This window comes from Lineus longissimus, chromosome 7 (assembly GCF_910592395.1).
Source record: "Lineus longissimus chromosome 7, tnLinLong1.2, whole genome shotgun sequence".
NCBI classification, from domain to species: Eukaryota; Metazoa; Nemertea; class Pilidiophora; order Heteronemertea; family Lineidae; genus Lineus; species Lineus longissimus.
Window position 1 is genome coordinate 11878279 of NC_088314.1, and position 144179 is coordinate 12022457.

At 41.7% G+C, this 144179-nt stretch overlaps 3 protein-coding genes across 5 annotated transcripts; all 3 read right to left on the reverse strand.

The window, feature by feature from the left end:
• Positions 1-1027: 1027 nt before the first annotated feature.
• LOC135491739 (uncharacterized) lies at positions 1028-71901 on the reverse strand. Of its 3 annotated transcripts, XM_064777844.1 has the most exons (4): positions 71764-71901; positions 33614-36788; positions 11236-12363; positions 1028-10941 (listed from the first exon to the last, which is right to left on the reverse strand). In XM_064777844.1, the coding sequence occupies exons 2-4, from the start codon at positions 36747-36749 to the stop codon at positions 8990-8992; spliced, it is 6216 nt and encodes a 2071-aa protein (XP_064633914.1). In that variant the 5' UTR covers positions 36750-36788; positions 71764-71901; the 3' UTR covers positions 1028-8989. The 3 variants fall into 3 exon arrangements, with proteins under 3 accessions (XP_064633914.1, XP_064633911.1, XP_064633913.1); XM_064777841.1 differs by having other exon boundaries at positions 1028-12363; XM_064777843.1 differs by having other exon boundaries at positions 1028-12363; positions 71814-71897.
• A 28194-nt stretch (positions 71902-100095) lies between these two features.
• On the reverse strand, positions 100096-101187 carry LOC135491073 (uncharacterized). Its single transcript, XM_064776719.1, has one exon. The coding sequence runs from the start codon at positions 101185-101187 to the stop codon at positions 100096-100098; it is 1092 nt and encodes a 363-aa protein (XP_064632789.1).
• A 26457-nt stretch (positions 101188-127644) lies between these two features.
• Positions 127645-135328, reverse strand: LOC135491084 (uncharacterized). Its single transcript, XM_064776731.1, has 3 exons — positions 135314-135328; positions 134929-135061; positions 127645-128342 (listed from the first exon to the last, which is right to left on the reverse strand). The coding sequence occupies exons 1-3, from the start codon at positions 135326-135328 to the stop codon at positions 127645-127647; spliced, it is 846 nt and encodes a 281-aa protein (XP_064632801.1).
• Between the last annotated feature and the right edge of the window lie 8851 nt (positions 135329-144179).

Below are 144179 nucleotides of genomic sequence, written 5' to 3' on the forward strand. Positions count from 1 at the left end.
TTGCAAAATCAATCTTCCATCTTTACACTGGTCACAGTGGCCATGCTGAAATATAGCCTGGTTCCCTGGCCAATTCAATGCGCAGAATACAACTGCGCAACTATACGTCATAACCCGGGCTTTTGAATCGTCAAAAAATCTGTCAAATGTGCCTGTAGCGCCAACTGGCGGTGAAAACTAAACTAATTCCATTACAAGTCAAAATGAAAAATTATTAAAAAATATTCGGCCAGATTTGAAAACAATATTTCCTCTGTGGCCCGAGGTATAAAGGAAAGAAGTTTAAACTTCCCGATGACCTCATTCGCCGAATGTAGGTCGGATCGCGCTGATTTTTGGTTTCTGAGTTCCCCTTGGGCTACTCCTAATTTAGCAGCGTCAACAAAGTGCCTAGGTCTTACGGTTACAAAATGCCCAAAATTGACATGGAAGGATGGCAGGATGGCAGGACGGACACCATTCCCTTAGTAATATTACCAGCTTCGCTGACTTTGTCAGCTGAGCTAAAAATGGAAAATTTGAGCTTTACATTTGTGATCAACAATTAAAAATGGACTTATTTCCGCAAAGTTGTAAATCACATCATAGTATCACTTAAAGATGCTCAGATGGGTTGCTTTTGGTCCAGCCAAGAGCTAGGTTGGTGACCTTCGGAGACAGAGCCTTCCCTTGCATTGCTCCCAAGCTGTGGAACCGACTCCCAATCAGCTTGCGGATGCTGTTGAGCACCCGTCATTGTCGGTCACTTAAAAACCTATCTTTTTGCTCGATATAATTAATGTAAAGTGTCGCTGATCAAGTAAGTGGAGACTTGCACTATAAATACCCTCATTTTGATTTAATTTGATTTTAGTGAGACAATCAACCAATTTCTATTCTAAAATATCTCAAATTAAACAACGAAAAATGTGGTTTTAACTTTTTCCCTGCCACAGCTATTTTTGATTAATATCCCCCAGTTTGCCGCGATTTCACTATTTTTATCAGATTTTCAATAATTTTTAGAAAAAAACAAGAAGACATAATATCCTTGAAACCTGTTTTATTTTCTATGTCACAGCTTACACTTTCACCTACATATCATTTGTACTGCTTTTTTCCATGGTGGTCATTGAAACAATCACCATTGCAGAGGTTTTGCTTCTATCAGCAGAAAACATGCAATTTTTCCTGCCATTTTCATTTGATGACGTCACGAATTGCATGCGTAGAATGAGCAGACGATCGTCTGCATGGAAGCATATCACATCAAACCATTTCCCAGTACAGTACCGAGATGACATCTGGTGTTACGACTGAGAACTAACCATTTTGTTCCAGAATGGGTTTGACAGGAAACGGATGGAAAGTTTCAAATGTTCTAGAACGAGTTTGGAAGGGAAAGAGTTAAATGCTTTTGACAGCTTCCACATTTTGCACCAACCCAAGCAGTTATGGTTGCTTAACCATAACTGCTGAATTCAAAACGAACCTTCGTTTACGCTTAGTGCATTTACACTGTAAAGTATGGTTTGTTCCAAATCCAGGTATTTTAGAATTGTGTACAATCATGATATGTAAACTTACATAAATCAAGGGAACACAATGTTTTTGCATTCAAATTGCCAATTAGCGTATCAAGAGCAAATTGAAAATTCTTTTTGTAATCAAATGGTAACTCTTGATGACCCCTTACAACTTTTCAGTGAATCATAGTCCTCTATCTATGGCAGTTTGCCTGCAAAACTCTTCATTCATTGTGCATTACAATTTTTTAGAGTACAATTCATACAGCATGACCACTTGGGAATATTCTGTCAAAAACAGGCCTGCATTACCACTCAAAAGGGATACACTGTTGATAATTACTGGTGGTCCAGGAAAATAGAAATGCAGTTACACACATTACCATACATGTAGTGCAGTTATCAATGTACAAATTTGCTGAAACTTGGTATGTATTATATCTGAATATCTGTCTACACAATGGCAATGCTGACATTTTACTTGTTCATGCAATATTTAAAGTCAATAAAAAATTTCAAATTTATAATGAACGGTGTCAGCCTTTCAGGGGTAAAACTGACTGCGAAAATAACCTCTCCTCCACAAACCTTTGCTGAGCCTATGGTTCTCAATAATAATTTGTGCCCCCATCCCAAAATAATGGGAATAATATATATACAAACACATAGATGCTGAATATTAGGTACTGGTATCATATTACCTAGAACTTTTGCAGCATGACAAGATATTACTTTTTAATTCGATTTAATGCAAATACGAGCATGGGCAGTGAACTATCTATAAAAAGGAGTTGTAGTATTATGCTTTTAAAGTTTTGAGGTAAAATGAGAGACATTTTTGCCTATGTTTTAAAACTCGGAAAGGCACAGCGGTAAGGAAGAATCTACTACATCCTTACGACACTGCCAGGCCACACTTGCTACACCAGGAATCATAAGGTAAGCACAGGTACTTGAAAATACCAGAATCAAAGCGATCGATAAAACTAGAATTGATTTATACACACAACCTTAAAAATTTGACATGGTCATGCGACTGTGATACATCTGGGTCAAGATGATGTAATGGGAATCTGTGTTGGCCCTCAGCTGAAATTTTGTTCAAACCTAATTATGGTACATGTACCAGTATAATGGACCTGATGAAAGACAAACTAAGAGTGGAACGTGACAAAATGCAATCCTATTTAAGGCATTTGGATGTGAAAGTAACATGATCATAAGACATAAGGTTTACTGTACTGAATGTACATGTAGCTGTAACATTGCTTGAGTTAGCTAAAACACCTGCAATATTTATACATTTCGAAAGCCGAGTAGTCTTAGAGAGCCACAACTCTGATTCCCTCAATGGTCATTGGATGGAATGTCATGATCAATAGTCGTCAAGTTGAGCGAATGATGCTCCTCTAAAATGAAATACAAAAATAACAAATCAGTTTCCTGGAGAGTCACTGTTTGTGAAATTTTCAGACTTCATCTATTTTACTCATCATCATGCCGAAAAGATCCAAGATGATGATGAGAAAGTGCAAAACTCCATGGCAATCACAATCACCTGCCTTTCCTTAATGCTATTATCTACTTGGAAGCGTTTATTCTTGAACAGGCTAATGATAGTCAGAACAAGGTATCCAATGCATTTTCAAAATGACAAGGTACAGCAAACCTCGCATTTATCGGATTCGATTGGACCAGCAGTTTCTGTCCGATATAGGTGTATAGGTGCATTACCACATCGCCCTGCACATGTTTTCCGCCGAGTAACGTTTTTGTGTGTATTTGTACAACAGTTAAGCTTCGCGTGATTTATACACAGCTGGAAAAACTTTGAAAACGGTACAAACCGATTTTGAGTGTAACCCCCCAATGCGTATTAAAGTTTTAATGCGCAGTCAATTCGCATTAAAACGCAAGTGTGACCACAGCATAAGAGTACCTACTATAAAAATATCATCGAAAACAAGTCACCAGTAAGCAGGATATTGCACTTTTTACCTTTACAGTTTTGGCCCCCTGGTGGCCATGTCAAGAATCAGATCAAACCGAAATTCAGTCTCAGAGGTTATCAACAAAATGAGTCACGCGTACAATTTCAACTTCATAGCTTCAGCGGTTAAGAAACGTGCCATAGTTACACTCTTACGGCCAATTTACGCCATTTGATCTCGGTGTTCTTGAAAAGTAGGGGTTGTCATGAAGGATACCTATTGAAGCATTCCGAGACAAGCCCTGTATGTCTTTACATTCGTTGCCACAGATGTGTGGCCGGTTTGTTGATGCTACAAAATGTATTTCCATGTTTTTTCTATGACTGTATGTGTGCTGTATATGCCATGTTGTAACTGGGTGTGGGTGGGATGATTTCTACGATGATGCAATTTAACCGAAACTGTTTGCCTGGACCTAATTTCTCCGTATTACCCGCCTTATATCAGTATATATCTGGGGACGTTAGTTTTGCCTGGATTGTGAGCCTGACATTGGCACTGTCAGTCTAGACTAGGTATTACCATTCGATCTCTAGCCCCAAGGTTGTGACACAAATTCAATTTTATTCTTCTGCCAGCAAGTGAGATGAGACATTTTAAACAAAGCTGTCTCGCATGCTGCATGTAGGTCAAATTGCACAGATTTTTGGTTTCTGATTTGAGAAAAATATGACTCTAAATTAGACATCAAGGTGAAATCTCTAGGTCCTATGTTGACACCCATGTTGACGATGGACAGACTGACACCATTCTGAGTAGTTATCATACCAGCACTGCTGACAACAGCAGTGTTAAAAACTTCTCGATCTGTTCGAAGAATTGAGCCACAATTTATTATTCATGCTACTCCCCCTTTCGATAAGGGGTCATCTCCAAATTATTCACAGAAATTCTCAAATCATTTTGGAATTCATTGCTGCAAACAAATGCAAGGATTTTGTTGCAATTATCAAGCTGAAACAAATATCGTCTCGAGGTGAACAACCAAAATCATTTTGATAGATTTAGCGAATTTTCAACGATCGAAAACAAAAATCGTTTGCTGGTAACGAAAAATATTACACTGTACATTGTTGTAAACGGGCCGTGTCACAAACAATGACGCGATGCCGAGTGCGCAACAATGGCAACAATGGCGGTCTCCGCAAAAATCACATGCATCAAAGCATCAAGTTTAATCTAGAATATACACTTCTCACCACGCTATCTTTTGTTTTGACCTAGAATTGGGGTCAACCACCTGCATACTATTATATTCAGAATCGGCCGGGTTTTTTAATGGAGTCAGCAGGATCCAATTTCGATACATCAAAAGACCCGCCGCTATAAATCATGTCAAAACTTTCTCCAATCCTGGCTTTGATCTTCAGACTTGCCGCTGAAATGTCTTGAAAAGAGACTTAGCTGTCTGCTGCTTTCATAGGTGGCAACAATATCAGACAGTAATGAAAAGCCAGGGACCATTGTGCTCAACGTATAGATATTTGGTGGTTAGGAATTCATCCTGGTTAAGAAACATGCTACATGTATAGTATATAGGTCAAACCAAAGTCGGTATGATATGTAATGTATACTTGCTTGGAGTATCTACCATAAAAATATCATCGAAAACAAGTCATAATAAGCGAGATATTGCCCTTTTTATCTTTTTATAGTTTTGGCCTCCTAGCGGCCAAGTTGAGAATCAGATCAGAACGAAATTCAGTGTCAAAGGTTACACGACATAGGGAGTCATGTGTATTAAATTTCGAGTTCATAGCTTTAGCGGTTTAGAAACTTGCCATAGTTACACTACATTTTACCTCTGTGACCTTGAAAATTAGGTCAAATTAGAAACCCGTAAGATATGTGATGTATCCTCGCTTGGAGCACCTATCATAAAAATATTGAAAACAAGTCACTAAGGAAAAGGCCAGGGGCCATTGTGCTCACCGGTATTTAGGTAACGACTTAACTGACAATGAATGTTTCTAGAGTTATGACCGAGGAAGACTCTGAGGTACTACTAGTATCCTAATCATAGAGCACCTCATATGTCATTGCATTTAAGAAACATGCCATAGTTAGGCCGCCAAACAGCAAATTCATGGCATTTGACCTCTTTGACCTTGAAAATTAGGTCAAATGAAAAACCTGTATAATATGTAATGTATCCTTGCTGGGAGTTCCAACCATAACAACTTAATCGAATATGAATCACTTATGAGCAACATATCACACTTTCTAGGTTTTCGCTTTTTGCCCCCTGGGGTCCAAGTCGAGAAACAGATCAGACCAAAATTCCGTGTCAGGGGTAACCCGACCTAGGGGGCCTTGTGTACAAAGGTTCAAGCCCATAGCCCTAGCAGTTACGAAACATGCCACAGTTACGCTCAAACTGCCAATTTGACCTCTATGACCTTTAAAAATAGGTCAAATCGAAAACCTCTGTGATACGTGATGTATCCTGGCTGGGAGTACCTACCATAAAAAATTTCATCAAAAACAAATCACTAATAAGAGAGATCACACTTTTTGTGTTTTCAGTTTTGCCCCTGGTGGCCAAGTCAAGAATCAGATCAGACCAAAATTGGCTTCCAGAGGTAATCTGACCTAGGGGGTCATGCATAAAAACATCCAAGCTCATAGCCTTTCCAGTTAAGAAACGTGCCACAGTTGCACTCAAACGGAAAATTTACGCCATTTGACCTCTTTGACCATGAAAAGTAGGTCAAATCAAAAACACGTACGATATGTGATATATCCTAGCTAGGAGGAGTACCTACCATAGAAATTACATCAAAAACATATCACTAATAAGTGATATATCACACTATTTATGTTTTCAGTTTTGGCCCCCTGGTGGCCAAGTCAAGAATCAGACCGGACCGAAATTCAGTGTCAAAGGTAATCTGACCTAGGGGGTCATGCATACAAAGTTTCGAGTCCATAGCCTTAGCGGTTAAGAAAAACGTGCCACTGTTTTTGAAATAGGATATGACGGACGACGGACACTGCGCTGTCATATGGACCGGTGAGGCAATAAGCGAGATATTGCTCTTTAAAAGTTACATTCAAATGGCCAATTAACGCCATTTTACCTCTGTGACTTGAAAATTGGGTTGAATCTAAAACCCGTATGATATGTGCCTTATCTTTGCTAGGAGAACCTACCATCAAAACGAGTCACTCATATGAGAGATATCACACTTACCAGGTTTCCACTTCTGCTCTGGCACCCTGGTGGCCAAGTCAAATATCAGATCAGACCGAAATTCATTGTCAGAGATCACCTGACCTGAGGGGTCCTCTGAGAATGTTTCAAGTTCATAGCTCTAGCCGTTAAGAAACGTGCCACTGTTTTTGAAACAGGATACAGACAATGACGACGACGGACGACGGACACTACAGTGTTGTATATACTCCCCCTAGGGTGAGCCAAAAAGCATCAAAAAAATGTTTTCCTTGGTATTTGTTAAGCGAATTTCTGTGAATAATTTGAAGATGACCCCTAACAATATATAATCAACTAATTTATCATAAAAGTTATCGTAATTACTATTCTGGCTATAAAACTTGAACATTACACAACACCAAACAGCACATGAATCACACAAATACACATGACCAATACTTTCTTGATAAAATAAGCTCCCCTATTTATGATTCATGAAAACCCTTCATATTTTCACCAGCTGAAAGTGTGCTTTGTACATTTCATAAGATTTAGAGTACACATAGAGCTGCCTTAAGTTTTCTCTAAGAGGGAGACTCCGATAGGTCAATTACACTCAGCAACTTTAAAGGCCATATATCTAGGTTTTTTGCCATTTTCTGCTGTAAGACGATTTCAAAAGTGTACCTTACACTTTATACAATACAGAAAACCAAATGCAATTAGCTCCATCCATTTTGAAGATATAGCCAATTATGTGTTTGACAACTTGATTACCTGATCAGGCTAGCAACTGGCTTGTTAGAGCCAGGCGGCGGGTTCAGCAAAAGTTGTGATGTAGATCAGGTTATCTGTACATGTCATGCAATCATAAAAGCAGGAGGGCCTCAATTAATTATGCACACCTGGAAGTAATGTGTTTCATTCACTGTGGTGTATTGTGTGGCTCCGAATTGTGTCAAGGCTAGCACAAAGAACAATCGAATGACGGATGGGACCCATTTTCATGAATTTCCAAAGCCAGTTGAACGAGAGAGGAGGAAGCTGTGGATTCGGAAGTGCAAACGTTTGGAGTGTTGGAAGCCTGGGCCTTCGGCCAAACTTTGCAGTGATCACTTTATCGATACGGATTATCACATGAAGCCGGATATCTGCATCCAACTGAATATTAAATGCCACTTGTTAAAAACAGCTGTTCCAACCATGTCAATTGCATTTAATGCCCGAGGCTGCTGAGGTTGGTTGTTATACATAATGTGTAGGCCCTATTGGGGCCTGTGATACCGCATAGTGTCTTCTTGTGTTCCAGCCATAGCAAGGTGACAGCAACACAGGTCAGTGTCAGTGACAGCCACTGTCAATGACAGATTATTGTCATCTGACATCTAGGCCTATCTTACGTTGCACGGCATTATATCGTCACGTCAAGATGATTGTGCATAATACCGTCACTTTTCAATAGTAGTTCAGCGTCATGACATAACTGGCGATACAACACAGACGAGGCGAAACAATATTGTGCAACATTAGTCTGTTCAAAAATCATACATGTTATGCATCTGCAACCATCTATCAATGTCATCTTTGCTATATCGGCAGGTCTGCCATGCAAATTGATTAACCACAAATTCTAATCACTTTCGTCCGAATGATCACTCTCATTATGATCTAGTGATATTATAAGCTCGAACATGTACGGCTCAACGTTTAAATATCCTTCTGTATCGACCAACACATCCTCAAATTCACTGCTCTCACTCTCTGAACTGTATGCAGAAGCCATCTTGCTTTGTTCTGACTGGCCTGATCTACGTCATCAAAAAATCCCTAGCGGCCACATGTGGAACTAATCTAAAGTTGTGTGTGGTGGGAAATTCAAATAGTTTAAAATTGAAAATTGGAATAACTAAATAATGACTTTATTATTAGAATTTTTTTAATGTCTGGGATCTTGTTTTTTTAACCCTCAACATATTTCATGAGTATCAAGCATGTTTTCAAACCTTGATATATGGCCTTTAAAACAATTTTCATGCTTACTGAGGATGTATGATCAAACTCTGTACGAGTCAAAAATCATACTTTGCAGGAGGAAGCAAAAACTTGACTTTTTACATTGTGTCAAAACCTCCCATGTGTAGCATTTCCTTGTGAGTTAATTAAACCTCCTTACCGCACCAACGTAGAAACAATCAATTGGATTTAAAATTAGTTTAAACCAAATGGCTTTATAGAGAACGGATTTGCAAAATTGGATAACAAATTAAGGAAGTTTATCTTGGGATACTAAACTTGATAGTAAGAGCGCACACCCTACTGTTCAGATCTGCTGACAACTCTTACTCAAAATATCTGTTCATCATATTATACAGCATTGGCGGTCTGTATGAATCTTGGATGTGGCAAGTAGCAGAGCCTGGTCTTGGCAGGTAGAATTCTCGACCCTGCATTGATGAGATAGGCTGCGCAAATTTGCCTGGATCCGAGTACTTGCCATTATCCATGAGTTGATATGCTCCAGGTTGAGAATAGACAGATCCACGGGGATAGTCCCTTGGGGGAAAGCTTGGCTGAGCAGCAGAACTGGGTTGTGATAGAAACAGGTTCTCTGAAGGCAAAGGCCCCCGTTGCGGTGCATACATGCTGTCTCTGGTGTAAAAATATTTATCCAAGTTTAGATTAGGTGTGTACAGTTCTGCTGTAGCCGAGTGAGATAGTCCACGGTAGTCAGGTATGCTAGAAGCGCCCCGATAAGAATCAGTAAAGGCCTTTGCAGAGCTACTTAATGGAGCCATCTGACGATCAAAATTAAAAGAAGGTGGCTGTGGTATTCCAGCATGGCGTGAATTGAGGTAGTTAGCCATATCGTATCGTTCAAAAGCCTGCTTTTCTAAGGTCTCCACAGTCTGTCCCGAGATATAGCCAGCAGATAAACGGTCTGATAATACTGGAGGTCTAGTAGTGGAACACATGTTATACCCTGCCATATCTCGGTCACTAAGATAAGAATATGTGCTAGATGGCCGGCTTGATGCTTCCCAGTCATTGGTACGGTTAGGAAACAAAGAATGCGTCAAGCGCAGAGATTGTGTCTCCTGAAGTGTCCAACCCTGCTGGTTATACACACGTGTTTTGTTAATTTCTGATTCAATGTATTTCGATGCACTAATTGCAAGACTGTTTAATGGATTATCCCGTGCCTGAAGGCTGCTGGCATGTGAAGGTAACTGTGAAGTAGTATATGGATCAACTCTAGGATCAATGTAAGAGTTACCCGGTGGGTTCATATTTGCACCATACAAACCACTGCTTTGTAAGTAAGGCGTCGGAGTCTGTGAGTATCCAAGAGTATCTTTTGGATCAAATGATGCGCTTGACCTACTTATGCTGTGAGTCGAGTCCGAGCACACAGGAGGGTAACTAGAGAGTCCAGATGCTAACATTCGTGTTGTTGTGTCATACATGCTTCCATAATCTGGTATCCGATAAGCGGCACTGTCCCGTGTAGAATCCAAATGATTTGAATACTTTTCAGATAATGACGAAGCATGAGATGCACCTTTTTCAGGAGCATACAGGTCAAAAATTTGGGGCTCTGCTTCAACCTGTTTTTGTGGTTCATTTGGCCCAGTCCAAGGGGTATCCAAGGCGCCTATGACAGTGTTTTTATTTGATTCCACACCTTTCCACTGGCCTTCACCATGCTGAGATGCATCACTAGGCAAGGACATGGTATCATGGTTCACAACAGATTGATTCGACATGACCTGAACATGCTCTGGGCTCACATATTTATCATATTGTCCCTCAGGTTTCATTGGTTGGACAGACATTGGCCGACGTTCAGGGCTCATGTAGCTTTCAAACTGTCCCTCAGCTTTCAATGGTTGTACAGACAAGGGCTGACGGTCAAGGCTTACATAGTTATCGAACTGGTCTTCTCCTTTCATTGGTTGACCTGACAGTGGCTTACGGTCAGGGCTTACATAACTATCGAAGTGTCTGTCAAGTTTTACAGGTTGTGCCTCTGGGCTGACATAATTATCAAACTGGTTCCTCGACGCCCGAACCTTCTCCTCCTCTTTCATAAGATCACGTTCAAAGCCATCCATACTTGTGTCCTCCAGATACTTCTGCAGTAGATGTCGGTCAATGATTTCCCCGTCAGATCGATCCGGGAATTCGTCATTTTGGCCAACAAAAATCTGTGCTTCATCTGGAAGATCTGATGCTGCAGCTCCACTTCCACCAGTATCTTTCTCAATGATTTCTCTAACATCTTGTTCCATATCTGAAGCATAAATCCCACCTTTCAAACTATCATCGGGATGATTCTGATCTTCAGGTATACGCACATTCTCACGCATTTCCAATAATTCGCTATGATCAAACTTGTCCAAATCCAATGGACTTAGTGCCACTACAACATTGCTGAGCAATCTTGAGGGTAGGACAGACTTATCTTTGATCATATCCACCACCATATGACCAGTAGCAGAATTCAACATAATCTCCGCCTGTCTTGGAACATCATGATAATTTGTAACAGGAATACAATGCATTTGTTGCATCTCATTATTCTTACCATGAGTATTTTCAAAGTTTGGGAATTGCTCGCCCTGATGGGACACCCTATTTTCATCATCAGAATCAAAGTCATAGACATTTTCTTTGCCCTTCTCAATATTTGTGACCTCCTTAATATTATCTGGGTTCAGCAACCTTTTCCCCTTAGGGGGGCGTTTCTCTTTGTATGGGTAGCTGAGGTCAACATAATCTTCTCTCTGTGCATCTCCCTGTACCTCAACACCATCAGATGGTGGTGATGGTGGTGATGGTGGTGCTGTTGGTTCAGGCTCTGTTGTCTTCTCATCCTTTTGCCTTCGCCTACGTTTCTTTGGTAGTGCACCAGCCTCAGCTGCTGCAGCCTTTGCAGCCGCTATTTCAGCCCTAGCAGCAGCCATTTGCTCCCTCGTCCTACGTTTCCGTTTTGGCTTCAAAACAGCGCAAACTGCGACATCATTTGTTGTAACAATCACTTTTTCACTGGAACTTATAAATTCAGAAACGTTTTGACTAGAAACTTTCCCTTCACTTTGATCAATAACACTAGCACCATTGACAACACTTGGGTAAGGCTCACTGACAACCTCTCCTCTCTTGACAAATGGTTTTCTCAACTTCCGTTCAGTTTTTGGTTCGGTTTCATTTACAGTGTCTGTATCCTTTTCCAATTTTTTCTTTCGAGGTTTTTTCAGTTCACTGTTAATATTTTTCTTAATCTCGTCAGTTGGTTCGACAATATCATCTAAATTTGCAGTTTCACAGGGTATTTTTCGCCATTCTGGTGCTTGTGCCACGACAGCTAGTGAACTTAAGTCTGTTTGTAAGTCGATCTCAATGGTAGCGCTGGAGTCAGTGCTGTGGTTGGACACTTCATCTTCTTCCCTTGCTAACTTTAAAGCAACTTCACCTTCAATACTTGTTTCATTTTTCACCTCAACAGTCTCAGACTTCATAAATGTTGCTTCTACCGGATTATGGTGTCGTTTCATATGCCAGCTAAGGGAATTGCGTTGTCGACAAGCAAACTCACAAAGTGCACACTGGATTGGTTTTTCATTTGTGTGCTGGCGATAGTGGACCTTCAGGTTGTCTGCATGACGAAAAGCTTTACCACAATCTGGCCAAGTGCATAGGTAGTTACGATCACCTGCAAGACAAAGGATATCTTTTAATCAAGTTTCAAAACAAGTAAAAGTCTAAGATGATGAAACAGCCAGGGGTCATCGTGCTCATCATATAGATATTTGGTGGTTAGGAATTCATCCTGGTTAAAAAACATTCTACATGTATAATATATAGGTCAAACCAAAGTCAGTATGACATTTGATAAATCGTTGCTTGGAATACCACCTACCATAAACAGTGTTCTCGCCAGGCCATTTAAACGCCCCGTTTAAATTTGAGCAGTGAAAATGCGCCCCGTCTAAATTTAGCCCGCCCTGTTAAATTTGCAGCCGCCCTCTTTAAATTCACCTCCGCCATGCTTAAATCCAAGCCAATAGTTTCACAAACACAGCCGTAAATATCGCATATAAACATTCCGCCGTCACTCAACGATCATTATCCAACCGCAACACGACTGCCAGCCATCTCAATTACCCGGTACAGCAGTAGGGCCTACTACCATTACTATCCACGTGTTCCGGCAGACGACAGTCGGCCAATAACAATCACCCGTAGCCTTGGCAACGAGCTCAAGGGAGTGGACAAAAGCGCACCTGTACGATCGGCTAGCGGCAGAGCGGAGCGGTTGTTTTTAATTATGTCAAAAGAGTGCTTGCAGGTGTGCCGCAGGTGGATGATAATAGTTGTCGGCGTAAAATCAGCAGTCTCTTTCAATTGATAAACAGGATACAACGGGATCAAACGAGAAGAAGGCCTCTACAAATTTTTAATAAAGTAAACATTGTACATGTATAGAAGCGTCGATCATCATCATGTCATCATGAAGAAGCACATGGCTTGCGCAGTTGGTTAATGCGCATCCGCGGGCTGCGGGCTGCGCAGTTGGCTACTGCGCATCTATATTTGGCGCCGCTATCTGGTTACAAAATACCATGTGCTTTGACGATGTCGGGGTCCGGGGAGCAAGCGGGTAGGGCAAGGCCAAGAAGGATCAAACCTTTTTTTGGAACCAGTGAATTTTTTATTCATACAACTTCACTTTTTTATCGTATAAACTGTCTTCAGGTGGTTATTTTATGTTGAGTTCCCGTACAAACACAACTTTTTATCTATCCGTATAATATAGTGTACCCGACCGTACAGCGTTTGATTGAAATCCTGGCGAGAACACTGATAAAAATATCATCGAAAACAAGTTACTGATAAGGGAGATATGACACTTTTTACCTTTTTTATTTTTGGCCTCCTGGTGGCCAAGTTGAGAATCAGATCAGATCGAAATTCGGTGTCCGAGGTAACATGATGTAGGGAGTTATGTGTACAAAATTTAAAGTTCATAGCATAATTGTGAGGTGCTCCCACAAAATCAGTCACTTAGTCACAAATTTTGAAAATGAGTTATTGGTATGGGCTGATCTTGCAGGAAATAACCTTTAAAATTAGGTATGTAACATGAATATGGGTTGAAAATGTACTGAGATATGAACTTTTGAGTACAACACTTTTCAACTTTTTAGTTACGATTATTTTGAGAAAACCTCACTTACAGAGATGCTATTTTAATAGTGTAGAAGGCATTATAAATAGCAACCTATCTGCTGTTTTACTCATCTATAATGGTGTCTAGACATGTTTGCATCCTTCCAGATGGCACACATGAACCAATATAATCATTTTCTGAAAAAAAATTTTTTTTTGAAAAAAACCTCACTTTTCCCCTTTTTCTCCCTTTTCTCCAAATGCGACAAGTGACTGATTTTGTTGGAGCACCTCACAATTGGTTAAGAAAGAAGCCATAGTTACACTCAAACGGACAATTTATGCCATTTGAGTTGACCTCTGTGACCTTAAAAATTAGGTCAAATCAAAAACCTGTATGATATGTGATGTATCCTTGCTACAAGAACCTACCATAAAAATTTTATCGAAAACGAGTCACTCATAAGAGAGATATCACCCTTTTAAGACTCTCACTTCTGGTACCCTGGTGGTCAAGTTAAGAATTAGATCAGACCGAAACTTATTGTCAGAGGTCACCTGACCTGGTGGCTTCTGTGTACAAAGTTTCAAGTTCATGGCACCAGCGTTTAAGAAACGTGCCACTGTTTTTGAAACAGAATACAGACGACGACGACGGACGACGGACACTACGCAGTGGTATAGAGTCCCCTACGGTGAGCCAAAAAGGCCAACGGCATATCTGGCCTAGAAGGTCATGTGTGCAAAGTTTCAAGTTGTCAGCATTAGGGGTTAAGAAAAATGCCATTGTTACACTCAAACGACCAATTTGAGCCATTTGACCTCTTTGACCTTGAAAAATAGGTCAAATCAAAAACTCAAAAGACTTGATGTATCCTTGCTACCAACATGAAAATATTATCAAAAACAACTAATATAAGTTTTAGCCCCCTGGTGCCCAAGTGGAGAATCAGGTCAGACGAAAATTTGGTGTCAGAGATTATATAACGTAGGGAGACATGAGTAGCCAATTTTAAGTTCATAGTTTTAGCGGTTAACAAGCGAGCCACAGTTAAACTCAAACGGCAAAGTTACGCCATTTGACCTCTGTGACCTTGAAAATCAAATCAAAAACCCATATGATATGTGATGTATCCTTGCTAGGAGAACCTACCATAAAGATTTACTCGAAAAGGAGTCACTTGTAAGAGAAATATCACACTTTTTAAGTTTCCCTTTTTGCCGCCTGGTGGCAAAGTCTAGAATTACATCAGACCGCAATTCAGTGTTAATAGAGGTCACCTGATCTGAGGGGTCATGTGTACAATGTTTCAAGTTCATAGCCCTAGCGGTACAAAAATGTGCTACTATTTTTGAAACAGGATACACACCCCGTATCATCAATGTGTAAGATATCATATCATTCATAGGCGGCAACAATATCAGACAGTAATGAAACAAGGGCCATTGTGCTCACGGTAAAGATATTTCGTGATAAGGAATTCATCCTGGTTAAGAAAGATGCTACATGAAAAGTATATAGGTCAAACCAAAGTCAGTATGACATGTGATGTACCCTTGCTTGGAGTACCTACCATAAAAAACTCATCGAAAACAAGTCATTAATTAGCGAGATATTGCACTTTTTACTTCTTTTGTTTTGGCCTCCTGGTGGCCAAGTTGAGATTCAGATCGGATCAAAATTCGGTGTCAGAGGTAACATGTGATAGGGAGTCATGTGTACCAAATTTCAAGTTCATAGCTTTAGCGGTTAGGAAACGTGCCATAGTTACACTCAAACGACCCATTTAAACAATTTGACCTCTGTGACCTTGAAAATTAGGTCAAATCAAAACCTGTAGAATATGTGATGTATCCTGGTGGCCAAGTCGACAATCAGATACAATCGAAATTCGGTGTCCGAGGTAACATGACGTAGGGAGCCGTGTGTACCAAATGTCAAGTTCATAGCTTTTGTGGGTAAGAAACGTGCCATAGCTACACTAAAACGGCCAATTTACGCCATTTGACCAATGCGACCTTGAAAATTTGGACAAATCATAAACACATATGATATGTTACGAAGTTTCAAGTTTATAGCCCTAGCAGTTAAGAAACATGCTACTGTTTTTTAAACAGGATACGACGATGGACGACGGACATTGCAGTATTGTATAGACTCACCTACAAGGTCAGTCAAAAAAAGGAAAAAGTGCAATATCTTGCTAATTAGCGACTAGTTTTCGACGATATTTGTATGGTAGTTACTCCAAGCAACGATACATCACAAGTCATACCGACTTTGGTTTGACCTATATACTATACATGTAGCATGTTTCTTTATCTTAACCAGGATGAATTCCTAACCTCCAAATATCTATACGGTGAGCACAATGGCCCTTGGCCATTTCATTTAGTTTTGGCCTCCTGGTGGCCAAGTCCAGAATCAAATCGGATCCAAATTCGGTGTACAAGGTTACATGACGTAGGGAGTCATGTGTACCAAATTTCAAGTTCATAGTTTTTGCGGTTAAGAAACGTGCCATAGTTCAATTGACTCAAATAGCCCTTTTACGCCATTTGACCTATGTGACCCTGAAATTAGGTCAAATCAAAAATCCGTCCAAATTCTATCCTTCTTACGAGAACCTACTATAAAAAATTTATCGAAACCAAGTCACTCATTAGAGAGATATCACTCTTTTTAGGTTTCCACTTCTGGCCCCCTGGTGGCCAAGTCAATAATCAAATCGAACAGAAATTCAAAGTCTGAGGTCACCTGACCTGGGGGTCTTGTGCACAAATTATCAAGTTCATAAGTCTAGCATGTTAAGAAACGTGCCACAGTTTTTGAAGCAGGATATGCTGGAGTGTTGTATAGGACTCCCGTACGGCGAGCCAAAAATGGCAGACAATCGGCAAAAATAACCGTCCCCGACACAGACCTTTGAAGATATTAAGAAAGGAGAAGGGCAAGTTGACCTACTGATACTTCCAAGATGTGGCGGACATGTGTGGCTTATCATCTCAGGTGTTTGTTAGAGGTTGGGACAGCTAGATTGTTAGTTTGAACGCACGCAGCTGCGAGCCACCATCCATGTAAATAAATCGCTGCTGAATATCATCAAAAAATTCGGACAAAACGGCTATTTATCAGCTTATTTGCGGTCATAAACCAGTTCTATTGCCATCATCAGATCGCATGGTAACAATGAAACTAACGTGAATTATGCCTAATCCATCATAAAAGGGCCTGCATGACCGTATTTTAAATTTTTTGGGTTGTATAATTTCCACAGGTCATGCGGCTTCATTGAGGATGCCAAAATTGCCTGAGCAAAGATGGTTCTGTGCATGAGTGAGAAAGGACTTCGTTTAGAAACCATTAACAACCATTTGAGGCTTTTCACAAAGTGAGGGTTGTATACATGGCATGAATGGCAAGCCGTTTGAATCAAACCAACACAGATTTTTGATGCGCAGAAAAACTTTTTTTGGAAATATAAACTAGTTTGTCCGATTATAAATGAACAAACAGCTTGCCATGGTTGTGATTGCTTGATTGATTGATTGATAACCTTGGGGATTGCAAAAATTAAGCATAACAATTTTGTAGCTTTTTCATTTTATTTTATGCGAGATTCTACATGGGAGCGGTAGGAGTATATTTCACCACAGGGAACCAAGGATTCTATTAAGCGCTCAAGTCTGAACCACAAACCATAATCCATCAGAATACAATAGGGTCGGACTCTTTTTCAAGGGTGACATTTCCTACTACTAGACTGGCTGTGTAGGTTTTCATCAACTTGATGTATGTTTCCCTTTGCAATGCACGTAGCAGCACGCTGCATCGCTGTACGGTAGACTAGTGCTCGCTGTCCCCGGAAAACAAAGCAATGAACGAAGTCACAATCAAAATTGAATGAGTAATGTGTACAGTACATAATTTGAAAATGCCTTAGTGAGAAAACTTGACCAACGTTGAAGCCACCAAATCATCAGCAAAATACCGTATGATCAACAGTGCCTCACCAGATGATACGTCTAATGTATGTGGTCAATGAAATGGCCAGGGCCATTGTGCTCACCTCATGTGGAGGAAAGATGGATAAAGAGCATGGTCTTGTGACATGTAGTGTTAGGTTTGATGTAGGTCCAAGCAATTACAATTTCCCCAAAATGGCCAATTTACAGTACATTCGACCTCTGTGACCTTGAAAAGTAGGTCAAATCAAAGAAGACCCGGGTGACACATTGAATGGTTGTTAGAATTAGATGTACCTATGATATAAAATTGGTGCCAATCGGGCAAGTCATTACTAGGAATAATGGCATTTTGAAGAATTTAGGATTTGGCCCCCTCCCTGGAGGCCAAACGGCAAATCAGATCGCACCAAACTTCGGTACCTGAGATCACCTGACCAAGGGGTACATGTGTACTTAATTTGTGATCAATAGTCATTGAAGTTAAGAAACGTGCCATAGTTACGGCCCGACGGCGAATTTACGCCATTTGACCTCTGTGACCTTGACAAGAAGGTCAAATTAAAAACCTGTGTGACATATACTGTATGGTGGTTAGATGTACCCATGATATCAAATTGGTGGCAATCGGGCAAGAAGTTAAGGAATAATCACATTTTTAAGGTTTTTGGATTTTGCCCCCTGGTGGTCAAGTGGTGAATCATATTGGACCAAACTTCGGTCCCTGAGATCACCTGACTAAGGGGTAAATGTGTACCAAATTTGGTATCAATAGTCATTGCAGTTTAGAAACGTGCCATCGTTACATCCTAACGGCCAATTTACACCATTTGACCTCTGTGACCTTGAAAAGGAGGTCAAATCAAAAACCCGGAGGATATATGATGCACCTTTGCTAGAAGTACCTACCATATTTTTTTCAAAATTTCCCGACTACTATTAAGGGAGATATTGCATATTTTCACTTTTAACGTTTGGCCCCCTGGTGGCCAAACCATGAAACGAATCGGACCGAAACTTGGTCTCCCAGGTGTCATTACATAAGGGTACATGTGTACCAAGTTTCAACTCAATAGCTCTAACAGTTACGAAACGTGCCCTGCTAACGGACGACGGACGACGACGACGACGACGACGACGACGACGACGACGACGACGACGACGACGACGACGACGACGACGACGACGACGACGACGACGACGGACGACGGACGCCACGGTATGGGATAAGCTCACCTCTGCTAAGAGGTGAGCTAATAAAATGAAACGGCCAGGGGCCATTGTGCTCATCGTATAGATATTTGGTGCTTTGGAATTCATCCAGGTTAAGAAACATTGTACATGTATAGTATATAGGTCAAACCAAAGTCGGTATGACACGTGATGTATCGTTGCTTGGAGTAAGTACCATAAGAATATCATCAAAAACAAGTCCCTAATAAACGAGATATTGCACTTTTTACCTATTTTAGTTTTCGCCTCCTGGTGGCCAAGTTGAGTACCAGATCAGATCGAAATTCGCTGTCCGAGGGAGTCATGTGTACCAAATTTCAAGTTCATAGCTTTAGTGGTTAAGAAACGTGCCATAGTTACAATCAAACGACCGATTTATGCCATTTGACCTCTGTGACCTTGAAAAGCAGGTCAAATCAAAAACTCATATGATATGTGATGTATCCTTGCTAGGAGAACCTACCATAAAAATAATATTGAAAAAGAATCACTAATCAGGGTCAGAGGTCAGCTGACCTAGGGGGTCCTTTGTACAAAGTCTCAAGTTCATACATAGCCTTAGGGGTTAACAAACGTTCCACAGTTACGCTCAAATGGCCAATTTACGCCATTTGACCTCTGTGACCTTGACAAGTACGTCAAATCAAAAACCCGTATCATATGTGATGTATCCTTGCTAGGAGTATCTGCTATAAAAATTTTACCAAAAGCGAATCAGTAATAAGCGAGATATGGCACTATTCAAATTTTTGGTTTTGGCCTCCTGGTGGCCAAGTTAAGAATGAGACCGGACCGAAAATCAGTTTCACAGGTCATCTGACCTAGGGGGGTCATGTGTACCAAGTTTAAAGTTTATAGCTATAGTGGTTAAGAAACTTGCCAAATTTACACAAAAACTGCCAATTCACACCATTTGACCTCTGTGTCCTTGAAAAGTACGCCACATCGATCTGATTTTTTGTCAACATGTAGAACTACGTAACAGGTGTCTACATACCAAATTTAAAGACTATAGGACGAATAAAGACACTATTAGTGAAGTTTTAGAGTTTGACCTCTGTGACCATGACAAGTAGGTCAAATCAAAAACCCGTATGATATGTGATGTATCCTTACTAGGGGTACCCACCATAAAATGTTTAGCAAATCAGTAATAAACGAGTTATTGCATTTTTTAAGTTTTTGGTTTTATCCCCCTGGTGGCCAGGCGAAGAATCAGACCGGACCGAAATTGGCTGTCAGAGGTCATGTGACCTAGGTTACAATGTGTACAAAGTTTCAAGTTCACAGCACAAGCAGTTAAGAAACGTGCCACACATGATACGGACGACGACGGACACAGGGCTATCGTATAGACTCCCCTTACGGTGAGCCAAAGATAGTAGATATCCATGTAATTGGCATAACGAATATTCAATGTGAATCGTGAGTCGCATCTGCGTTCATTCAAACTGGCAACCTGGATGTTCCCGCTTCTAACAACCACCTATAATGATCAGCCAGACTTGTTGGCCAAAACTTGGAAGTATCGGGAGGTAAACTTATCCACCCCCTTTCTTAATAATATCTTCAAATGGGTGATTTTGGCCGATTGTCCGCAATTTTTACTACCTGATATTGTTGCCAACTACAAATGATATGATATCTTACGTGACACTGCGGTATTGTATAGACTCCGCTGCGGTGAGCCAAAAATGAAATAACAATGAAAACCTTTAGGCATCTGTCAATAAAAACATGGAACTCGTCTACTCGCCCGGATCAGTTGCAATAAAGCAACTTAAATTTAGAAACATTTTACAGGTGGGTGCAAGCCACCGTGAAATTCACACCTTATATAATGAACCTTTTGGTGGTGCCAGCAAACTGAATTTTGGGCACTTCATTTTCCAAATGCAGCCATGGGCTAATATCTATAAAGACTTGTAAAAGCTTTTACTACAGTTTTTCTACAGAGATGGCTAGTGTAAATGTGCATGAATTTTCAAGTAAAAGCATTTACTAGTATTTTATAAATATCAGCCATTGTATACAATTCATACCAATTACTTAAAATTAAATGCTAATCTTGGACTAATGCTAATGTTCTTTGTCAATAATGAAATGGCCAGGGCCATTGTGCTCACCTCATGTGGAGGAAAGATGGATAAAGAGCATGGTATTGTGTCATGTAGTGTTAGGTTTGATGTAGGTCCAAGCAATTACAATTTCCCCAAAATGGCCAATTTACAGTACATTCGACCTCTGTGACCTTGAAAAGTAGGTCAAATCAAAGAAGACCCGGGTGACACATTGAATGGTTGTTAGAATTAGATGTACCTATGATATAAAATTGGTGCCAATCGGGCAAGTCATTACTAGGAATAATGGCATTTTGAAGAATTTAGGATTTGGCCCCCTCCCTGGAGGCCAAACGGCAAATCAGATCACACCAAACTTCGGTACCTGAGATCACCTGACCAAGGGGTACATGTGTACTTAATTTGTGATCAATAGTCATTGCAGTTAAGAAACGTGCCATAGTTACGGCCTGACGGTGAATTTACGCCATTTGACCTCTGTGACCTTGACAAGAAGGTCAAATTAAAAACCTGTGTGACATATACTGTATGGTGGTTAGATCTACCCATGATATTAAATTGGTGGCAATCGGGCAAGAAGTTAAGGAATAATCACATTTTTAAGGTTTTTGGATTTTGCCCCCTGGTGGTCAAGTGGTGAATCATATTGGACCAAACTTCGGTCCCTGAGATCATCTGACTAAGGGGTAAATGTGTACCAAATTTGGTATCAATAGTCATTGCAGTTTAGAAACGTGCTATCGTTACATCCTAATGGCCAATTTACACCATTTGACCTCTGTGACCTTGAAAAGGAAGTCAAATCAAAAACCCGGAGGATATATGATGCACCTTTGCTAGAAGTACCTACCATATTTTTTTTCAAAATTTCCCGACTACTATTAAGGGAGATATTGCATATTTTCACTTTTAACGTTTGGCCCTCTGGTGGCCAAACCATGAAACGAATCGGACCGAAACTTGGTCTCCAAGGTGTCATTACATAAGGGTACATGTGTACCAAGTTTCAACTCAATAGCTCTAACAGTTACGAAACGTGCCCTGCTAACGGACGACGGACGACGACGACGACGACGACGGCGACGTTGACGACGACGACGACGACGGACGACGGACGACGGACGCCACGGTATGGGATAAGCTCACCTCTGCTAAGAGGTGAGCTAAAAACTTGATATTATCCAATTCTCTTGGGTCCAAAACACTGACCAATTGCAGGTTGTATGCAAGAATTAGAAATGAAATGGCCAGGGCCATTGTGCTCACCTCATGTGGAGGAAAGATGGATAAAGAGCATGGTATTGTGTATCATCAAAAACAAGTCCCTAATAAACGACATATTGCACTTTTTACCTATTTTAGTTTTCGCCTCCTGGTGGCCAAGTTGAGTACCAGATCAGATCGAAATTCGCTGTCCGAGGGAGTCATGTGTACCAAATTTCAAGTTCATAGCTTTAGTGGTTAAGAAACGTGCCATAGTTACAATCAAACGACCGATTTATGCCATTTGACCTCTGTGACCTTGAAAAGCAGGTCAAATCAAAAACTCATATGATATGTGATGTATCCTTGCTAGGAGAACCTACCATAAAAATAATATTGAAAAAGAATCACTAATCAGGGTCAGAGGTCAGCTGACCTAGGGGGTCCTTTGTACAAAGTCTCAAGTTCATACATAGCCTTAGGGGTTAACAAACGTTCCACAGTTACGCTCAAATGGCCAATTTACGCCATTTGACCTCTGTGACCTTGACAAGTACGTCAAATCAAAAACCCGTATCATATGTGATGTATCCTTGCTAGGAGTATCTGCTATAAAAATTTTACCAAAAGCGAATCAGTAATAAGCGAGATATGGCACTATTCAAATTTTTGGTTTTGGCCTCCTGGTGGCCAAGTTAAGAATGAGACCGGACCGAAAATCAGTTTCACAGGTCATCTGACCTAGGGGGGTCATGTGTACCAAGTTTAAAGTTTATAGCTATAGTGGTTAAGAAACTTGCCAAATTTACACAAAAACTGCCAATTCACACCATTTGACCTCTGTGTCCTTGAAAAGTACGCCACATCGATCTGATTTTTTGTCAACATGTAGAACTACGTAACAGGCGTCTACATACCAAATTTAAAGACTATAGGACGAATAAAGACACTATTAGTGAAGTTTTAGAGTTTGACCTCTGTGACCATGACAAGTAGGTCAAATCAAAAACCCGTATGATATGTGATGTATCCTTACTAGGGGTACCCACCATAAAATGTTTAGCAAATCAGTAATAAACGAGTTATTGCATTTTTTAAGTTTTTGGTTTTATCCCCCTGGTGGCCAGGCGAAGAATCAGACCGGACCGAAATTGGCTGTCAGAGGTCATGTGACCTAGGTTACAATGTGTACAAAGTTTCAAGTTCACAGCACAAGCAGTTAAGAAACGTGCCACACATGATACGGACGATGACGGACACAGGGCTATCGTATAGACTCCCCTTACGGTGAGCCAAAGATAGTAGATATCCATGTAATTGGCATAACGAATATTCAATGTGAATCGTGAGTCGCATCTGCGTTCATTCAAACTGGCAACCTGGATGTTCCCGCTTCTAACAACCACCTATAATGATCAGCCAGACTTGTTGGCCAAAACTTGGAAGTATCGGGAGGTAAACTTATCCACCCCCTTTCTTAATAATATCTTCAAATGGGTGATTTTGGCCGATTGTCCGCAATTTTTACTACCTGATATTGTTGCCAACTACAAATGATATGATATCTTACGTGACACTGCGGTATTGTATAGACTCCGCTGCGGTGAGCCAAAAATGAAATAACAATGAAAACCTTTAGGCATCTGTCAATAAAAACATGGAACTCGTCTACTCGCCCGGATCAGTTGCAATAAAGCAACTTAAATTTAGAAACATTTTACAGGTGGGTGCAAGCCACCGTGAAATTCACACCTTATATAATGAACCTTTTGGTGGTGCCAGCAAACTGAATTTTGGGCACTTCATTTTCCAAATGCAGCCATGGGCTAATATCTATAAAGACTTGTAAAAGCTTTTACTACAGTTTTTCTACAGAGATGGCTACCCCTGCGAAATGAATTTTACCTCAGGTGGATTTTGTTGGAAATAGCTGGAATTTCCAGCTCTTGGCTGGAATAAGCTGACACTTTGAATTTAGAGAGTTTCATCGAAAAGTTATAGCTGGCAAAAGCTAACAAAAACTGGAACTTTATCCATGGGGTGGAAATTCTTGGCATTTTCTGGAACTTTACTTTTCGTAAAAGTTCCAGCGCTGGAAATCTCTGTCACTTTACTATGAGATTGTCAGAGCTGGAATTAGCTGGAAATTTCAAATTCGATGTTTCTGACAATTGTTGGAAAAAGCTGGCATTTGCTGGCATTATGCAAATTGCTATTATGTTATGCAATTCTATCATGTGGTCTTATCACCTGACCAATCCCATGATGCATTACACCTCAGACAGGAACTGAGTAGGTTTGAATTTTCAAGTCAAACAAAGAAATCATGCGGGAGCTCTTCTTATTTCTTGATTTTTACCCCGAATTCGATATCAAGATATCCAAAGTTTACACAAATTGAATTGGAACACATAAGGATTCAAATGAATGCCAAAAGGGTAATCTGGACAGGCCTTGAGGTTGTTTTTTTAGCATATGAAGAAGCCTGAATCAGTGCATTTGCTGTAAGCCTGTATTATTGTATGCATGATCGTGGACCCGGACGGTATCATAACTGTAAGATTTTGCATGGGAGATGTCCACAGCTCATGACTCATGTAAGTGATGGAGTCAATCAACAGTCGGCTTGCTCCATCGTTCTTTTCAAGGTCGTGCAGTGATGTTATTTGGACATCCATTTTGGACGTCAGTCCCCGTCTTTAACCCTGCCCTCCAAACATCAAAGTGACAGAGTGTGCTATGTGTGGTTAACATCATGTTGATGTCACGGTATCCAGTTAAAACGGCACCTCTTTTTTATTTGGCTCACCTTGTGAGCCTATGCGATGATGTGGCGTCCATCGTCGGTGGCGGCGGTATGTTAGCGTGGCACGTTTCGTAAAGTCTGGACTTAAAATTGGTACACATATGTTCCATTTGGGCCCTGGGGCAATTCACACCAATCTGGTCAATCCATGATCCTCAAACTTACGAGCCTAATATTACAATGTGAATACTTTGCACTATCTATATTATTAAACGAGAGGCAAAATTTTCCTGTCAGTGATTGTCAATGACGTCATCGTATCAACTGATCACAATTAGCTAAGATGTAAATGACGTGCTGTCTCCAGGATGGGCATTGAGCCCTGACGACGCCAGTCGGCATTGATGAGCACTCCAACCCAGGTCATGTGGCAACTTAAACCATCTGCAATGGGGAAGTGTCCGCCTGGCATAGGTGTCTGCAAGGAGCCTCTGAGTGAAGCAATAATCTTACGTTTTATATGATGGGCCTCTTATGCTCGTGTAAGTCCATTCAACACACACCAAGAATGATATTTACATTATAACAGTGTGACAAGATTGTGTCAGAAAACTAAGGGACTAGGTCAGTGGCATATGCTCAAAACTTGATAATGCCACAGCAATCATGTTTGCAAGTGACATAAATCACTTGTTTGCATAGATAATTTCAGGTGCCCGCAACAAGAACTGGTCATCCTAGCAACCTCTGTTGGAAGCAAAATCAACCTGCAACCTTTAATCATATTTCTGTGTGACCGAAATTGCTTGTTTGCAGTTATAATTGCAGATGCCATCAAAATTGAATTAGAATTGGAATCGCACGGCCAGGGATCAAGCAAAATCAACATGCAATCATGTTTGCATGTGAAAAATTGCCTGTCTGTGGTGATAATCGCAGGTGCCTGTGACAAGATTGCAATCAGCAAAGTCAAAACCAAGCGATTATCGGTTTTACTCCACGACAAGAGATCATCTTGTTGCATATCACAACGATTCTAATCATAGTCACTGTTGAGTGACAAAAAACGCCTGTTAATTAGTGTGCAGCGCTCTGATCGATTCAAACGTAGAGCAGGTCACATACTCAATACTAAATTTCCTGCTAATGTCAACTAATGCCAGCTATTTCCAATAAATGACAGCCCTGACATTCCTCGTTGCATGCTGAATTTGTAATTTCCAGCTAATGTCAACTAATGCCAGCTATTTCCAATAAATGACAGCCCTGACATTGGTAATCAGCTGGAAGGCCTGGGTCAAGATTTTTCCACCTAATTCCAGCTCTGGAAATTAGGTTCCAGCTAATGCCAGGTTATGCCAGCTTTTTCCAGAGCTGGCATTTTCTGGCACTGCCATTTACCAAAATACCGCCAAACTCCAGCCCTGACATTTTCTGGAATTTCCAGCTAATTCCAGCCTCCTGGCAAGGAAAAATAGTTTGGAATTAGGTGGAAATTGCCGGCTTTTGCCGACAATTTCCAGTCGAATTTCGCAGGGGTAGTGTAAATGTGCATGAATTTTCAAGTAAAAGCATTTACTAGTATTTTATAAATATCAGCCATTGTATACAATTCATACCAATTACTTAAAATTAAATGCTAATCTTGGACTAATGCTAATGTTCTTTGTCAATAATGAAATGGCCAGGGCCATTGTGCTCACCTCATGTGGAGGAAAGATGGATAAAGAGCATGGTATTGTGTCATGTAGTGTTAGGTTTGATGTAGGTCCAAGCAATTACAATTTCCCCAAAATGGCCAATTTACAGTACATTCGACCTCTGTGACCTTGAAAAGTAGGTCAAATCAAAGAAGACCCGGGTGACACATTGAATGGTTGTTAGAATTAGATGTACCTATGATATAAAATTGGTGCCAATCGGGCAAGTCATTACTAGGAATAATGGCATTTTGAAGAATTTAGGATTTGGCCCCCTCCCTGGAGGCCAAACGGCAAATCAGATCACACCAAACTTCGGTACCTGAGATCACCTGACCAAGGGGTACATGTGTACTTAATTTGTGATCAATAGTCATTGCAGTTAAGAAACGTGCCATAGTTACGGCCTGACGGCGAATTTACGCCATTTGACCTCTGTGACCTTGACAAGAAGGTCAAATTAAAAACCTGTGTGACATATTCTGTATGGTGGTTAGATCTACCCATGATATCAAATTGGTGGCAATCGGGCAAGAAGTTAAGGAATAATCACATTTTTAAGGTTTTTGGATTTTGCCCCCTGGTGGTCAAGTGGTGAATCATATTGGACCAAACTTCGGTCCCTGAGATCATCTGACTAAGGGGTAAATGTGTACCAAATTTGGTATCAATAGTCATTGCAGTTTAGAAACGTGCTATCGTTACATCCTAATGGCCAATTTACACCATTTGACCTCTGTGACCTTGAAAAGGAAGTCAAATCAAAAACCCGGAGGATATATGATGCACCTTTGCTAGAAGTACCTACCATATTTTTTTTCAAAATTTCCCGACTACTATTAAGGGAGATATTGCATATTTTCACTTTTAACGTTTGGCCCCCTGGTGGCCAAACCATGAAACGAATCGGACCGAAACTTGGTCTCCAAGGTGTCATTACATAAGGGTACATGTGTACCAAGTTTCAACTCAATAGCTCTAACAGTTACGAAACGTGCCCTGCTAACGGACGACGGACGACGACGACGACGACGACGGCGACGTTGACGACGACGACGACGACGGACGACGGACGACGGACGCCACGGTATGGGATAAGCTCACCTCTGCTAAGAGGTGAGCTAAAAACTTGATATTATCCAATTCTCTTGGGTCCAAAACACTGACCAATTGCAGGTTGTATGCAAGAATTAGAAATGAAATGGCGAGGGCCATTGTGCTCACCTCATGTGGAGGAAAGATGGATAAAGAGCATGGTATTGTGTCATGTAGTGTTAGGTTTGACGTAGGTCCAAGCAATTACAATTTCCCAAAAATGGCCAATTTACAATACATTCGACCTCTGTGACCTTGAAAAGTAGGTCAAATCAAAGAAGACCCGGGTGACACATTGAATGGTTGTTAGAATTAGATGTACCTATGATATAAAATTGGTGCCAATCGGGCAAGTCATTACTAGGAATAATGGCATTTTGAAGAATTTAGGATTCGGCCCCCTCCCTGGAGGCCAAACGGCAAATCAGATCGCACCAAACTTCGGTACCTGAGATCACCTGACCGGGGGGTACATGTGTACTTAATTTGTGATCAATAGTCATTGCAGTTAAGAAACGTGCCATAGTTACGGCCTGACGGCGAATTTACGCCATTTGACCTCTGTGACCTTGACAAGAAGGTCAAATTAAAAACCTGTGTGACATATACTGTATGGTGGTTAGATGTACCCATGATATCAAATTGGTGGCAATCGGGCAAGAAGTTAAGGAATAATCACATTTTTAAGGTTTTTGGATTTTGCCCCCTGGTGGTCAAGTGGTGAATCATATTGGACCAAACTTCGGTCCCTGAGATCACCCGACTAAGGGGTAAATGTGTACCAAATTTGGTATCAATAGCCATTGCAGTTTAGAAACGTGCCATCGTTACATCCTAACGGCCAATTTACACCATTTGACCTCTGTGACCTTGAAAAGGAGGTCAAATCAAAAACCCGGAGGATATATGATGCACCTTTGCTAGAAGTACCTACCATATTTTTTTCAAAATTTCCCGACTACTATTAAGGGAGATATTGCATATTTTCACTTTTAACGTTTGGCCCCCTGGTGGCCAAACCATGAAACGAATCGGACCGAAACTTGGTCTCCAAGGTGTCATTACATAAGGGTACATGTGTACCAAGTTTCAACTCAATAGCTCTAACAGTTACGAAACGTGCCCTGCTAACGGACGACGGACGACGACGACGACGACGACGACGACGACGACGACGGCGACGGACGACGGACGCCACGGTATGGGATAAGCTCACCTCTGCTAAGAGGTGAGCTAAAAAATGAAATGGCCAGGGCCATTGTGCTCACCTCCCTTATAGATAGTTTATCACATATGACAGAACGATTTACCAATGATCAAACCCTTAGTATTCGAATCTATATCCACCTGGTGGTCAAACCAGGATTTGAAATCCAACTGAAATTCAGTCGGCAAGGTTTCATAACAGGGGCTACATTTTACCAAGTTTCAAGTCAATAGCGCCAGTAAAATACGAAACATGCTACCACTGACCAGTTTATGCCATTTGAGTTCTGTGATCTTAGGTAGGTCAAATGAAAAAACCTGTGTGGTGTCATGAATCGTCATTGTAAGTATTGGTGATGATATGAATGCACCCTCAGTTAGTGACAGAAAGCACTTTTTGTGTATTCAGTTTCAGCCACCTTGTGGCAAACTCAGGAATTTAAAAAAAACTGAATTTGATCTCCCAGGTGTATTTACATAGGGAAATATATGTACCAAGTTTCAAGTTGATAGCTCCAGTAGTTCCAAAATGTGCATTGCTAACGGACAATGACAGACAACACCCCATATGAAAAGCTCACCTCTCTGGAGGGGAGCTAAAAACAGCATTTTTTCTTACTTGGTGTACAGTTTTTTGCGACCCCAAAACTGCAGATACCAGCTAATTTATAACCAGTATGATCAACTTTTCTCTTTCTTCCTGCAGTATAAAAGGGACCAATTGGCAAACTTGCAACTGGCGGTAATTAACTAATATGCCTATACAACCCACTGAAGTGTATATATATGCAGCAAATAATCATTAAACTGAGAGAAAAAACACATTGTGTCCAACACCAGGAAATATTACAGAATTGAATGTTAAAACATATTTAGGTCCTCTTCAGGGGTTATGCAGCAGTCAATCAGAACCCTGTCAGGAACAGCTGCCAGGAACACCTGGTCACTTTTCATCATGAAATGTATTTTGGCCCAGAAGGAGCCAAAGTTGTTACGTTGGTCTAAATTGTATTTGCCTCCGTCCACTGATCCCCCTGAAAGCACAAGCTGCTGCCCTTAATACTTCCACTGAGTCAGTCCCTGCCATGGGCCCCATCATAACAATGCAGTGCAATTAATTAGATGCTGCTACCTGTATTATTGTGCTGGACTAACTGGCAATGCGTCCGAATGTTTCTTTGGAATTCCATTTGAAATCAAATGACGAATTTACAGAAAGTATATTTTTGTCAGATATTACATATCGTTGCATAACCTAGGGCTTCCATCCCAGAAGCTGCATCTTTTGCCAATCATGGAGCTAACATGGGTAGCTCGAGACCAGCACTTTCCCACGATCGGAGTTGACTTTGTTGTCTGTAACATATACCTTGCTTATGCCACATTTGTGGGAGAATAAAGATATGATTCAGTTGTTAGTATGAAACCATCGTGTTTAGTTCGCCATCAGATCTGCGACCACTGCAACTCCCATTTAGTAAATGTGTAGGAAGCATCTTGCCATTCATGACAATTTTCATGAAGTGTCGAATTTATTGGGTTTTTTTAATTTAGCTTTTATACACATGGTGAATTCCTGTCAAAAAGACTCTTTCAATTCATGCAGGTGAATAAGAATCGTATTCTGACAATGTAGCTCTTGCAGTTGAAGTGAATTTCTGTCGAATTACTTGAAATCGTGTGGTCTTTCTGACCGTCAAATTGGTGTCAAATACTTGACCAGGGAGGGCACAGGGTTCTGATTGACTGCTGCATTAGGGGGTATGGGACCGAACATGCCAAGAAAACAAGGCAAGTTCAGTCAAAGCAAGGCATTTCTGTCGTCTGCTCGACGAAACAAAAGATATAGAAATTGTTATCACCCCAGGATTTCAAGTTAATCGACAGAAATTTACTTCTGCTGCAAGGGCTACATTGTCAGAATTCGACCCTTATTCACATGCATGAAAGAGTCTTTTCAACAGGAATTCACCACGTGTATAAAAGCTAACTTAAATGAAATGGTCCAGGGACCATGTGCTCACCTCGGGTAATGTAATGCATGTCATTTGCAGTGGATATGGGAGAACAGTTTCTGGCTAGTTTCACCAGTTTTGATATCATCGAATAATATCATTCTTCTCGGCCATATTTGTCATGAGATTAGACTGAAAATTAGGGATATTGATAAGAGTTTGGTTGCACTCCGATCATAGGTCATTAGTTTATGAGTAATAAGACTTTGTTTAATTTTGAAGATGGCCGCCTGGCGGCCATATTTGTCGATGGATTTGACTGAAAATCAGGGATGTTGTAGAGTACACAGATATACAATCACATGAAATTTGGTTGTAATCCAACTCTGTGATATTTTCAAGATGGCCACCTGGCGGCCATATCTGAAGTCTGAGCGGGACAAATTTTTTGGGTACAATAGAGGGTCCCTAGATACATGTCCTCACAAGTTAAGAACCTTCTAGCTCAAATAGAAATGAAACGTGCCGCGTTTCGGTGATTTAGTGAACTTTGACCTCTGTGGCCTTGAAAAGTAGGTCAGATCAAAAACCCGCACGATATGCGATGTATACTTACTACAGAGTGGTTCGATAATAATGTTACACTTACAAAATGGTGAATATATTTTATTATTTTGGCATTTACTCTCAAAAATACGTATCTACTTGAGGAGCAAGCTCTCTCGATTAACTTGACGCCAGCAGAATCATAATCCTTCCATGGTTGACTGCGCAGGACAGATTTTACTGATTCATGTGAAATCTCACTTGCGCCAAGTTCTCAGTGGTTAAAAAGGACAAAGGACGAAGAGGAAGCATTCCCAACATTTAATTTTATTCACAGTTGAACACAAATAGGAAAATTGCAAAATGAATGTTAAAAGTCAATCTTCAACTGTGAATAAAATCTATATAATATTAAGGATTGCTTCCTCTTTGTCCTTTGCCCTGTTCAACCACTGAAAGATTGGCGCAAGTCAGATTTCACACAAGTCAATAAAATCTATCCTACGCAGTCAACCATGGAACGATTTTGAATCTGCTGGTGTCAAATTAATCGAGAGAGCTAGCTCTTTCAAGCCATATGTATGTTTGTGGTAAATGCAAAAATTATAATAGATATGAACCATTTTGTAAGTGTAACACTTTTATTGCGCCACTCTGTAGTAGTACCTACCATAAAAATATCATGAAAATCCAACCAAAATCACAGGTCCTATTGCATGTTTTATAACACCCCCTGGTTTGCCAAACAAAGAATAATTTTGGACAAAAATTTGGTGTGAATCGCCCCAGGGCCCAAGGGTACATGTGCACTAAGTTGGTGATATATCCTTGCAAGGAGTACCTACCTAAAAAAAAGAGTCGCTTATAAGTAAGATATGGCTCTTTTCAGGATTTAACTTTTGGCCCCCAAGTCGAGGATCAGATCAAACTGAAATTTGGGGTAGGAGGTTATCTGATTTAGGGAGTAATGCGTACCAAATTTCAAGTTCATAGCTTCCGCGGTTAAGAAATGTGTCATAGTTACCCTCAAACGGCCAATTGACCCACTTAAACTCTGCGACCTTGAAAATCAAGTCAAGTCAAAAACCTGTATGATATGTGATGTATCCTTGCTAGGGGTACCTACCATAAAAATATTATCGAAAACAAGTCACTAATAAGGGATGTGTGTGTGTTATAAATCTTATATCTTAAGCGGTAAAGAAACGTCCATAGTTCCACTAAACTGACCAATTTATGCCATTTGACCTCTGTGACCTTGAAAATGATGTCAAATCAAAAACCAGTAAGGTGTGTGATGTGTACTTGCTCAAGAGTACATACCATAAAAATAAAATCAAAAACAAGTCACTAATAAGCAGGATAGTGCTTTTTTTAGCTTTTTTAGTTTTCGGCCCCCTGGCGGCCAAGTCGAGAATCAGATCAGACCGAAATTCGTCGGCTGAGGTCACATGACGTAGGGAGTCATGTTTACTAAATTTCAAGATCATAGCTTTAGCGGTTAAGAAACGTGCCATAGTTACACTCAAATGGCCAATTTACACCATTTTACCTCTGTGACCTTGAAAATTAGGTCAAATAAAAAACCCGTATGATAAGTGATGTATCCTTGCTAATAAAACCTGTCATTAAAATTTTATCGAAAAACGAGTCGCTTGTAAGAGAGATATCACACTTTTTAGGTTCCCACTTTTGGTTCTCTGGTGGCCAAGTCAAGAATCAGATTGCACCGAAATTCAGTGTCGAAGGTCACCCGACCTGGAGGTCCTGTGTACAAAGTTTCAAGTTCATAGTCATTTCGGTTAAGAAATGTGCCAATGTTTTTGAAACTGGATACAGACAACGGACACTGCGGTATTATAAAGACTACCCTATGGTCAGCAAAAAAAAACCCAGGTAGTTTTTGCTACCATCACAATCCAAGGGATGGTTCCTCAAGCACCCAGCCCCTTTGATTATCATTTTTTAAAACTGGCACAGGATCCTGACACCCTGATCAGGGAGTCTCGTATGGCCTCCTACGCCTTTTTCCACATCATTGGCCTTTTTATCTATACTATACCTGAATGTGTTGATTCGTGTCTCCGTAGGTGACTCCTCTTGAAGAACACTAACTCGCATCCATCATGTGAGCACTTCAGCTTCTTTGGTAGCTCGTTATGAAACTCAAGCAAATGAGACTTCAACAGCCGGCGATATTTGAATGTGCGCCCACAGTTCTCATATTCGCATTTAAAGAGTTCGGCCGAGGCATGAGTTATCAAATGATCTTTCAAGCCTTCTGCTATTTTAAAGGATTGCCAACATTGTGGACACTGGTGTGGTCTTTCGTTTGTGTGATTTTTTACATGTTTTTTCAGATTGGATTTACTGAAGAAGAGTTTCTCACAATTAGGGCATGGTATACTGCGCTGTCTGTCCGAGTGCTTACTCTCAATATGTTTTTGGAGGTTAGCTTTGAAATGAGATTGGTAGTCGCAATGTTCACAGCTAAATCGCTTTGGTAGCGATGCATCATGGGTAATCTGGTGCACTTTAAGCACCGATTTGTACTTAAACGTTTTGTTGCAAATTTCACATTTGTATTCATGTTTACCTTGGCAGTTTGCCACATGTTCATCATAATCCTCTTCTTCGTTGTGAATTCGCCGCTGACACTTCTTGCACTTGGTCATCTTCTGATGCTCAGATCGAACATGCATCTCCAATATCTTATTCTCGCCAACAAACTGACAAAAACGACACATCTCAAGCCCATGTTTTTTCACATGTCGCTTGATGACTGAGAGTTTTTTTGCACGGTATTCACATATGGAACACTTATATGGGTTATTCCTGACGAAGTCTTCATTGTCCTCATTATGGCAACGAACGTCATGCTTTTTCAATGCTGCTTTTGACCCAGCAATAAAACCACACTTTTCACACATAACTTGCTGCTTTGTCCCATCGCCATCCTCCGATTTTCTTTTTCTTTTCTTTTCACTGCCATCCCCGTGTACTTTTTCATTCGTAGTTTCCTTCTTCATAACCAGCGACCCCTCGCCCTCATTATTTTTCTTTTTGCTATTTTTCTTCTCTTTTCTTGGAACTCCTTCAGTTGCACCACCTCCAACCACTTCCTTCGATTTAACATCAGATCGATCAACTATCTCCATTGCTTTATTTACTTCAGCTTGAATATCCACCCCTTCAACTTTTTCATCATTAGTCTTCTCAACTTTGTTTCTTTTTTCTTTCATAGATGTTCTATAAGCATATATCTCTTCAACTTCCTCAGCTAATTCCTTAACCAGATTTTCCATCTCTTTGATCGGGACACTTTCAGTAGCCTCACTATCACCTTTCTTGATTTTTATTTCATTTTCATTAACTTTCTCTCCTTCATAACTGCAAATTTCACTCTTAGCCCTTGTATTCTTTGTCGTCAAAGATGCTGCCTCCTCATCGACTTTAACTGCACCTGGTTTCCTAGCCCTCTTTTTCTTCTCCTTTACTACAGGCACCCCTTCTGTAAGCTCTCCCACTCTAATTCCTGTATCCTTTTTCTTAACCCTTTTTTTCTTCTCTTTCATGGGTGCCCCTTCTATACCAGCGCCCTCCACTTTCACAGCATCAGTTTTTTTCTCTCGATTTTTCTTCTCTTTTACGACTGCCCCTTCTGTAGTATTCTCTATCACTTCTGTACCATCCTCTACTCTAATTCCTGTATCAGTTTTCTTAACCCTCTTTTTCTTCTCTTTCATTAGTGTCCCTTCTATACCCTCGCCTCCCATTTTCAGTGCATTAGTTTTGTTCTCTCGTTTTTTCTTCTCCTTAACGACTGCCCCATCTGTAGTATTATCCCCATTTTTATCCTCATTAATGTTCTTTGCTCTTTTTTTCTTTGCACGTGGCCCTTCCCAAATCTCGCCTTTGACTTTCCTCCCATCTACACCTTTTTTCACTATCTTCTTTTTTTCTTTAACATGTTCTCCCTCAACTAGTTTGTTTTTCAGCCTTGCTTTCTTTTTTGGAACTTTCGCTTGAAGATTTGGTTTGTCACTTTGAGTATTACACATACCTTCAGCAGTCCCTGGTCTTATTTCTACTTTATCAAAATTGACTCCTGACGGTCCATCATCATTTTGAACAATCTCACATGTGTTCAAAGACTGTTCAACAGATGCCCCCTCATTGACTACTTTATTCTGCGCTTTCAAGGTTTCTGAATGTTTGACCGCTGAAGTCGCACTTGCACTGGAAGTATCTGTAGGTCTTTTTAAGCCATGATCACGAGTATCATACTCTTCAGGCGTAGAAATCAGTGTTTCAGAGCTGGCATGATTACCAGTGAAATAAAAACCAGTTCCATTCAAAGCAAATACCTGTGTTTCTAACTGAAGTCTATTTAACTCGGACCCTTTGGAATTGTTTTCAATCTCAATATTTCCATCAGAAACAGATGTTGTGATTTCAGTGGATTTTTGTAGCACGGCATCTGCTTCTGACTCCCTCATGTGGTCTTTGTTATCTCTACTTTCTGTAACATCACTGACTTCTTTTAGTAATTTGGCTGACTTCTTAGTTTTCTTTGAGTTGAGTAGGATATGACCTTCAGCTTCTTGGGGTTTTTTCTGTCTCTTTTTAATTGGTACCATTGGAACACTTGAACTGGCTTTTTTACCAGAGTTTGTTGCCACAAGGCTCAATGCGACACTATTTATTTCGTTGTTTCTTTCACTAAGATTGTTTTTTTTAGCTTTTGGTTTTGATGTTGTTGTCTTCTTTGCCTTTGGGACGACAGTTTTCTCCTTGTCGCTTGGAACCTTCTTCTTTTTCACAGGTTTATCTACTTGCTCCTTTGCAGGCCTCGGTGACCTTGACAACCGAGGAGACCTTGACCCTGTAGACCTTGGCGACTTAGACCGCTGGCGTGTCAGATGTCCCGTTTCCATCTCATCATCTGACTTCAAACCACTGCTAAGAGCAGCTGGTTTCTTTGGCATTCGAGATTTAGCAACTTCTTTCTCAAGATCTGCAGACTCCAATGCCTTTTTCGATGGCCGTCTTTTCCGAGTTGCCTTTAGTGATAGATCCACTATATTTTCCTCAGTCATCATTTCCTGTGCAGCAACCTTTTCCTCTGTTACGGTTTTGTTTTTCTCCACTTTATCTCCATCAACAGTGTTGATTCCCTCCATCATCTCCTTTTGCATTCTTACACCAAAAGAACAATCATAGCCGCCACACCCTCACTGTAAAAAACAAAACACAAACATAAACTCACACATAATGTATTAAAATGAATAATGATTTCACTAATTCTTCATGATCCGACAGAACCACAGAATTGGTTCTATTATACTGTAGATCAATGAAATGGCCAGGGCCATTGCGCTCACCTCATGTGGAGGAAAGATGGATGAAGAGCATGGTATTGTGTCATGTAGTGTTAGGTTTGATGTAGGTCCAAGCAATTACAATTTCCCCAAAATGGCCAATTTACAGTACATTTGAACTCTGTGACCTTGAAAAGTAGGTCAACTCAAACAAGACCAGAGTGACACATTGAATGGTTGTTAGAATAAGATGTACCTATGATATAAAATTGGTGCCAATCGGGCAAGTAATCAAGGAATAATAGCATTTTGAAGAATTTTGGATTTTGCCCCTCCCTGGAGGCCAAACGGCAAATCAGATCGAACCAAACTTCAGTACCTGAGATCACCTGACCAAGGGGTACATGTGTACTTAATTTGTGATCAATAGTAATTGCGGTTAAGAAACGTGCCATAGTTACGGCCGGACGGCCAATTTACGCCATTTGACCTATGTGACCTTGAAAAGTACATCAAATTAAAAACCTGTGTGCTATATACTGTATGGTGGTTAGATGTACCAATGATATCAAATTGGTGGCAATCGGGCAAGAAGTTAAGGAATAATCAAATTTTTAAGGTTTTTGGATTTTGCCCCCTGGTGGTCAAGTGGTGAATCATATTGGACCGAACCTCGATCCCTGAGATCACCTGACTAAGGGGTACATGTGTACCAAATTTGGGATCAATAGTCATTGCAGTTTAGAAACGTGCCACAGTTACATCCTAACGGCCAATTTACGCCATTTGACCTCTGTGACCTTGAAAAGTAGGTCAAAGCAAAAACCCGTATGATATGTGATGTATCCTTGCTAGGAGTACCTACAATAAAATTTTTATTGAAAACAGATCATTAACAAGAGACATATCACACTTTTTATGTTTTCAGTTTTGGCCCCCTGGTGGCCAAATCAGGAATCAGAAGGGACTGAAATTTAGTCACCCAGGTGTCATTTCATGGGGAAATATGTGTACCAAGTTTGAAGTCAATAGCTCCAGTGGTTACAAAATGTGCCCTGCTAACGGACGACGACGGATGACTACAGACGCCATGCCAAAGGAAAAGCTCACCTCTCAGAGAGGTGAGCTAAAAAACATGAAGAGCCATCTGATTTTATAATATTAACTTCATGTTGTGTGATTACAAATGTTAAATATCACTTTTTGCAATGGTTCCTATGACAGTGACAACCCAGTAGATGCATGGTCACAACCCAGTAGAAAACCAGTAACCCTGGACCTTTACATCGAATCCGTTGAAATTCAGCAAGAGACAAACCAGTCCATTAGATGCATTGTCACAACTAGTCAATGCAGTCTGGACCATTGTATCAATTCCTTTGAAGTGCAAGTTGTGAAAAATCAGTCGAGTTGATGCATGGTTACAACCTTGGGGCAAGCAGTTAAGGCAGGCTGAACCTTTACATCAAATCCTTTGAAGTGCAGGTTGAGACAAAGCAGCCCAGTAGATACATGGTCAGAACCTTGGGGCAAGCAGTTAAGGCAGGCTGAACCTTTACATCAAATCCTTTGAAGTGCAGGTTGAGACAAAGCAGCCCAGTAGATACATGGTCAGAACCTTGAGGCAAGCAGTATAGGCAGTCTAGGCCTTTAAATCAAATCAAATCATTTGAAGTGCAGGTTGAGACAAACAAGCGGAGTAGATTGCTTGGTCACAACCAGAAACAGTCTGGACTTTTATACATCAATTCCGTTGAAGTGTAGGTTGGTTGTGACAAACTAGCCCAGTGAACATGGTCCAGCCTCAGCTGGGACAACCAGTAATTGCCGTCTAGACCTATAATCAGGGATAACCAACCAGTTTCAAAGTGCAAGTTAAGCCAAGTCCAAGGGGTATGATTTTTTAGCGCTCATTGATCGCGAGTAGAAACTTAACAGATACACTGATATTTTTTAAAACCAAATGCAACATGCTGTTTTCTTTATCAAATCTATGTTGTTAATCTGGTTCTTCTGATGACCACGCAGGTGAGCACTGATGGGAGGCGCAAGGTGTTTGTCTGAGCTCCCCTCTCTCGGTCATCTATGATTTGGTCACCAAAAACATTCAAATGCAGCTGTCAATCATCCCTGTAAAACCAAATGAAACTAGAAATACAGTGATTGCGAGCAATCACTCATGATACCCCCGCCGTGGGAGTATAGCAGTGGTCGTGGCTAGGTGAAAAGATGTTTTTGAGGCTAGAGGTGATTTTTGGGCGAGAGTTTTTGCAAGCAAAGGTTGTGAATGAGTACAGAGAGTGGATTGATGTTAGTATGACCAAAAATCTACAAGGCTCGCTTATGGCTGCCCCTGGCGGCCATATTTGATGAATACGAACCATCGGCAACCTGGTACGAACCTTCCCTAGAAATATCGGATCAATCGGCGCACTGGTTCTCTTTTAAATGAGCAGAAACGAAAATGAAGATGGCTGCCCCTGGCGGCCATATTGGATAAGTGGCGACGACCATTTTCAATACCAACCATCGGCAACCTGGTACGAGCCTTCCCTAGAAATATCGGATCAATGGGCGCACTGGTTCTCTTTTAAATGAGCGGAAACGAAAATCAAGATGGCTGCCCCTGGCGGCCATATTGGATAAGTGGCGACGACCATTTTCAATACCAACCATCGGCAACCTGGTACGAACCTTCCCTAGAAATATCGGATCAATGGGCGCACTGGTTCTCTTTTAAATGAGCGGAAACGAAAATCAAGATGGCTGCCCCTGGCGGCCATATTGGATAAGTGGCAACGACCATTTTCAATACCAACCATCGGCAACCTGGTACGAACCTTCCCTAGAAATATCGGATCAATGGGCGCACTGGTTCTCTTTTAAATGAGCGGAAACGAAAATCAAGATGGCTGCCCCTGGCGGCCATATTGGATAAGTGGCGACGACCATTTTCAATACCAACCATCGGCAACCTGGTACGAACCTTCCCCAGAAATATCGGATCAATGGGCGCACTGGTTCTCTTTTAAATGAGCGGAAACGAAAATCAAGATGGCTGCCCCTGGCGGCCATATTGGATAAGTGGCGACGACCATTTTCAATACCGACCATCGGCAACCTGGTACGAACCTTCACTAGAAATATGAGATGAATGGGTGGCCTGGTTCTCTTTTAAATGAGCGGAAATGAAAATGGGCGTCGCCACAAAAATCAAGATGGCAGCCCTTGAAGCCATATTGGATGCGTGACGACATTGAATACCATACCATGCGACCTCCCACTCATGGTGAGTTTCCACAATAAAAACATATTTGTTCCATGCAGTGGTTTTCATTCAATCACTCCGGACAGACGGACGGACGACGCACGCACGGACGAGTGCAAAACAGTATACCCCCACCAACTCGTTGGCGGGGGTATAAAAACGTTCTAATTTTGCTCACCAAGTTTTATAATATAGGGCCAACAACAACTAATCAGGGGTTAATGATTATTGATCAAGGTAAAAACAGGAAGTGCTTATGACCAAGGAAGTTTATTGATATGATTGGGAATATGATAATACTAACAATGCATCAGTGGACTGGGTGCTTTTGGGTCCCCCGCTGATCATCAGCACATACCACTGAACAATTACAATAAGAACCTAATTTGGCCAGGCCCCAAATTCAAACCTAATTTTGCCAGGCAAATCAGTTTGTAAGATCCAATGCTGTTTTCACAGCAGGGGACAACAATGTCTTATCACTTAAACTTAAAAGTTGGTCGTAATTACAAAGGATTTACAAGAAATATAGATTCAATCCCTTTGACGATAATTTAGCAGGTTTGTTTATATTCGTGTGTACATTTACTACACTGTGCATGTATCTATACATGTGTTTATTGTACATTTCTACAGCAGTGACTTGAGACACAGAAAAACGATCTCAAAAATGGTTGATTTCAGCACTTTGATTGTTTTGAATGGTTGATTCCATTCATCGATAATTTGCAAAGCTTTATGCCACTTGTATAGCTAATTAGGCCTACCAGCAATCTCAAAGCAAGTTGGTGGGAGGAGTTATGTGTGTTGGTTTAGTGGTATATATGCAAATCATATTGGAATATTGGAATATTTTTGGACTTGGTACTCGTCATGACCATCACACTCACTCATGACAGGTAGTTTTGGCCAAAAACAGATGTCCATATAATATCTTCTCGTGAGAGAATTTTTTAATTAATGTCTGAATTGCCCTGTTCGGCTGTAAGGGGAGAGCATTAGCGTCATTTTGAGACCCTAACCATTGTGTTGACCTTTCAACATGGAGTGGAGAACATGAAGAAAAACTAGTGGTGAAAAATGTCAGGGAGACAGTCATGCAATAGTTCTGCATATGACAACGACGGATGCCGCAGTATCGCCAGGTGAGCTCAAAATTGACCTCTGTGACCTTGAAAAGTACGTTAAATCAAAAACTTGGGGAATATGTCATGATTGTATCCTTACTACATGTACCTACATGTATGATTAACATTTGGAAATGATCCAGCCTTCAGTTCTGAAAAAATAGCACTTTTCGTGTTTGGATTCGGCCCCCTGGTGGCCAATCCAAGAATCAAATCACATCGAAATTTTGTCTCTGAGGTCATTTGATCTAGGGGTACATATGTACAAGATTTCAAGTCAGTAACGGTTACGAAACGTGCCGCTATTGCCTTACGGCGATGTGGAGAGAAGACCTCTGTGACCTTGAAAAGTAGGCGAAATCCGAAACCCGGATTACATTTCAAGCACCCTTATGACATGCATCCACAGTAAAAATTTCATGATTCTAGCTAGCAGCATTCATAAGATATAGCCAAAAATAGGTTTTCGAAGAGCGCCACCTATGGCAGACAAGCAGTCAAATTGCACTAATTTTTATTTTGAAAGAAGCTCTTGCCTAGGGGTACCAACACACCAAGTATGAACAATCTAGGTCACGTGGTTAAGAAACGTGCCACTCTGTTCAAAAGTTAACGGCGGACGACGACGATGACTGACGACGGACGCCAAAGTATCGTATGAGCTCCCCTGAAAGGTGAGCAAAAAAGAAACAAAAACCCCACAACCTTCGCAGTTAAGAAAGAGAGGGATATTCAAATGAAATTAAAACTAGGTCAACACAGATTTTTACTCAGTAACGCCAACTGGTAGTATCAATCAAAACTATTCAAATTTTACATTTTATATTAAAACCTACTTGCATGCAGACTTCATCAGCCTTATTTCCAGCCAAGGGCCATTGTGCTCACCGTATAGATATTTGGTAGTTAGGAATTCATCCTGGTTAAGAAACATGCTACTTATAAGCGACATATTGCACTTTTTCCCATTTTAGTTTTGGCCTCCTGGTGGCCAAGTCGAGAATCAAATTGGATCAACATTCAGGGTCAGATATTACATGTGATAGGGAGTCATGTGTACCAAATTTAAAGTTCCTAGCTTTAGCGGTTAACAAACGTGCCATAGTTACCCTCACCATGCCCTGAAAAGCCATGACGCCAGGTATTTTGCCATTTCCTGCTTTAAGAAGATTTCAAAAGTGCACCTAACAATTTATACAATACAGAAAACCCCACGAAATTTGCTCCATCCATTTTGAAGATATAGCCATTTATGTGTTTGACAACTAGATTACCTAATTAGGCTAGCAACTGGCTTGTTAGAGCCAGGCGGCAGGTTCACCAAAAATTGTGATGTAGATCAGGCTATTGCCCTACTTGGGAGGACAAATATCAATCAATGCTCTTAAAATTGACATATGAATAAGTCTGTATTTCATTGACATTTTCTATGTTAAAGTATGAAAGCATACTTTTGCCCATGAAAAATGAGTTTTATTGTATTCCAAAAAATATATAAATCAAATTTTTTAATTTTTTGGGAAAACCGGTCATATTTATTTTAGAAGCCAAATGTCGCATCTAGAAACTGTTATTTGAGCTAATGCATGAAGTGGGAAAACAAAATCAATGCCGAAAACAACATAGACCCCCACAAATATGGTACAATTTAGGTTTTATAGACAATTTAGGCAAATTTATAGAACTTAATTAATTTTTTCAAATTCAATTCTTTTTTACAGAAGATTGCATCAAATGCATCAATTTATATAATACTTAAACTATAATAATGTACTTCTAATTCAAAGCTTTGATATACCTTATAATAAGGTAAGGTAATACAGGACAAATTTATACTATTTATAGTCAGTCAGCCGGCCACGGAGCGACCACAGTGCCAAATAAAGCATTTCTCTTACCACTTTCACAGTGGTAAGCTTTCACAGCGCCTAGCGGGAAATGGTGTCATGAAAAATCTTAATTTTCGAGTCCCGCCAAAAGTATCATTTTTACGCGGGAAGTGAAATAAAAAGTGAAATGCTCCTCGATATCATTTTCATGCAGCCATGATTGTTTACGTCACAGTCACACGCGTATATCACGAAAATCCGTGTTATATTCACCGATTAATTCATAATCTAGTACGAGGTACATTTTCCCAGCATCGCCAAGTACGCTTTAAATATCTTTCCCTTTAGAATCCTTTGATAATGTCAAAAATCAAGCTTTTCATCGTCCAAAGATAAAAGCAAAAGAAATCCAAGATAAAAATTTTGAGTTGGACACGCGGGTAGATTTCTAGCATTAGCCCCCAGAAGATGTCGTGTGTGTCGAGTCGAGTCAACATACATGTAACCAACTGTTAATTATGTTGTTAATTTGTTCAGGCAGCTGCATGAAATGAATGATATAGATAGACACTATAAGCAGGAACCAATTCAATCATATCTAAAACCCAGGTCCCTAACTCCGTAACTGTGCATATGACTGTGTATGAGTACGAGTCACATTAAATCTACTAAATTGGATCCCCTTGCTCCTACCGATTGTCAGTCGTAAGTACTATGCGAGGGAAAGGCCCCTTTCATTGGCCCTCCGGCTGCTAGCTCTGCCTACATTCTGCATTTACAAAGATGACATAATGGCACTGACAGAGTACCGACTACTGTGACAGAATCTTGCACACCATTTTACCCTCTCTGAACATTTATTAGATCTTATGTCAGAGTGAAGAGAAACTAGAGGCCTGTCGGCCTGGGAGCTTCGCTGGGTTAGTGGTGGAGTTGTATTAGGAGTAATGCAGTGTGCTGGTGACATTTCCAATAGAGCCAGAACAGGCAGGTAAGTTAATTGTTTTTCTCCAATTTATGCATGCTAGGCCTTACGCCATTTTCACAGCAAATCACATGACCAATTCACAAATCTCCGCCTCGGGAATTCCCGGTGGCAGCATTGAGATGACCATCAAAATGTGGTCCGCATATTTATCATCGTCAAAATTATGCCCACCACATCTACATTACAGAAAGTATCATTGTTAATACGCATTTACAATCCCCAGATAGAGTATATTATATTACAGTGACAACTCCAGCTCGATTAGCTCTTGACAACAGTCTATAATAGATGACCTGATTCGTGACGTCATATCGCTGAGGAACCCCCATCTCAACATAAAATCTATCACGTGACATTAATACGCCATTGGCGATATACATTTTTATAAATTACCGATTCAAAAAGGCGTCAAAAAACACTTTTTCGCGAACTTCCAGTGGCTTATCTGTAACTTTGACGGAAGCTACCACAACATAGGTAAGTCATGTGAAGTGGCTAGACACTGACACGCTTCGTATCAAATTTTGTCATCAAAGTCATCATTGAGAGACCCATAAAAATTAATCACATTCTATCTTTACCAATCTTTGGTTCGATAATAAAGCTTACGTTATTCTCAATCTATCACATGCGGCTAGGAGCAGTTGTATGGCAGAAAAAGTAGAAACTAAGCATTTTCCTAACCTTGCCAAATCACAAGAAAACTGCCTAATATTACGTTAACGAGCAAAATATGACGTCATCAGGGTTAGAGAATTTGCCCAAAAACAGCACATGGCTGACTGACTGTAGTAAGAAACCAAACATCAGCCTGATCTATGTCAGTAAACCAGCCGCCTGACTTCACTTAGAAACCTAACCAAGGCTGTTACATAACATCTAAACAAAACAGTTAATTTGCTTTTGCTATATCTCTGGACTGCGTGCTTCAATTTTGATCGAACATGATTTAATGCGGAGTTTTAAGTCCAATCTTTGAGGATTTGTACATGTCATGCAATCATAAACGTAGGCGTCATGGCCTTTAAACGGCCAATTTACGCCATCTGACCTCTGTGACCTTTAAAATAAGGTCAAATCAAATACCCACATGATATGTGATGTTCCTTGCTAGGAGAGCCTACCATTAACCAGAAAATTTTATCAAAAACGAGTCACTCATTACTCATAAGAGAGATATCATACTTTTTAGGTTCCCACTTCTGGCCCCCTGGTGGCCAAGTCAAGAATCAGATCGGTCCAAAATTGATTGTCAGAGGTCACCAGACCTCGGGGGTCCTGTGTACGAAGTTTCAAGTTCATAGCTGTAGCGGTAAAGAAACGTGCCACTGTTTTTGAAACAGGGTACAGACGACGACGACGGACACAGCGGTGTTGTATAGACTCCCCTACGGTGAGCCAAAATGAAGAGAGTAGAGCACTGACAAGGCAAAAGGTTTACGGACTATGGTATGCCAAAGCGAAATTTATTCAGGACAAATTGTTTACATCAGGACTGAATTTTTATGCCAGAATCAGGCTACAAATTGCGAAATTGTACAAGAATTTATCGCAGGACAAAAATTTTACAACACCAGGTAAAATATTCCTATCCATGTATTTTTTTTCCCTTCAGAATAATTTATTTTCACGTTTCAAGAAAAAATTGTCAGAACGAAAAATACGGCAGGACTTTTTTCCTTCAGAATTTTCGTCCAACACTTACTCAAGCGGAAACAAATATACGGTTGATCAACTAAAGACAAGAGCAACGCAAGGCGTGGCATATGCCCCCGTGAGCACATTGAGTTGGTGTATTAGGAAAGTGAAGTGTTCTTCAGACAACCCCGGGCAGCTGGTGTCATAGCTGACTGGGTTTAGTTGACATCGTGAAAGAGTTATTGGTCTGTAATGCCCGCTGTACACGCTATCTTTTTCTACCCACATAAAAAGTTACCTTGTTATTACTCAAAGCGTTCTCGTTAAAATGCACGGAAATGAAAACTTTACAGACGGCTAATGGATGCACCGACGGACCAACGCATGGACGGGACGAACGGACATCGGTAAAACATAATGACTCCGCAATGCATTACGAATTGGTGGGGGCATAAAAATGAATTTGATCAGAATAACGGTTCTCCTCAAAATTTACGGAAACTGATTTCAAGCACGTCGCCCTGATGGCCATATTGACAATCAGAAGGAGCCTGTTTTCTAAGGAACCTTCCTCTAGTCACCTCCAACGTACATACCAAAAATGAATTTGATCTGACGAACGGTTCTCCTCGAAATTGACGGAAACCGATTTCAAGCACGCCACCCTGGTGGCCATATTGACAATCGGGACGAGCCTGGTTTCGAAAGGTACCTTCCTCTAGTCACCCCCAACGTACATATCAACAAGAGGCCCAAGGGCCTGGCACTCAGCTGAGTTAATATCATTAATATCTTCCCGGTGTTTAGTTCATTATGCATGAAAATGGCATGCTCCATGGTATTTGATATCCTTTTGCGTTCACTACGGTACCAATGTTTCAGTTAATGCTAAACCTTTTCTTGTGCTCTACTGCGCCACCGTAGTTTTCTATTTAGACCAGCGATGACGTCATTTCTGGTGATTCCCTACGTTGTCCAATGAGCGCTTTTTAAAATGTGCCATTTGGTATTGTACAGTATGCAATGTATTTTTTGAGCGCTGCCAGTTGCCGAACAGAATGCCGTAGCTCCCTCAATTTCCAATCAATTTTTATGGGAGTGACATTATTGTATTGCTTAGAATGTCTACTTTTCACTCATGAAAGAATCGTAGAACTAAAACTTAATAGGCGAACAGAATCATGCCGATTCACTGCACATACTGTGGGAATTCTCCACTTCAAAATACATCGGCGATGTCATCGCGAACAGAGCATGCACTTCCGATATCGTTTTCACAGAAATGTGGCCATATTTTCAAGAACTAATTTCTGAAAGTAGTCCCTAAAGACCTTATGACTACCACTGAAACGAACTGGTGATAATATCGCCTCCCAGACTACTTTTTAAGCAGAAAATTGGGTACTTGAGTGTCATTGAGCTCCAAGATTATTGCACATGGCGTAAACAACATGCCGCCATTTTGTCTCCGCTTCGGTATTTCGTACGCCGCTTATAATGCACCTTCTCAATTAAAACCAACATAATAAGGCCTTACATCGTTGATTGAATAGGAACACCACACAAAACACAATAAAGTGGGGGTACAATCGATTACGAAGCTGAAGTGAACAGTGATTTATTCCTGGAGCTACTGCTTTTGTTGTGTAGCTGCCATGTTTTGAGAACTGGCAAATAGGAGACTTCATTGATGGCTGACGTCATCGGGCGGAAATTTGAATCGGCAGAAATAATTAAAAGGCAGGTAGCGCCCTCTCCTGTTAAAATTTTGAACTTTTTCTCAATAAAATAGATTTTCAAGAATTTTATCTTAATATTAGAGCATATTTCGACTAATTCTGCCGCTCCTAGGCCGATATAGGCCAGTTTCCTTCATGCACTCTCGCTCGCAGGAAGTAGGTCGAATGGCGACAAATTTTGTTTTGAAAGTAGAGTTTGACCAGAAGTATCCAGAAATGCAAAATTGAAGTCTCTAGGTCTTACGGTTACAAAATGTGCACCATGGGTTTAACGGATGGACGGACGGATGGATGGATGGGTGGACAGACGGACGCCACTGAACAACTTATTTGACAAGCTCGGCTGACTTAGTCAGCTGAGCTAAAAATGAATTTGATCAGACAAACAGTTCTCCTCGAAATTGACGGAAACAAAATTCAAGCACGCCACCCTGGAGGCCATTTAGAGAATCAGAATGAGCCCGTTTTCGATAGGAACCTTCCTTTAGTAAAGGTCAACCCACAAAACAAGTTTCGTGGTTATCGCTAAAAGCGTTCTCCTTAAAATGAGCGGAAACGAAAGGTTTACAGACGCCTGACGCCTGACACCTGACGCACATCGGTAAAACATAATGCCTCCGCAATGCTTTAAACATTGGCGGGGGCATCAAAACTGTAGGCATTCAGATTGCATCGCACTATTATTACAATGTTGATAAAATACTCCATTGATGAGAAAAGCGCAAAAACTGAAAAATTTCAGAGCTGTTCACCATTTTGGACACACTCAACTCTACACGCGCAATAATCCAGCTGCTAAGCTTAGAATTGTGCATTTTAATGGGGAAAGCATGAAATTTGGTAGGATAGTAGAACAACCCCTAGGGGTCATTTATGGATTAAAACCCTAATTTTTATGCCACCTGGCGGTCGCCATCTTGGAATCCAATATGGCCGCCATTTTTGGCCCGTTTTCTGCAATATCTCGGAATCTATTGCACGTTCGGGTATAATTTTGACGGCTTACCCTAGGTTTTCAGGTATGACGAATTCAACGGAACCAATGGAAATGCCGTAACACGGCCGCCATACTGGATTTCAAGAGGGCCGCCACCGTAAGGGCCTATAATTATTTGTCATCCCATATATACATACTGGTTATCGATAGAGACATGAAATTTGGCAGAGGTGATTGGACCCCTAAGGATCACTAATCGATTAAGACCCCAACGTGAAACGACCCCTAGTGGGAGCCATCTTGAATTTTAAAATGGCCGCCATATTTTGGGCTTTCTCCCTGAATATCTCTGACACTATTGCAGGTAGAGATATAATTTCCTGTCTTACCATAGGTTTTCAGGTATGACGAATCGAATGGAAACAAGGAAAATTTTATAAAATGGCCACCATATTGGATTTCAAGATGGCTGCCATGATTTGCGTTTTTCTTGAATATCTCAAATACTATGGGTGATACAGCCTTGATTTTTGTGGGATATCCTACGTTTTTGGGTGTGACGAATCCAGTGGACCCACTGAAAATTCCGTAAAATGTCCGCCATCTTGGATTTCAAGATGGCCGCCATAATTACGTTTTTTTAAATGTCTCTTATACTATGGCAGATACAGGCTTCATTTTTGTAGCATACCCATGGTTTTCGGGTATGATGAATCCAATGGACCCATTAAAAATTTCGTAAAATGTCCGCCATCTTGGATTTCAAGATGGCCGCCATAATTTCGCTTTTTGATATATCTAGCCGAAGGCTTTTCTGCGAAGCACTACTATAGTTAACGTGCATACGTACATGACGTATCCAATGTAAACAATGTTTCTCAAGTCCATGGATTTGATTCAAATGGCTTAAATTTGACTTAAAATGGCTGCGAAAAGAGATAAACGCGCGAATGAAGCAACTCGACTATTCTGACCTCCGAGAGAGAACCACATGAATATTCACACTGTTTTTTAATCAAACTTCAATTTCAGGGGGTATATGTGTTTTGATTTTTGATACTTTAGTAATAATATCCAAAAGATGCTTAAAATGGATATAATCCCGAATTAATGAAGCAAAAGCAGGCGTTTCGAGACGAAAAAAAAATTATTTTGAGATTTCAATAAAAACCTTTTGAACGAATTCCACATGGGCCGTGGTGAGATCCGAAGACACCTTAAGGAGGAATGTATGTTTTTATGGGGTACTATTGGTTTTGCAGATCTTCTGTTTTTTTCTAAAGAAATCAACATTCGCTAGCAGGCTTTTTATGCTTCCAGGTATGAAGAGGGTTCTATGTTCTTCAGGTTCTTTGTTCATCAGTCTGGTGTTCCTCAAGAGTCAAGTGTCTTCTAGTCTTTTGGCCTGCAAAAACCCTTTCCAACCAATTTTTTATGCATTAACCATTCGGCAACATGTTGGTGGGGGAAAAACCTGATCCCAGACCCCTTGAATTGGTTGCATGTCCATGTCGACAGTTGCGCGAGTTCAATAGAGCTTGCACTTTACATTAGAATCTGCCAGAGTCCCAGACTACGATAGTCCGGACACCTTTGGGGGGGGGGGGGGACTTTTTCCATTTCTTTGCCGGCTATTATGATAATGGAGTTGAGTTACTGCTAAAGAGATACACGGAGAAAAAACTGTCTATCAAAACAAAAAATTGGTGGAAGGAACTATAGCAGGTTCCCAACCAGGGGGTTTGAGGGGGTTCCCCCAAACCTAAGGGCGCTGCGCGCTTACTAGGGCACTGCACTGATAATATTACTATGGCAGATACAGGCTTAATTTTTGTGGCATACCCCAGGTTTTCTGGTATGACGAATCCAATGGAACCATTAAATTAAGTAAACTCTCTGCCATATTGGATTTCAAGATGGCCGCCATGACGGGTTCATCGAATCAAACTATTAATGCCTGCACAACCTTCAAGGTTATCCACCATGTTGGGTGGGCGTAATGAATGTTAGGTCCGTGCCTCATAGTCTCCGTGTGATGAGATTGTCCTGATGTAATAGTCTGGGGTAATCCTGACGATCAATAACTTGAGGAATCCTGACGATAATTGTTGGATTGGAGAAACTAGAGATGATAGATATACCATGGGAGGTCCGATATTCTCTTGTGGTTGTGTAGAGTAAAGCAACATGAAGTCAAACAGAGTAAAGTTCTAAAATGAAAATGCTACAACAGATTATTAGTATCTAAGGCCACTTCCAAAAAGCTGTAAAGCGAACTCTAGACATTTATCTCACATTCACAACAAATATCACAGTCACTTCTAATTGGTCTCTTTATCCATACACCCATTGGTCCCTAAACCATGTTTACTGAAAAACCTGCACCGCCATATTGCCCTCGGTAAAGGCCTATATTTGATAAATATTGCCTGTGCCGCACTCTTTATCATCCAAGCAATTGTACAGTATATGTACACTGCCCATTGCAACCTCAAAGAGCTGTACATGGCAGCTGTCTGTTCTTCTTTCGGCATTTGCAGTTCCCCTTGCAGCCCTTCTCTACGTTTCACTTGCATCTCACAAGTTCATTGCAGGCATCTTGGGCCACGGGCAAGTCTGTCCAATGCGGTTTCCATCCCACTGTTGCCTTTTTCCATCCCCAGTTGGTTGGCAGAGGAAGGTTTGGTTCCTGCACAAGTGACTGACCCCATATATGACCTGCTTGGTAAGCCGCCCTCCTAGCATGCTGTTCGAGAGCTGCCGATGTAGGTGGAATGTTCTCGAATGTTCTGGTTTTTCTTGTGAACAGGTATTGACGAGCTTCATTAACTCCATTGTCATTGATACCACTAGTGCGGTCGTATAATAGGACAACGAAGCGCTCTAAAGAGGTCAACGTATCCTTGTCTAGATCAGTTGGTAACATGGACAAACGATTTTTGAACACAGGGTATTCGTTCATGATGCTTTGTCCCAGTCTCTTTCCTTGACAATAGACCGTCTTCAAATTGGTGGACCAACCTGGAGATCTCAGGACCGGCCACCATCCACCGACGCAGAGCCCCGGGATGCTCAGTTAGGCCAACTGCTCTGCCATCACCTTTTACTTGGGCATTTACCTGCTCTTGAGCTTGGTCCAGTGCGATACCAAAAAACGCATGCAGTGTCTTGTTGGAGGTAAAGGCACCATAGCAGAAGTTTCGATACACATCTGGACAAGTTCGGTCCAAGGAAACCATGTCCCGGATGTGAACTGGTAACCAACGTGTGTAGTTGGTGTGATTCAGCGCAAAAAACCATGGCACCAGCTCCGCAAGTGACTCCACATACGTGCCGAAATTTGCCTCTCGAAGCGATCTCACAAACTGAAGTATCGTCAGCTCAAAATCTTATACCATTGACCAGTACTTGAATTGCGGATACTGTGATGATTTAGATATGCACCAACTGGTAAAGTCTTTTGGTTCATCAATCAATGGCAATGCTTCTCTGTATTCTGAATAGGTTTTCTGCTGTAGATTGTACAAGGCAGCCGCTATGATCTGGTGGGCCCGCCTGGTCTTGGTCAAATGGGCTGCATGAATGAAAGAATCCGCCGTCCCCGAGCAAGCGATCCCAGCCTGAGCCACTGCATTGGTCCACCCACTTCCATCCACAAAATCGCCAATTGTTTTAAAGGCGGCCATTTCAGTATGCATCCCTCCAAGCAGAATCACGTATCTATCCTCACCAAATGTTTCTGGATGCTTCCACTGTACTTGCTTGGCAATTGAGAAAAGTGGCTGGTCAAAAGTCAATACGGGTATCTGTCCCGCGTTCAGAAACTGTATAGCAGCAGCATTCGTTTTCATGACGTGTGCGATCATTGCAACATTGGTCTGTGCCACAAGTAGGACATCTCTCCCCTCTTTACTTGCCGATAGCCCTGGGCAGTTGAACAGCAGTTGATTCTTCAGCCGCGTAGAGTGCACGGTAGGGGGAAAACCTTATTCAACTAGTCGTTCCTTGTTCATCGAAACAAGGTCTGATAGTTTGAAAACTAGGACCATTTCACTCTCTTGCCTTATCTTTTCGATATACCCGATGACCGCCGTTAAAGCTAACAGATTGGATTCTTCCTCGGTCTTGCTTGTTGGCATTCTAGTATTTCGACCTTGATGGAAGATATCTTGCAAACAGCGCTTGTGATACTTTGCCCCCAATGCAACCATATCTCCTGGTGAGAGTTTTCGCAGGTTTGTATCTTGCGTTTGGATAGTGTGATGTCGGATGGTATTGTCTAAAGACAGAGTGGAAGCGGAATGGAGTTCACCTTCCGCTCCATCGCAGAAAAAGCATTTCGTCTGATCCAAGGTTGAATTCTCACTAGCCGAGTCAAGCTTCCTGGTTTTCATCGTCTTCACTCTCGTCTAAATTTATTAAACTTATTACAACGTTCAAAACATTGCTTATTCCTTTTCCTTTGAACGGACATACTGTATACGTTGCATTTGCTGGCCACCACAAGAAGACCAGAATAGGCCTATATTACTCCTTATACATGTTTAAGGCCACGAGGAGAGTTCCATTTGTCACCATTCACTGAAATGTTGTATAATAATTTTGGAAGCTACGGATTGCCCTGTCAGCAGTCTGCTGGCACACTGACATTAACTGTCAATGAAAGTTTTGCCTTTGAAAACAATCTTATGCAATAATGATTAGCAAGATGTTGAGGCCAAGGCAGTTGATGTTGTCAGCATGCTTGTAAGGACAATTCTTTTTCTCCTGATTTTGCACCGTCTTTGGTGCATGGACAATGGGAATGGAGCTGAGGAGGACCGTAATGAAAATGATGCTGTTGGTGATAATGAAAACGTCGTAATTCCTCGCAGACTGAACGCCTACTCATTAGATATTCGTATCAGGCGACTTGATGAGTACCATGAGCTGAACATTGCAAGGCCAAATGGGATTACTCCTTCAGAATATGGACAGCTACGTGGCATTCCCCGAAGGACCATTGCGCGATGGATACAGGAGGAGGATGAATTGCGCGAGAGACACCGAGAATCCACATACAGATTGCGACAGAGGCTAAGGCAACATTGAATTGATGGCACAGGTTAGTTATCCTGGTGACCTTGGTGCATCGGGGAAATGAATCAGGTGAATGAGGTGAAATGTAGTTGGGGGCTGGTAGGCCCGCAGGTGATGTGGCCCTTACGATTTTCCTCTCTCATTTCAGGTAGATGGCCAGAGGTAGAGAGACTCTTAAATGATTGTATCCTACAGCGTCGAGAACATGGTCTTCCAATAGCTGGGAGTGACCTGAAATTCCAGGGTGAACGGTTCTTCAACATTTGGTGGCACGATCTTCCTGAGGAACAGAGAGAACATTGGATGGAACTGCGCCCTCATCTCATACCATTTTCAGCATCAAGTGGATGGTTACAATGTTTCTTGACTCGTCATGGTATTAGCTACAGGAAGACTTGCAAAGACTCTACATCAATACCGCTCAATGCTGCAGAGTTGGTAACGGCATTTCAAAATGAGGTCCGAAACATTAACAATGATAATGAAATACAGATTATCGTCAACATGGATGAGACTTTTGTTCTTTGGGACATCGCACCCACGTACACGTACTCTTTGAAAGGTTTGAAACAAGTGGACATACGAACTTCGCGAGGAAATGCAAAATTAGGGTGTACGGTGACTTTAGCGATGACTGCGTGTGGGAGAAATCTCCCTGCAAGTATAATTTTCAAGGGTCTGCGCGATGATGGTCCAGAAATCGCTCGACTTCGGGCAACTGCCCCCAATGGTGTGCGGGTAACGGGCTCGCAAACAGGCTGGGCAAGTTGGCAGACACTGATTGCTTGGGTAAATGATTGCCTCATACCGTTTGTGGGAGACAACTTTCCATTCCTCCTAATTTGGGACATGTTCCCAGCGCACCGGCATCAACAAGTGCGTGACCATGTAGAGGACGCTCCCGGGTTCATAGGGCTGATACCAGGGTGATGTACCTCACTGGTACAACCTTTGGATCTGACCATCATCCGCAGCTTCAAATGTACAATGAGACGCCTATGGAAGGAGTGGAAAATTGAGAACAATGACATTCATGGTCGTTCCCCACAAATCACCAGGGATGCTGTAATTCAGATGGTATCAACTGCCTGGGAGAGAATTGCCCCAGAAGCAATCAATACAGCATGGAGAGTGAGTGGGCTTGAAGGCAATCAAGAAAATCCGCCTCATCAAAATGATGAGGTACACTTTAAAGTTGATGCTGATAATCCCGAAGATGATCTTCATTTTCTTGAAGATTTAGATGAGTGAGATTGATAGGGTAATGCTCTCCAATAAAGCCCCGTGTGTTCAAATCAATGTGTTATTATGTCAGTTTTTCCCACAGGCCTAGGCCTAATTCCCTGAACAATGCAGTTGATCTATGAAGGCCTAAAACATGTATAAGGAGTAATAAAGGCCTATTCTGGTCTTCTGGTGGTGGCCAGCAAATGCAACGTATACAGTATTTGGTAAGTGAAACACATGATTTCACTCACCTTTAGAAATTTGAAGTTTTGAATAGTTAAACTAGAGGCCTGGTGGCCTGAATAGCTACGCTGGCGGAATTTAATAGCAAGGAATGAGATGAATGACAAGATGAAATGCCCAGGGCCATTGTGCTCACCTGTCGATATGAAAGGGGGAGTATGAGGAAGAACTTGTCATTGTTAGGGGTTAATCATGCAATAGTTGTGGGATGGTGTGGTTTGTCTTGAAAAAGTGGAGTTAGTCGTATTGTTTTCCGCGTGCACATGTTACTGACGTTGGAATAAGTGAATCGTTATTTGTGGGAGAAGCTGAGAGATGTTTTCTTGCCAATTAAGACGGGTTTACATGTGTCTTAGCTATTCAGTGACTATTGAAAATAAACAGCGCATTTACATTTTGTAAAACCTGCTGTCATTGGACGAAATTTCAAATGAATGGGATGTACCTGTGGAATTGCGTGTGATTACGCTATCTTGAAAGGAGTATTTATCCTCGGCTTGCGATTAGAGAGAAATGTTGAAAAATATGATACAAGAACAATTGAAGGAAGGAATGCACAGTATAGAATATGATGTACTGAGTAACTAGGTAGCAGTTTGTATTCATTTTTGAGACAATAACATAGTTACAAGACAGCCCTATAGTCGGATTCATAAGTAAATGTCACTGCCCTTTTGGGCCGCTGCACAAAAACTACTGGGCCGATTTCTTCAAAGTTTGGTTTTCTTGAATCTAATTTCGGGACCCAAGAGGATTTTCATATTTCAGTAACCATGGTTACGAAATAATTTTTTTTGTATGTATTGGTGTACATTGACGTAGTGTATTGATTTGACATTTTCTCCTCTGTACTGCTTATTTCTTGATGCATTTTGTTGAAATGTTCAGGTTAATTTTTTTTCGTGTGTATCTTTAAAGCTGCCAAGTTTCATTTAGAACTATCCATCAAAAAAAATCGGGCCCTCCAGATTCCCCTAAAATGGCCAAAGGGCTCCAAATTTTTTTCTTTATAATTTTCAAATCTCTAACCTGGAAATTGTGTTGGGTCCCGAAATTAGATTCAAGAAAAACCAAACTTTGAAGAAATCGGCCCAATAGTTTTTCACAGCGACCCAAAAGGGCAGTCAGTGACATTTACTTATGAATCCGACAATAGGCCTAACTATAAAAGCACTGAAGACAGCTGTGCTACACTTTCATCATTATCATCATCTACTTTAGTCAACCAGCTCAGATGACCTTTCTTGGGGCAGTGATCGGTAACGGTGAACTCCTTCCGACCCAACAGACAAATGTTTACATTCGTGTCTCCGTGTATCATGGATTCATGTGTATACTAACACCGTTGTTGTGTTGACACACTGACTGACACACTGAGTGTGTACATTTCTACAGCGACGAAAAACGATCACAAAAATGGTTCTTTTTAAGCACTCGTGACATGTTTACAAAAATTAGAGCAAGTGTTTTTAGTAGAGGTTTACCTAATGAGTAGCGTCTGGGTGATTATAAACCATTAACTTGTGTTTAAAAGCCCACATTGTAACGTCAACGAAAGGTTCCGGCTTGACGCTAATCTCCAATGACGGCAGCCGCCATTTTGCCATACTCTCGAAACTTTGGGATCGTCAAATGCAATGGAAATCACATAATTTCTGACACACACTGCTACAATTCATCATTTTATTGTTCTTTCACAGTATTATTACGCCACCCCGATTCGCAAGGCAGCTTGTACCAACTGGCTCTGCATTAACTATCCCCATTCCAAGCCGAAGAACAGTGTGACAAGTTTCTCATTTTACCTTCCAATCACAGTCAAAATTTTCTAAAACAACCGGCAATGAGGACAAACTAATAATCTAAAAACCAATCACAAGAATGTAATCAACACATACGACCTCATCCGAAGAGCGGATGATTAAGTTTTAGCATTGATTCAAGGTGATTTAATTCCTTCTTCGTCTCGCTTCAAATTCATAAAATGGCTGTCTTCCATACTTGTAGTATGCAGATCTAGTGGCGCAGTACAACACTGCGCATCTGGGATACCCCGACGGATTGCCTCGAACCGCGAAATTCAAAACTGCTGGCAATGTGCCAACTGACATTTTTGCACAATACCGCCACCTAGTGATATGAAACAAAATTAATCTATTTAATATCGAAACCTCTATTTCAGGCCGACCTCTAAAACTTCATTTCAAACTTCAATCTGCTGGAATAAAGAAAATGGGCTTTTTAACCTTGACCTACTTATACCTGAATAGTAGGTCACACTGACCTAAATCTGTGTTAACATGTAGAGATGCCCAATAGGTGTCTACATATCAAATTTAGAGAGTCTATGACCAATAGCAAAAAAACGTGCCATGATCAAAGAAATTTTAGAGTTCGACCTCTGTGACCTTGAAATGAAGGTCAAATCAAAAACCCGTGTGATATGTGATGTACCTTTATTAGATACACCCATCATAAAATTTTCATCGCTCTAGCTTTAACCATAAGCTTCAAAATGACAAAAATAGGTTTTCAAAGAGCACCCCCTATATGGCAGACCAGTAGTCAAATTGCACTGATTTTCATTCTGAAGGAAGGTCTTGCCTAGGGGTACCCACACACCAAGTATGAACTTTCTGGGTCAAGCGGTTAAGAAACGTGCCACGATTTTGTCAAAAGTTAACGACGGACGACGACGACGGACGCCAGACGCCACGGTATCGTATTAGCTCACCTGACAGGTGAGCTAAAAATGTAGCAAGTAGTATATGCGAGTACCAGAATGTAGGTTTATGGAAGATAGGGAGATGTGGACAGACTAGATGGAATCAAGCTTAGACAAATGTGGCCAAATTCATGAAGGGCGTTCAGCTTAAAACAGCATTTAACTACTGAATAGACAGATTCAGGTCCTTCATGTAAATCTTCACAGAATATGAATAGGCCCTATAACTAATCAGGGGGAAGTTACACATGTCTAAAGAATTTGGCCCCTAGGGTGGATGACAGTTGTGAAGGTTTTATTTGAACATGCAGTGAATGAAGTAGTTGAGGGGTTCTTTTGTCACATCCGCTCTTCAATACCTTCAGAGCCTTTGCTCCAACTGTGTTTAAGCAGGCCAGCGCCAAACTGCTTTTTCAATACCTTTAGTTTGATACCATTAACGCAACTGCCTTCCTCTAACGGTGTTCAAGTTGTTTAGTGAGTCATAAAAGTATATCAGGGTAAACCTACTCTTAAACGCTGTTAGTTTGATATCAAACACGGATGACACAGGGTTTCCGACAGGAATTTACGTTAGGGGGGGGGGGGCAAAATCCTTTTTAAAAAAAAGAAAAAAAAAAGAAATTTTTTTGCTGGAAGAATGCGTTTTCCGAGCATTTCAGAGCCAAAAACTCATGTGCAAAAACACCGGTTTTCCTACATGTATTTTTTTAAAATTGGCAAAAGAATACATAGATAGTGATAAATATATGTCGTTGAAATGTTATGAAAATACAGCTGATGAATTCCCTCTCAAGTAGTCTGTTTGATACTGTCCGACACATCCCTGATATTGTCAGCAACTGATAAGGACATTATAGTGATTCACACCTTATCTTATCTCTTACATTTAGCTTCAAAAAGAGATATTTTGGAATCATTACTCAGCAAAGTTTAGGGGGGCTAGTGCCCCCTAGCCCCCCCCCCCCCCCCTGGCAGAAACCCTGAGACACCTTTCGCTGTAACCATCTCCAAGTAGGTCAGTTGGTAATGAAAATGGGTTAGCACAAACCTACTGTTCATTATCTTTAGTTCGATACCAAACATGACTACTTTAGCAATAACAGTCTAAAGTAGGGCAGAAGGTCATAAAAGTATGTCAGTGCAAATCTCTCCTTCATTACCTTGAGTTTAGATTAGTTCTTGTGACACTGCCCTATTCCCTCCCAAAAGGCTACAATTGTGACATGAGGTATGATGCCGTCTCTAGCATCACCCTCTGTACTCTCATATCAATCAGGCTACAATGCGGTCTCTTACTTGATTGTGATATGAGGCATGATGCCGTCTCTTTCATCACCTGCTTCTCTTATATCAATCGGGCTACAACGAAGTCTTACTTGACTGTGACATCAGGCATGATAACGTCTCATACATCACGCTCTTCTCTTATATCCATCAGGCTACAATGTGGTCACTTACTTGATTGTGACATCACCCTCTTGTCTCATATCATTCAGGCGACAATGCGGTCTCTTACTTGATTGTGACATGAGGCATGATGACGTCTCTTACATCACCATACCACTTGCCTGACCTCTTCTGAAAAGGTGCTTGACTTTCAGTTGCAAGTTGCGGGAAATTTTCATGTAGAAACAATTTGGTTTCCTGGTATCAAATGATCAGACGCAGTGCCATCTTTACACTGGCAGATAAACTAAACATAAAGGACTCCAATTGCGCCATGGATAATTTATTTTCTGAGGCATTTCCCTCTCTCCCAACCCAGGGTCGAGCGCGACAGTAAAGAGGTAGGAATGACACTAGTAAGGGTTAAAGGTTGCATGTTCAAGAGTTTAGGTTTAATAGGCAAGCTTTATTTTTTAATATTATGATAAATAAAAATTCAGAGATGCCTATTCAATTTCAAGGCTTCTTTATTCAATCAACTTGTATAATACAGTAAAACAAGACCAAAACGTGAAGGACAAATCAGCTAAGATACAGCGTCTTCTTTCCCGATCCTGTCAATCTCATGGCTGACTGGTTGATTGGTTTCGTGTCACCAGTTCCACAGCATGCACAGCAACACCACTTTGCCAGTGGAGACCACCGGAATGACTCGTATATTATAGACTGCATCATCCTGTAAACATGAGATAAAATATCACTTTGTAAAAAAACACCATCAAAATAAGATATTCATTATCAACATTCCCGATTATGTTACAAAAACAATGAGTAGTGTGTGCTGATACGCGAAAACCGTGAGAGGATATACAACCCTGTATGGCTTGCTGTTCATGTTGGTGATAAAGTAAAACAAAAAAAGATCAAAACTTTTGTGAACAAGAGGCCCAAGGGCCTGGCGCTCAGCTGAGTTAATATCATTAATATCTTCCTGGTGTTTAGTTCATTATGCATGAAAATGGCATGCTCCATGGTATTTGATATCCTTTTGCGTTCACTACGGTACCAATGTTTTTTTTGGTTGACATAATTATGCCACTGTTCATTCCTCAATCCTGACCATAATTCGGGTGAAATCATCGTATGAAAATATTTACCGAAACATGAAGTTTATGCCATGAATGAGGATACTCATTGTCATAGCCTCGTTTACAAGTACGAAGTATTTTCCCGCGAATATTCAAAACTGCTTGGCTCCTTGCCAGTTAAATAACATGTGACTTTACACAAAATAGAAAACTTTGATGGAAATTGTAAATCATTTTTTTATCTATCAGGGGAAACAAGCTGATGATGATCAAATAAATCATTCAGGAGAAATCGTTTTGTTGCTGAAGCTTGCATGACGAAGTTAAAGCGAACTGGAACCGCCGATCGATTTATTCAACTTTTCGACTTTCACCGCCCGAGAAAGTCAAACTTCCAACTTCATATTCGAGTTCAGATTTGTAGCTCCGCCCCAAGTGCCCGAGCATGCGCAGTTCAATTTGTTATTATTGAGAATCATGTGAGAATCACGTGAGTCATGCGATCTTTCATTCATGAGTTTTCGTAGTAAATTCCATAGTAGTGACGTCACTCAATGATTGACAGCTAGGCGCCATGTTTCATTCATGCCTCGTTCTGATCACCCGATACGCGGGAAATGAAAATGAGGTCATACGAACTGGCTCGGCGGTTCCAGTTCGCTTTAATGCTAAACCTTTTCTTGTGCTCTACTGCGCCACCGTAGTTTTCTATTTAGACCAGCGATGACGTCATTTCTGGTGATTCCCTACGTTGTCCAATGAGCGCTTTTTAAAATGTGCCATTTGGTATTGTACAGTATGCAATGTATTTTTTTCAGCGCTGCCAGTTGCCGAAGAGAATGCCGTAGCTCCCTCAATTTCCAATCAATTTTTATGGGAGTGACATTATTGTATTGCTTAGAATGTCTACTTTTTACTCATGAAAGAATCGTTGAACTAAAACATAATAGGCGAACAGAATCATGCCGATTCACTGCACATACTGTGGGAATTCTCCACTTCAAAATACATCGGCGATGTCATCGCGAACAGAGCATGCACTTCCGATATCGTTTTCACAGAAATGTCGCCAAATATTCAAGAACTAATTTCTGAATTTAGTCCCTAAAGACCTTATGACTACCACTGAAACGAACTAGTGATAATATCGCCTACCAGACTACTTTTTAAGCAGAAAATTGGGTACTTGAGTGTCATTGAGCTCCAAGATTATTGCACATAGCGTAAACAACATGCCGCCATTTTGTCTCCGCTTCGGTATTTCGTACGCCGCTTATAATGCACCTTCTCAATTAAAACCGACATAATAAGGCCTTACATCGTTGATTGAATAGGAACACCACACAAAACACAATAAAGTGGGGGTACAATCGATTACGAAGCTGAAGTGAACAGTGATTTATTCCTGGAGCTACTGCTTTTGTTGTGTAGCTGCCATGTTTTGAGAACTGGCAAATAGGAGACTTCATTGATGGCTGACGTCATCGGGCGGGAATTTGAATCAACAGAAAGAATTAAAAGGCAGGTAGCGCCCTCTCCTGTTAAAATTTTGAACTTTTTCTCAATAAAATAGATTTTCAAGAATTTTATCTTAATATCAGAGCATATTTCGACTAATTCTGCTGCTCCTAGGCCGATATAGGCCAGTTTCCTTCATGCACTCTCGCTCGCAGGAAGTAGGTCGAATGGCGACAAATTTTGTTTTGAAAGTAGAGTTTGACCAGAAGTATCCAGAAATGCAAAATTGAAGTCTCTAGGTCTTACGGTTACAAAATGTGCACCATGGGTTTAACGGACGGATGGATGGATGGATGGATGGACAGACGGACGCCACTGAACAACTTATTTGACAAGCTCGGCTGACTTAGTCAGCTGAGCTAAAAACCAGTGAACTGGTGGGGGGGGGGGGGGATAAAATAAAGTTAATAAATTTGAAAAAGTTCACCCTTATTTACAAACGTTCACCTTGGTAGAGTTTGGACACATGGCTTGCAATGCATACTTTACTTCCCTGCACATATGTTGAAGTGTATTGCATCTGTTCTTGTACCGGTATCGGGTATGTAACTGTAATGTGTGGTAAATAATGTAGGCCCAGTTCATGCAGCTCCTCACGGTCTTCCGCATCAGCTTAGACTGAGAATGGTAGTTTTATTGTTCGTTAAAAATACCTCGCAATGAGGAACCGGCGTTAAGATAAATGCCAGTGGCGGCGCCACAATCGATCGTACCTTCTGACGCCATGACGTCATTTTCTGGTCTGTTGACGTCGGATGAGGTCAATCACGGGAAACCATTGCGTACATTTTTCACAGGATTTCAACAACAGAAAACGTGCCCAATAACTGGTATCGCGCATATTTTCCGCAAAATTATCTTAAGAAACTGATAGCTCAATAGATTTAAAACAGGAAGATGCAAACGTCGCCGAAATCGGTCGAAAATAAGCGATCGTTTTCGGGCTCAGAAATAACATGACAATGCATTGGAAATGGAGAGTTTTGGTATGATCGATTGCAGCGCCACGCGGCGGATAAATCACGCCGGTTCCTCATTCCAGCAGACTACTTCGTCGCTATTATTTGTGTACTCTGACCAGTGTAACTATCAAAGGTGTACGATATCATTGTTATTTTGACAAGGAACATGTGAAAACGTCAACTTCTTGTGAAGCGGTCCGCCATGTTTGTTCATCTCGCGTTCAGGTTTGTTTTAATTACGTCGATGATGTTTATAAATACAAAGAGGCTATTCTTATAACAAAGTTTTGTCTGGATTTCAAAGTCATTCTCCTGTAGTTGTTATATCTATGTGTAATAGATAATTGTGAAGTATTACGATTATTTCATTCTGATGATTGGGAAAAAGTTTTTGCAACACTGTTTTGTGAATAAAATGTACTATGGCGTTCATGTGTGTTTTGATCTTTGACTTCGACTCAATGACTGAGCAAATTTAACGAGACAGAAAGCCAAAAACGGTAACACTTCCTATGTAAACAAGCTACGGGAGTCATTCTATACTATGACTTTTCACATAACAGTTGTAATGGCCAATTGTACCTAGCAAATCAAGAGAAAATACAGAGAAAACTCACCCTGGTTTTCTGTCAAAACGTCTACCGTACGTAGATGAACTGAACGCATGAATCTGGGTTTCTCTACGTGTCTTTTATCGGTAATATTGATAAGAACTAGACAAAATAACTCTACAAAACGACATGTTGACATTGAGAATCAAAATATAGGGAAATAACACTTTCTAACTGCTCGTTATGAAAAATTTAGATTGGAACTATGTTTTGAAGTGAACGTACACACTCTATATACATTCGCAAAATGGCCATAACTTTATAAGCCTCGGCTGCAATGCCTTAGGGCAATGCCTTATGTGTAGCGCGTTCAGTACATTAAAGAGACAGGTAGGATCGAGGCCATTTTGCGACTTTTGACCAGACGACAATTTCCAGCTTAAAATCTGCCAATTACTACCAATTCCGGGGAGTTTAGTCTTTCTGCTGTGAATAGCTATAATCCTATCGAAACAAGAGTTCAAAATATTGGTATCCTGGCACATTTTCTGGCCCAGCAACAGCAAATGCGGATGAAAATGCAACTATTTTGCTGAAACTACTTTCGGCCAGCTCCAGTACAAACCATAAGCTCCGCTGGAAGCCAGCGTAGTCTTAGGCAGGTTTTCTCTTTGATGTTTTGCACCCACATGGCCCACTCATGCTAATCAATGCATGCCCCCAGCACTGCAGTGATGAATGTAACTAGGCCAGGTCGCACAGGGAGTATTTAAAGGAATTAGGAAGGGAGGGCGGCGCGAAATTCAAAACACATGATTGATCAGGGCTCGAATTTCCCTGCGGCATTCGCGGCAATTGCCGTAGACATGCAAAAAAGTGCAATAGGACGGCATGATAAAAACGGCCACCAATTGCCACGGTAAAAAACCTATATTAAATGCCGTAGTTAGTTTTTATTCAGCGGCATCCCAGTTTCTTAGTTCTCCATCGACGCAACGTGAGAATTCCTGTCAGTGATCTACCTTCTTGCGAGAAGCAAACATCGTGTTCATTATGCACCGAGTGATGCATATATTATCCCAAATATGGGTTGATATGCACCAAAACGATTCTTATTGGCTGCTCCTCGGCTCTGATCCTAAATGTGTCAAACAGGTCTCCAGGTTCCGCACTGTATTGGTCAACAACGGGCGGGCTAGAACAATTGGCGTGTTAGGATTTAGGTTGAAATTAGTTTATCGTCTGGCCGCACGCATTGAAGCAACGATTTCGTTCAATTGAAGAATTGTTCCCTTAGATTAGGAGTGGCGCCACTGCATTCTCTCAAAGTTAAATCAAAACGATTCTTCCCATTCCTGAATTCAATTGATGAATACTGTTTCTCTCTACAACTTGAAAAAATAATGTATCGTACATTTGTGTAATATATTGATCATTGTTTGAGTGCTACTCTACCATGTCTATTGGATGAAATGATTTGAACAAATGAGATTTTATACCATTTGTTTCTTTTTTTACCGATAACAAAATGCGTCTGCTCAGTGTGCATCCCGATCAAGCCACGTGACCCAGGCAGATGCGGCAATTACAGATGAGCAATGGAGTGAACTGAGTGATATTACTGGGCTTTTTTCCAACTCAACAGGGCCATTGTGCTCACCTCATGTGGAGGAAAGATGGATAAAGAGCATGGTATTGTGTCATGTAGTGTTAGGTTTGATGTAGGTCCAAGCAGTTACAATTTCCCCAAAATGGCCAATTTACAGTACATTCGACCTCTGTGACCTTGAAAAGTAGGTCAAATCAAAGAAGACCCGGGTGACACATTGGGTGATATGAATAAAGACTAGCAAATGCTTTTATCTGAAACTCCATGTACATTTTACACAAGGCCTTTCTGTACAAAATTGAAGTAAAAGCATTTGCTAGTCTTTATTCATATCACCCATTGAATGGTTGTTAGAATTAGATGTACCTATGATATAAAATTGGTGCCAATCGGGCAAGTCCTTACTAGGAATAATGGCATTTTGAAGAATTAAGGATTTGGCCCCCTCCCTGGAGGCCAAACGGCAAATCAGATCGCACCAACTTCGGTACCTGAGATCACCTGACCAAGGGGTATTATTAACTTAATTTGTGATCAATAGTCATTGCAGTTAAGAAACGTGCCATAGTTACGGCCTGACGGCGAATTTATGCCATTTGACCTCTGTGACCTTGACAAGAAGGTCAAATTAAAAACCTGTGTGACATATACTGTATGGTGGTTAGATGTACCCATGATATCAAATTGGTGGCAATCGGGCAAGAAGTTAAGGAATAATCACATTTTTAAGGTTTTTGGATTTTGCCCCCTGGTGGTCAAGTGGTGAATCATATTGGACCAAACTTTGGTCCCTGAGATCACCTGACTAAGGGGTAAATGTGTACCAAATTTGGTATCAATAGTCATTGCAGTTTAGAAACGTGCCATCGTTACATCCTAACGGCCAATTTACACCATTTGACCTCTGTGACCTTGAAAAGGAGGTCAAATCAAAAACGCGGAGGATATATGATGCACCTTTGCTAGAAGTACCTACCATATTTTTTTTTAAATTTCCCGACTACTATTAACCCTTAAACCGCCCGAGGCGACGATCGTCGACATAAGGGGGAAAGCGCCAGAGGCGACGATCGTCGACAGCAGACGTTTAGTTCCACCTGTCTGCTAAGAGATGGCAGTGAGTGTGCATGTACGCTCTTTGGTACTTCGACAGTGATGCTTAGCACAAAATGGCATCGAACAAATTTCAAGTTTCTATACAAGCTTTTGAGTATTTTATCAAAAACTTGAAGCCCCATTTTCGCGGGAATGACGTCATCAGGAGTAATTAGCGCTGCTACGACTAATTAGACGGATGCTTCGACCAGGAATCGGATGGAAACGATGTATTTAGACCCAGACATCATATTAAAATACCAAGGGAGGTATAAAAAGCTGATGGAGGTATGTTCTGGCCATATTTTTGTTGATTATGGGTATTTGCACTAATTAACCCCTAATTAGTAAATTTTGGCGGGAAATGTCACAAAAATCGACGGGAATTACCATTTGTATAAAATCATCAGTACATTCCATAGTGTTTGTAACAAAAATAACGTTGTTATTAATCATTTTCAAAAATGCTCGGTTAATTCGGCGCTCAGGGGTAATATGATTTTGTTAATTCGGCGCTTTAAGGGTTAAGGGAGATATTGTATATTTTCACTTTTAACGTTTGGCCCCCTGGTGGCCAAACCATGAAACGAATCGGACCGAAACTTGGTCTCCAAGGTGTCATTACATAAGGGTACATGTGTACCAAGTTTTAACTCAATAGCTCTAACAGTTACGAAACGTGCCCTGCTAACGGACGACGGACGACGACGACGACGACGACGACGACGACGGACGACGGACGCCACGGTATGGGATAAGCTCACCTCTGCTAAGAGGTGAGCTAAAAATGTTGTAGTATTACTTCTTGACGTTAGCATAATCACTAATCAGGTGACCAGCCCTCCCCTTTTGAAAAAGCTTTTTACAGTACCAGATACAGTTAAAATACAGAGGCAAAAGTCTAAGGCAATTTGCTGTAGTGAAGGTAAAAAATGCCACAGTAGGGCCCTGTCCTTTAAGGCAATTTTTAAAAAATGCCATCGTTTATTTCATTTATTATTGCCCTCATTTTCCTTGTTCTAGGCTTTTATTTAAATTTTTTTGTACTCAGTTCGACTATTTCATGTCTTATTCTAATCCTCCTTGTTGTATGGCAATTATTTTTGTACTAGCATTATACCCGTGGCGCAGGCATGTTCAAACGGGCTATACCTTGAATTGCATGGGCCGAAAGATTGAATTGCAATGAAAATCTAATGCAATATCAAAGGAGCCATATCGAAGAGACAAATTAAACCGACCACTTGTCGGCAGATTCTGACCCTGGCTGTGGCGTGCTGTATGCGTGCATATGAAAGTATATCAATTGGTCCGATAGAGATGATGAGGCAGTGTCAATGCCTCGTTCCTTAGTCAGCAATATGCCCCTTTTTATACGGAGAATGAGAAGAACTCAGATAGGCCTTCACATGTCAGCTTCCAATGGCTTGAACCAATTTCACTATCACTACCATAACTTTAAAATGCGTGCTCCTCCTACATGTAGCAAGGTCTCGGACAAGGCACTTAGTCGACAGGCAAGCTAGAAGTTCAGCACCGTGAGCAGCTCCTTATTAAGGCCATGCCAATTAGATCAGAGCGCCTCTTCAGATACATCAAGTTTTGAAAGCAGTGGTGAGCACATAGCCAGACCATTGCCACCTTCATTTAAAAATCCCTTCATAATCAAGGGCTAGCTCTGGCGAACACAGCACCCATTGACAATGAACCACCAATTTGACCCCTAATACCTAACTGCGGGAAAACCCAAGTTCAGCAACCACTCAAGTACATTTTTGTTTACATTTGAACTGCACACATGCGTTTGTTTACAATTTCATTTCCCTCTAAATCTCAAAACGTTAACCTGGGTTCAACAGGTCTGCAGGTACAGGCTGTTCCTCATCCCCCTACACCCAGCTGTTCAACAGGTAATGTTATTCACCCCACAGGGAGTGCAGGTGATTGATTAAAGGGAAGCTCTGGGAATGATTCCCCATTCGACCAACAGTTACAACTTTAACATCTACATAAACTGTGTATTCTTAATGAAATGGCCAGGGCCATTGTGCTCACCTCATGTGGAGGAAAGATGGATAAAGAGCATGGTCTTGTGTCATGTAGTGTTAGGTTTGATGTAGGTCCAAGCAATTACAATTTCCCCAAAATGGCCAATTTACAGTACATTCGACCTCTGTGACCTTGAAAAGTAGGTCAAATCAAAGAAGACCCGGGTGACACATTGAATGGTTGTTAGAATTAGATGTACCTATGATATAAAATTGGTGCCAATCGGGCAAGTCATTACTAGGAATAATGGCATTTTGAAGAATTTAGGATTTGGCCCCCTCCCTGGAGGCCAAATGGCAAATCAGATCGCACCAAACTTCGGTACCTGAGATCACCTGACCAAGGGGTACATGTGTACTTAATTTGTGATCAATAGTCATTGCAGTTAAGAAACGTGCCATAGTTACGGCCTGACGGCCAATTTACGCCATTTGACCTCTGTGACCTTGACAAGAAGGTCAAATTAAAAACCTGTGTGACATATACTGTATGGTGGTTAGATGTACCCATGATATCAAATTGGTGGCAATCGGGCAAGAAGTTAAGGAATAATCACATTTTTAAGGTTTTTGGATTTTGCCCCCTGGTGGTCAAGTGGTGAATCATATTGGACCAAACTTCGGTCCCTGAGATCACCTGACTAAGGGGTAAATGTGTACCAAATTTGGTATCAATAGTCATTGCAGTTTAGAAACGTGCCATCATTACATCCTAACGACTAATTTACACCATTTGACCTCTGTGACCTTGAAAAGGAGGTCAAATCAAAAACCCGGAGGATATATGATGCACCTTTGCTAGAAGTACCTACCATATTTTTTTCAAAATTTCCCGACTACTATTAAGGGAGATATTGCATATTTTCACTTTTAACGTTTGGCCCCCTGGTGGCCAAACCATGAAACGAATCGGACCGAAACTTAGTCTCCCAGGTGTCATTACATAAGGGTACATGTGTACCAAGTTTCAACTCAATAGCTCTAACAGTTACGAAACGTGCCCTGCTAACGGACGACGGACGACGACGACGACGACGACGACGACGACGACGACGGACGACGGACGCCACGGTATGGGTTAAGCTCACCTCTGCTAAGAGGTGAGCTAAAAACAACTGTGGCTCTTGGTTTTAAAAATAAACAAACATTAATGAGTGAAATGGATGATTTTAATTGCCTATTTTCGAATCAAGTATGCCGCCATCTTGGTGGATTTTAATCTGGTCTCTCCTCCAAACGGAGAGCCAATGACGTCATGGATGCAGCCATTGTGACAATCAGCTGTTCGAACAATGGCGAATGCTTGGAATGACAGATAAATTACAGATGACAGTTCTTCGATTTCTTTGGGTTCTTCGTCGACGTCCGGCGATGAATCCTTCGATTACAACCGTGCATCAGTAGAAGAACGAGCAGGTCTAGTTCCCTATGCGTTTGAGCCAAGGTACCAGGTATGTATTTGTTTAAAAAAATATTTGATTTTGCTGCATCAATTTATTCCCATAGCTTCCCTTTAAGCCCCTGCATAACTAAACAGCAGTAAGGAGAATTGACAGTGTCTGATCAATAATCCCTCATTATTGCTCGGCTGAAGCAGGGTTTCCGCCAGGAATTTACGTTAGGGGGGGCATAATCCGAAAAAAAAATAAAACAAAATAAAAAAATAAAAATTTTTGGCTAGTTGCCCGGAGAATGTGTTTTCCGAGCATTTCAGAGCCAAAAACTCACATGCAAAAACACCGGTTTTCCTACATGAATTTTTGAAAATCGGCAAAAGAATACATAGATACATAAATACATGTCGTTGAAATGTTATGAAAAACAGAAAATACAGCTGATGAATTCCCTCTCAAGTAGTCTGTTTGATACTGTCCGACATATCCCTGATGTTCTCAGTAGACATTATAGTGACTAGCATAATACCCGTGGCGCGGGTTGTTTTAGGGTGTTGGCTTACTCCGGGGTTGAGGCAATTTGGGTGAAATGAAATGATATGTCTGGGGGTTGTGATGTTGTCTTGATTTTGATGATTGGGACAACCTGAGTGATGGGTTGGTTGGTCTGAGGGGTTGTGACCGGAAAAATCAAACTCCACTCCATTTTGACGAACTATTTCGCGAATGGTGAAGAGGCAATGGCGTGAAGTTACGAACTTAGTACAACAAATGCCACGAGCATAGTGGGTGGCAGCACCAGACGGAGGAAGTAGTTCGCCTAGGGTTTTTATGTCACGCTCCGCACGGACTCCACTCGTTCCGGAACACTCACTTATTTGTTAATCTGCAGTGGTTAGCCTGTTTTTATTGCAGTAAAGAAATGTTAATCGGGATTTTATATTATATTTTATATTTGCCCCGGGTATTCATATAGGGAGCGGTGCGCTACTTTGCGCCCAGTGCTTGAGTCGGGTGAGGCGGTTTTGTTAGTATGTGACGTGTATCACGTGATGAATTCCCATACGGTACTTCGAAAAATTAAGAGTGATTAACTACGTAAGGTGAAAGAGTACGACCAAAATAAAGGGGGGAAATTGCGGAGATGGATGAATGCTTTAAATATATAGTGGCCCCAATACTTTCCCGGCTTATTTTTTGTATAATCCCACACTTTTGATTTAATAGATTGCCCCATATGCAAATCAGACCTGCTGAAATGGCCCCTTATGTTAATGAGTATGCCCATAATATAGAAAGAACAAAAAATGCTATTTTTCCGAGATCGCTGCAAAGTTTACCCATTTAACCCGGCGAGGACCATCTCCATATCAACCACGACTTTCAGGAAAAGTTTCGAGATCATCCGATCTGAACTGACAGAGGAGATGTTGATGTATGACAAACTATTAACAGCTCTACGTCCATTATTAGTAGTGATTCACACCTTATCTTATCTCTTTCATTTAGCTGAAAAAAGAGATAAATTTTGAAATCATTACTCAGCAAAGTTGAGGGGGGGGCTAGTGCCCCCTTGCCCCCCCCCCCTCCGGCAGAAACCCTGTGAAGTAAATTTCTGAAAATAAACAAAACGATGCATCAGGATAACATTCATATCACCTACAAACGTGCAAAATTTTGAGACGAAACACTACCCCCAAATGGTACTTTATCGAGCTGCCTTATAGTATTAGGCAATTATTGGCGGCAGGCATCAACTCAACTGTTGTGTTTTCCACAAGACAATCTAGCTACCACGGCAACGCTGGAAAGAGCTGCGCGCACTTCCACAGTTCAACGGACCGATAACAAACAATCACCGTATAGCGCTGTACAATACAGCGACATTACAAATGGAAACAGCTGAAAAGAATGGCATAGCTCAATAAAGCGATAACGCTGAATACAACAATTTCGTTCAATTGAAGGATTATTCCCAACTGTTCACTCACTACTAGAACTTGTAGAACATTAAGTCCTACCAAAACAAAAAATGTGACAGAAGGAATAATGGAGGGTCCCCAAAAGGGGGTTTACCCTCCATTGCAGTGGGTAAAACTATCAGTTATCGCACGGGGGTTCAGCCCGAAGGGGGGCCCACAAGTCTGTGACTAGGCCTAGACATTATCGATTACTTTTTTTGGGAAGTTATTAGTCATTTAGTGATTTGCTGAGGACGACCTTGCTATATCCGAAGAACGTCCTCCGTCATTTCCTCGTGTGAGTCGTGGTACAGTACAGGCGTCCATGCGTCTGGTCTGGCATGTAATGTATCATAACATGATAGAGGCCTGCAATGCGGACTATATAGGCTAGCCCAAGTGTAAACATACGATACACTGATTCTGATAGAGTGCGGTTGAGGTTATTTGATAAAATCAAGGAAAGTAAATATTACCATTATAAGTTTTACATGTCATAGAATATCGTGGTATATAATCAACTCACTACGGCAATCTCAGGGAAGCAGCAATAAGCTGGCAAATATCGGCAATTTTCACTAAAATTACAGCACTCTTCCCCTCCCCATGCTGTCAATGTATGAGTATTACCGTGCTGATTTCTTCTCGGTCGGCGATTGGTCAAAATCAGCGCCTCCTATGATTTTCATCATCCTCGCTTTGCCAGGTGTATTTTGGTCCGCACATTCGACACGCTTTCGGCACTAACTGCTGTGCATTCATGAGGTATGAGAAGGCGAGGGTAATATATGTTATCAAAATACAATGAAAAGACTTCAATACAATGGCAATGGTTACGTAAATTGCAGTCCAAACGGACGTTCCCACATTTTTAGGTAGCTCCCATAATACATAATGATCAGGAAAAGGTGAGCCGTCTAACTCTGCCTCTGATGACCGGTCATCCTAAACAGCGTCAACCAGCGCCCACCAGCGTCCACTAGGTTTAAAAGCATATTTAAAGTCATCAAAATAAAATATAATGGTCATAAACGAAATAGGCAGGGCATTTTCCAAATTTCCTGATCGTTTCATGACATTTGTGTGCTAGATTAGCGAGTTGTTGTCTAAAATGTACCAGCGTCCACCACCCAGTCGGTGGCCATGTTGGATTTAACTTGGAGGAAATGATTGATATAGGGCTACACACCACTAATAGATTTCAAGCCATTTGCCTTTAGACATCAACTGCCATAACTTTTCCCCAATATCTCCCTCGAATCTAATATTAACAGGGCAGAAAGATCTCGGGGCATAAATCCATAGAATTTTTGACAGGTCATGACCATGATAATTTCAGTATTTGGGGGGGTCTGAAGTTTTTGGGGTCGTCTTTTCTCTTCACTTGTCCAACACGTTTCATGGCTCAGCTGGTTAATTGGATCCCCAAATCCACGCCGGTGAACATACAAGGCTCAAATTTCATCAGAATGTTCGCCAGAAACAACTTTAATTCATATCAGAGAAACTACATTCTGATTGCACAGATAGTACCCCTACTGGACCACGCATTGATTTCTGAAAGTACTACTTTCCTATTATGGTATCTACGCTGCTTGGTCAATTAGTGATGCGGAGCCATGGGGCTTCCCAATAGGCTGCAACGAGCCTTTGATTTTAGACAACATCTCCCTTATCTCTACGCCTATGTCTTGAAATTTTCAGGAAATGTGTTTTATGGTGTACTTATTGGTAGTTGATAAAACTTGGAATCAGTGAAACCATGTAACCTGTGCTAAACCATGGAATCAGTCCTAAAAATGCATAAAAACATGAAATAATGCCATTGGAACCTAAGGTGGTTACGAATCAATATTTGGAGCTTATTTTTAAATGATCAGATCGGAATTTGACGGTAGTTTAGAAATCAGTGGCATTTCCGATTCAACAATCTATATTTTAGAACAACCCAGTCATGCCTCACCTCCAGTGTACATTACTGATCTCCCAAATATGGGCATGCACGTCACGACACGCCCACCACACACCAATAATATTGACCAATCACCGCTCCGCTTACTACGCCACCACACAGGGCCTATTTGAACTACGGAGCGGTGTGATCATACAGGGTGATACAGAGAAGATTGACTACATCATGCAGTACCGGCTGGCACTTATCCGTACATCATCTTAAGCATGACAAGAAATGTATATAAGAAGATTTATTACCGAAGGTTTTAGCCGGGTTTGGAGATGAAAAATGATAACGAATTCCTTCACGGTGAGCGATTTCGTACATTTTCATGTACACATCGAGGGATGTAGAGATATTTTCGTGATGTCATAAGTTCTAAGCGGACACATTTTTTTAGTGATTCCCATGTACATGTTTGTCCTATCTCCCAAGCTTAATCAGAGCATACAAAATGATTCTTTTAATAAAAACGTTTTATTTTAGTATATGGAATACAAGACAATCACAAAACCTTTCTTTTGCTTTCATTGAAAAGAAATTATTAGATATTTGCAATTGCGGCCCGTCATGAATATAATTTTATTTTTTAACGACAGCAACGCATTTCAAATGCATTCCATGATGACGTCATCCTCTACAAAAAGGTGGTTTCTGGAAGTACTGGCAAATTGCTATCAAAAGTCAGCTGGGACGAGATTGGCAGTTGGAAGGGTATAAATTGTGGAAGGAACGCACCCGATTTCACGTGGTAGTGCACAGTGATTCCACGGTTTAGTACTGACTATTCCATGGTTTAGCACAGGTTACATGGTTTCACTGATTCCAAGTTTTATCAACTACCATACTTATTACGTTTATGGAATTATGGCTGCAAAATTTCATTTTGATAACTTTATACCTGGCTTTAAACCTGGTTGATGCTGGTGGACGCTGTTTAGGATGACCGCTGATGACTGCTATAATCGTCAATGGTAACTAATGATGCTTACAATCTCCGTAATGTCGAAAATTACATTCACCCGTTTAATCGATCGTCCACACACTGATCCAGTGTGTAAAGTACGTTGTTTGTAACAAAGTTTGAATAGCCTTCTTGTTATGTTTCGATAAAAAAAACATTTTAACCCTTTGCAGGGCTGCGTATCTGTACGGAATGGCCGTATTTTGGTACGACTGAATTCCCGACTTTACGGAATACGGTTTTTACCGTTATGGTACGGCCTTTACAGTGCTGAAAATACCTTTTTTTCAACTTAAAAATACGTTGTAAAATGTTTGTATACGGTTTAATTCTTGAAATAAACATTCAAATTTCTAGTTTCATTTAGTTTCTTAGCCTTTAAAGGACAGTTCTCGTTAAAACGCTTAAGAAATTGGTGTGCTATGAATGGCCCGGTAAAAACCTAAGGCGGGAATAAGCTTTCATTGATAAATCTAAGGAGTTTCAAGAACCCCAAATCACTAGTAAGGTTCATAGGATACTGGTCTGTCATTGGTTTAGGTCTCCTTATCATTTACATACTCCAATATCCAGAAATATAACAATATTTACGATAACTTTTTATGTTTTTGACATTATTTGCGACCATTATCGATAACGCGCTCCATGCGGATTCGTAAGGTACTATTATAGTATAACACCATGCCTCGTCAAGTTACCTCGCTTGCGGATAGACGAATACGGTTTACTGCCGAAACTTTCAATTGTTGGAGACAGAGGAGGAAGGATTATGGTTTTTATTTCGATGAGGACTTTGCCAAGTTTCTTCTCGGGACTCTCGAGGGCCTTCCATTGCCGAATATCCCGATGGAAGTTGATGCTCCTGCAGCAGTCGGGGCCGCAAGGTTGTGTATATTTACGTGTGTACTGTATATCAGCAATGTAAGCACAAAATCGCCGGGCATCTTGCCAGCCAGACGCTTAGATTGTTTGACACATAAAACTGTAGGCCTTGGAGCTTGGATCGGCCTAGGAAGACGGCTTGTGATCAGCGAGCAGAAGGGACAAGTCACTGGGCTGGACTGGTCCGTCTTCCTCAATGTCCATCACCCTCGGGAGATCAGGCAATAGCCCAGAATTATTTAATATATCGTTCATTAGATCCTCGGTGGTATCAAGAATCCCTCCTCCAACTGCTACTTCCTCAAGAACTACCGCATCAACACTCATCTCAACACTCATCTCCATCTCAAACAAACAACTTCAATCTCTTACAAATAACTTCACCTACTCTCTTGCTGTCTCTCAGTATACTGTGCTACATACTATCAGCCTTCCCTTTACCGCTATCATCGCTAAATTTAGCCATGAACTCTAGCCTAAGGCCACATTTAGGTAACCGATAGCACAATAAACACCTGACAGCCACCTGGGTGACCCACGTGTTTAGACTCGTAGTAAACATTGTAGTAGAAATATGCTAATGACTATCCCTTATATGGAAACCGAAGTAGTTGAATATTTTCACTGCAGGTGTCTCTGATAGTCACGTGGATTGACGAGCAATCTCCTTTAAACCCGATATCTGATCCTGGCGGGCCCGATATTAGAAGTTCCCACGCCCGTTGCCAAGGAGAGTTTTTCTTTATTCAGTACGCAATATACTGATTAGTCTCGCGCACCGCGACACCGATCGTAGTTATCACCCTATTTTGAGGATCTGGAAACTTGTATCACATGTGTACAGCTGCTGTGCGAGACTACCCTGCAGAGAATAATATTATGCTACCAAATGTTCTTGGCCAATAGCGTAACTCGATTCACATCATGTGATTTCAAGTCATCACATCGTATCGGATCCAAAAAAGCAATAACGGATCCAAAAAAATGTCGTAACGGATCCTAAAAGGTTTTAATCCAATCAAAATGAACATTTTGTATATTTCATTAAAAACAAATTGTTTCATTATTTTCCTTTGGATTGATTTCTTTGCCAAGACATTTGGTTGCATAATATAGCAAATAGTGGATGTTTAAGGTCGTCCAATATGGAATTTTGCTGGACTCAGAAATGTCATGGCGGACGAGGCTTCTTCGTCCATCAAAATTCCATATCGGACTCCCAAACATCCACTATTTGTATAGTATGGCAAACATGTCGTAAATAGACCCTATAAACCATACATATTTGGCATTCTGCTAGCTGCTTGATGCAGTAGGCCCTGAAAGTTCAACATCATGATTACAATTACCGTCCAGCTCCAACTCCTGACCACCCTAGACCCTAGGGGCATGCACCTCCTTAGGGACACCCCACGGGACATCCATTCACCGTCCACCCATAAAACTTGGAATTATATAATGCTTATGCAGGCAGTCACAGGCTCTGCAAGAATCACCCAGGCTACCATTTTTCTCTTTTTAAATTTGGTGCCAGTGATCATGTGACATAGTAAGAAATGCCGAGTCTTGCACATGTCTTTAGACATCCACACAAAAGTTGTTCCAGTACTGCCGTCTGAGAATTTTTACTGTAACTATATTTTAGAATTACCCATGTGCCATACGGACGTACGTGGAATGTCCATATCAATAGGAATAACGATAAACCTTGGCACACTACATACGTGAAATGTGGACGTATGTCGAACGTCTATATGGCACATCAATTACCAAAAAGTGGACGTACGTCTATAAGGCACCCAAAGGGTTAAAGGGGTACGCTACGGTGGCTTGAAAGTGTCATTATAATTTTTTTCCGGAATATTTTTGTTTTTTCTGAATTAATATCAGTTTTTTTATCTGCCGCGTGCTGATAATTCTTACCGCCGTGGCCATAATTCTTGCCGCCGCAACGATAATTATTTCCACCGTGCCCGAAATTAATTACAGCCACAAAGATGATTGGACACACAATATGACGTCATGGTCTGATCACACGCCCGCGGTCAACTTCCGGTTTAAATGCAGTTTGAAGGACCATTGGGATTATTGACTCTTTCTGTGCCATACCTGTCGATTGAATCAGTGCCAAATCAGTTGATCGACGGATAGGGTTGGTTTTGGTATATAACGTTAGATGGCGATACCCAAGCTTAATAAATGCAAGCTCTGCTCTGGCCTTAGCAAAGCTGACGGCAGATTCGGGTCGAAAGGCATCTTGGATCAGTATCATTAGCAGAAAGGTCGGGCAGGAAAGCCTTCATGCGTTTCCAGCTGAAAAAGTCACGTAATTTTTGGCGAATTCAGTCTCAGAAAAACGATCCTTCCCCAAGTGTTCCTGTGGATTTAGATGGGCCTCCTCAGGTAAATCATGATGAATAGATAGACTGAGATGCATACTGATTATGGAAGAAATGAAGGGTTTGAAGGGGGTCCTCAAGGTGACTTTTTTGGCTCACCGTAGGGGAGTCTATACAACACCTCAGTGTCCGTCATTGTCGTCGTATCCTGTTTCAAAAACAGTGGCACGTTTCTTAACCGCTGGGGCTTTGAATTTAAAACTTTGTACACAGGACCCCCCAGGTGACCTCTGACAATGAATTTCAGTCCGATCTGATTCTTGACTTGGCCAACAGGGGGCCAGAAGTGGAAACCTAAAAAGTTTGATATTTCTCTTACGAGTGACTCATTTTCGATAAACTTTTTAAGGCAGGTTCTCCTAGTAAGGATAAATCACATATCATACAGGTTTTTGATTTGACCTAACTTTCAAGGTCACAGAGGTCAAATGGCGTAAATTGTCCGTTTGAATGTAACTATGGCACGTTCTTAACTACCGGTACTCAAAATCCTACGTCAAAATGTTCTCCTCTACAGCATCATATCCACCAATTTCACGTGTCAGTCTGTATAGCGTGCCTACTCTACACCACTACACGTAACGATATGAAATCACGATTGATGACACATATTTGTACAGCTGCAGTGCATGTACATTGTCCACAGTCATATATGCCGGGAGTACATGCGGATCATAGCCAAAATACTAATACTATTATCACAAATTGACAGCGCTGTCGCATCCTTAGTACAGGTGGCTAATCCTGGAAAAGTCCTGGGAAGGTCCTCAGTTGCACTGTTATTGTCTCGTGCTATGCGGCCCTCCAGGTTATAAACTTAGCGAGGAAAAAAAGGAAGATGTATTTACGAAAACTACTCGGCCATTTAATCATCTCTCTTATTCTGTTTACAACACGAGATCTCAGATGGCACCACTATACGGTGCGGAATACAATTCCAACGAGATATCATACAATTACTACACTGTAAAAGTTCTACTTGTTACGAATAAAATCTATATATTTACTTTTATCCAAGTTAAAGAAAAAGACTGTTGTTAAAGAGAAGGCAGTGATGACAGATACCCCTGTGGATAAAGAGGTGGTGAAAGAACCAAACTTATTTTTTATGGAGTGAACAATAATTTATTTGTAATAAATACATCATCTACAATTTCAAGTGAAAAATGTAAAGCAATTGGTGTTCTTCCGAAATCAACTATTCTACGATCTTAATTAATGACAACAAATTTAATATGATTAGTACATTTATTAACAACTTTAGTACAATTAAGTTTGTAACGCTGAAGCTTTATTTGTTCACCATCCTCTACTGGTACAATGCAAAATATATCTGAAGGTTTATTGTTGCAGAGCGTCTTATTATGTTCAATCAAATTTGACTTCAAAGTAAGTTCTGTTTTTTAAAATGGTAGAGGTTTGATGGAGTAGTATTTTCCTTTCCTGGTGAACTTCTTTTGTCTAAAGCCAAAGTCAACCAAATCTTTCAACTTAATGACAAAAGTATCATAATCATCATCTTTATTATAATCAAAACTAAACTGAAATGTAAATGAGAACTCTTTATCTTTTGTAAGTTCAAGTATCAGGTAATTATTTTTATTACAGTTTATTTTGACGTGGCCAAATCCAACATCTTTACAATTTTTTGGACATTTTTCACAAAACTCATTTAAACTGAACTGTCTATTAAAAGCAACTGTCCTCCAAGAATGGTCAAAGGATATCGATTTCAAAGTAATAGATTTTATGTTTAATTGTTCTGGTTAGTAATCAAAAGATGCTTCATCACATTCATCTTCACTTATTGTAAAGTCCATGTATTTAATGTACAGTGAAAATCATACGAAGTTTGAATCACTGTAATCAAACACTACCAAATGGTATCATTGCTATGAAGTTCATAAATTTCTTCTTTACATCTTCCATTTTCTCATTCCCATTCAAAACAATAACCACACATGGTAAATCCTGTAGGTTTTCAATGAAGAGATTTCCATTAAGTAATAAGTTTGTGAATCTTTTTTAGGTAATCTAAACTAACTGAATTTTCTTCAGAACGATTTCTCGTTTTCATTCTTTTGTAAAAACCGTTGGATCTGTTCTGAGGTAAATTATGAAATTAGGTTATGTACCAATCTCACACATAATGGAATATATGTCCTCTAGATGATCTAATTGCCTACAAGTTAATTCCTATTTAACCAACTCAAACGTGAAAAGACATGGTGTGTTGAGAAAATGCTTCTCTCCATAATTATTGTTTTCCCTTCAGTTGAGTGTCAGCTCCTGCTCAAAATCTGCTCTCGGGATGAAATCCCACTGGATGTTTCCAGAGCCATCTGTTGAAATTCTTCAAAATATTTTTTCAGGTTATTGTACATGAGTTCAAGGAGATTTTTCCCATGATAGTTTCTCCGCACCTCTAATGGTTCTGGTACTATTACTACATCTGAGACTTCTTTCATGCTTTCAATTAACTCTGACTTCCCGGTGGCAGTATTACCTTCAATAAAAATTCTCACCATTTATTTAATAGTTTTTAGCTCACCTCTTAGCAGAGGTGAGCTTATCCCATACCGTGGCGTCCGTCGTCCGTCGTCGTCGTCGTCGTCGTCGTCGTCGTCGTCGTCGTCCGTCGTCGTCCGTCGTCCGTTAGCAGGGCACGTTTCGTAACTGTTAGAGCTATTGAGTTGAAACTTGGTACACATGTACCCTTATGTAATGACACCTTGGAGACCAAGTTTCGGTCCGATTCGTTTCATGGTTTGGCCACCAGGGGGCCAAACGTTAAAAGTGAAAATATGCAATATCTCCCTTAATAGTAGTCGGGAAATTTTGAAAAAAATATGGTAGGTACTTCTAGCAAAGGTGCATCATATATCCTCCGGGTTTTTGATTTGACCTCCTTTTCAAGGTCACAGAGGTCAAATGGTGTAAATTGGCCGTTAGGATGTAACGATGGCACGTTTCTAAACTGCAATGACTATTGATACCAAATTTGGTACACATTTACCCCTTAGTCAGGTGATCTCAGGGACTGAAGTTTGGTCCAATATGATTCACCACTTGACCACCAGGGGGCAAAATCCAAAAACCTTAAAAATGTGATTATTCCTTAACTTCTTGCCCGATTGCCACCAATTTGATATCATGGGTACATCTAACCACCATACAGTATATGTCACACAGGTTTTTAATTTGACCTTCTTGTCTAGGTCACAGAGGTCAAATGGCGTAAATTCGCTGTCAGGCCGTAACTATGGCACGTTTCTTAACTGCAATGACTATTGATCACAAATTAAGTACACATGTACCCCTTGGTCAGGTGATCTCAGGTACCGAAGTTTGGTGCGATCTGATTTGCCGTTTGGCCTCCAGGGAGGGGGCCAAATCCTAAATACTTCAAAATGCCATTATTCCTAGTAATGACTTGCCCGATTGGCACCAATTTTATATCATAGGTACATCTAATTCTAACAACCATTCAATGTGTCACCCGGGTCTTCTTTGATTTGACCTACTTTTCAAGGTCACAGAGGTCGAATGTACTGTAAATTGGCCATTTTGGGGAAATTGTAATTGCTTGGACCTACATCAAACCTAACACTACATGACACAATACAATGCTCTTTATCCATCTTTCCTCCACATGAGGTGAGCACAATGGCCCTGGCCATTTCATTTATTCAACATTAAAACATTAAACAAAGTTAGGATCACTGTAATCAATGTATTTTTCATAATGCCTACCAAATGGCATCGTAGAGATTCCATCCATATTTTAAGATGAATCTCTTGTCATCAAAAGGACAGAGGGTTTTCTTTTCAACCTCTTTCAAATAGATCTGATGCTTTTCTGATCTCAAGTATCGCATTTTATGGTCACTTGACTTACTGTTTTGAAGACAATAAGGTCATCAAATGAGATATCTCTCTGAACCACATTCTTGGTAATTCCCTTCAGTTTCTTTGCTTCTGAATCTTTTGTCCTGTAAGCATACATCTTACTTCTCAAGGCAATCAATTCTATCATCTCTTCTCCCCCTACCTCATCCTTAAAGTAACCTGGTACCTTCTTCTTACTACATTGTACTAGTGCTGTAGAGTGGGTGGGACTTCATCCTGAGAGCAGAGCTCGAATAGGACTGCGTTCGGAGAGCATAGCTCGAGTGATCCTTAGGGTAGTTACTGAAATCAAAATGGTCCTTAAGATTTGTCAGGTCCTTCGTCAAATCGTCCGTCTTTAACTATAAGACAAAACTGTCAGTGTCAAGATACAGTAGTTCCAGGTTCTTCTCACCAAAATAAGGTTAAAGAACATCATAGTAGAATTCGTACATCAGAAGCTTAGACAATTCCAAGACTGAAGCACCGATGTAAGTCGTTTTTTTTAACCTCATGGATGTTTTCCTCATGCTAATAGCTGCATTCTGTTCGTCGAATATGCTAATTGAGGAAAACCTAGGATTGGCCATGAAACTCCTGGCTCTTTCTCTGTCTGCGACCAATTCCATCTCCTTATGTTCCTTATGTTCTCATACGTTTTTCCATGAAACAAATTGTTCATCGGTTTAAAATAATTTTTCTCAAAATCGGTAGTAGAATCCGTCCTCCTTTTAGTGTTCTGTTGTCAATAGAGATTTGATGTATGATACTCGGCACTGTTACCGGTACGTTAAGGTATATACAAGGTATATACAATTGAATTTGATGTTATCACATATGTCGTTGCAAGTTTAATAAACCTTTCTTCTTAAAATGTGGTGTGTGTGTTTTCATTTCTACTTCCAATCAATCTCGTGTATTGGGAGTTATGGGAGTATTGGGAAGTAATGGGGTAATGGAAGGAAGGAATATTAAAGATCGATGTGACATTGTTGATAGTTTGCTTGATTTTCATCCCAATACTTCTTGTCAAACATAGAGAGGAACGAGGTTACACTGAGGATGCGGAGACATCATTAGTGTTACCTCGTGACGATCGGTGTCGCCACTTCCTTTTTCGCGGTTGAAAATGGATAATAGTGTTTTGAATGGAAGCCAGGATAACCGTTATTGATGTACCAGAGGCACGACCGGGAGGACACGGGAGACTGGTATACAACCCTTGATGAAAAGCGAAACTTGGATGAACAGAGGGTTATCCCCTCACTACCCCAATATGGGAATTAAAATTTCTGCCCCCCCCCTGCCTCAATACTTGGATTTCACAACTCCTTTCATTGTTTGACATTGCTTGATTTTCATCCCAATACTTCTTGTCAAACATAGAGAGGAACGAGGTGACACTGAGGATGCGGAGACAATGTCATGAAAAATGACCCTTTGTAAATTCCAATCACCTGCAGGACAGGTCAATTTCTCTCAATAAAGTTGATTTTGTTGACTCCTGTAATTTCTACCTTATTAAAAAAAAAGACAGTGGTGTTAGTCCCAAACTGGTCATTTCTATTTATTTTGACCTCTGTTATCAGGATACCTCTCAATTACAGACAGCATTTTGTATCCTTGGTAACAGCACGCACAACCCAGCCTGGACATACTACAGTTGTCCATGGAGAAGTCACATCCTCTTTGACACTTCTTGTGTGTAAAGCTACCGATACAACATACTGAGATAGGGATATCTTCCGTTGCCTCCTGTAATATTTACATACCATGGATGATTAGTTCAGTCATATTTCATCCAGCTGGCAGCTCTGCATTGGAAATTTTAGTGGTATAACGTGTTCTCTTGACCTTCAAACAGTACTATAAAGCCGATATTTACCACTTTACACCCTCAGTCCTATGTCATTACTATTGGGTCATCCAGCTGAGCACCAGTCCCATGGGCCTCTTGTTACTTATCACAACTTATTTTAAGATGAAATCTGGTTGATACTAGTAAAACACTCTTAAATAATAAACCTTCAGATATTTTTTAGCTCAGCTGACAAAAAGTCAGCTGAGCTTGTCAAATAAGCTGCTCAGTGGTGTCCGTTTGTCCGTCGGGCCGTCCGTCCGTCCGTTAAACCCATGGTGTACATTTTGTAACCGTAAGACCTAGATACTTCAATTTTGCATTTCTGGATACTTCTGGTCAAACTCTACTTTCAAAACAAAATTTGTCGCCATTCGACCTACTTCCTGCGAGCGAGAGCGCATGAAGGAAACTGGCCTATATCGGCCTAGGAGCAGCAGAATTAGTCGAAATATGCTTTAATATTAAGATGAAATTCTTGAAAAACTATTTTATTGAGAAAAAGTTCAGAATTTTAACAGGAGAGGGCGCTACCTGCCTTTTAACTATTTCTGCCAATTCAAATTCCCGCCCGATGACGTCAGCCATCAATGAAGTCTCCTATTTGCCAGTTCTCAAAACATGGCAGCTACACAACAAAGCAGCAGTAGCTAAAGGAATAAATCACTGTTCACTTCAGCTTTGTAATCGATTGTACCCCCACTTTATTGTGTTTTGTGTGGTGTTCCTATTCAATCAACGATGTAAGGCCTTATTATGTTGGTTTTAATTGAGAAGGTGCATTATAAGCGGCCTACGAAATACCGAAGCGGAGACAAAATGGCGGCATGTTGTTTACGCCATGTGCAATAATCTTGGATCTCAATGACACTCAGCTCGATGACGATGGCCCGCTACGGGCTAGTACTACGGTCGTACCGGGGTAAGTACCCAATTTTCTGCTTAAAAAGTAGTCTGGTAGGCGATATTATCACTAGTTCGTTTCAGTGGTAGTCCTAAGGTCTTTAGGGACTACTTTCAGAAATTAGTTCTTGAAAATTTGGCCACATTTCTGTGAAAACGATATCAGAAGTGCATGCTCTGTTCGCGATGACATCGCCGATGTATTTTTGAAGTGGAGAATTCCCACAGTATGTGCAGTAAATCGGCATGATTCTGTTCGCCTATTAAGTTTTAGTTCTACGATTCTTTCATGAGTAAAAAGTAGACATTCTAAGCAATACAATAATGTCACTCCCATAAAAATTGATTGGAAATTGAGGGAGCTACGGCATTCTGTTCCGCAACTGGCAGCGCTGAAAAAATACATTGCCTACTGTACAATACCAAATGGCACATTTTAAAAGGCGCTCATTGGACAACGTAGGGAATCACCAGAAATGACATCATCGCTGGTCTAAATAGAAAACAACGGTGGCGCAGTAAAGCACAAGAAAAGGTTTGGCATTAACTTCGTCATGCAAGCTTCAGCAACAAAACGATTTCTCATGAATGATTTACTTGTTGGTACTTTTGGTTGCTGGACTTGGGTTTTCCCGCAGTTAGGAGCTGGGGTCAAATTGGTGGTCTATTGTGCTGTTTTAGTCAGAGGTAGCCCTTGATTATGAAGGGATTTTCAAATTAAGGTGACCATGGTCTTTTTATGTGCTCAGCTCACCACAGCTTTCAATACTTGAGATGTATCTGAAGAGGCGCGCGGAACCTGACATAGCCTTACCAAGGAGCTGCTCACGGTGCTGAACTTCTAGCTTGCCTGTCGACTAAGTGCCTTTTGGCCGAGACATTGCTACATGTAGGAGGAGCACGCATTTTAAATTTATAGTAGTGATAGTACAGTTGGTTCGAGCCATTTGGAAGCCGACATGTGAAGGCCTATCTGGGTTCTCCTTCTTCTCCGTATAAAAAGGGGCATATTGCTGACGAAGGAACAAGGCATATTGACATTGCCTCATCATCTCTATGGGACCAATTGATACTTTTATATGCACGCATACATCATGCCATTTCAGGGTCCGAGTCTGTGGACAATTGGTTTGATTAATTTGTCTCTTCGATATTGCTACTTTATTGTATTAGATTTTCATCGCAATTCAATCTATTCAAGATATAGCCAATTTGAACCTGTCTGTGCCAAGGATAGATTGGTTCCAGATCGACTCACTAGGGATACGCAGTAGAGCACAATGTCATGAAAAACGACCCTTTGTATTGTAAATTCCAATCACCTGCAGGACAGGTCAATTTCTCTCAATAAAATTAATTTTGTTGACTCCTGTAATCTCTACCTTATTAAAAAAAAAGACAGTGGTGTTAGTCCCAAACTGGTAATTTCTATTTATTTTGACCTCTGTTAAATCAGGATACCTCTCAATTACAGACAGCATTTTGTATCCTTGTGCTGTACAACCCAGCCTGGACATACCACAGTTGTCCATGGAGAAGTCTCATCCTCTGACACTTCTTTTCTGTAAAGCTACCGATACAACATACTGAACTAGGGATATCTTCTGTTGCCTCCTGTAATATTTACATACCATGGCTGATTAGTTCAATCATGTTTCATCCAGCTGGCAGCTCTGCATTGGAAATTTTAGTGGTATAATGTGTTCTCTTGACCTTCAAACAGTAGTATAAAGCCGATATTTACTACTTTATACCATCAGTCCTATGTTATTAGGTCATCCAGCTGAGCGCCAGGCCCTTGGGCCTCTTGTTGTATTATTCATGTAGAGGATGGTTGTCTGATTAAGCTTCAAAGGTATGAACTTAACTGTATTAAGAAGTTAACAAATCTACTAATCATACCAAATTTGAAATAACGACTGATGATGGTAAAATCATTAATTTCAGAGAAATGCCTATTGTTTTTGAATTCTTAATAGAGTTAAACCCTTGTATTAACACCTTGGGTGTCGCCCGTTTTTGACTGAGTTTGTGCCCAGTGCCAGCGTTTCCCCTATTTTTACCCCTTTTCGACTGAAAATAGAAATAGACATTTCTTGGTGGGATACCTCTTTGCTGTTGGGGGTAACTGTTCCATATGATGTTTCTTGTATCCTCCAATAAGCCTTCACTTAGGTCATGCACTGGGACCCTTCCAACAGCTACATCATCCTCAGAATCCTCATCAGATGACTGGGGCGGAGGCTGATTTACCCTACATAGACCTCTCACAAGCGCGTTTTGGGAATCATACAGTGTCATCTTCTTTTGGTATGATTTGATCTGGTAGAGAACATGTGCATTATGAATTGAGATCTCCATCAGATAGAAGATGACCTTCTTGGTCCACTTCATAGACTTCCTTGTACATGGGTAATATGAAATCATCTGGTCAACATTGTCAACTCCTGACATGTGTTGATTGTATTCAACGATACAAGCTGGCTTCTGAACTCTCTCCATCTGACCATTACCATGTTTCATCCTCCTTGTAACTTCTTCAGTTGAAGCATCATGTCTAGTGCTAAGACATTTCACTGCCTTTTTGTCTTTCCAAGTCAACACCATAACTTTTCCATTGTCCCTTGACACGATATCCCCAACTTCCATCCTCGGTCCACCAGTCTGACCTGACCTCCTAAATATGTCTGGTTCACCCCTATTAGCTCTGAATGTACCATCAGTTCCTCACTGAGCTCAACACTATTGTAGAAATTGTCCATGTAGAGAATACCACTTGTTCAAAAGCACAGGTGTTAGAAGACCAAGGACAGTTTCACGAAGAGTATGGCCAATGCCATGGTACAGATCCAAATTCCAACAATATGCATTGCCAGAACATGCCAGAATGTAGCTCTTTATTCCATATTTTATTGGCTTGTCCTTGTTGTTTACCCTAAAGGCTAACCTACCCCTCCACTTCAACATTCCCTCATCAATAGAAATAAATTAGTTTGGGATGTACAAGTCGTGCCACTTTCCGATGAGATAATCATAAACTGGTCTAATCTTATAAAGTCTATCAGTGCAATAGCAGGCCTAGCTTCATTGTCATTGAAGTGAAAGAACTTATTGATTAGCTGGTATCTATTCCTTGGCATACTTTCATTGAAGAAAGGGGTTGCAAGGACCTTGTCACTACTCCAATAGTGATAGAGGTGTCCTTTCTTATCAATGAGACCAGTAAGAATGGTCAGTCCGAGGAACACCTCCATATCTTCTACGGTCTTCTTCTTTTTTTCTTCTTTTCAATACTGGAACACAGTCTATAGAGACTTTTACGTCTAGGCGCATGTGTTTAAAATCTTTGTCATTGGTAAAAGGTGCTGGTGTTAAAATCGCAGTTGGATAAAAGGTAGTTCAAGGTGCAGGATAAAAACATTCGATCACGTGGCCTGGCTATGGTTGGACTGGCTCCCTCAGCAGGTTGTGCCTGAAGGAGTCAAGGGTCTTGGCAGAGACCGTGTTCTCGGGGAGGCTGTTCCAGTCTACAATCATTTGCGGGAAGACGGAGAACTTGTGGCCGTCGGTGGCGGTATGGACGCGCTGAAGGGTACTCGAGTGGGCGTGTTTTGAGAGTCTGGTGGCCCTGGCAAGGATGTGTTCGATTGTTACGTGGTAGTGCAGGATCTAGTACATCATGATTACTCGGGATTGACGTCTTGTTTCCTCTAAGGTTACCCACCCAAGTGTTTGGAGCATATCAGTGACACTTGAGGTGTTGTTGTGTCGCCGGTCACATGCCTCCAATGCCTTGCATGATTGCTGTGGCAAAATACTGGTCACTGTATCTATTAGTCTCTCTTACAAGTATGTTCATGAGTTCATCATTAAAAAACAATCTAAACCACTGCATGGCATCCTCAACATCTTTGATATTGTCCATAGCCAGCCGGGTAGGCCCATCATCACCCAAGAAGTCTTCCAAGACAGGTACTCTGTTAGCAGGACCCAACACATAATTATTTCTGTTCCTACCATGATTCCCAATGCCTATAGGTGCTCTACACCCCCTTCTTGCTTGTACACCACATGGAGCTACATTTTGGCGCCCCGCCCCATCATTTACTACACCCTCACTATCACCATCTGATGGCTGAATGTCCGAACCATGGTCACTATCCTGTGCTACAATATCGTCTTCATCACTTCCAACATCATTATCGGCAACAAAGTCATCCTCACCTACTATACTTTGATCTTCATCAGAACTTTCATCAAGTTCATTCCATTCAGAATCAGAATCGGGGATAATTTCGGTCACTTCAGCCGCTGAAAGTTTCTTTCCACGAGCTCTTGCCGTAGCCATTGTGTCATACAATACATGGTGACCTAAATATAGTAGCATATTGGTCTATGTTCACTCGGTGTGCTCGGCAGGACTCATGGTGACGTAGCAAATGGGTGGGAAATTTGAATTTTCGTAGGGATACGGTGATTACCGTCTTACGGCACCTAAACGAATACTACACAAAAACGGTAATTACCGTCTTTCGGCACCCAAGGTGTTAACATAAGTGATAATGAGGTCATCACTGACGAGATCATAACTGTTGAGGAAATCATTCCATTTAAGGAAAAGAAGTGTTAGGTTTAACAAAAATACTATTACTAGAACTTTTATCTTGTTTCTTTGTTTCATTAATAGTCGGTTCCTTAACTACATATTTTTTATTAATTTTCTTAACAAAAGGACTGAAGTAAATTAAACCTTCCAAAATAACTACACCTACACCTACATAGAGGTAGGTTGCACTAGATATTGAACTTCTAGTAGATTTTTCTTTATTACTAGTAATAGTACTTATCTCTTCTTCAGGTTGTGATTTAGGTTCTTTGAATGTTGTCTTTTCTTTTTTATTTCTCTTAAATTCCTGAGACCTTTTACCCAACACTCTAGACCATGCTAATTGTTGATCAGTTCTAACCTTCTTAGGTACTTTCGGTTTAGTATCATCTGTATTACTTGTAACTTTAGTTATGTTATCACTCTGGATTAATGTTACTGGAATTAATTAGGTCACTATTAGAGTCACTATTTGTGTCATTGTCATCATCAATCTTTGGACTTTCATGTCCTAATGATTCCCCATGACAGTTACCTAATGTTATGAGGGTAGTTGAGGCAGTTCTTCCTCAACATCAACAGGTCAGAGCAACTTTGTTAATTTAGTGTAAGCCTTAAGTACTGTCTTACCTAAAGAATTGTTAAGTCTAGCAGACATCTTTGTTTGGTAGAGTCTATGATATTTAATGATTTCCTTCTCTGGCATAACATCTAATTCATTAAATGTTAGTTGTTTGTTAAGGAAATCCTTACTTTTACCTGTTGCAACTAAAACTTCTAGGTCTTGTTTGGTTTAAGGCCATTGTCAGTCAAGTAGTTAGAATTTAGTTGAGAGTTTGTTGAACCTAGTTGGCAACTAGAATTAACATGTGCTCCCTTTTTCTAGTTTTGGTGAGCAATCTTGCAGCAGAGTTTTTGGCGTTCTGTAGGGGAGAAACCTAACAACAGACTATTTTGGAAGTCAAGCCGGGGGTGACCAATGCATTCAAAACTCTGGCACACGTGGCCCCGTCCAGATGCCTACGTATCTTCGTAAGTCTGTGGATATGGAAGTATAGTGATTTGACTGTGTTTTACAGACTGGACACCTAGAATAGGACCAGCAACTGATTCTTAATACTAGTGTAAACTGGGTAGTGTTTGCAACCATTTTCTGTTTGCAAATTTAGGGAAAACGCCAACTTTGAACTTGTTAACATTTCAACTCTAATGCATTATAACCATTAAATTTTGACAACAAACGCGTAATTTAGTCTACGCCAAATGAAAAATGCCCAAGTTCGCAACACTGGGCTTTGAGAACAATACCCTGTTTACACTACAGTAACCTTGTCACAAATTAGGACTTTAATTTGTCATGTCACCAAGCCACTGAATACTATCCTCATGCTTGGCTTCATTTCAATGAAAGAACTGAGAATGAGTTGTTGGCTAGCCTCAAGAAATTTGGATGCATGTTAAGTTGCAGCTTGGGTTATCTAATTTAGAAAATATTCTTTGATTTCAGTGACAAGGTAAGCTGGCCTGCCGGTGACTTAAGTCAGGCTAGTTGCCCAACGCCAACAGAGCACCCATATGATAAATCACCAACTTTCGAACCGCTTACTTTTTCAAGCAGCCAGGCTCTAGAAAATGTTTCAAGCCACAACATTAGTTTTAAAGGCGAGGAAAGATTAACGTTGTGGGTACCACTTCAATCAATGATGTCACTGGTGGGGTGTGCCACCAATAAAACTCAATTTGGACTGCATATCCGCGAAGCTAAAATGTACGCCCTCGACAACTCAAGCAAATACTGTTACTATAAAAACTCACCGATCACTCTCTTGATCTTGATCCAGATTCCACTGCTCTAGGTTCGAGTCATTCCTGTTATGACTGGCTGGTCCTGCTATCCTCCGTGTCCAGCTACGGTTTTGTCGGTTTAACATATATACAACACATAAATCTTAGTCCATGGAACTTTGCGTAAAATCACGTCAACCGGCCAGGTTGCTTCAACAAATAAACCTCCACTTCCGAATCTCGATTATTTATGGTTGTGGCGCTCCATAGACCATTCACACGAATATATAAACTACTCACGAACCACGCGCATTTTAAGGTTGCACTGCGGTTATTCAACTGAACTTATACACAAATGGTTGTCACTGTACAAACACGGCGAAAACGATATTCTATATACACTAAAAGTCCTTGATTAAGACATATAACGAAGACGCGATGAGCTAGCTCGCTTAATAAATAAAACGCGCTGACGGTCTCTAAAGGTGAAGGTTGTACAACGCAACGCTCGAGGCACGCAAACTTGCTTACCGCGAAATCACTATGAAAAACGAGAATCTTCGATGACGATATCTGAACATGACAACTTCTACTTCCACGTTCAACGTCTTCCTTGCTATCTAATTTATCGATGTAACGAGATTGTCTCCCGAATTGAGCAATGTTAAGTCCCAAATCTGGCACTAATCGATGGATCACACTCAAAATGAATCACCACTAAAACCGAAACATCCAGCACTCCCCCGTCTCATCAACTAGTTTCTTACTGGTCTCAGTCGCCAGTTTTGACTTCGCCGGAGCAGTCACCACAATACTTTTTACGCCACTGAGTGCGACAATAGCAACATGCATAATACCATGTAACATCAGCTGGGATTGTAGACTCCTTTTTAGTCCATTACAATACATCATCCTAAATCGTCCGTAGTGTAGGTGTGTGATACAGCCATGTGAAAGTGATAACGGAAAATTATTACACTCCAGGAATTGTATGCTTAGCAATGACAAAAACTATATTTTAAGTCCTTTTTACCCCTCAGCCCAAATGGGCTAGAGGGGTACTGTCGTCCCGTGCGCCGTCCGTCTGGGTGGGTGGGCGGGCGGGCGTCTGCTACTTGGTTTCCGCCGATTTCTAGGAGACAGCTTTGACAATCAATTCAATTTTTGGTATATGCATTGGGGGTGACTAGAGGAAGGTTCCTTTCGAAAACGGGCTTGTTCCAATTGTCAATATGGCCACCAGGGCGGCGTGTTTGAAATTGGTTTCCGTCAATTTCGAGGAGAACCGTTCGTCCAATTAAATTAATTTTTGGTATATATGTTGAGGGTGACTAGAGCAAGGTTCCTTTCGAAAACGGGCTCGTTCTGATTATCAATATGGCCACTAGGGCGGCGTGCTGGAAATCGGCTTCCGTCAATTTCGAGGAGAACCGTTCGTCCGATCAAATTCATTTGTGGTATGTTTGTTGGGGGTGACTAGAGGAAGATTCCTTTCGAAAACCGGCTCGTTCTGATTCTCAATATGGTCACTAGGGCGGCGTGCTTGAAATCGGTTTCCATCAATTTCGAGGAGAACCGTTCGTCCGATTAAATTCATTTTTGGTATGTACGTTGATGGTGACGACTAGAGCGAGGTTCCTTTTGAAAACGGGCTCGTTCCGATTATCAATATGGCCACTAGGGCGGTGGCTTGAAATCGGTTTCCGTCAATTTCGAGGAGAACCGTTCGTTCAATCAAATTCATTTTTGGTATGTACGTTGGGGGTGACTAGAGGAAGCTTCCTTTCGAAAACCGGCTCGTTCTGATTCTCAATATGGTCACCAGGGAAACGTGCTTGAAATCGGTTTCCATCAATTTCGAGGAGAACGGCTTGGAGGATGGAATCAATTTTTAGTGGGTGTAGGCCTAATGCAGTTTTGTAAGGGGAAGGTTCCTTTCGAAAATCAGCGCGATTCGAAATTCAATATGGCCGCCACGCTCACATCCTCAAAATAGGTTTCCACAATTTTAATTTCTATATGCAAACTAGCCACTCCACTAAGCCAACTTCACCATTATCTGACCTTCAACCTTAATAGGCTGAGGGGTTATGCTCGCTTTGCGATGCTATTTTTTGAGTTTGAACTTTGTTGTCCCCCGGAGCTTGTGTAGGGGGACATGGTACTAGTACATGGTACCAACTTTGTGCTCGTTTCAACCCTACAGCTTCTAAACGACTCAAGCAATTTAATAGATATTTGGTGGAAGGAGTGAAGGACATCTGAAGATGTGTCCCACTAAAAATCATCCCGGTCAGATTCCCGGCCTGGCCAGTAGGGGGCAAAATGTCACTCACCGGACGCACATTTCCCTTCCGCTCTATAACTTCTGAACGACAAAATATTTTGGGTTGAAATTTGGTGTGCTGATAGAGGGTGTGCCAAAGGTGTGTCACGTCGAAAAATCAGCCGAGTTTAATTCTCCATTTTGCCACCAGGGGGCCAAAACCAAAAACACATAAAGTGTTAGGACTCGCTTAATATTCGTCCGATCTTTACCATATTTTTATGGTAGACTAAGCCAACAAAGGAACACGATATATCACTCGGGTTTTTAGTTTCATTCATATTTCTGCCCTATAGGGGCGCTTCCTGAAAATCATGAAAATTCCCTTCCGCTCTGTAACTTCTGAATGACAAAATATTTTGGATTGAAATTTGGTGTGCTGATAGAGGGCGGGACAAAGGTATGTCGCGTCGAAAAATTGGCCAAGTTTGATTCTTGATTTGGCCAAAACCAAAAGCACATTAAGTATCTTTACCAAATTTTTATGGTAGACTAAGCCTACAAAGGTACACGATATATCATTCGGGTTTTTAGCTTCATCCATTTTTCTGCCCTATAGGGGGCGCTTCCTGAAAATCATGAAAATTCCCTTCCGCTTTGTTACTTCTGAACAACAAAATTTTTTGGATTGAAATTTCGTGTGCTGATAGAGGGTGAGCCAAAGGTGTGTCGCGTTGAAAAATCGGCCGAGTTTCATTCTCGATTTGTCCAGGGGACCAAAACCAAAAACACATAAAATGTTAGAACTCGCTTGATATTTCTCCGATCTTTACCTAATCTTTATGGTAGACTAGGCTAACAAAGGTACACAATATATCTCTCGAGTTTTTAGTTTCATACATTTTTCTGCTCAATAGGGGGCACTTCCTGAAAATCATGAAAATTCCCTTCCGCTCTGTAACTTCTGAACGACAAAATATTTTGGCTTGAAATTTGGTGGGTACGTTACTGAATCGGCCGAGTTCGATTCTCGACTTGGCTACCAAGGGCAGAAAAACCACTGCAGTGCAGTGCAGTATTACCAGTAGCCTTACCACGCTTCATGCTGATTTGATGAGTAAATCATGTGTAGCAGTGTATTGATGTACATACATGACGTGTTGACAAATTTCATTGGTATAACAGCCATTTTTTTCTTTGGTTACTTTTGTTTTTTCAGATTTTTTTTCTCTCCAAACTATTTAAATCAGATTCACAATATGCATGTTCTACCTATAGTCACAGGTGACAAGTTCACGATTTTACTTGATCTAATGCATTGGAGAATCAGACAACCCCGATTTAAATGAAATTTAACAGATGGATACATACCAGTAACTATTCTGCCTTTTGGAGGCATGCGACTCGCCAATAGCCCCTCTACTTTCCATTTGTTGTGGTTATTTGCCTTCTTCCTCAAAGCATACGACAGTGCTGTAGCATATCTATGGCTACTTGATTCTCAAAGGAATAAACGGCTAGAGAATTCTTTCAACATGAACACAGAAGTAACTTTATTGATAATACGCATGCGCAAACCATGGCGCCAAATATGAATGCAAGTAACACAAGATATTCAAAATATACTACACTGCTTCCCCTTTAAAGAGAAAATTGTAGAACTCACTGCTTTCCCTTCAAAAAGGAAATTGTAGAAACACCCTTTTAGCTGAAGCTCTATACACATGTACTGATCACTCAAATTTGTAATTACACATCAGAATGAATAACAAGTTTCAAGAATTAAGTCTAATTATTTCTCACAAGTCAACTTTCCCACTCAAATTTCTGAGTAGCTTACTTATCCTCACAGATCAACCTTCGTGGTGGTTTGTAACCCTGGTTGATCGTCTCACTACATGCTCAGGAGAAGTCTGTGCCACCTGAACTGGATCATGATTTGATCCCCCAGAATTCACTTCTCTAGAAATTTCCGCACCTTGTACCCCAGCTTCTGGCAACATGCCAGCATTCGTCAAACAAACATCAACTGGAGGAGTGAGTGTGTCAGGAATTTGGATAGTAGGTGCCTGTGGATCAGGCAACTCCTCTGTGGATTCTGCCTCAAAAACCTTCACCAAATGGTCCCCATGGACCATTTTGGTCACCTGGCCAAATAGTTTCCTGGCCAAATAGAACCTTTAACCTCAACTATTGATCCTAACACCCGTTTACTCAATCTACTTTGGGCCCTAGTGTTTTTCACTCTCACGACATCACCCAACTCAAAATTTCCCTCAACCTTTCTAGTTCTGTCTTTTCTAAAGACCGTTTCTGGGATTCCTGTTTCTGTTGAACCGCCTTAGACAAGTATGGGTTTATTAAATTCAATCGAATTCTGAGCTGTCTCTTAAAGAGAAACTCTGCTGGACTCACCCAAGTGGTACTCTGTGGTCTGGTTCTATACCTCAGCAAGAAATCAGCAATTCTATGCTTCAAGGAACGCTTCTTATTACCTTCCAAAACCTGTTTGGTGAAACTCTCTTTGAATACTCTTGCTGTACGCTCTGCAGCCCCATTGGAGGCAGGATGGTAGGGTGCAACCAACACATGTTTTATACCATTGGTTTTCATGAAGTTTCTTAACTCACTCGCAGTGAATTGAGGCCCGTTGTCTGACACTAACTGCTCTGGTAACCCATGCTGGGCAAAAATCAGCAGTAGAATTCTGACGCATTGGCTTAATTTCAATCCATTTAGAGTAACTGTCTAGTATAAGAACTGAAAAATGTTCCTTCTTGTCCTCACAAAAATAAATGTGTACTCTCTGAAATGGACGCGAAGGCCACAACCATGGCTGTAAAGGACGTTTTGGTAGGAGTCTGTCTCACTTGTTGACATACCGAACAGGATTTAACCCGTTCCTAAATATTGGCATCCAAATTGGGCCACCATATGTAGCTTGGAGCTAAAGCCTTCATGCTTCACACACCCGGATGCTCCCAATGGAGTTCAACTAAAACATGATTCTGCAGTTTCTTAGGAACAATCACCCTTGAGCCCCAGAGGACACATCCTTGTTCACAAGACAACTGGTCACGCCTTTGAAAATAGGGCCTAAAAGTAACGGAAAGTTTTCCTGCATCACTCGGCCACCCATTTAGTAGAAATTGATGGACCCTGCTCAAAATTGGGTCGAACTCAGTTGCCCTAGTCACATGTTATACAATACAATACAATACATGATTTCTAGTGCGCCCTTCCAGGTTGCCCTGCTCAAAGAAAAACACCTACATGAAAAATAGCCAGGACTTTAGGGCGGACTTGAATTGCATCAGATCAGTGATTGATCTGATGGGGGCTGGGAGTTGGTTCCAGAGTTTGGGACCTGCAACGGAGAAGCTTCTGTCACCATACCGAGATTTTGTTTGAGGGACAATGAAAAGCTCTGAGCAGGACAACCTGGTAGGACGCACTCTGGCTTTTATAGCAAAGACCGGACCCCTTAGCTCCTACCTTACTCAACTCAGGATTTGGTAATCGCGAAAGAGCATCACAGTTGGCATGGGACGCTGAGTCCCTGTACTCAATGTCATGATTGTAAGCTGATAGTATCAGGGCCCATCTCTGCATTGTTGCAGCAGCAATGGTTGGGATGCCAGATTTGGGACCAAGTATAGCCAATAAAGGCTTGTGATCTGTGACCAATGTGAATTTCCTCCCATAGAGGAAATCATGGAATTTCTTAACTCCGAAAATCAAGGACAGCGCCTCACATTTGTTCATAGTTCTGGATGCATTCCTCACCAGATTCAAATTCATGTGAAAGCACGGCCCCTAAACCGTAGTATGAAGCATCGCACGCCAACTTCAACTTCTTTTTTGGGTCATAATGGACCAACAGTGTTTCACTTGTCAGATGCTGTTTGCAATTTTCAAATGACGCTTGACACTCACTTGACCAGTTCCATTTTACTTCTTTTTAAGAAGCTCATGAAGAGGATTTAATACCGTAGCCATTTTATGTCGTTCATACCCAGGTCAGACTTTTGCATGGGTACTCTTATCGGACACACCCGAGAAAAAAAATAATCTATTTATAAAAGGCAGGGATAAATTGGTTGAACAGTGGTAAACAAGACAGCATACCCTATCTCTTCACTGATCACTTCATCAACGGTTGTGATAGTCTAGAGATCTACATAGGACTTTTACTAAACGCCATGGTGATACACGGACATTGTCCAACCAAATTCGAGAGCACTCGGGTCATCCCAATCCCGAAAGATAAGAAGAAGTCTTTAAATTCCTCTGACAACTACCGGGGTATATCTCTCAGCAGTATCATGGGGAAGATCCTTGATAATGTTATCATAAAGCACCATCACGATGCCCTGAGATCAAATGACGCTCAGTTTGGCTTTAAAAAGAATCTGTCAACGGCTAGCTGCGCATCTATAGTAAACGAAGTAGTGGGATATTACAATGGGAGAAATTCGCCAGTATATTGCATAACCCTTGATGCAAGTAAAGCGTTCGACTGCGTACACTTTGTTAAGTTGTTCCGGAAGCTCATAAAAAACGGAATCTGTCCATTAATGGCGAGGTTTTTGGCATACCAGTACAGTAATCAACGGATTTGTGTTAAATGGGGCGAATTCGTATCGGATTCATTTACCGCGACGAACGGGGTGAAACAGGGTGGGGTGTTATCCCCCATTCTTTTCAATATTTACATAGATCAGCTTCTTGTAGACCTACAACATTCAAAGATCGGGTGTAGAGTAGGTCATATGTATGTGGGGGTATTTGCTTATGCAGATGACATTATACTCCTTGCACCAACGGTACTATCACTGACAAAGATGTTGAAAATGGCAAAGGTTTTTTCAAATGACTATATGATTAAATTCAATATGACTAAAAGTGGTTTCATGGTTTTTCCCGGGAGTTGTGATGTCAGGGTGGAATTCATAGTCTTCGACGGAGTGAGGTTAAATGCAAAACAGGTTGAGACGCATCTGGGTTTCCCCCTAGGGCCCAATACCGACCAGCTGAGAATCGATGCAGGAATAAACAACTTGTATAAGCGTACCAACATGGTTTTGGCTCGTTTTGGGCATGCTTCAGCCGAGAGCCGGTATTTTTTGTTCAAATCTTTTTGCATGAGTATGTATAAGTTTCAATTGTGGGACATAGGAAGTCGACACATGGAGAATTTTTTCACTGCATGGCGGAAGTGCGTCAGGCGAATAATGAAGTAAACAATGAGAACACACAACAAACTAATTCCTTTAATCATTGGAGACAGTCCCATTGAGCTTCAATTGGAAAGACGATTACTGAGATTCATAGAAAACCTTACTAGATCAGGGAACGATTACGTGATGTTATGTATGAATCTAATATTGTATGAGGGTACAACAAGCCTAGGTAGGAACACTACTAGAGTCTGTCTTAAATATCGTATCAATAAGTTTACGATTAATGTTGGATACCATAACATAGGTGAGGCTGAGTTTAAAGATGAGGATGTACGTGTGACGGCTCAAGCCCGTGAGTTGTTAGAAAGCCTAGAAAACGGCAACGAAATACTAACACAGGACGAGATAAGGACGATGTTAGAATTTGTATGTACGAGTTAATTTGTAATCACGGTGTTTCTTTTTCTTTTCTGTAAATTCTGTAAACTCATGTCAATTTAAATACTCAGTACAATAGTACGAAATAAACATATATATAATAGACAAATGATTAGCTAGTTCACGTAGCTACAACCTCTGCCTCGTGAAAGCCACCATTACTCAGTACTTTTTCCTCGGCGCATTGTTTAACAATTTTGCTGAGTTTTTCCCTTCAATTCAGCGGATTAGAGCTTGTTCGGGTTAAAGAAGGACCTCCCGGGGACACCTTTCTGTGGAAGATCATATCTGGACGCAGGTGAGGTTTCGACCCGTCCCCCTGGCTGGGAACCCCCCTTCGGGGGTGTACCCCCTGGGGAGGTCTTGACGTCGAGCATCGGTGACCCTGTTTCAGGGATGCTCCGCAAGACTTCGGTGCCCCCCTTCTTCGGCGGAAAGGATTCCCGTGGGGACTCTGGACATATTACGTCCTGATCCCTAGGTTTTGGAGTCTGAGCAGGCATTTATTGACCAGCTCCTCTAACTCTCCCACATTGAGACCGTTTCTTCTGCCCCTGGATCCGCTCCTGGATTTTTTAGGCAAGTGAGCAGCGCCTCCCCGGGTATTGAGGCATCTGTTCTCACAGATGTGCTCCCCCGTCCCCCTCCGGGGCTTTCGATGGGGTTGCGACCGCTCTCGTTCTTGGACGTAACTGGCACTGCCAGTCTCCTCTCTTCGTCTGCGGTTGCCCCGTGGACCACCATCCCAAAAATGGGTGTCTCTGTGAGGCAGCGCATTTCTTCCGGCAGGGAGTTCCACTCATAAGTGCGTTAATCACACGGGCACATGTTTTGTAAGTTAAGAACCTTCGAACTTTTGCCAACCTAGAAATCTGGAAATAGACTGATTTGACAACGCTGGATACCTGTGGAGACATGCTAAGGTGTGTATCAAATTGAGCCCCCAGGTTTCTCACCTGGCTAGAGGCTTGAACCGAGGCAGCACCAATCTGGATGGTAGGGAGTGGCTGCAACTTCGATATCCTTTGTTTAGAAGCAATGATTATGAAATCTGTTTTCTCATCATTGCCCTTTAGATGGTTGGGTGCAAGCCACCCCCTTACATCACGCACGCAGTCCTCGGCCTTAGCTATGGCCGCCAGCAGCCCTGTCTGTGAGGTCTCAAACGTTGTGTACAGTTGTACATCATCGACGAAGCAGTGTAGCATCATGTCGATGTCTTTCTATGACTGCACCGAGTGGCTGGATATAGAGGGAAAATAAGAGAGGGCCTAGAACTGAACCCTGTTGCATGCCGCAGATGAGGGGTTTGGCGGCAGACTTCTTGCCATTGATGACAACAGTCTGTGTGCGTAGTGAAAGATAAGACTCGCACCACTCGAGGGCCTTACCAGTGACACCAAGACCGCGAAGTCTTGAAAACAAGACCCCATGGTCGATGGTGTCAAAGGCGGCGGACATGTCAAGCAGTATCAGTATGACCCCACGGCCAGAATCCAGGGCCCTGTCGATGTCAGCCTTTATCTTCAGGAGAGCGATCTCCGTACTATGACCAGCTCTATATGCCGACTGGAGGGGGTCGACCGAGTCACTTGCATTCAGGAAACGTACCAGCTGCTGGGCGATGACCTTCTCAATAACCTTCCCAATGAAGGGAAGATTCGAGACCGGACGATAGTTCCTTATAGTACTATAGTACTAGTAATATAGTATAATAGTACGTCCCGGTCGAGACTAGGCTTCTTGAGAAGGGGGGTAACCAGACTTGTCTTCAAACAGTCCGGTACAACTCCTGATGCAATCGACTCATTTACACATTTCATGAGAAGGGGTAGTATAGTTGGAATGGGGTCCAGTGCACAGGATTTTGATAGGCGGCTCCGGATGAGTTTCAGCAGCTCTTCCTCGGTTACTGATTGGAAGGAGGGAAGCATTTGTTCTGGAGGCTCGGCTGTGTCTTTGTGCGGGGTCGCGAACCCCTTGGGAATCTCCAGTATCTTCCCCTCAAGGAAGACTGCAAAATCATTTGCAAGCTGCAACTCATCATCGCATGTTGGAAGCCGCCGGTCAGTGCCTGTACATAGGAGCCCATTCACAGTGCGGAACATGTTTCTATTGTCGCAAGTGGTCAGTTTATCATGATAGTACATTCGCTTGGCATTGACAATCATGGATACCACCATCTTACCCTGCTCGTCATACATCTCCCGATGCACCTCCAAACCAGTTTTCAACCACTGCTTCTCAAGACGTCGTCTAGTTCGACGAGAAGCGTGGATGGTATCATTGTACCAAGGTTTTTTGGTCTGGCCCTTTAACTTAATGGTTTTCATCAGGGCATGTTTGTCAAGGAGAGTTAGCATTATCTCAGAGTAAGCTAAAGTGGCATTTTCAGCTTTGCCTGGACAGGCGGCCATTTCTGCAATGTCAGTAGCCAGGGCTGCCTTGTCAATTGATCTCAGTTTCCGTACATTCATCATCTTTGGTGCCAATTTGTTGCACCTGCTGAGTTTCATGTCAAAAAAGACCCGAAAATGGTCAGATAGGGCCTTGCATGGCTCAACAGTAAAACCCAACAGGGCACTGTCATCTTTGCGAGTAATGATATGGTCAAGCGTGTTTCCTGACCGATGTGTTGGTTTGTTCACGTGTTGATAAAAGCGATGGGGATCTAAGAGTTCCAGATATCTCAATGTTTCAGAGTCATGTTTACGGTTCAATTTGATGTTGATATCACCCACAATCATTAGCGGTAAAGTCTCTGAGCTGTACATGTCGAGTAGGTCAGAAAAGTCTCGCAGAAAGCCATTAAACGTGTACTTGTTTGTTCTGCTTGGTGGTGGGCGGTACACAAGTGATACTCGTTTTTTCCCATTTATCGTTGTTTCAACCCATTCAAATATCTCGAACTGGTCCCGAGCTACAGCCTTGATGCTTACCTCTCGTGTATGAATGATGGCGGTACCACCGGCATGTGAAGCCCGGGCAAAATTTAGGAAACAGTTCGCCTCTGGTAGGGATGGGGGCAGCGGGCAGCCCAAGCGACTCTTCCAAGGTAAGAGGGGTTGCGGGGGCAAGCAAAAGTGACATTTTAGTCCGTCCTCCTGCGCCTACAGGTGGCGCCTCCACGGATGTTACCGTGGGGGCAGGCTGCGCCATTTCGCGGCCTTTTGGGATCAGTGGTGTCAAAAGGACTCCCTGTGCCGGACATGCTCCGCCACGGTGTCTGCTTGGACTTTTCTCATCCCCACTGACGATCACAATCCCTACCCCGGTCCTCCCCCCCTAGACCCTGCACAGAGGTTCTCTCCCTCCTTCAGAAGGAGGCTGTGAGGGTGGTGGACGATCATTCCTCCCAAGGCACATTTTCTTGGTCCCCAAAAGGTCGGGGAAGTGGAGACTGGTCATCGATCTGTCCAGTTTGAACCAGTTCCTTCGGGTGCCCAGCTTCAAGATGGAGACAACCAGATCGGTGCAGCCCAACGATTAGGCAATCCTGCTGGATCTCCAGGACGCATATTTTCAAGTTCCTATTCATCCAGATTTTCAACCCTTCCTTCGGTTTTACTTCAAAGGAAAGGTCTATCAGTTCCCAGCCCTTCCTTTCGGCCTGGCTTCCGCGACGCTTATTTTCACTACAGTCGTCAAGGCGTTTGCCGCGCCTTTTCACGCCATGGGCTTCAAGCTCCATTGCTATCTCGAAGACTGGCTGCTTCATTACCAGGCTCTTCGCCGACTGGGAAAGCAATCAAAGTTCCTGCTTTAGACAACCAGGCAAGCAGGGTGGCTCTTAAATTTTGACAAGTCCAAGCAAGATCCATCTCAGGACTATATCTTCATGGGTGTGCGCTTTCGCGCACGAGACGGCCTCATGTCCTTTTCGGACCTTCTCGATCATCAAATTTCAATCCCAAATTCTCTCCTGGAGGAGGTCTGGAAGTTCTGGGGGTCCGAGACGGAGCTCCTCTGCGGAGTGCAGCTCAGTCCTCTATGGCTTGGGCGCCCATCTGAACAAAGGGGACCTGACCACCAAGGGCACGTGGTCAGTGGAAGATTCATGCCTCTCGATCAATATTCTCGAGATGCAGGCTGTCATCCTGGCAGTGCGGGCCTTCACGTCTCCTTTAAGGGGTCTTAGGGTTTCTCTCTTCTCCAACAATTCGACAGTGGTCGCTTTTATCTGGAGACAAGGGGGTCCGACACTTTGTGTCGCCTCACTTGGGAGCTCCAGCAGCTTTGTCGCTGCTTGGACATTCAGCTCCTCCCCTGTCACATCCCAGGCAAGAGGAATATCCTTGCTGACACCCTTTCCTGGGCGGATCGTCTGGTCCAGACGGAATGGACCCTTTACCGCGAGGTGGTCTCCCGCCTAGCGGGGATGTGGGACACCCCGGTGGTGGACTTGTTCGCGACTTGGCTAAACAAGAGATTCGCCCTGTATTGTTTGCCTCTTCAAGACGAGGAGGCCTTTGGAGTGGACAGCCTGTTGGCCTCCTTGGACGACCTGAATGCTTATGCATTCCCGCCAACCCCTCTGTTGCTTCGGGTACTAAACAAAATGGCCAGTTCTCGGGTCTGAGTTTGTCTGATAGCCCTGTGCTGGCCGAACCAGGCTTGGTTCCCGGTCCTGCTGGAGCTCCTGACGGACCACCCCTGCCATCTGCCAGGGTGGGACCGTCTGTTGTATCACCCAATCGGCCGGGTCTATCATTAAGACCCTTCTTTCTACAGGCTTCACGCCTGGAGACTATCGGGTGTTTCCTCCGAGAGAGAGAGAGGCTTTTCGGAAGACGTTATCCATAAAGTCGCTCAGCCTCAGAGACAGTCTACCCTTGCTTCATACTACAGCAAGTGGGATGTCTTTCGAGACTGGTGTAGGAAGCACGGAGTTTCTCCGGTCGCTCCCTGTCTTCCCAACTTCCTCGACTTCTTGAATTGAGATCTTTTGGTTCCCCTATTTTAAAACGCAGCATTTCTTGTAATTCCACAGTGTACGAAATGTGCTGAGCGTTTACCAAGTGAGGTTTTTTCCCCTTCTCTAAGAAGGGTGGGTTCCTCACTTTGGCTCGCCTTTGTTTTTTCTCAAAGGGTCTTTTGGCCATAAGCCCGGGTTGCCCCCATGCTTATTTTTCTGGGTTCCCTTGGTCTCACCCGTTTGTTCTGTTATGCGGATGTGGAGACAGTTCACTTCACTACATGGTAAGTCACCGTTTACCCACCTTCCAGAGTTGTTGGTAAGCATATACCCGTGGCGCTGGCTGTTCGAGGTATAAAAATCAGATTGTGTGGGTGCTGGTATGTTGTGGGGGTTTGGTGTAAATGGGGTGCTGGTTTGTGAGTAACACTTTTTTCATGAGTGTAATACTGTAACTCTCGCTAATTCCGTAGAGGGCGTCGCGACTGTCACTGGATGGCCTTTTAGAGTTTTTGCTGCCACCACCCGTATTAAGGGAATTAATAAAATCTCACCAGTTTCTATATAGAGGCGAGAGAGTTGGGGTTCGTTAAAAGAACACAAAACACTAAACTAAACCACGTGAATAAGAACAAGGGACTAAAATATCTTGGTAATTAATATTTCATATTTCATCTCAATTATTTAGACAAGATTCATCATTCATTATATACAAATTCATTTACAAAATGGTACAAATACCAAAGGCAATTCTATTCGATTTTTGCTAAAACGACTCGGTAAATCCAAAGAATCTTCTCAAAACCCCCTCAAACTCTGTTCCCGATTTAAATAAACCCAAACACCGCACAACGCGCTCTCACTGAAACGTACCGAGTCGGACCTCTGTTCCAGACTCCGCGCGCGACGTCATCAACCAGTTTAAATACCCCGCCGTCGCTAAAACCGCACTACCTTGGTGACGTCACGTAAAAATGTACACTTACACACTGAATGTAACACAGAAAGAGAGCCTACTCTTTCACCCCCAAAATACTTGTATCATCTATCAAAAACCCTCGAAATTCTCACCCCAGGTCACAAACTGACATTACAATAAGTATCTAAACACTTCGTCAACCTAATGAAATATATTCAGATTACACCAAGAACTATTTTAAACTTCTCACACAGCGCGAGGATCAATGCGCTGAATTTACATCGACGAACTGTCAACATTGAAGATCGTGAACCAGAAACAAACCTCATATAAATTGGGAAACCGTATTCATTAAATTAAACCAGACCAGAAACAATATCTGAATATGATAAGAATTTAACCCCAAGGGTGAAAATAACTAAGAAGTACTCAAACCCCTACAATTTTGACCCGAATTTCAGTCAAAAGACAGAATTAACACTCTACCTCATTTCCATAAACAGCGGTGTGAACTGTCAAATGTTAAACCCGTAAAAACACAATGAAATTTGTACAAAGGGACAAAAATCATACACACACATATTCTTACCGGTGAAAAGACACAAACCTATAAGTTTCTATTAAAATACTTACGTTTTCTGTACGTAAAAATGCAAATATTGACACTGTTCGGAAGTTTCGCAAATCTATGACCATGGCAAAGATCCAAAAGATGAGGTCACAGGTCACGTAAATATTCAAATGAGCCATACGCGTGAAGCACGTGCACAACGTAGATATCAGCAGAGGAATTTCGCTACAACTACCCCCCACTAAGACTGTACGTCCCGGACAGTATACATTCAAAACACCCAAGACGTCACGTGACGTAACCACATGTTTCTGTTTCCACGAAGACACCTACACATCCCCGAATATCGTAACCATGGTAACCATGACGCAGTGACTGCAGAGGCAATCAACTCAGATTATCCCATTGTAACATACACCGTAAAATACGAGTCACTTACACTGGAAAATTCTAAATACAGTATATACAGGTACAGCACAAATTTTTACCTAGGTAGACCAATACCTTTAAAAGAAATTCACTAGCATATATAATTTACAACAGTAACAGTAACAATCACTATAAAAACGCACCAGCCTAGGTCTAGGTCTATACATATACTTACCAATTAAATTTCCTCCTAGAGAAAACCCTTTTTACAACTATCTAGATATAAAAAAAATTCAAAACCCTTCAACAATGAAATATATATACAATTAGACTGTCATCAGATATAACTTACAGTTAAATATCCTCAAGTATTCTCGGTAAACCTTAAAATAATTACAATCTATACAAATTCAACAATATTCGAAATTCCACTATTCCTCCGTAGTCGTTTGGGTCCGAGCATCCCTCATATGAATATTGTCTCTGAAAACGTACGTACACTGTTCGTTGCAAATCGTTCCATCTGGGTAACTCCATGTCCTGTTTCGATGTAGAACATAAGGTCTCTCAAACTCCTTGGACGGCTTGTCCCCTCTAGTCGGTACTAAAGGCAGTTTCTCTCCATCGCCATCTTCATGGCTATCGCTGAGGCAGCTTGCTTTCCCTAACGCCTCGGCAGGGGTAGTCTTTGGTGCGCACGAGGAGAACTCCTTCTCCACAGGTCGGGACTCATCCCCCTCACCTACATTACTGGCCATGGACGATTCCAAAATCAAATCGCCTGGATCTTCGAATTCCTCGCTTACCACAACGGTAAGTTTCTGGGTATTCCCCGACCGAAACTCCTCTTCGAATTTTGCGAGCTCCTCCGTAGGTTCTGCCGACATATCTCTTGCCAGAGTCTGAGCTCTTCGGTGTCGCTGCTCGTGGAGCCTCAGCTCCACACGTTGAGTCTTCGGAAACTTCTGCTGGCAATACTGGCAAGATAGTTTGCCCCACTCAGGATGTTCCTCGTCTTTATGCTGCATCAGCTGCGCTCTTGTCGCAAATTTTCTTTGACATCCGAAACACTTGAACTTCGTCATCTTTATCCTTAAAATAAATAAATATATACACACTTCAGTTAATGGAATTGCAATTAACTTTGAACACATTTTAAACATTGCAAACCCGTCCAATTTTAACATCCGGTCTCATGACAGAAGCTACCCATTCCCCAAATCTTTGAGGAACACTCTTGTTCCTTCCGCTTCGTCGGCCAACACCGGTGTCCTGTTCATGGACAATCGAAGATTTCTCTCCAGTATCTTTACCCAACTCTGAACTAGATTCATGACCTACTTCAATATTTTCACGGGCATCTACTGCGCCAGCGTCCGTATCTACCCCTTGATTTTCCTCAATGATTTCCGGAGTAGTATCCTTGGATACTTCCCCCCTCCCTATAATGATGTCTCCTCCTGGAGACTCTTCTCCTGGAGTAACCTCCACCATTTCATTTATCTTCGGGAGCCAAGCTTTGAAATCACATCCCTTATAGGGCTTCAAACGGTCATAATGACAGACTATAGGACTAGCTTGAGGTGATTTCTGAAGTCTGTACACAACGTCGTCAATCTTTCCTACTACGAGAAACGGACCTTTCCAGTGACACTGAAGTTTGGGACACACCCCTTTCTTTCGTGCAGGATTATATACCCAGACTACATCACCAACAGAATACGCGGATCCGAATCTTTGTCTATCATAATATCGCTTCTGACGCTCAGAATTTTTCTTAGTTTCATTTCTCGCCATTTCATGAGCTACATGAATATTTTCTCTCAGGGTTTCTACGTAATCAATAGGCTTTACTTGATCAGCATTGTCTTCGATAGGAAAACCTGTCACTAAGTCTAGAGGTAACTCAACCTCCCTTCCCAACATCATTTTGTTCGGCGTTTGACCAGTCGTGTCATGTCTGGTTGCCCGATAAGCCATCATAGCAAAGGGAAGGCACTCTTGCCAGTCTTCTTGGCGCCTAATCGTCTTTGCTAAGATAGCCTCTATGGTCTGATTCATTCGTTCGCATTGTGAATTAGATTGAGGTCGCATCGGACTTGTCCTAGTTTTCTCTATTTCAAGCATTTCACAGACTGCCCGAAATAACTTAGACTCATAGGACGCACCTCGGTCACTGTGAAGTTGTCTAGCACAACCGAATCTGCACAAAAACTCTCTAACAATTTTATTTGCAATAGTCTCCATTTCTTGATTAGGGATAGGATAGGCCTCAGCCCACTTAGTCCAGCTGTCCGTCACTAAGAGGATAAAACGGTTACCGTCACCCTTACTAGGAGGTAAAGGTCCTAGAACATCTGTACTAATCCGCTCTAATGTGTTTCCCACCCGATACTGTTTCAATTCAGCACGTCTTTTCTTACCCGGTCTCTTTCTCTGAGCGCAAATATCACACTGTTCAACCCAAGTGATAATATCCCTACTCATACCAGGCCACCAAAACCTTTGTTGTGCGAGAGGCAAAACTCGTTTTGCACCGAAATGCCCTGCGGTTTTAGAAGAATGCAGATCACGGAAAATATCTCGGCGGTATTCGTTGGGTGGAATCATTTTCCAAACGTAAGTTTTCCCGTCGACAGATTCCCAGTTTAATCCTAATACACCTGCTTGGAACTTTAACCTATCCCATTTGGCCCAATATGCCTTAGACAAAGCGTTTTGACTGGAAACATTTTTCCAATCCGGCCTCTCATTTAAGTTCTTTTTGGCATTTAGTATCCAAGTCAACTCTTGGTCTTCAGATTGTTTCTGAGCTAACATTGTCGGGGTCCACTTGTCAGTATCTTGGCTAAATTGCACTGTTTTGCATTTCTGATAAGATCTGGAGGAGTGTTCTTTAACACTATTCGCCTCAATTTCGTGAACTGCGTCTCCTTTCAATCTGGTAGTGTCACTCAGACACCCTACGTCACTACATAGTTCAGATGATGTGCATGACTGATCCAGGGAGAAACTGTCTTTACCGTTTTTCGTCTCCGTTGGCAAAGCCATTACGTCACCTACGTCACTATTGTCAATATCTTTTGACAGAGCGGTGTCACTTTGACACCTGCGTCTCTCAGTCTCATCTTCGTATCGTGACATGCATGACTGATCCAAGGGGAAATGGTCTTTACCACTCTTCATCACCTTCGGAGAAGCCATGACGTCACCTACATCACTATTGTCAATATCTTTTGAGAAAGTCGTGTCACTTTGACACCTGCGTCTCTCAGTCTCATCTTCGTGTAGTGACATGCATGACTGATCCAAGGGGAAATGGTCTTTACCACTCTTCATCACCTTCGGAGAAGCCATGACGTCACCTACGTCATCAACATCAACATCTTTTTGGAGAGTAGCGTCACTTTGACACTTTTGTCTCTCAGTCTTAACCTCATGTTGTGACATGCATGACTGATCCAGGGAGAAATGGTCTTTACCATTTTTCGTCTCCGTTGGCAAAGCCATGACGTCACCTACGTCATCAACATCAACATCTTTTGTGAGAGTAGTGTCACTTTGACACCTTTGTCTCTCAGTCTTAACCTCATGTTGTGACATGCATGACTGATCCAGGGAGAAATGGTCTTTACCATTTTTCGTCTCCGTTGGCAAAGCCATGAAGTCACCTACGTCATCGACATCAACATCTTTTGTGAGAGTAGTGTCACTTTGACACCTTTTTCTCTCAGTCTTAACTTCCTGTTGTGACATGCATGACTGATCCAGGGAGAAATGGTCTTTACCATTTTTCGTCTCCGTTGGCAAAGCCATGACGTCACAACTTAAATCAGTCGTGTGGTCAATCTCCGTCACTTCTGTCAGCTCAACAACTCTATTAACCAGAATGTCCCCATCGTACCCCATTCTGTCACATTGTTTACAGTTTGTGCACGGGATTCTACTTAGTCCGTCAGCGTTCCCATGAAGACGGCCTGCTCGGTGTTCAATTTTATAGTTGTAGGTTTCTAACACTTCCAACCACCTAGCCACTTGACCCTCTGGTTCTTTGAAATTTTTAAGCCATGTGAGACTAGCATGATCAGTTCTGATCGTGAAAAATCTACCGTACAAGTAATGTTTGAAATGTTTCACAAAATGTACTACGGCTAGGAGCTCCCTCCTGGTTGTACAATAGTTACGTTCAGTTTTAGACAATGACCGGCTACCATACGCAATAACCCTCTCGTGTCCATCCTAAATTTGGCTAAGGACGCCTCCTATACCAAATAGACTAGCATCTGTATCTAGTACCCATTCACCTTCTTCTCTAGGGTGTCCAAGAATTGGTGCAGACATCAGGCACCCTTTGAGAATGTCAAATGCCACTTCCTGTTCTTCACCCCATACCCATAATTCATCTTTCTGCGTTAATTTGTTTAACGGCCTAGCTATGGTAGAGAACCCTCGTATGTACTTGCGATAATAGGCTAGTGTCCCCAAGAAACTACGCAACTCTGTCAAATCCTTTGGCCTCGGCCACTCTTTGACAACTCTAACTTTTTCTGGATCACATGCTACTCCATTTTCGCTTACAACGTGTCCTAGAAAATGTACACTAAGTTGAAGGAGATTACATTTCTTAGGTTTCAACTTTACATTGGCCTGTTCGAATCGTCCTAGCACAGTTCTCAAATTCTTTATTGCCTCATCAAAATCTCGTCCCCAGGTGATCACATCATCAAGATATACCAAGCAGACTTCAAATAACAAATTTGACATCATTTTGTTCATCATATAGGTGAAGGTCATCGGACTATTCACCATACCAAATGGCATAACTTTGAAGGAGTAAACATTGGTCCTATCTCGGAAACAAGAAATTTTGGATGCCCTTTCTGTAAGCTCTACTTGCCAGAATCCCGCCTGCGCGTCGAGTGCTGAAAAGTATTTGGCCCCAGCTAATGATGATAGTAAAGTTTCTTGATTAGCCATAGGTACAGCAGAAACCACAGTCTTTTTATTGACAAGTCGATAGTCCACACAGAAACGATTTGTCCCGTCGCGCTTCTTTACTAGCGTAATGGCCGCTGCCCACGGACTATCAGGACATGGCACAATGATGTCATTCTCTAGCATTGATTTTATTTCTTTGTCAATTTCTTTTTGTTTCTCTATAGGGAATCTCCTTGGAGGTACCCTAATTGGTTTTGCATCACCAACGTCTATATCATGTTTGACAATTTTAGTCCTACCCAGATCAGTCGGTGAAGTGGCGAATGCCCCCGAAAAATCGTTCAGACAACGTGCCAATTCATTACGTTGATAATCAGTTTCAAGATCCTTAGAACATCTCTCATAGAGCTCCTTTAGGTGCTCAGGTATTTCTAAAATACCGGTATCGGTCTTCTCCGATTCTTTTACTAAATTAACAGCTTTGTTCGCAGGAGGTTTCGCATCCTCTCTTTCTACAATTTGAGTGCATGAATCTACGGGACACAATACTCCTAAGTACGTTCCCTTTCTTACTATTTGGGCCTGATCCCCGAAATTAGCAACCCTTATGGGGCACTCCCCATTTCTTGAGTCCACCAAAGTTTTCCCTAGTACACAAAATTCTGGAAGTCTCGTCTTCCTTGTAGGTTCAGCCACAGCCCAACCACCAGATGCGCGCTCTAGTGGCTTAGCAGGGACTCCACTCAACAACACTTGGTGACCTGCCGGTAATGTAACAGTAGACGTAGCAAATATTTTACAACATCTCAACTTAGGCGCTCTATTAATTCGACATAGCACCTCAGACTTCCCACACCATAAGACACCTCTACGCGCATCAATGGTACAACCCAGCTGTCCAAGAAAATCTAAGCCTAATATTCCATCTCAAGGGACATCAGCAATGATAACTGACCCTTCGGTCAATATATCGTCTGTCAATTCTATCACCATTTCACCTTGTCCCAATACTTTTAAAGCAGACCCCTCAACACCTTCGAGGACAGGCACCTCTGTACCTAATCTTGGCCTCATTTCTTTTTTAATAGACTGAAATTTCTCTCTGGAGAGTATGGTGACACATGATCCTGTGTCTATCAAAAATTCAACATGTTCTCCACAAATTTTACTTGGCACATACAACCCCGAGTTGTTTTTCCCAATATTGACTTTAATAGGTGTACCATTGACGACGTCGGTCTTATGATGTGAGGCTTCCGTCTCCTTTACAACTGAGAAGCACCCCCCTTTCCCAGTTGATTCCCGTTTCCCTGATCGGTCCTATAGTTACCGTTATCGCGCCAATTATTCCTTGCCGTATTGTCTCTTCCTCCCTGCGCCTCATTTTGACTATGTGGACAACGGCTGCTAAAATGACCAAATTCATTACATGTCCAGCACTGGATGTCCTTCAACGGTTTCTTAGGCCTACGCATGTTGCCACCAGCCTCATTGCCAGCGTAACCAGGTTGCGCACCTATTTGAAATGATTCAAGGAGTTTCGTCAGGTTTGTTATATTGCCACTCACTGATGCCAAACCCTCTTCTAGGCCCTTAAGTCTAGACTCAAATTTCTCCTGGTCTCCTCCTTTTTTACTACTAGCACTTACATGTTTGATTGCGCCCTGACTCTTGTCATTGTTTTGAAATTTCTGACGGTCATCTCTAGTAGTTGTGGCTTTCAAAGATCTAGGTAATGTCTCAACATTTCCACTTGATGACGTTTCATCAAGGTCCTCAGCCCTCACCATTTTACAGACCCCTTTAGGTCTTGGTAGACCACCGTTATTTCTACGCGACTCAATTTTTTGGAAATTTTCCATTTCTAAAGCCACCGTAATGGCTTGTTCAAGCGTGTCCGGAGCTGCCTGAAAAAGTCTGACTCTCACGTCAGAATCATCTATAGCGTCAACGAAATGTTGCCGCGCCATACGCTCAGTCCACTGTAGGCCTAGACCTGGATATGCTAAAGAGCAGAGACGTCTTATATCCTGCCCCAATTCATGTAAACTTTCATTTTTGTGGCGTCTTCTATAACGAAGTTCAGCGGTGTATAGCTCGGTTCGATTGGCTGGGCCAAAGCGTTTCTCCAAAGCCCTAGAGAGTTTCTTGAAATTTGTACGGTCCCGCCTGGGGAGATCTGCCATTACTTGTAAGGCCGGCCCGCGGAGACACACCCCCATGCCTTGAGCCTTATCTTCATCATCCCATCCATTCAGATCCGAAACCATCTCAAAATGTGCCATGAAATCAACCCAACTGGTAGACCCATTATAACATTGAGGAACTACTTCCCGCTTAGTACGACGCACTCGTGCGTGTGGGGCTCTGGCCTGGTCTCCACCAGCCAAGCGAAAATTAGGCGAATTATCCCTTGAGGACTCATCCTCTGTGGTGGACGTATCATTACCATCACCTCGCCCATTTCTTCCCTCGTTCATAATAATCACCTCGTGATCAGAGTCTGACATTACTAATTAGTCTGATATGCTTCACACTAAACGAATCTAAGGCCTAAACCTTTATCTACGGCTACTTTGATGATTTTAGTCGCACACGACTAAATCTAAACAGTAAACTCAGTGAACCAGTACTACTTCCGAACTCTAAAGTTCAGTCATAATAATCACCAACAAAATTGTGTCCGTTGAAGTCTCAATAGGTTCACTCATTTTTACTTCAATTTCAAATGATGCGTCTCTTATTTTCATTGATTGAATTGCTCTTTGAGTTTGATATTACAAAATTATCCCACCGCTGCCACCAGTTGTAACTCTCGCTAATTCCGTAGAGGGCGTCGCGACTGTCACTGGATGGCCTTTTAGAGTTTTTGCTGCCACCACCCGTATTAAGGGAATTAATAAAATCTCAGCAGTTTCTATATAGAGGCGAGAGAGTTGGGGTTCGTTAAAAGAACACAAAACACTAAACTAAACCACGTGAATAAGAACAAGGGACTAAAATATCTTGGTAATTAATATTTCATATTTCATCTCAATTATTTAGACAAGATTCATCATTCATTATATACAAATTCATTTACAAAATGGTACAAATACCAAAGGCAATTCTATTCGATTTCTGCTAAAACGACTCGGTAAATCCAAAGAATCTTCTCAAAACCCCCTCAAACTCTGTTCCCGATTTAAATAAACCCAAACACCGCACAACGCGCTCTCACCGAAACGTACCGAGTCGGACCTCTGTTCCAGACTCCGCGCGCGACGTCATCAACCAGTTTAAATACCCCGCCGACGCTAAAACCGCACTACCTTGGTGACGTCACGTAAAAATGTACACTTACACACTGAATGTAACACAGAAAGAGAGCCTACTCTTTCACGCCCAAAATACTTGTATCATCTGTCAAAAACCCTCGAAATTCTCACCCCAGGTCACAAACTGACATTACAATAAGTATCTAAACACTTCGTCAACCTAATGAAATATATTCAGATTACACCAAGAACTATTTTAAACTTCTCACACAGCGCGAGGATCAATGCGCTGAATTTACATCGACGAAATGTCAACATTGAAGATCGTGAACCAGAAACAAACCTCATATAAATTGGGAAACCGTATTCATTAAATTAAACCAGACCAGAAACAATATCTGAATATGATAAGAATTTAACCCCAAGGGTGAAAATAACTAAGAAGTACTCAAACCCCTACAATTTTGACCCGAATTTCAGTCAAAAGACAGAATGAACACTCTACCTCATTTCCATAAACAGCGGTGTGAACTGTCAAATGTTAAACCCGTAAAAACACAATGAAATTTGTACAAAGGGACAAAAATCATACACACACATATTCTTACCGGTGAAAAGACACAAACCTATAAGTTTCTATTAAAATACTTACGTTTTCTGTACGTAAAAATGCAAATATTGACACTGTTCGGAAGTTTCGCAAATCTATGACCATGGCAAAGATCCAAAAGATGAGGTCACAGGTCACGTAAATATTCAAATGAGCCATGCGCGTGAAGCACGTGCACAACGTAAATATCAACAGAGGAATTTCGCTACAACACTTCTTGAAAACGTACAGGTGTCCACAATGCTAAACCTATTCTCGGAAAACCAAGATGGTGCAGACTGGTGATGTACTCAATATCAGCCAGCGATTAGCGCCAGAATGGTTTAAGTTACCGGTGTGTGCGTAAATCTTGTCTCCCGTTGGGTACATTGTGACCTAAGATGAGCTATTTGTGAATAAATGGCTGTCTCGAGGTGAAAAAGCAGCATTTTTCCTTCAGATATGGACGCTGCCATTTTGCATGCTGGCGTCAGTGATGTCGATTTTGATTGGTGGATGATGCGCGCATGGAAGGGACCATTTGAACAGGACATCTGATTGGTTGATAGCGGAGGTGGGAGGTAATTCGTGACGGTAATAATGCAGAGAGATTACTGATGAACTTCTCGGCGAAGAGATTACTTGGAGCTCTCCAGTTGACGTCATCTCCACAAAGTTGTTATGTATTCCAAAACCACCAAGATATTCGACGTATGACACCCTCAGTGACACTCTTACTTATGATCCACACCTACGAAGCCAAAAGTTGCAAGAATTCGACGCATTTCCGAGGACCAATTTTGAAACAAAAATCGCCTCCTATTTAGCGGCCACAACGCGCATTATAGTATAGATTCGATGCAAATGTCATTTAATTAGTTCATACCTACCCAGGTCAGACTACCCGCCCTGCCTGTCCCCACAGCAACGGGACTTACTCTGGCGCTCGAGTAACAAGTACTGAGTAATGGCGGCTTTCACGAGGCAGGGGCTGTATTGGGGCGCCGCCTAGGTGTAGCTACGTGTAGCTACGTGAACTAACTAATCATTTTTCTCGGGTGTGTCCGATATAAGAGTACACTTGCAAAAGTCTGACCTGGGTAGGTATGAACTGATAAAATGACATTTCCACACGAAATGCAAAAATCAGGCAAAAACTGATGATAATATTGTATCATACCTCTCCATGACTGCAACTGTGACACATTGGTTGGGGCAGGAGCCTTCCTGATGGCTTCTACAGGACTTTTTACAGGTTTTATTCCTTCCCCACTGTATTCCAATCCAAGATTGGACCTCAAAAATGCACATTTTGGCACATTCAAGTGAACATTGTTGTCAGACAACCTCTCTATGACCATCTCAAGAAAATCAAGATTCTCTTGATCGTTGTCACACCCCATCAGGATATCATCCTGTTTGCAGACACATTTTGGTATTCCCTGAAAAGCTGATCCATCTTGGCATATCTTTGGAGCGCTTTTAACTTCATATGGTAATTTCAAGTAGTAGTACTACAATCCTTTATAGTCAAAATCTAGAACCAGGTTCATCAACACTGAGCTGTGCGTAGGCATGAGACAAATCTAATTTGCTGAAAACCTTTGAACCATCTGGCTGTACATACAAGTCTTGGGTAGTAGGCAATGTAGTCTGTTCATCTTCAACCAAGGGATTTATGCTCGCTTTGTAGTCTCCACAAATCCTTACACTTTTGTTAGACTTGGGAACTACTGCGATGGGACTAGCCCATTCTGATCTGTCAATCTTTTTGATCACACCATTCTTTTCAAGTTGTTCTAACTCAGCTTCAATGGAGTCACGCAGTGCATAGGGCACCATACAGGGTTTTTGATATACAGGCTGCTGTATCGTGTGGTCAGCTGCGGTGTCAATCTGCATTTTACAAGGTTTACCGTTCAAAAATACAAATTCAAAATACCCCTCTATATAGGAGTGACCTGTCTCTGATTTATTGTTTTTGTCTTTGACTTGGTAAATACCCAACAAATCGTCGTCAGCAAAATCAGACTCGCCATTTGCCTCGGTGACGACTTTGACAGAGTTCTTTTTTCCTATCGCCTTTCCGGTTCGAGTCCTTGTTGTTAGAAGTGGGAGACTTCCTGTTCTCCGGATTGGTTTTACAAAACTTGCTGAAATGTCCTTTAAGGTTGCACTTGTTACAGACTACATCATTGTGTGGACATTCTGTCGCTACGTGGTTATTGCCACATCGGTGTCACGACATACCAGTGGTGGAAGGATGCCCACCTCTTTTTTTCCTTCCCAGAAGACTGGACGCATTTCGACTTAGCAAATACTTTGAGTACACTGTCGGTTTTGTTTGGATGCAGTTCACTTGACTGCTGGGACACCATCTCCATTGCTGATGCAATGCGACAGGCATTATCAAAATTGAGATCTACAGTGTTCAAAAGTTTATTTTGAATTTTGATGTCCCGGAGTCCACACACGAATCAGTCACGGCGGAGGGCACGATTTAGAAAATCGGCCAAATTGCAATGCACAGTAAGTTTTTTTAACGCATGAATGTAGTCATTCACAGATTCCCCCAACTTTTGATCACGTTTCCAGAATTGGTAGCTTTCTGTAATTTCAAGTGGCGGCGGATTAAAGTGGGCTTTCAGGTTATCGAAAATATATCGCAATGCTGTGTCAGCAGGCTTAGCTGGAGCGTCCAGATTGGTCAACACATCGTACACTTCTGGCCCAACCTCGCTAAAAAAGATGGCCTTTTTACGTCGGACAACTTCTTCCCGAGCTGCTACGTCAGCAGGTCCGTCACCTGTCAATTCAACATTGTTGTTCGCCAGAAAGAACATGGACGGTCTCTCTGTATACGCCTCAAATGTCTCTTTTGAGCTGTCATAACATCCCACTCCACCGATGAAACCAACGCCGGCCATGTTGTGTTACACTCTGGGCAGCACGATGTGGGACCAGGCAGAATTTAATCGCCTAACATCAACTTACAGGCATGACTATAGTATAGGACGGGAATCTAAAGTTTCTTATAGTTTCTTCCACAATCCTCGTTCGCCAGCTGTAGCATATCTATGGCTTCTCTTTTCTGACGTGAAGGAGGAATTTGCCATACTTGCTCTAGGTGTAACTGGTAGTGGTACATGATGCTGCTTGTGCTAAGATAGGAGTCTGAAAGAACAAGACAAGAAACATCATATCACAATGGGGTTCAGTAAAATGTAACCTTACACACAACAGGCAGTTTCACATGTTTCAGGCCCCTGCAGTCTGTGAAAGGCACCTTGTAGTTCATCCAAATCTACTGCTGCTGCACACTTGTTGACAAAACCCTGCTCAATACTATGCATACGAGCTGGTTTCCCCATGGACATCAGAATCAATTAGTCACTTTCGAGGTTTTCTTTAGTTACTCACAAATATCAGTCAAAACGTGGTGAAAAAGAAAATGATTTTCCATTGTCATCCCACCCCAATTTGTTTCTACAATGACTAACATGTCAAGCTGCAGGATGCATGAACCCTGCATGTAAGGGATCACTAATAAAACTCAATTTTTAAAGCAATTAATCATACCATCCTTAAAAGGTTATGTAGGGGGGGGGTCAAGGCCTTGTTAGCATGGTTTAGGATTGGTTTGGATGTTGAAATATTAATATTTCCCCGATTTATTCTTATTTGTATTTGTGTTCAGAATAGAGGGAAGGAGGGTTAGCGCATTGTTAGGATTGCTTTGTTGATTTTTTTTAACAGTACTATGAACTTACATTTACAACAGTAAATTTATATTGACTTCAATTCTTGAATGACAGTATCCATGGAACTCGGCTGGAGCCAGTGATCAGCGATACAGCGTGATGAGATGGTTTTCAACTGTGATCTGAAGTCTCCAGCATTTGCAGTTCTGAACACTTCCTCCCGAATTTTGCCATAGCTGTAAATGTTCGACAATAACCTCAGGAATCAAATAGTACCTCTTTTTGGTCTCATCAATTTTATTGTTTGGTATATGCCAGTTGCAGAAAAGGGTCTTTTCCATCCGAGAAACTAGACCAAAATCAATTATAATGGGCCGAATATTCTGCAGGTTGGCAAGATCAACAAGTCTATTGTTGCTCTTAAGGTCCGTATGAAGCCACCCCGCTTTGTGAACTGATTGCAACGCATCGGCAATCTGAAGCACAATAACCTTAAGATAATCATTGGATAGGGTTTGTGGTCTTAATGCATCAGACAGTGTCACAGCCTGCTGAACAGTTTGACTTCCAATAAATTCAGTCACAACACAGGGGGCTTCTCCGTTTCTGACCAGCATACCAACAGGAAACAAAACACAAGGGTGTGAAATAGACTGCAGGACACGGAGCTCTTTCACCGCACAGTCTTCTTTCGTGTTTTGGCGATACTGCTTCACAGCTATGAACAGCTTATCACTTCCGAAGGTCATTCCAGCAAGGTAAGCTACACCATAAGAGCCTTTCCCCAGGAGCACTTTAGAACTGTCTTCATTTAGGATGTATTCAACGCAATCCTTGTGCAGAATGTTCACAGCATGCGATCGATGCATACTTTCTACTTTTTTGTTCACTCGTGCAATTTTAAGAGCAATTCGAAGATTTTCCTTGTGATTGTTGGACACTTCCGATATTTGTTTCAAGTTGGCTGCTGTTGCCGACAACGTCTTCACTTTTTCTTTACAGTTTTCTTTTTCATCAAGCGCACCCAATTTCTTCTTTTCTGCACATTCCTTTGACACTTTATTCCTTGACGCCCGTTTTCGGACATGTTAGACATGTCAGACATCATAGACTGAAGTGGAAAATAGTTCCTAGAAAACGTAAGTGTGTAAAGAATGAAGTGGTCCACAGAACATGTGTCCAGCAAACAGTCACATAAGACAGTAACAGAGTAAGACTGAGATATTGGATATCTCCATCGTACACTGAAGGAGTGTAACAGTGATGCCGACAGAACAATTTGACCTTGAAAAGTAGGTCAAATCAATAAATCAGCGCATATTTAATTTTTTCGGTTTTACAGAATTTTATTATCACTGACTGAAGTCAGTGACAACATGGTAAACGAATACTTGTGATCGTCATAAATGGCAAGATGTTTCCTACACATATACTAAATGGGAGTTGCAGCGGTCGCAGATCTGATGGCGAACTAAACACGATGGTTTCATACTAACAACTGAATCATATCTTTATTCTCCCACAAATGTGGCATAAGCAAGGTATATGTTACAGACAACAAAGTCAACTCCGATCGTGGGAAAGTGCTGGTCTCGAGCTACCCATGTTAGCTCCATGATTGGCAACAGATGCAGCTTCTGGGAAGGAAGCCCTAGGTTATGCAACAATATGTAATATCTGACACTCCCGGCTGAGCGAGAACTAGGTTTGTTTACTTCAAGTAAGCTGGTTGATTGACCTTAAGTTTCCGGAAATAAGTTCCAGTGAAATTTAGTTGGCATGAGCAATGAGACTTTTCCTTCTTTCTTACAGAATATGGACCAGTATCACAAGCAAGTCCTCCAGCAGATATGTCATCTCTGTTCTGGTGATCTCAAGAAAGTCAAAAGACAGAACACTTTCTTTGATGTTTCAAAAGCAGCAGATGTCTTTCAGTTACACTACAGTATCTCTGTCGGCAACGAGTCGGAAGCTGTCTTCCCGCGCTGTATATGCAACAAGTGTCGTAACAAGGTTGATCGCCTAAAACAGTCTGCGGTTTCTAAGAATCTGACCGCCCCTAACTTTTTGCCACACCAGGATTGTGATTGCTTTTGCATAGGAAGAGGCTCAGTCCTTAAGTTACCTTTACCCAGTAAGCCATTGCAAATTGAACCCTCAGAGGTGGTCATTTCTAGTGATCATTCCTATTTTGGATCTGGCCCAAATGCATGAGGGAACATCTAATGGTGGTACCACTACTGACACTGTTCTGTCTCCTCAGCAGCGAAAAAATGTCCACTGAAGCAGGTTTCACGTCATCACATAAAACAGCGACGTCTCAAAGACTTGATATCATCAGTTCATTCATTTTGTGATGACAGGAAGGAAGATCCGATTGATGCAATTTATTCTGTTCTCATCCAAAAACTTCTTGATGTTGGGAGAAAAAAGGAAGCAGACAAAATTTTGTCAACGTGGACAACCAAGGGGAGGAGCTGGAAATGTCTGCCCTGGAATGTCTTGCAATGCGTGTTCAGACATTGCTATCAAAGACGCGTTGAAGGCAACAATATAGTTTACAGCGTGACAATACCACCTCAGCATCTTTGAAACCGCCCTATCAGCTAGATGCTGTTGAACCTACATTTATGCCAGGGCACTGTGCGTTCAAGTTAATTAAAGCTCTGAGGTCATCGCGGAACAATCTATCTCTACCAATTGCCAGTATGAGCCACAGGACATCATGGCTCAATTCAAAAAACTTTCCATCTGACTTTCCACTGCCCAATCTGGCTGGGGTGGAATTTAGTTTCATTTCTGCTATCGCAAAAACTTTATGGGAATGGGACAATTCAATCGAGATGCGCCTCAGAGAACTAGGATTACCACTTTCAACACCAATAGAGACATTATTCAAGGATGGTGGTGATGTAGCCATAAAAACACAGAAGGCAGAAGTGGCTAGAACTGTCAAGGTTTTTAGGTACTCCTTCTGTTGTGTTTCATGTAGTGCTGTTGTTGGGGATGAGAAGCATCTTCTGTTTCGAGAAGATTTTCCAAACTCAGTTGATAATACTAGGCCTGTCATTCTCTGTCATTGTGATGAGAGTGACAGGCCCAGTATTTCAACTTTGCTGGGCAATGTATCTGGAGAAAGAGAGATGATGCAAGATGGCACCTTGTTGCTGGTGGATCCTGATACAGATGATGACGTATGACAGCATCACCTGCATTTCCTGTATACCATGGTTGATGAAAAATACGAGCGTACATCATCAGGGCTTAAGGGCAGTGGTTCAAGATATCTTTGCACTCTCTGTTATGCTGCAACTAACGCTGATGTTGGTTCCTTCTCCAGATGTAGAACTTATGATGAGACAGTTTCCCTGTACAAGTATCGCCTTGAAAACCCTGAGAAACTAAATGAAAATGATCTGGCTGAGAGATGCAAGGGGGTCAATAGCGTACCTCTGATTAAATCAGATGCCACAGACAGATCACTTGATTCAACTCATGCCAATATCAATATTGGCAGGGTTTTCAAGAAGATACTTGTCAGGGAAGTAGCAGAGATCTATCACTTGGCTGAGAATGATGGAAACAAAAAACGCCTGCAACATGCTGAAAAAACCTTAGACCAATCTTTGATGAAAGAACTGGGCTTGCAGTCGAAGATGATCATGCCAGGCAATTATGCCCGCATTCTGTTCTTAGAAAAGAACGCTGAGACAGTGAGTGGGTTGATAAAAGACCCAAAGAGAAAGCAACATTTCAAAACCATTCTAGGTTTATTCAGCAAGTTGAAGGCAGTATATTCTAGCAATAATCCCTCTGTCAGTGCCAGAAGAAACTGACTCGTACAAGGAGAATGCACTGCAATTTGCATTTCATTTGGGGGAGCATTTCAACTATGTGCCATGGTCTATTATCTTCACAAGTTGATTGAACATGTGGATGAAATAGTCAAGGACCCAAGAGATCTCCATAATGTAGGGATGCTCTCTAGTGAAGGTGGCGAATGTGGGAATAAGTTGTACAGGTGCATTCGCAAGTGCCTCAGTAGACAGGACACTGCTGGTGACCGTGATTTGAGAGATGCCCTGGTTTTCCATTGGATTTATACCAGTAAATCAAGTCAGAAACTAGCAAGTTCTCAAAATAATCCTTATTACAGTGGAAATGTGGACAGGTTTGTCACAACAGTCGTACTTGTGATGAAAATGGGCAAACTAGTACTCTTCACCAGAGCATGGACACTAGTGTTGACTTGGAGATGGACATGGACATGGACACTTTGTCTGAGTAATGGAATTACTACATGCAGAATCTTAACTTCTGTGTGGTCCACAAAACAAACTTCAAATGAAATCTGATTTACCTTTGATTGATTTATTCATCCATGTTTTACCACCAATGCAATGTCTTAACTATTTGTTTTACTAAATATTGTTTATTACTTATTTTACTACCATTGATTATTTAAAGTTTATAAAATAGGGGCCAGTGCCATCCATGTATGATGAATTAACTAGTATTGATTGATACCCTGGCCCTGTGTTGCACAGTAGTGCTGCCCTGCAAACAATGCAGCAAATTCTTATACAGACTGAAAGCCCATTTTCATTTTCAATAGGCCTACTGCATTGCACAAATTACATAAATTATTTACCACTCAATTTTTGGCTTTGTTCTTTCTTTGTCTTTTACCTTTTGGTTTGCATTTAGGACATGTAAATCTGATGTCCTCCTGGCCCTGAGATTCACCATTTCCTCTCAGGTCAGTACAGCAAGAGTGGAAAAATGCATCACACAAGACACACTGAAGCTTTGTGACAATTTCTCCCGGAGAGAAATTATCATTTACGATGCATTTTTCCGCTTCACAAACACCAAGCTCCATTTGTTTGGTTGTCATTGTGAACAAATGTTCATTGGCTCCACCATGGAAAAACAGAGAGGATTGGTCTAGTCTCACAAAAGTGTGACTAGCCATAGCAAACCCGGTGGGAGCTTCCTTGGTTTGAATGCTGAGGGTAGTAATGTCCACAAGATAGTAAGAGTTGCTTGGAGTCTTTGTGTTCATATCAGAGGTATACTGTTGGTACCCCCCAAAAATCAATAGCTGATTTGGAGAGCAGATGTTTGCACTGTGCCCAGAGAGAAATACATTATCCAGTGCAGGGTCAATGAAGGACAAGCTGAGATTTTACACAGTAACTTGGTCAACTGTTGGATTCAGTTCCACTGTGATTATCTTCTGGATGGACATACGCTGTGTAGAAGTCACCCCATTTTCACATAGCTGAGACAGTCCCCCGGTGAAGACAATTGTATGGTCCTTGATTTCACAGCCTGTATGATATGCAACTGGTACAAGTTCAGTCAACAGTTTCTTCCACTGATGATTTAAGTCTATAAAGTAGAGAGAGCCATCCTGCGTTGAATGTTCTTTGCCCTGGACTGTGTTCTTCACAGTGACTCCTCCATACAGAACAGCTCCAATAAGATTGTCATTGTAATGGAGACCAGTTAGTGTATGCCCATAACGTGCTTCAGGTACAGCCCCAGTTTGCACATTCTTAGTCCCTTCCTGGCAAACTAATGTAGCAGTGAATTGATCCCTTCCAAAGTTCTCAAGAATTGTCAGGTCATTATGTGGTGACATACGATGTTGATCAAGACCGCCCCAAATTGAGCAAACCGGTCTCATGGCACTCCTCACTCCCCCAGAACCAGCACCAGTTCGTCTGGAGGAAACTTCACGTGTTGCCTTAGTTTCAACAATGCATGCAGAGTGCACAAATGGCCTCAGAGCTATCTGTGCACCTGAACACTTGCACTCTGCCACAGACAATATCTTAATGTCATCGTTGGTCACTTTAAAAGCATAATTGTAAATAGTCGCGGATAAATTTGTGAGTGGTTTCAGTGAATGCATTCCACCGAGCACGGCAACTGAGAATTTTTTTTTCTTCTTGCTGCTGCTGGGGATCGTAGCTCATGCTATTCAGCCAAGATAAATGTCCGTGCTCTGAAAAAAGGGCTCCCTTGTTTGCCTCCGATCGCCTTCTTCCGTCACCTTTCTACGATTTAGAACTGCCTTTAGAACGGAATAAAAATGAGCATTGTTGAAGAATTCATCGCCAGATTCTCGATTCATTACATGCAATACGCCCACATCCGCCATGTTGTTTATCAGTTACCAGGTGCAACAATTGTACTGCGCATGCAGACATACTGAGAGAACCTGGCGGTGGCGGAAAAACTAATCTGAAACGATGTGCGCATGCGTAGCTTAATACACAGGTGAGCTGTAGAGAACATTTCTGTGTGCAACAAGAAGATCTGCCAACAAGCTATTATTATTAAAGGGACTCTCTGTCAATAGAAAATCAATGTGCATCACAATCCTAACAAAGCTAGATTAGGTATCAAAGTTTGCACCGACATGCATTTGCCAAAATTCCTTTATGACCGAGCAAGCCCTGGCCTGGCAAGTTACATATTGTAGAATCGAATAGCATATTTACATGTATCCAATCAATAGGTCCTCAAGGAGCAAATAGGAACTTTAGATAAATATAATATGCATAATTTTGACTACAAAATAAACTAATATAGTAACAGACATTTATAGCAATAGAAAGAGAAAGACATGGGAAAACCAACTTACTGTGGCCCGGATAGGGGGAATTCAAGAATGACAAACTGCTTTCAACGTCTTATACGATTTAATAAGGTACTAACTCGTTTCTGGAAAGATACAAATACAAGACTCATAAGTTATGAGTAAAAGATACATGAAAATGATGATACTAGTACTGTTTACCACAACTTGACCGTACGAAGTCGCCACCTGGCGTTATACAACTGAACTAAACAGATTGGAAACATGCACAACTTTGTGCCCAAATAATGACTTAGTTATATAGAATTTACACATGAAATTACTTACACAACGTTGCGAGAACCCTCTCCTGCACTTATATTCGGGTTTTGATACAATATTTGATTGATTAAGGTTACAACAGAAGCAATCTTCGCAAGAAGATAGTTCAGAAAAATGGCTTCCGTGGGCGGAAGTTGGCTAAAAGCCACGAGAGACACGTGATGGCGAAAACCTCAAGAAGATAATAAAAAGGACCACAATACAGAGTGTCCCAAAGAAAATACAAGTTGATTTGTGACATACCCGCCCCCCCTGACAGAGTCCAAAAACTAGTCAAAAAAGTAAATCACGAAAATGGATTCACTGACACTGATTGAAAACGAATTAATGAAACTATTGAACTGATTGAAAACGAATTAATGAAACTAAGTCTACCGGATACAGACACATCATAAACTGTCTGAACATAGAACATGTAGAACTGCCCCTGCAAAATTCGACTGGAAATTGTCGGCAAAAGCCGGCAATTTCCACCTAATTCCAAACTATTTTTCCTTGCCAGGAGGCTGGAATTAGCTGGAAATTCCAGAAAATGTCAGGGCTGGAGTTTGGCGGTATTTTGGTAAATGGCAGTGCCAGAAAATGCCAGCTCTGGAAAAAGCTGGCATAACCTGGCATTAGCTGGAACCTTTAAATTTCCAGAGCTGGAATTAGGTGGAAAAATCTTGACTGAGGCCTTCCAGCTGATTACCAATGTCAGGGCTGTCATTTATTGGAAATAGCTGGCATTAGTTGACATTAGCTGGAAATTACAAATTCAGCATGCAACGAGGAATGTCAGGGCTGTCATTTATTGGAAATAGCTGGCATTAGTTGACATTAGCTGGAAATTTAATATTGAGTATGTGACCTGCTCTACGTTTGAATCGATCAGAGCACTGCACACTAATAAACAGGCGTTTTTTGTCACTCAACAGTGACTATGATTAGAATCGTTGTGATATGCAACAAGAAGATCTCTTGTCGTGGAGTAAAACCAATAATCACTTAGTTTTGACTTTGCTGATTGCAATCTTGTCACACGCACCTGCGATTATCACCACAGACAGGCAATTTTTCACATGCAAACATGATTGCATGTTGATTTTGCTTGATCCCAGGCCGTGCGATTTCCAATTCTAATTCAATTTTGATGGCATCTGCAATTATAACTGCAAACAAGCAATTTCTGTCACACAGAAATATGATTAAAGGTTGCAGGTTGATTTTGCTTCCAACAGAGGTTGCTAGGATGACCAGTTCTTGTTGCGGGCACCTGAAATAATCTATGCAAACAAGTGATTTATGTCACTTGCAAACATGATTGCTGTGGCATTATCAAGTTTTGAGCATATGCCACTGACCTAATCCCTTAGTTTTCTGACACAATCTTGTCACACTGTTATAATGTAAATATCATTCTTGGTGTGTGTTGACCATGGACTTACACGAGCATAAGAGGCCCTATCATATAAAACGAAAGATTATTGCTTCACTGAGGCTCCTTGCAGACACCTCTGCCAGGCGGACACTTCCCCATTGCAGATGGTTTAAGTTGCCACATGACCTGGGTTGGAGTGCTCGTCAATGCCGACTGGCGTCGTCAGGGCTCAATGCCCATCCTGGAGACAGCACGTCATTTACATCATAGCTAATTGTGATCAGTTGATACGATGACGTCATTGACAATCACTGACAGGAAAATTTTGCCTCTCGTTTAATAATGTAGATGGTGCAAAGTATTCACATTGTAATATTAGGCTCGTAAGTTTGAGGATCATGGATTGACCAGATTGGTGTGAATTGCCCCAGGGCCCATGGAACATATGTAGGCCTATACCAATTTTAAGTCCAGACTTTACGAAACGTGCCGCGCTAACAATACGGCCGCCACCGACGATGGACGCCACATCATCGCATAGGCTCACAAGGTGAGCCAAATAAAAAAGAGGTGCCGTTTTAACTGGATACCGTGACATCAACATGATGTTAACCACACATAGCACACTCTGTCACTTTGATGTCTGGAGGGCAGGGTTACAGACGGGGACTGACGTCCAAAATGGATGTCCAAATAACATCACTGCACGACCTTGAAAAGAATGATGGAGCAAGCCGACTGTTGATTGACTCCATCACTTACATGAGTCATGAGCTGTGGACATCTCCCATGCAAAATCTTACAGTTATGATACCGTCCGGGTCTACGATCATGCATACAATAATACAGGCTTACAGCAAATACACTGATTCAGGCTTCATCATATGCTAAAAAAACAACCTCAAGGCCTGTCCAGATTATCCTTTTTGCATTCATTTGAATCCTTATGTGTTCCAATTCAATTTGTGTAAACTTTGGATATCTTGATATCGAATTCGGGGTAAAAATCAAGAAATAAGAAGAGCTCCCACATGATTTCTTTGTTTGACTTGAAAATTCAAACCTACCAGTTCCTGTCTGAGGTGTAATGCATCATGGGATAGGTCAGGTGATAAGACCACATGATAGAATTGCATAACATAATAGCAATTTGCATAATGCCAGCAAATGCCAGCTTTTTCCAACAATTGTCAGAAACATCGAATTTGAAATTTCCAGCTAATTCCAGCTCTGACAATCTCATAGTAAAGTGACAGAGATTTCCAGCGCTGGAACTTTTACGAAAAGTAAAGTTCCAGAAAATGCCAAGAATTTCCACCCCATGGATAAAGTTCCAGTTTTTGTCAGCTTTTGCCAGCTATAACTTTTCGATGAAACTCTCTAAATTCAAAGTGTCAGCTTATTCCAGCCAAGAGCTGGAAATTCCAGCTATTTCCAACAAAATCCACCCAAGGTAAAATTCATTTCGCAGGGGTGAAAACGTTATCTAACTGATGATACATGTACATAAACAGCATTTATCTAACTTATAACTACAGCTTATAAACCAGTGTATTAAGAGTTTGTTGTCCTAACCTTTGGAACACTACAGACAGCAAATTAATGAAAACACGATTGTCTCTATACACACAGTCACAATTAACATGAATGACCACCACACTTAGGAACATCATCGTGAGACTTATGCGGCGTCATCATGATTGTCATCACGGTTGTTCACGTTTTCTTCAAGGATGCACACCTTTGCAGCGGGCCTGCGGTAAGTATTTCTCGCGGTTTTAACATCGACTGCGTGCACACGCCCATCGTCTCCTCGATATGTCACTGTAATGCACCCCAACTCCCAGTGTCCTCGAGGGGTTTCCTCATCTACAAGTAACACTAGACTACCCACTGTTGTGGAATCAGCGTCCTTTGTCCAGCGACTCCTCACTGTCAATGTTTGCAGGTACTCCTTTTTCGAACGGCTACAAACGCGGTTCGCGATGACTTGGCACTGACGCCATCGGCGGCGACTATTTATTTCACGGTCCTGACATTCCACTGGTGGAATCTTTCGATCTGCACATCCCAACAAGAAATGATTAGGTGTCATGGCTGAGAAGTCATGAGGATCCGGGCTGTTTTGAGTGAGCGGTCGCGAGTTCAGAACTGCCTCAACTTCGATCAACGCGGTGCACAAGACGGTGTCGGTCACCAGGGTATTTTTAAGTGTCGCGCTCAACGCCCTTTTCACTGAACTCACAAGATGTTCCCAGGCACCCCCAAAGTGTGGTGCTGCAGGCGGGTTGAAGTGCCACTTGATCCCTAGCGGTGACAGTAACCCGTTGATCCGATCCTTGTCCAAATCCGGTAGAGCGCGCACCAGCTCAGCATCAGCTTTTTTCACACCAATGATTCCAGAATGATTCAGCCTACTTTTGCATTTTCTCGGGTGGTGAAGCAAAAGCAAGCAAAAGAAGAAGTATTACATTTCACTCGATTTTCTAAAAACCATTTTCTCAAACGTATGTACAATTTCCCAGCCTTAACAACATCACAAACTGTCTGCATGTACTTCCCAATTGGAGAAGAAGTAAAAGTTGGACTATCAAATTTACAGGTGGTTTTGAAAACAGCAGAATCTGAGCGAGATATAGCTTCCTTAATGATTAGGTTGTTGATCTGCTGACACATGTTGTTCTTTGTGTGCAATGGATCAATCTTCACCTTGTCAACATATGAACCAATGATGGGAGGAAACTCTTGCCGTGACCCCAAGGAGGCAATTCCTTAAGTACTTTGCTTCAATCACTCGTTTTCTGTTTCGTTTTCTCAATGATTTTAGCGTGCCTCAACCGTTCACTGTAAGACCAGAGAGGGATAGTCTCATTGACAATGCCATCGAGCTTATCAAGGTGATCCTTATGAATTTTGGCAAAAGTAGAGGGATAGGTGGCTGCATTATTCAATTCTCCAGCTACAGTCGCTAGCCATTTATTGTCAGAGGAGACAAGTTCCAGTGAAAACCTCAAAACAGTGTCATTTATAATATAACTTTTGCCTTCAATTTCTTTCATTTCAACATACAATTTTCTCATATATTCAATAACACATGCGTCATCTTCGGGTACATCAGCGCCGAAAAGTAGATAATTGTGATCACAGCTAGCAATCCTTTCCTCTGCATTAAGAAATGACACATGCAATGAAGTGTTGGTTTTGAATTTTCCTGCTGGAGCCCCGTCTGCACCTAAAGCAACCAGAAAATGTCCCCGCTCCTTCCCAAACCAATTTAGGGTTGATCCCCTTTCGATCAGATGTTGATCAATGTCAAGATAAATTTGTGCAAGTTCCATTATTAATAATTCGCATTTCCTATGAAATCCAGGTTTTCCTTCAAGGGGTATGGTATAATTTGTATCATGGATAGTATTGATATTGTCAATGAGGGTGGCATAAGGTAATAATTGAGGCTTACATGATGAGCGAATGCTACAATATTTATGTTTGCTTGTAAGACCATCTTTGTACATAACATTTAGTGAAGAAATCAACTAGTCCTCTGATGGAAGCTCTGGCCGAGGTTTCCTCTCCTCCAATTTCTTGCAAATTTTGCTCCTCCTGAATCGACTCGATAACTCCTCGGGGGTACACATGGTGGTCAAACTGTACCACAGTCCATCTTTGACTGGCCTGTTGTTCTCAGCACAGCCGTGGATCTCTTGCAGAGCCTGAACTGTTCGATGATGCCTGGACTTTTTGGTCGATACGGGAGATGTAAATCGTCCGAGTTGAGATGATCACCAACAGTTGGAGTTGCTGGTTCGGGAGTTGGGATTATTTTAACACCCCGCCCAAAAAGCCAACTTTATTGATATTTCCTATGCATTTTCCATTAGGCTTGCCAGGACCAATTAAGCAGGTGCACTAATTGGCTTAATTGGCTAGGCCCGCAATAGCTGGTAATGACCAACAGTGACTAATTGCATAACCAGCGAGTGTACTAATTTTGTAACGAAGTACCCCTGGAAGCCTTAGCAGGTTAGAATCATTGAAATGTGATGCTCACATTAACAACTGTAGTTGACGCAATTGGTGAATGACACTTTTTTTTGAAAGTACTCATTTTCACCATCTATTTTTCAGACACCAACAGTAAGACAGCCAATAGAATTTGTTTCATCAGACCGAAATAAAACATAAAATACAGTGTATACACTTCCGATGCTAAAACCAGGTATTGCAATAATCAATGTCAAATGAAGGATTGTTCGACATCGCTACAATATTATTCACAACTTAACTTCACATATTTGGAATCATTAGATCAGAATCTGTCCATTACTTATGAAAATGTTTGCACATTCATGTTAGTACTTTAGACTTTTGGGGCTCTTTTGATTTTGCGATTTGGCCTGCTATCATCAATGGGAATCACTCAGAAGTGCACTCCAAAACGATGGATATGTCTGTTCACATTCACTAACTCCAGAGCTGTTCACCTTGAGATTGCATATGCTTTGGAAACCAATAGTTTTTTAAGCGCATTTTCTTGCATGATAGCCCGGCGAGGAAAACCAGAACTTGTTGTATCGGATAACAGTACCAACTTTGTTGGCGCAGAGCGAGAGTTGTGTGAGTTACTGCAAGGGCTAGATCAAGATCGTATAGTTGAAGATGCAGCAAATAAGGGAATCAAGTGGAGATTCAACCAACCATGGGGTTCACACCATGGTGGACTATTCGAAGCATTCATCAAATCAACCAAGAGAGTACTTAAAGCCATTCTAGGGGAGGCAGGAGTAACCGAAGAGGAGTTTCACACAGCGTTGGTTAAGGTGGAAGGTATACTCAACTCCAAACCCCTTTACCTATGGTGGGAATGATGCCAAAGACAATCCCCTATTGACTCCTAATCATTTTCTAATAGGGCCAGCTGGAGGCCAGCTAGCACCTAGAGTTGCTGAGGATATTGCTTGCAGTCCCAGGCAAAGGTGGTTGTATACTTAACAATTAATCACGCAAGTGTGGAAGCGCTGGAAAAAAGTTCCTATCTCTCATGCAGACAAGAGGAAAGTGGTTAGACACGAAGGAGGACCCTCATGTAGGAGACATCGTTCTTGTGGCGGATCCGAGCAATCCAAAAGGAAAGTGGCCGCTTGGGCGCATCGTCGAAACGTACCCCTGTCAGGATGGTCACGTTCGAGTGTTATCTGGGGGTAAGACATTTATTAGACCAATCCAAAAACTCTGTTCGCTTGGACGTTAGTCCTAACCCTACATATCAAGTGGTCAACGCCCCTGCGTCAGACCACGGGGGGGAGGATGTTCAGGCGCTACCGCCGAAGACAGGCACAACATTAACGGCCCGGGCGGAATCGGGTACATGAGCGCACAGAACAAGGATCCTGAAGAATTAGTTTTGGAACTTTCATAGTTGGATTAAAGTGTCGATTTGTCATTTAAAACGGACTCGGATGAGCCAGTTAACCTGACAGACTTGTGGATTAGGTTCTAGAGCGAGAAAGATTTTTGAATTTGGAGGGCGAGGACGTTGTTTCAATCAATATTGATCGGTTTATTCGCCCGTTCTTTCCCCGCGAGTAGTACTCAAGAGTGCGCGCCTTGTGTGATACCAATATACAGCGTGTACCAAAAAACAATCGTATTGTTCTTTGTATTACGTGTTTGTGCCGTTGATATATATATATTTGCGTGTTTCTGTGTCGCTAAGTATCCCCGCCGACCGGATGATGATTTTATTGAGAATCCCTTTGATTGGTTTTATTGATTGTGGCCGTGCGTCAGGCATTTAAGGCAACTTTTGACTTGAGTTTGATATGCGATGTTGATTATCTCCGCTCATTCGTATTATTAATATTAACTCTTTCACTGCCAATAATGTCTTAAAACGTTATTGAAAGTAGGTCGCTAAATTTCCAATAACATTTCAAAATGTTATCTTAGTGTTTCATCTATTCATCAAAAGTAAACCAAACTATTGATTCTACGTTGATTTAAACCTCCCGCCATGTCTTAGGAGGTGTTCTCGGAAGCATTCGGCTCAATTTCGTCCCCAGGAAGTGGGTATTTCAAGTCAGGTGAATTGGTGAAGATAGACCAATTTGCGTGATCAGCCTGATTCAAATGGTGATAATGACCAGTCAGTTGGGGGTGATGATATAAGTAGTAGTGAAAATGACTCAGGTGATGGAGGGCAGGGGGCGCAGCCTGCTGCAGGTGGGAATCAAGCTGCACGTGGCCAAGGGCGTGGTCGAAGCCGCTAAAGAGGGCCCTCAGCTCCTGCTACCAAAAAGTGGTAAAAATCGCAAAAATGCTGGCAAGATGGGGGGGAATAACTTAAAATAGGGCTAGCAGTGAAAGAGTTAATCATTGACCGTCATTTCGTCAATTATTATTGTGTCTTTATCGCGTTGCGTTGCTGTGAACCAATCATTTCACTTCGACTCTGGCTTTATTTGATTCTTTTGAAGAATTCGCAAGGGAGAAATTCTTAGGAGCTCTGCTTACGATATGATATTACAACTATAAACTGTATAAGCCTGGATGTGGCCTAAGACATAGGACGGAATTCGGGAACGAGACAGTGCGCCACGCCCAACATCTGAATTGTTGAAGAACAAGCTTGGCGAGTGATTAAAAAGAGAAACAGGTTAGTTTATCTAGTAACTTCTCCATTTATTAGTTCGTCGAACTGTCGAGCATACAGTCCACCCGTTGTCGTTAGTGATCGCGACAACACTGATGCAGACGTACTACCTAACTTCTTTGTGTCATTGCTCTTAGGGTGGAGTTTCAAAATCGTGGTTCTCCTCATGTACATATGGATAGAAGGTGCCCCGACATATGGATCAGCCTCTGAAGAGGAAGTTGTAAACTACATTGATTCTGTAATTAGCGTATCAGTGAATGTCAGTGAATCAGATAAGCCATTCTTTGCATTACAATATCACAAATATTCAAAGAGATGCAGAAAAGATAAACACCGAGTGTGCAGATTTAGATATCCAATGCCACCAATGAGAAGGACTGGAATTTTGGAACCACTAGATCCGGATATCGATGAAGAACTTTTGAAAAAGTACAAGGAAAATTTCACAAAAATTTATGAAACATTGAATGAAATTGGCGATAGAAAAGAGGTTGTCCTCACATTTGATGAATTTCTTAAAGAGTTAGAAATGTCTGAAGATGAGTATCTAGAGCATTCAGTCATCCTCAAAAGTGTTTCTAAAAATAGAACCTACAGAAATTCATATCAATCCATACATGAAGCAATTACTTGGTAACCATGACATTCAATTCATTCTCGATGGATGTGTTCTAGCAGTCTACATCATTGCCTACACCTGTAAATCCCAAAAGGAATGAGTGCTTTTCTAGACCGCACCGCATCTAAAGAAGCAAAGGCAGTTAAGATGGAACTCAGAGCAGCTGTTCGCCACATGGGAAACAAATTTCTAAATTCTGTTGAAATGGGAGCACAAGAAGCAGCATATCTTGTATTACAAATGCCAATGACACGCTGTTCACGAGATAAATACCAATAAACCCAAGGAACGCCCATTTATATTAAGTCTTTCAGTGCCAAGATCGTATACATGTATGATCTATTTATGTACAAAAAATGGTGTCCAAAAGTGCCCACATCGTCAATGTACGATCCATTTTGGTTTATTTCTTATAAATGTTCACAGTGAGCACTGCAATCACTTGGGTGTTCCAACGTGTTCTAAATATGGTTTAGATTGTCTGCGAGCAGTTTAGGGGCAATATAGGTAGGGGGCAAAATCATGCAATGGAGTGGCACGTGAAATACCGGGAAATCCATTGATCATGGCGAGTTCTTCCTAGGATGCTCGCTTCATGGCAGATGAAGTAGCAGACTATTTAGCCAACTCAGTTGTGGAAAATATTACGTTGACAGTGATTCATAGCTAAGTGACTATGTGGACAGTGATAGGCTTAGTGATGGGGCTCAGTCGGAGCCGAAGGATGACGAAATTGAGGACGAAATAAACTAAGACAATTGATAGAAACGCTAGAAAAGTATGGGCGTGGTTACCAGGACGTGTTGTCCTTTATGTTGAGTCCTAACGGCGACATAGTGCACAGACGATGGATCCAAAAAGACTCTCTCGAGAGTCTGGTTGCCTTGACTTGGGCGCCATCTGGAGGGATGTGCATGAACTCAAGGATCGAGATGGTGATGTCTTCCAGGCCATGGTGGTCCGGGAGGTTAAAGTGATGCCCTATGACATCAGTGGCGATGTTTTTGTTGACGCTGTAGAAGTGTCCTTGGAAGCGTTCTAGTAGTGAACGCTTGGTTTCGCCCACATATTGTTGTATGTGACATTGTAATGCAATAAATAACATCATGTCTCATATAGGTGTAGAGTAGTTTTGTGTCTTGCTAGAATGTCCAAATTGTCTTTTAAAATGACTGTTGGTTGTGTTAGCGCCGGGTTGAAGGTTGTGACAAAGAAGAAAGGAGCTTTGTCTTCCTCCTGAGTTCCTGTTGTGGTAGGGTCCAGATTGAGAAGAGACTGGCGGTCTTGCCTGCGTGCCCGTATGAGGGCCGTCTCTATGAGTGGCTTAGAGTAACCTCTGTATCGAAGTGGTGTGCTATCACGAGCACGTGTTTCTCTATGTCTTCTATGTTAGGACAGATTCTACGGATTCTCAGAAATTGTCCATATGATATGCCATTGAGGCATGACCTGATTTGAGCTGATGAGTATAGAAGGTAATTGTGTGCATCCGTCGGTTTGGTATACAGATCTGTGTATATTTGTCCGGTGGATGTGACATGGATACGTGTGTCTAAGAATGTGACACTGGTATCCGAAATGTTGGCAGTGAATTTAATGATTGGATGTTGCGAGTTGAGATTCGTCACAAAATTGTTCACTTCCTCTCTCGTGCATGCGAAGAGGGCGAAGATGTCATCTATGAAGTGTACCTAGACTAGTTGTTGTTGGGTGAGTGTAGACATGACTTTCCTCGAAGTCTGCCATGAAGAGATTGGCAAAGGATGGTGCAACCTTTGTTCCAATGGCTGTTCCTGAGACTTGTAAGTAGTTCTGCGTGTTGAACTGAAAATTGTTTTGTGACAGTACTAGATCATGAAGTTTGATTATAGACTGATTGTTGGGGCCGTGTTGTTGGCCTCTGTTCCTTAGATGGCGTGCCACAGCTCTTTTGCCCTCCCATATTGGGATGTTTGTGTAAAGAGATGTGACATCGAGAGTGACCAGTAAAGTCCCAGCTGGGATTTGTCCTAAGGCTGTAATCGTTTGTAGGAAATGGGGGGTGTCCTTAACCCTTAAGCTGCCTATAGGACGTACGTTGTACGTCGTCATTTTGGTAAATAATGTGCTATAGAGACGTACAATGTACGTCCCCATATTAAGTATCTACTGTGCCTGGGTCTAATGTTATTTCCAGTTATTAGGATGTTTCTCGTACGTCCGATAGGCACATCAGCAATTATAAATTATGCTTACCTAAAATTTCGTCAGATGGCAGCACTGGGGTGACTTGATACCTGGATGACCAGAAGACGATTTCACAATAATTTGCAAGACAATGGCGTCGTCACGACACCGTATCCCGAGTGGTGTGACGACAGGTGCATGTTCTACGCTAGGGTTAAGAGATGGGAAGAATGGTGAACTCCCCAGCATAAAACATTCAGCAGATATCGCCTGCAAGGGGGGGGGGGAGGAGGAAAAACAAAACTTCCCTGCCTACAAGCCCCTTCCCAATCCAGGCAGTGGGTGGACTACCGCCTTGTTCCAATGGGTTTAACTGCAGTCCACCTCCGTCTTCCAATACTGTCCCAGTGTGGCATTGACCCGCCACCCTCTACTGATCATTCCAAAGCAGAATGGGATCATTTGGGTATTCACATGATCAGTCACGTCACCTCACTCGGAATAACACCGTATCCCGATTGGTGTGACGACAGATGCTTGTTCCACGCTAGGGTTAAGAGATGGGAACAATGGCGAACTTCCCCTTTGTCCCAGTACTCACTGTGGACCATCGTTTGCACTATAAGTGTTCACACTTCCCACACCCAACACTTATAGAAAAACCCAAACCACACCATTCTCCCAACAAAACCAAAAACCGAAACAACGAAAAGTTGCCAATAGAACTGACTATAATAATTTTTGAACAAACGCCACAAAATAATAGTAATACATCCGAACACCGTCAACTTCTACAATTATAACCAGAAACATCATATACATTCACCAATCAACTACCTAGTTCTTGCTACGTCTAGCTACAATTTATCTGTATATCTATTTTTAACATTACCAACACGGCCTACGCCTATAGATGTAAATTTTTCTATTTCGTATTAGCCAATGCTACTTTTTGCTCTGCTCCAAACTGTTTTCATACTAGTATAATACATCGGAATATCGTACAATATAGATCCAAAATATGCCTGCCTAGACGCTCACCATAAATGCCTAAACAAATGATTTCTTAAGCACAGACTCGTCCACAAAATCCTGCGCACTACCTGCTAGGAAAACGTCACCAGATACCACACCCTCCATATTTGATGCCTGAGTCATCCTTGAACTTCAAGCATAATGCTTGGCCGAGCCCTCTGTGGACCAACCAACATGCTACATCGCCGCTGAAATGCTGATCCCCGCGGCCTGGAGACCTACTGCACAACCACTCCTAAAACTGTGGGGTGTTTCCCCTTCATCTATTCCCAATGTAACTAAGTAATTTCGGAGCCTCCTGTAAATCACATCATACTGCAACGGAGCGTCAAGCACCCTACCACTAGCCATAGGCCTAAACAAGTAGCCCACTTTTAAGCAGACCCCCAACTAGACCGCCACTCCCAGATAGCACTCCAATGCTCCGACCGGGCACATTAAATGATCTTTGCATCTTAAGATGGTAAATATGTTTGGTCTGTCAACTCGATGAGTCTTACCCCACGTATGACGGATGACAAAGCCCAACTTGTCTGGCAATGATTTTACCTCCTGTGCGATCATCAGACCCACGTCATTTGCCCTATCACCCCCAAAAGCCATAAGCTTCATCAAAGCCTGGTCCCGTGCCAGAATAAATTTCAAAGAATCAACTACCCCCTCATCATGTAGCCGTCTATCAATATACTGCGCCATCAACTTTACCTTCGGCAAAAACAACAGCTTCGCCTGAACCGGCGCCACCCGAGCAATGCTCTGCTCATCCCTAACCTGACCCATGTAGATGGACACTTCATTAGATGAGGCTGGATTTCCCGACCCTGCCAATCAGGCACCACGACGCCCCATACTCTCATACAAAGCCCTCAACTGGGACACCTTCACCTTCACTGTACCAAACGCTAATCTTCTGGAACAAAGACAAAGCGGTTTTCTCACGCCAGTCTCCTTACAACTCCTGACATGGATCGCTGTCTCACCCTTTCCATCACACCATGCCAGAAACAAGCACACCTCATATGGAGAGCATGAAAATAAACTGCTCCCGATCTCAAACAGAAAACATTCTAACTGCACTGCCAATCTCGATTTACTAATCTGGTAACTCTCACTACAATGGGCCTCCAATAACTGATCCACCCTACTCCTCAAACCAAACACATCCAGGTGGCCTACTGTTCTTGACTGCAAGATAAAACGGACAGCATTAGACACTAAACTTTGTACGATGAACAAAAAACCAGACTCCTAGAGTTGACAGACCCTCGCTACCCATAGTTCACATTTCAGATTAAAATCTGTAAAACCTGCCGAGGACGGAGACTCAAGTACCCCACTCTCCCCTACCATGCCCAACCTAGTAATTGATTTTGCATTGCGCTTGAGCATTGGCCACCAATATGGGGTCTTCCGTGCCTTTGGGACCACAATAGACACTCTTAAAGGCCTAGCGGAATTACTCTGCAGGAGAAAAGCCAAAACCGCCCCTACCATGCAAAATGGCGGGAAAACATAGTAGTTCTGAGAGTCCAAGCGCACCTTTGACAGAACATTGACTCCTGCTGACTGCGGCAGCGGCCAAGGAGTGTAATGAGGGAGCACCGTCCCATCTCTGTCTCTCATAACATTCGAATCTAGAGCCATTAGGTCGAAAGTATGCCGCAAATCTGACAAGGATATAGCCCGAGACGGGGCGTCAGCCGGATTCAGAGCCAAACGGACATACACCAATCTCAAATCACAATTCACTTTGGCCACCCACAGGAATATAGCCTTGATTATCTTAACCAACGCCAGATCCTTGCTACCTCGGTTCTCTCAAGATTTCATGAGAGCCTGGTTATCAACCCAAACCTCTACTCTCTTGTTGGCGATAATATCTGGGATTGCCTCTAATGTTTTTAGCTCAGCTGACAAAGTCAGCGGAGCTAGTCAAATAGCTATTCGATTGGTGTCCGTCCTTCCATCCTTCCATCCTTCCATCTAGCCATCTGAAGACAAAGTTGGGCATTTTGTAATCATACAACCGAGGCACTTCAAATCTAGTCTTGCTTATAAACGCCGCAGAAAATGTTGCTTACGGAAAAAAATTTGGGCGATTCGACTCAAGTTCAGCTCCCCAGGGGGCAAAATGCGAAAATGAAAAAACAATTTTTGACGCTCTATTCCAGCAGATAAAAGCTTGAAATAAAGTTAAAAAGGTCTTTATGATACAGAAGTTTTGATATAAAATAGATTAGTGTCGATTTATATCACCAGTTGGCGGTAGTGAGCAAAACTGTTGTTTGACCCCGGATGATTCCGCTTTAAATTTCCCGCTGAGGTTACCTGGAGTACTCTCATCAAGAAAATGGCGGTGACCTTTTTATTTCTACCGGAGCGATGATTTTGTAATAGACAAATTTTCTTTTTTAAGCCTTTACGGAAACGTATTTTGGTGCGAAACTTCACACGTTTATAGAAAAGATCAACGAGAATGTGTTCAAATTCCCTCATAACGATGAGTTCAACGGAATTTGGTCAAAAAAACCTTCGATGGAGTCAACTTTCTTTGCGAAATTGAAGCGACGACCTCATTATTTATCGTAATTTATGCAGATCTGAGTCCAGCTGATGGGTGATATTCTGATTTGTGTTCAAACTATTGGAAACTTCGGAAATTAGTTCTATTAGTTCTACTATTCTGCTGGAGTATATTATAGCCATTGATGTTGACAGCTAAAAGCACGAAAACTTTGTTCAGGTTTCTCGTCCAATCACGTGACCTCTCCAACACTCGATAATGCACTCTTTTCTTCCACATTTTAGGCCAATCTTCGGCATGAACATAAAATCTAATATGCGCAGTACTTAAATCAGATGTTTCTCTCGTTTTGAAAACATTCCTGGGTAAAATCCATTGAGATTAGCCAAGTTAATCTACTTTTTCCGTGCTTAAAATCTCTGCCGCTGAATTCTATAGATAGAAACTATTAACATCGCGGCAGTGTGGTTCCCATTGTGCGCCCTCCCACTTCACACCATGTCAGGAAGTTTTACGGAGAGGGAGGGCGTGCGGTAAGAAGAATGGCCAAAATGACGTCACATTTTCCTGGCAATGCCTCTTGCCAGACCAGTCAAGCATTGGGAAAGCATCTTTAATTCAGACAACGTTAGAACTAGAATGAAATGGCCAGGGCCATTGTGCTCACCTCATGTGGAGGAAAGATGGATAAAGAGCATGGTCTTGTGTCATGTAGTGTTAGGTTTGATGTAGGTCCAAGCAATTACAATTTCCCCAAAATGGCCAATTTACAGTACATTCGACCTCTGTGACCTTGAAAAGTAGGTCAAATCAAAGAAGACCCGGGTGACACATTGAATGGTTGTTAGAATTAGATGTACCTATGATATAAAATTGGTGCCAATCGGGCAAGTCATTACTAGGAATAATGGCATTTTGAAGAATTAAGGATTTGGCCCCCTCCCTGGAGGCCAAACGGCAAATCAGATCGCACCAAACTTCGGTACCTGAGATCACCTGACCAAGGGGTACATGTGTACTTAATTTGTGATCAATAGTCATTGCAGTTAAGAAACGTGCCATAGTAACGGCCTGACGGCGAATTTAGGCCATTTGACCTCTGTGACCTTGACAAGAAGGTCAAATTAAAAACCTGTGTGACATATACTGTATGGTGGTTAGATGTACCCATGATATCAAATTGGTGGCAATCGGGCAAGAAGTTAAGGAATAATCACATTTTTAAGGTTTTTGGATTTTGCCCCCTGGTGGTCAAGTGGTGAATCATATTGGACCAAACTTTGGTCCCTGAGATCACCTGACTAAGGGGTAAATGTGTACCAAATTTGGTATCAATAGTCATTGCAGTTTAGAAACGTGCCATCATTACATCCTAACGGCTAATTTACACCATTTGACCTCTGTGACCTTGAAAAGGAGGTCAAATCAAAAACCCGGAGGATATATGATGCACCTTTGCTAGAAGTACCTACCATATTTTTTTCAAAATTTCCTGACTACTATTAAGGGAGATATTGCATATTTTCACTTTTAACGTTTGGCCCCCTGGTGGCCAAACCATGAAACGAATCGGACCGAAAACTTGGTCTCCCAGGTGTCATTACATAAGGGTACATGTGTACCAAGTTTCAACTCAATAGCTCCAACAGTTACGAAACGTGCCCTGCTAACGGACGACGGACGACGACGACGACGACGACGACGACGACGACGGACGACGGACGCCACGGTATGGGATAAGCTCACCTCTGCTAAGAGGTGAGCTAAAAACGAATATGTTAATCTGCAAAATTAAAAGCAGATTTCACCACTAACCAGTCAAATCGGAATACGACGGCGCAAAATGTTGTCGCTTTCCTCCTGCTAAAAAACCTTGTTCCCGTACTCCTATTTTAATTTATGCCAAGGAATATGATATGATCTGTTTTCACTTGTTTGTAATTAAATGATATTTATATAATGAGATCAATAGTAGTGTCCGTGTCAGATCCCATCGTTCAACTAGTCTTTCTCTCCCCAGGTGCCTCACATGGACCTTCAGGTCCCCATAATCAAGACCAACTCTTACGATATCGCCCTCAAAACAACCCTGGAGTCATGAATTCACAGGTGCTCCTGTGAAATCTCAGTTCTAGTTTATTTATCAAACTTTATCGAGTGTTATCGAATCGAATGGATGTGTCGATCGTCGGGGCGGATCGATATAATGTGGTTAGGTTGTGCGTCCAAGGCGATTAGGTCATTCAGTTACTTTGAGTAAGATCATGATCATGAAGATGCGTGTTGTGTTATCATAACCGGAAAATAAGTTGAAGTTATTATTAGTACTACGATTCTAACATGAGTAAAAAGTAGACGTTTTAAGCAACACAATAATGTTACTCTCATATAAAAAAAACTGTCAATTCTCCTTACCACTCACAGAAGCCAAGCCATTGCTGTTAAGTTATGCAGGGGCTTAATCAATTATCTGCACTCCCTGTGGGGTGAATAACATTACCTTTTGAACAGCTGGCTGTAGGGGGATGATTGGAACAGCCGGTATACCAGTCCTGCTGACCTGCTGAACCCAGGTTAATGTTATTTTCAATCCGCGATTGCAGGTCACCTGATTTTCAAGATTTCGCGGGAAATGAAATTGTAAACAAACGCATGTGTGCAGTTCAAATGTAAACAAAAATGTATTTTTGGTACTTTTGGTTGCTGGACTTGGGTTTTCCCGCAGTTAGGAGCTGGGGTCAAATTGGTGGTCTATTGTGCTGTTTTAGTCAGAGGTAGCCCTTGATTATGAAGGGATTTTCAAATTAAGGTGACCATGGTCTTTTTATGTGCTCAGCTCACCACAGCTTTCAATACTTGATGTATCTGAAGAGGCGCGCGGAACCTGACATGGCCTTACCAAGGAGCTGCTCACGGTGCTGAACTTCTAGCTTGCCTGTCGACCAAGTGCCTTTTTGGCCAAGACATTGCTACATGTAGGAGGAGCACGCATTTTAAATTTATAGTAGTGATAGTACAGTTGGTTCGAGCCATTTGGAAGCTGACATGTGAAGGCCTATCTGGGTTCTCCTTCTTCTCCGTATAAAAAGGGGCGTATTGCTGACTAAGGAACAAGGCATATTGACATTGCCTCATCATCTCTATGGGACCAATTGATATACTTTTATATACATGCATATATCATGCCATTTCAGGGTCCGAGTCTGTGGACAATTGGTTTGATTAATTTGTCTCTTCGATATTGCTCCTTTATTGCATTAGATTTTCATCGCAATTCAATCTATTCAAGATATAGCCAATTTGAACCTGTCTGCGCCAAGGATAGATTGGTTCCAGATCGACTCATTAGGGATTCGCAGTAGAGCACAATGTCATGGAAAACGACCCTTTGTAAATTCCATTCACCTGCAGGACAGGTCAATTTCTCTCAGTTAAATTAATTTTGTTGACTCCTGTAATCTCTACCTTATTATAAATGAAATGGCCAGGGCCATTGTGCTCACCTCATGTGGAGGAAAGATGGATAAAGAGCATGGTATTGTGTCATGTAGTGTTAGGTTTGATGTAGGTCCAAGCAATTACAATTTCCCCAAAATGGCCAATTTGCAGTACATTCGACCTCTGTGACCTTGAAAAGTAGGTCAAATCAAAGAAGACCCGGGTGACACATTGCATGGTTGTTAGAATTAGATGTACCTATGATATAAAATTGGTGCCAATCGGGCAAGTCATTACTAGGAATAATGGCATTTTGAAGAATTTAGGATTTGGCCCCCTCCCTGGAGGCCAAACGGCAAATCAGATCGCACCAAACTTCGGTACCTGAGATCACCTGACCAAGGGGTACATGTGTACTTAATTTGTGATCAATAGTCATTGCAGTTAAGAAACGTGCCATAGTTACGGCCTGACGGCGAATTTATGCCATTTGACCTCTGTGACCTTGACAAGAAGGTCAAATTAAAAACCTGTGTGACATATACTGTATGGTGGTTAGATGTACCCATGATATCAAATTGGTGGCAATCGGGCAAGAAGTTAAGGAATAATCACATTTTTAAGGTTTTTAGATTTTGCCCCCTGGTGGTCAAGTGGTGAATCATATTGGACCAAACTTTGGTCCCTGAGATCACCTGACTAAGGGGTAAATGTGTACTAAATTTGGTATCAATAGTCATTGCAGTTTAGAAACGTGCCATCGTTACATCCTAACGGCCAATTTACACCATTTGACCTCTGTGACCTTGAAAAGGAGGTCAAATCAAAAACCCGGAGGATATATGATGCACCTTTGCTAGAAGTACCTACCATATTTTTTTCAAAATTTCCCAACTACTATTAAGAGAGATATTGCATATTTTCACTTTTAACGTTTGGCCCCCTGGTGGCCAAACCATGAAACGAATCGGACCGAAACTTGGTCTCCAAGGTGTCATTACATAAGGGTACATGTGTACCAAGTTTCAACTCAACAGCTCTAACAGTTACGAAACGTGCCCTGCTAACGGACGACGGACGACGACGACGACGACGACGACGACGACGACGGACGACGGACGCCACGGTATGGGATAAGCTCACCTCTGCTAAGAGGTGAGCTAAAAAGGAACGAATTTAGAATCCCCGATCACACCCCAAAAAAAGGTCATCGGTTGACTAACCAAGCACCACTGTTCAATGGATTTATAGTTGAATGCGATCAAACTACGTCATTTCCAATCGGGGATTCTAAAGTTTAGCCTAAAAAAAAGACAGTGGTGTTAGTCCCAAACTGGTAATTTCTATTTATTTTGACCTATGTTAAATGAGGATACCTCTCAATTACAGACAGCATTTTGTATCCTTGTGCTGTACAACCCAGCCTGGACATACAACAGTTGTCAATGGAGAAGTCTCATCCTCTCTGACACTTCTTTACTGTAAAGCTACCTATACAACATACTGAAATAGGGATATCTTCCGTTGCCTCCTGTAATATCTACATACCATGGCTGATTAGTTCAATCATATTTCATCCAGCTGGCAGCTCTGCATTGGAAATTTTAGTGGTATAACGTGTTCTCTTGACCTTCAAACAGTAGTATAAAGCCGACATTTACTACTTTACACCCTCAGTCCTATGTTATTAGGTCATCCAGCTGAGCGCCAGGCCCTTGTTTATTGCTAGTATCCTCATTATTACCGATTAAGTACAGTAATATATTGATACAATTACAC

What these genes read in the sequence shown, in the direction of transcription:
- LOC135491073 (XM_064776719.1), bottom strand. Translation starts at nt 101,187, where the DNA reads ATGTACAGCTCAGAGACTTTACCGCTAATGATTGTGGGTGATATCAAC.
- LOC135491739 (XM_064777841.1), bottom strand. Translation starts at nt 36,749, where the DNA reads ATGCAAAAGGAGATGATGGAGGGAATCAACACTGTTGATGGAGATAAA. An exon ending in ACACGAATCAACACATTCAG is followed by an intron (nt 12,364 to 33,613) that starts GTATAGTATAGA and finishes TTTGTCTTGCAG; the next exon opens with GTGATCGTAACTACCTATGC.
- LOC135491084 (XM_064776731.1), bottom strand. An exon ending in CCCAACAACAACTAGTCTAG is followed by an intron (nt 128,343 to 134,928) that starts GTACACTTCATA and finishes GTGTGAAAAAAG; the next exon opens with CTGATGCTGAGCTGGTGCGC.